This window comes from Bos grunniens, chromosome 26 (genome assembly GCF_055505025.1).
Source record: "Bos grunniens cultivar Pamir isolate PY7600 chromosome 26, Bosgru_T2T1.0, whole genome shotgun sequence".
In the NCBI taxonomy this organism is placed as follows: domain Eukaryota; kingdom Metazoa; phylum Chordata; class Mammalia; order Artiodactyla; family Bovidae; genus Bos; species Bos grunniens.
This window is the reverse complement of record NC_141190.1, coordinates 14806603-14919261: the sequence shown is the minus strand read 5'-3', so window position 1 is coordinate 14919261 and position 112659 is coordinate 14806603. Positions and strand designations below refer to the sequence as shown.

Sequence of the window (112659 nt, the reverse complement as noted above, 5' to 3'; positions counted from 1 at the left end):
TCGCTGAAGAAGGCTTTCTTATCTCTTCTTGCTATTCTTTGGAACTCTGCATTCAGATGCTTATATCTTTCCTTTGCTCCTTTGCTTTTCACTTCTCTTCTTTTCACAGCTATTTGTAAGGCCTCCCCAGACAGCCATTTTGCTCTTCTGCATTTCTTTTCCACGGGGATGGTCTTGATCCCTGTCTCCTGTACAATGTCATGAACCTCATTCCATAGTTCATCAGGTACTCTATCTATCAGATCTAGGCCCTTAAATCTGTTTCTCACTTCCATTGTATAATCATAAGGGATTTGATTTAGGTCATACCTGTATAGTCTAGTGGTTTTCCCTACTTTCTTCAATTTAAGTCTGAATTTGGGAATAAAGAGTTCATGATCTGAGCCACAGTCAGCTCCTGGTCTTGTTTTTGCTGACTGTATAGAGCTTCTCCATCTTTGGCTGCAAAGAATACAATCAATCTGATTTCGGTGTTGACCATCTGGTGATGTCCATGTGTAGAGTCTTCTCTTGTGTTGTTGGAAGAGGGTGTTTGTTATGATCAGTGCATTTTCTTGGCAAAACTCTACAAGTCTTTGCCCTGCTTCATTCCGTATTCCAAAGCCAAATTTGCCTGTTACTCCAGGTGTTTCTTGACTTCCTACTTTTGCATTACAGTCCCCTATAATGAAAAGGAGATCTTTTTTGGGTGTTAGTTCTAAAAGGTCTTGTAGGTCTTCATAGAACCATTCAACTTCAGCTTCTTCCCATTATCATCTTTCTGAATTCCATATACATGCATTAGTATGCTGTATTGGTGTTCTTCTTTCTGACTTACTTCGCTCTGTATAATAGGCTCCAGTTTCATCCACATCATGAGAAATGATTTCAATGCATTCTTTTTAATAGCTGAGTAATATATCATTGTGTATATGTACCACAGCTTTCTTATCCATCTGCCAATGGACATCTAGGTTGCTTCCATGTCCTGGCTATTGTAAACAGTGCTGCGATGAACATTGGAGTACATGTGTCTCTTTCAATTCTGGTTTCCTCAGTGTGTATGCCGAGCAGTGGGATTGCTGGGTCAAATGGCAGTTCTATTTCCAGCTTTTTAAGGAATCTCCACACTGTTCTCCATAGTGGCTGTACTAGTTTGCATTCCCACCAACAGTGTAAGAGGGTTCCTTTTTCTCCCCACCCTCTCCAGCATTTATTGTTTGTAGACTTTTGGATCGCAGCCATTCTGACCGGTGTGAGATGGTACCTCATTGTGGTTTTGATTTGCATTTCTCTGATAATGAGTGATGTTGACATCTTTTCATGTGTTTGTTAGCCATTTGTATGTCTTCTTTGGAGAAATGTCTATTTAGTTCTTTGGCCCATTTTTTGATTGGGTCGTTTATTTTTCTGGAATTGAGCTGCATGAGCTGCTTGTATATTTTTGAGATTAATTCTTTGTCAGTTGCTTCATTTGCTATTATTTTCTCCCATTCTGAAGTCTGTCTTTTCACCTTGATTATAGTTTCCTTTGTTGTGCAGAAGCTTTTAATTTTAATTAGGTCCCATTTGTTTATTTTGCTTTTATTTTCATTACTCTGGGAGGTGGGTCAGAGAGAATCGTGCTATGATTTATGTCAGAGTGTTTTGCCTATGTTTTCCTCTAGGAGTTTCATAGTTTCTGGTCTTACATTTAGATCTTTAATTTACTTTGAGTTTATTTTTGTGTATGGTGTTAGAAAGTGTTCTAGTTTCATTCTTTTACAAGTGGTTGACCAGTTTTCCCAGCACCACTTGTTAAAGAGATTGTCTTTTCTCCATTGCATATTCTTGCTTCCTTTGTCAAAGATAAAGTGTCCATACATGTGTGGATTTATCTCTGGGCTTTCTATTTTGTTCCACTGATCTATATTTCTGTCTTTGTGCCAGTACCATACTGTCTTGATGACTGTAGCTTTGTAGTATAGTCTGAAATCAGGCAGGTTGATTCCTCCAGTTCCATTCTTCGTTCTCAAGATTGCTTTGGCTATTTGAGGTTTTTTGTATTTCCATACAAATTGTGCAATTATTTGTTCTAGTTCTCTGAAAAATACCGTTGGTAGCTTGATAGGTATTGCATTGAATCTATAGATTGCTTTGATCTACAACTTTTTCATATCAACATTGTTTCTAAATTTTTTCCATGTCATTGCATATATCTGTAGTTTTTTCAATTCTATCACTATATACTATTCCACTGTATGAAAATACTATAATTTATTTACCCATTCTCCTGTTGGTAGACATATGGTCACTGAGGCCCTTATAGTGTTTCCAAGAACATCCTTGTACACAAATTCTGGTACACGTGTGCAAGGATTTCTCTGGGGGCATATCCTACATGGTAGATGACTAGGTCATGGAACTTGTAAATGGTCACTTTTTCCAAGTAGCAATATCCTCAACAATGTGTAAGTATTTATGCTGACCCACAGCCACACTTGGTATGAATATCTTTTGAATTTTGTGCCATGGGTTTATAATGTCTTTTCCAAAATAAGGAAATTATAAACAATTTTCTCTCATTCAGAAGTGAAGTCCACTGTCCTGGAATCCAGCTACTGACCCTCATTCTCTCATTTGGAGCTATCCAGAGCAAATCCAATCCCTCTGTCTAAGGTGACAATGTTTCACACACTGGAAGACAATTATCTTATTTTTCTGATCCTGTCTTCTCTAATGTACCTAGAGAAGTCAAGGTGAGAAAATAGAGAAGTCAGGATGGGATGTACTCATCCATGATTACACGTAGAGCAGGATTTCCTGGTTCCTCAAGAGGCTACTGGGATCTAGGTCGAAAAAGATGTTCCATGGGCAAGAAGTTTAGAAATGGGGGGGTTAACTGAAGTGAGGGTGTTTTCTTAGCTACAGAGCTTCTCAGAACTAGTTTACATTATGAATTTCTTGGAGAGGCTGTAGAATTTACAGAGTACCTTTTGAGAGGCACTTAGGCCATGCTAATCTCAAGAAAAAGTGAGGACCTGATCTTTAGTTCCCTTAACCTATTTCCATTCGCTTTTGCTTCCTTTAAGTGCCCAATATGCCTACGCCTTCCCTCTCTCCCTACCCCTGCCCTGACCACCAAAAACATTTCTCATAAGAGAAATTTTATGTGAGTCATTTAGAACTCTTGTGTGAATTTTTATTCAAGTCATGTTTTTCCCAGAAGGTTTCAGCCCTCAACCCTAGAATAGAAGCTTTGAGCCTAGATGAAAGAGAATTCCAGAAAGAAGAGGTAACTTCGAAGGAAGTATTGAAAGCCTATTCGTTCTCTCTTAATTTCTGCTCATTGCTGAGATCAAGGAATGCAGTTCCGAATGGCAAAAGCTAAGTGAAATATTGCCTGGTAATCTGTTTTGTCAGTCGTCATGGACAAATATTCTGATGATAAGGACTGTAGTTTGTTGAAGGGTAGCTAACATTTTCATCTTACAGATAATATGATATTTAACTTCCCTAAGAACCGTGAGAAATTGTATTATCTGCATGTTACAGATGAAGAAACTGAGGCTGCAGCTCTGGAAGTTTCTGTTTGACCCCAAAGTCAGCTCTCTCAACTCCTTGCTCACCCACATTACCATCAGCCTTGTCATTTATCAGCTTTACAAAACGGGCTGTATGTGACCCCATCTGATCAAAAGCACAACAGTCTCCTAACTGGCCCTCCCATTTCCCTGGAATACTATGTATTCCATCTCCTTATAAGTTAACCTGGGCTTCCAGGATGTACTAATAATTCTCAGCTAACTTTTCTCTGACAAGAACACTCTAGGCTTAATTTTTGGCCACTTACACTTTTCTATGGCCCCAGCCATCTTTTCCAGATGGATTAACCCAAATCTCACTGTGTATTCTTGGCAGATCCCACTCAGGATCTCATTCTAAGCAGCAATTGCCCCCAAAGACTTTCCTGACTGAGGTTCCACCATGAGCTCAAACTGAAAATGAGCCGCATGGAGTGTCCTTCCTTTTAACCACCACCAAGGGTTCACCCTGGCCCAAGCTTACCCTGAACTCTTGGATTAGATACAGATTCAAGAGCAGTCAAGGATGCCAAAGAATCTGAATCAGGTATCTCCCCTCTCCCCATTTCTCTTTTATTTGTATTTCACAGACACCAAGGGGTGCAGGGCATTAAAAAAAAGACTGAGTTCCTGGGTCCAGTTTTGGCTTTTTGAACCCCCAATCCCTGACTTTACTGAAAACACCATAGGGTTCAGGAGCAACCACGGGTATCCCCAAAGGTTCTGATCTGAGAGGAAATAACCACCACAAAATGAAAAGAGTTTCAGACTGCCTGTCCCCAAAGAGGATGCCCCTTTGGCATGGTGATGCTGCCCTCAATGGTCATTTCTGTATCATCTGACTCTGGCCACAACTAGTTGGACCAGGAGTGTCACCTGACCCAATGAGGGGACTATCCATAAACTAGCTGGCGACGTATACTTACATGGCATGGCTTAAGAAAATGACCGGTTAGTTTCCTTTCCTGCAAATTTAAACTAAAATTCTCCAGGGGAACTTGACACATGGCAGTGGTGGTGGCACTACCTGAAAACCCCAGGAGCCTGAGATGGGAGTGGCCATTACGGCTCAAGAGCACGCTGAGATTTGGAGGAAAGGAGACACTGGAACCACACAGGAAAGCCAGAGAGGGGCAGGGTGGAGAGCAGATGCACTGAGAAAAGCCAGGAAACCATTAGAGAGGGAGGAGAGAGGGAGATGGACAGAGAGAGAGCAACAGAGAGCAAGCCTAAGGCTTCTCACTCTAGTTCCGGTGAGATGTCCTATGTTGGGGTCTGGTCCACAGACTTGATTGTGTTTCCTCTTGGGTTCTCATAACTAAGGCCCTTTTCCTTAATGATATTCCAGTGAGTCTCTGTTCTTCGAAACCAAAAAGATTCTGAGTAGAATCCCCCCAAAACTGCTTGCTATCTACTTGCCCCAGGAATTTGTCCCAAAGCAAACACTGCTAATCCTTTCAATTCTGGAAGCCCCATTAAGAGAAGAAAAATCTCTAGGAAACTTAAGATTCAGACAGGTACATTTTTTTGGTGAAAATGAAAACGTTTTTAAAAAGCAACAGAAATGTGCTAAAATATATAATAATTTTATTCAAAATCTTCTGTATCTTATACACAGTCTTATTTAAGAACAAGAAAATGTATTATCTATAACATTGTCTTCACATAACACTATTGTGTTGCATGGTTAACATTTAAAGTTATATTTATTTAGACAATTGCTACAGACTGCCTATTGGATTCACCTCTAATATTTCATCCACTAACTTATAATTTCCAAGAGGGAGGGATTTTAGGTTTTTAGTATGCTTATTCACTGTGTCCCCACATAAATACTGGATTAACAAATTTTAAATATCCTTTTTTTTTTTTTTCACCGAACCAAGCAGTATATGGGATCTTTGTTCCCTGACCAGGGATCAAACCCACAACCCTTGCATTGTAAGCTTAGAGTCTTAACCACTGGACCACCAGGGAAGTCCCCTAAATATCCAACTTTCAATGGAGTTACAAACTAATAATTTTAAAGGATTTCCCATATAATTAATTTTTTTTTTTTAGTTTATCCAAATCAGGCAAAAACTGACAGCAAAAGAAATCACTCCCATTATCACAAAATGCTAACCAATGTTGTCTTTTAAGGACAAGCTGACATGGAAAGCATTCATTTGGGAAAAAAGATCCAAGGCAAAAATAAAGGGCAGAAAAATCCTACAACTTATTAGGCATTTTCTTGCCATGGAGAACTTGGCCTAAATTTTCTTACTCTGGAATCTCCACTTCACCCAATGCTTGACTTATTATCTATGACTAAATGACTAAACACATATGACTAAAACAGGGGCAAGGGTGTTTGGATCAAACAGAGATAAGCTTCAGAGACTCTGGGATGCACTGCCAGCATGCCCCCTCCCCACCCTGACTCTGACTCATTGGAGGAGACCCATCCCTGACACTCTCCAGCCATGACGAAGCTTGGATCTCAGCTCCCCCTTGCCAAAACGGTCCAAGAGGGGAATGGGACAAGCCTTAATTTCCTCTGAGTGCTAATTGTCTCTGATTCCAGATTTCCAGCTTTCACAGATACATTCAGTACTTTGCTGTATTCCGAGACCTAGACAACTTCCTTCCCACATGGCAGAGACTAAGCTCTCCTAAGCCAAGGGAGACAGGGGCTGAGCCCTGCTGTGAACCTGCCAGCCTGGCATGGGTAGGCTCTGCCTGGAAGGCACCCAGACCACATTCCTGATCCAAACACCCAGCGTGTGCAACATCTGAAGATACCTTTCTAACTTCAAGACCAAGTTGTGGCTCGATTCTTTAATCTGCTCCAATGCAGCAAGTACTACTCACACTGCAGACTTTGAATCAGACAGTATACATAACCATCAGATGACTAGAATGATCAAGGAAAAGTGTCTTAAGTGTGTCTTTATTTTTATTCTCTATGTTTAAGTAGAGATAGATTGAGAGTGGCAAAGTTCTTCAAAGGCCACCTCTGTCCATGGGTTTCAATCCCCATTTCCAAATTAGATATACTGGGGCATTTCTTTAAAAATATGGATTCTGGGGTGTCCTTGAGATAGACTGAGTCTAAAGTGTGGAGGGCAGGGATCAGCAGTCTGGTTTAACAAGCCCTGGAGGTGATTAGATGAGCTGTTAGTTTTAGGATGCACTGCCATGCACCTGGTCTTAGAATGTGGAATATTCCTATTCGAATGCAGCACTCTATGTAACAGAGATCTGATTTATAGGAACTTGTTCTATGGCAAGCACTTGGGATTTCATCACAAATTCCTATTCCAGGGCAGGGGCTGGTGCTCAGTCCTTCAGCGTGAGTTCCCTCACCCCACTAGTTCCAAGGAGGGTGAGAAGAGTCAACCAGAGGCAATTGGTATTTGGGAACTGATCTTCTGGAAGGTTTAAGTCCTTTTCCTTAATCTGTTCCCAGCACTGACCAAGCCTCAAGTATCAAGTCTTACCCACTAGAAAAGTGGATGGTGTTGAACAAGCCTCCAGACTCCACCACAAGCTGACTCTTGCCCAGACTTTTTTTTAAACATCTGTTATCATTATTTGGTTGTGCTGGGTCTTCCTTGCTTTGTGTGGGCTTTCCTTAGCTGCAGCAAGTGGGGCTCCTCTTCCTTGCTGTGCATAAGCTTCTCATTGCAGTGCCTTCTTTTGTTGCAGAGCACAGGTTCCAGGCACACAGGCTTAGTAGATGCCAGACCCACCTAGTACTTTCCCTTTCTGGCTCTGGAATTAACCACGTCTCCAAGGAGCTCTGGTGCCACTGAGAGCTCATTACCCCTGGAGCATCATTGCTTCTAGGTCTTTGGAGGGAACAGAACTAGTAAATATTACTAGTATCTATTTTTAAAGTTATGTTTGTACAAATACTCCAATTCCAACCCAGCACCAAAAGTTCTTCATTTCCTTCCCCTGCCATATTTGTATCTCCCTTCTTGCACCATATAATCCTAGTTCCCTCAAATACCAATCTATTTACTCATTTACTACAATGCACTCAAAATGGTTCAGGAATCACTTCACCACAACCACTACTGACCACAAATTGCCTCAGTGAAGGGAAAAGAGCTCTGTAGCTCAGTAATCATTGGCCTGTAACCCAGTAGGGTGTGCAGTGAGAACTGTATTCACAAGGTTCTTGGATGGGCTCTTTGTTTTATTAACTTGATCTATAGTTAGGTTCAGCTAAGCTTTTAATAAACATGGAGAATACGCTCAAGGTTACAGTCACAGACAGAAGCTGGAGGGCAAAGACCCATGTTGATAATTCAGGACAAACTCATGCTTCCAGTCATTGAGGGGGCAGGAGGGTCCACATCCTGCTAGGAAAATGGACGAGGACTCTTTCTCCTTGACATGACATGAAACTATCAGCAAACACTCACACACGCGCATCTGCAGAGCAAAGGCTGATGACGTCCCAGCTCAGACCTTTCGGGACCCAAGTTTGTCTCATTGCTTCAGGGTTTCTTTGATTTGTGAAAGGAAAGCTGTGATTAGAGAACATGAGAGACAAAGAGAAAAAGGGGAACAAGGAAGGGACTAAGAGAGAGAGGGAGAGAGAAAGCCAGAGGAGAGAGGGGAAAAAAACAGATGGTGACGATGGCATCCACATAGAACCAGGACTGTGCAGTGCCCTACAGCAGCAGTCCCCAACTTTTCTGGCACCAGGCACTGGTTCCGTGGAAGATCATTTTTCCATGGACCTGGGGTGGGGGATGGTTTCAAGCACAAAGTATTTATTCTGTACTTTATTACTATTACATCAGATCCACCTCAGATCATCAGACATTTGATCCCAGAGGTTGAGGACTCCTGTCCTACAGAGCCCACACTGCATCAGTCTGCCATGAACTTTCCCTAAAGTCTCCTCTTTACAGAGGAGGTGAGTTTGAATTGAAGAATCAACCCTCCTATCTGGGCTAGTTAGATATTAATATTTGGAAGAGCCTAGCAAGCGCTGGTGTTCCGCAGTTGCAGATACCAGCTAAGCTTCTGGTCCAGCTGCAGCCAAAAAGTCCTGAGAAGCAGCTGTGGGCACCAGGGCAGATGCCTGTGTTATCTGGGTACCACGAGATGGTGCTGGTGACCTTGCAAGACTGCCTCCCTAGTTTTAAGGATGTGAGTCAGCTCACACTAGGGGATCTTCACATTCAAGGGCCACGCCACAGGCAGGAAGAAGGAGAGGAACCGAGTCCATCCTTTCTGATGTCTACTTAGCTGTCATGGCACAAAAGGAAGCCGGAAAATTCACATCCAACTTGGGGGTGAGAAACCTGGGTGAGGGGTGAAAATAAAGCGGAGCTGAGGGTCTGCAGTTCCTGCAGAGGTACCTCTCCTCAACCCTCCTTGTATACTATGCTCCCCTAACAAGTCTGCTAATGGAGGGTTCCTCATCAACTCTGCAGGACATGGTGGGCTGCAGCCCCATGGAAGAACTCGCTTTGTTACCCCTCTACTCCACCTACTCTTCAGAAAGCAGACAATACCTATTCTTCCTAAAGTAAAAACCTGGATGTAGTTTAAAGATGATTCTCCAAGAGAATTTCAACAACTCCTTAGGCAATAGAGGTCAGAGCACTAATGGTAGAAATTCAGGCAAAGTTGATATTTAGGGGCAGAGAATGAGATGGTTGGATGGGACTCAATGGACATGAGTTTGAGCAAGCTCCGGGAGTGAAGGATGGAGAAGCCTGGAGTGCTGCAGTCCATGGGGTCACAAAGAGTCGGACACGACTGAGTGACTGAACTGAACTGAATTCTTTAGGACTCCCTTCAAATCACAGTCCTGACCACTTACAAGGCTGGCTCTGGGTGGAATAACAAGATCTGAGGGCTGCTTGGAAGATTCTGTTCCTTCTTAATGGAGTTCATCTTTTGAGTTGCCATAAAACTTGAGGGCCTGAGGAAATCAGGGGATACCATTAAGTTTACTTCAGCAACAACCAGGCCAAAATCCCACACAGATCTGCTTCAGACATTCCAGTCATGGGGCAAAATCAAAGCATCAGTAGGACCCAGGCTAAGTGTAATAGCATGCCTTTTCCCTTTGTCCTATGCTGGATATCTGATATATGATGAAATGTTGGTAACGTTCTTTTAAGGAAGTAGGGAAGAGAAGGTGACTGAACACAGGTGTGGAACCAAAGACCCAAGAGAGAGTGGAGGTGTGCTGTGTGCTAAGTCCCTTTTGTTGTGTCTGATTCTTTGCGACCCCATGGACCGTGGCCCGCCAGGCTCCTCTGACCATGGCATTCTCCAGGCAAGAATACTGGAGTGGATTGGCATTCCCTTTCCCAGGGTATCTTCCTGACCCAGGGATTGAACCCACATCTCTCATGTCTCCTCGTGCACTGCCAGGCAGGTTCTTAACCACAAGCGCCACCTGGAAGTCCAGTGGGGATGTGGCTGTCACTATTTCCTAAGCACGCATATTCCCTTAACCACGGCCAGGAGGCCAAGAGAGCCACAGGACCTAGAGAAGAGAGGAAAGAAGGTGCCAGAAGCACCATCTCTGCAAAAATATGAGACTGAGAGACTAGCTGACAAATTTACTAATGGGGAAAGTTGTATCAAGAAACACTTTTGGTGTATTAGAGGATGTGGGGAAACTTAGCCAAGGGTTCAAAGAAATCTAAATAATGAAAAAAATGAGCAGTAATTAGCCCCAGGAAACGAAAAATGTTATACAAGAAAATAAATGTCATAATAGTATACCACTTGGCTCAGCATTAAACAAGATTAACTGCGTGTTTTTTTTAAGTTACAAGCTTGTTAGCATTATTTGATTCTTTAAACTCTTTTACTTTTTTTGATAAAAAGTTAATCTGAAAAGCCTTTCATGAATTTTAAGATCTTCTTAAATCTGTTAAGAGTAAGTAGATCAGACCTGAATGCAGTGTGGCACCTGGCAAGAAGTTAGATGTTCGGGTCCAGTGGTTTTGTTTTCTTCTTTTCTCTCAAAGGTTCAGAGGGAAGTGGGGGACTTGGAATGTGACATCAGATCACATCCCTTGGGTTATGGGGACGTCCAAAAGTTGCCCACGACTCAGGTTCCCCTGAGAGCATCAGGCATCCTCGTGAGCCTTCAGTGTTTCTGGTTACAGCAGACCCGGTGCTGAGAGGCATTGGTCAGGCTCCACCAGTACTAGATGGTGGGGGTTGATGGTGTGGCATGAGCTCAGACCTTTACTCCACGCACCTCACCTTTCACCCTGGGCTTCAGTTTGCTCAGCTCTGAAACTTACGAGGGAGGGAATGCGAACAGGAAAGACAATTATCTATTGTTTCATTTGACCAGGAAAGCTTATCCAGCACCTCCCACTTCTCTGCTGGTCACAGGAGTTAAACCATGAACCGGACTCACACTGGCTCTGCCCCTACATAGTTTACGGTCTGGTGGGGGAAACAGATAAAAGAAACCAGGAAGCAGGTGAATACATAATTCAAACCACTGAGATAAAAAATAACAGAAGGAAAAAAAAAATAACAGAAGGCAGGGTATCGAGAGCTTATTAGATGGGGTGGTCAGAGAAAGCCTCTCTGAGGAGGTGAGTTTTGAGCTGATCTTTGAGTGATGACGAAAAGCAGTTTGAGTTTTATCTAAAGTGCCACGTGGGGAGGGGATTTAAAGGAGCATGGGAGAGCTTCTGGTGGAAGCAGTGTGATATGAGCTGATTTTCAGGTTTCAAAGCATCCCCTGGCTGCTGCGGAAGGAGAATGGAGTAAAGTAGGAGAATCCCAAGAGGGCTACTCTGTGGTCCAGGCAAGCATGAGGGTGGTGGAGAGTGTAAATGAGGTCTTAGACTATTTCTGTGGTTCCTTCCAGCTGGAATGAGCCTGTAGGCTTGCCTTGGAAGTACCAGGGTCATCAAGCCATAAGCAGTAACTTAATGGCAACTCCCAAGGAAAACAACAGACTGGTTCCAAATTGGGAAAGGAGTACATCAAGTGACAAGTATATTGTCACCCTGCTTATTTAACTTATATGCAGAGTACATCATGAGAAACGCTGGCCTGGAAGAAACACAAGCTGGAATCAAGATTGCCAGGAGAAATATCAGTAACCTCAGATATGCAAATGACACCACCCTTATGGCAGAAAGTGAAGAGGAACTGAAGAGCCTCTTGATAAAGGTGAAAGAAGAGAGTGAAAAAAGTGGCTTAAAGCTCAACATTAAAAAAACTAAGATCATGGCATCCGGTCCCATCACTTCATGGTAAATAGATGTGGAAACAATGGAAAACAGGGACAGACTTTATTTTTCTGGGCTCCAAGATCACTGCAGATGGTGACTGCAGCCATGAAATTAAAAGACTCTTGCTCCTTGGAAGAAATGCTATGACAAATGTAGACAGCATATTAAAAAGCAGAGACATTACTTTGCTGACAAAGGTTCGTCTAGTCAAAGCTATGGTTTTTCCAGTAGTCACTTATGGATGTAAGAGTTGGACCGTAAAGAAAGCTGAGCACCGAAGAATTGATGCTTTTGAACTGTGGTGTTGGAAAAGACTCTTGAGAGTCCCTTGGACTCCAAGGAGATTAAACCAGTCAATCCTAAAGGAAATCAGTCCTGAATATTCATTGGAAGGACTGATGCTGAAGCTGAAGCTCTAATACTTTGGCCACCTGATGCAAAGAAATGAGTCATTGGAAAAGACCCTGATGCTGGGAAAGATAGAAGGCCAGAGAAGGGGATGACAAAGGATGAGATTGTTGGATAGCATCACCGACTCGATACACATGAGTTTGAGCAAGCTCCAGGAGTTGGTGATGGACAGGGAGGCCCGGTGTGCTGTAATCCATGGGGTCTCAAAGAGTTGGACACAACTGAGCTGAACTGAACCAAAGGAAAACAGATTTCCTTCTTAAAAGGGCCCCTCCAGGGCTGGCGTTTTAGTCAATGACAATGATCTGAATTATATTAACAGCCCTGGCTGCCCCCGGTTGTGCCTTTGTGCAGGGCACAGCCTGCCAGATGGTATGCGGCAGCTCTGTCTTCCAGGTGAGAAGTGTGAATAAGTGAAAGTCACTCAGTCGTGTCCAACTCCTTGCGACACCATGGACTGTAAGCCTGCAAGTCTCTCTCCCCTGTCCATGGAATTCTCCAGGCCAGAATACTGGAGTAGGTAGCTTTTCCTTTCTCCAGGGGATCTTCCCAACCCAAGGACTGAACTCAGGTCTCCCGTATTACGCAGGTGGATTCTTTACTGTCTGAGCCACCAGGGAAGCCCAAGAATACTGGACTGGGTAGCCTATTCCTTCTCTAGGGGATCTTCTCAACCCAGGAATCAAAGTGTGTGCTTAGTCGCTCAGTCATGTTTGACTCTTTACAACCCTGTGGACTGTAGCCCACGAGGATCCTCTGTCCATGGAATTTTCCAGGCAAGAATATTGGAGCAGATAGTCATTCACTTCTCCAGGGGATCTTCCTGACCCAGGGATAGAATCCAGGTCTCCCACATTGTGGGCTGATTCTTTACCATCTGAGCCACAAGGGAAGTCCTACTCAGAGCAGTACTAAGGGTTAAATGAGATAAACAGAGAGCCCCAAGTAGGGCCTGGCACACAGCTGGCATTCAACACGTGTTAGGTGCAGCTCCTTAGGAACTTCGGAGAGCCATATGCTTAATTTATTGCCATAAGGTAGGGGGCCACAACTATAAAATGGCATCCCATGGCTCTGGCAGCTAAGGAGCAGCAAATAAGCCAATCCTCAGTAGTTGCAGAGGGTTGGGGGTGGGGGAGAAGTTGACACAGAAGCCAGAATTGGAATGAAAATTTTCCTAAAAGCATTATATACAAAACAGTCTAAAACCAAAACTTTGACAGAAGCTGTGTCGTGGACACCCGGAGAATGGAGAAGATGTGATGAAAGAGATAGTTATAACTATTTTGGAAGCATAACTTGATGTGTTTGAGGGAAAACAGTCATAAGTATTCTGGAAACAGTGAAAGACCACAGACAACTATGTAAGGACCCAATGGTGGATGGAGGACATCTTTGAAAAATCCCGGTCAAATATCTTGTACAGGGTTCCACTGTCTAAACTTGTTTGTTAAAGTCTGGTTGAATAGTTTTGCCTAGAGCACTGTATGAGTGATGCTGTGTGGATGAGGCAGGTACAGAAGACAAGGAGTGATTGCTCTAGGCAGAAGTGATCAAAGCTGTATTTACTTAGTACTTGGTCAGCAGCAGGCACTCCATTCACAGATGGAGGTAAGGGCGTGGAGGGGAAAGTTCAGGGCTTTGGCAGGACAAAGGGAGTCAGGGCAGGGAGGAGGAGGAATTTAAGACTGGAAGAGGTAAATGGAAGCCAGACTTTAGAGATGATGAATGTCCAGTTGAGGCATCTGGTTTCACACTAAGGCTTGGGGAATCCTTGGGAGTGTCAGGGGGATGAAGAGTCAAGGACATGCTTGTGCACAGAAAGCCCAGAGTTTGGCTACTCTGTCCAAATCTCACCGGGAGTGGCAGGACTAGACCGGAGCCCAGGACTCCTAACTCCTAGAAGTTGTCTACACACTACTGATGCTTCTGCACAAATGTTTACCAAAAGGTCAGGGTTCCCCCTTGAGAATGGCTTACATCAAGTCCATGGAGGAGGAAAGATAAGAACTAGAGTTTCAGCAAAGGGAGTTGGTGGAGGTCAGGAAAGCTGTCAGTCTACAGAGTCCAGCTCCAGACTCAGATGCAGTCTGTGAAGTCCATGGAATACAGGAAGTACCAAGTCACCATTTGTCTCCTCCTTCCCTTCCATTCTTTTGCAAACTACTTTCACACTGCCTAGTTCATTTCACCTAAACTATAACCCTGGACCAGAGAAGGCAATGGCACCCCACTCCAGTACTCTTGTCTGGGAAATCCCATGGATGGAGGAGCCTGGTAGGCTGCAGTCCATGGGGTCACTAAAAGTCAGACATGACTGAGCAACTTCACTTTCACTTTTCACTTTCATGCATTGGAGAAGGAAATGGCAACCCACTCCAGTGTTCTTGCCTGGAGAATCCCAGGGACGGCGGAGCCTGGTGGGCTGCCGTCTATGGGGTCGCACAGAGTGGACACGCCTGAAGCGACTTAGTAGCAGCATAACCCTGTACAGTGATCAAGAAGATGTCTTTATTTGACAGATTTGAAAACCTGAGGCTCAGAGAGGTTCAAAAACACTTCACAAAGGAGTTCATGCTGGGGTCCAGATGGCATTGCAGATGTCCCAAGGCCCTACAAGGCAGACCCTCTGTGTCTGGACATTTCAAATTCCATAATGTTTCCTTTGTGCTCAGTCATGTCCAACTCTTTGCAACTCCATGGACTGTAGCCCACCAGATTTCTCTGTCCATGGGATTTCCCAGGCAAGAATACTGGAGTGGGTTGCCATTTCCTTCTCCCCGACCCAGGAATCAAAAACCCACATCTCCTTCACTGGCAGACAGATTCTTTACCACTGAGCCATCTGGAAGGTGCAATGTTCCCCTATCTCTCTGCAATTTTCTTTATAAACACAGAGTTAAGAAAACAAGGTAAAGCAGAGGGGGCCAGGCTCCAGGCTTGCTGAAGGATTTTTCTGAGGACAGCACTTCCTCTTCCTTTGCAAACCCATTTTTGAGTACCAAGGCAGCTGTGCCAAAGAGGACCAAGTGTGGGCCATGAGCCCAGCTGGGCAGAGCCCTGCAGGGCAGGGACAGGCAGGGTTCAGTGTAGCAAGTGGTGTCATCACTAAGTTCTAAGACCTGTGGGCAGCTGGAAGTCCTTTCCAGGGAGCCAGGTCGAGGAGGACATTGTGCTTGACCACAGTCAGCAGTCTGAAGGGGGAGAAGTGACCCCACAAGGAGCCTCTCCTCTGCCGGGTCCTGTGACCCTCTCCGGGGTCAGGCTTGGCTGGTAGTACTGAGGCTTGTGTGACAGCCTACAGGCAGCCAGGCTGCCCAGGCTGATGCCAGAGGGACAGGCTGCTGGTGGAGAAAATCATGCCCTGAGGCCTCAGGGCTGGCCCAGGCCGCAGGTGGCATTGACCATGATGCTGCAGACCTGGCTAGGCATCTCTGGGGTCTGCAACGGGGCTGCAGAAGAATAAGCAGCAGGGACATGGATCCACAGGCTCAATCACCTTAAGTCAGCTTAAGGAGTTAGTTTATGGAGACAAGATACAAGTGACAAATATTTCTAATACAGTGCCTGTCACTAAGCAAGAGCTCTGTAACCTTCAAATGTAATACAGAGAAGAAAAGCAGGGAAGGGAGAGAGAGAGGGTGGAAGATAGTAGATAATAATCTTACTGCAATTTCTCATAAAAGGAGTTGAACTCGGGTCTTTTTACTCTGCAATCATGGCCACTCTCTTCCCGTCTTACTGCAATTTCTTGCAATGCTTTGGTACCAACAGGAAATGCTTTGAGTTCTGACACAAGAAGGCCACAAAACACATACTCTAGGGGCTGACTCCACCTTCAGACACACTGCCACATCTGCCACTATCCATAACCACACCCACCTGGGCAGACATTCAAACTCATACTATAGGCTCAATGCTCTAATTACCCCAAGTCTACAAAAACTCCTTCAAAATCAGTTTTCCAATCCTCTTTGCTCTCCATTCACCCAAACACTGGGATGGAGCACCTCCACTTCAGGCCCCTCCTACTCCCACACCATGCTCAGCTCACATACACAGACACACAACCATACCCCTAAGGTTACAGCCACGCACACACCCCAGCGTACAAGCAAAGCCAAATATGCAAGGACCCTCAGACCAGTCAATGCCCCCTCCCTTTTCTGTAATTACACTTATAGTCACCCTCTCTTCCCAGCTAGAATCATACTAACAGTCTCCGCTTTGGTCAAATTCACACCCAAATGCCACAGTCAGGGTCAGACTGATTAGTAAGCAATAATCTCCCTATCGCCAACTCCAGCGTGTCAACATGTCACCCAGGTCCTTACCTTCCAATAATACTCTCTTTGTCCCCTTCCAAAGTGGTGGAGAATGGGAAACGAAGAAAGAGGGAGAGACAGGAAAGTGGAGGAGACACTCAGCCCAAAGTCACAGGATGGCTTCTCTGCCCTGATCCTGCTTCCTGCATCGCCTCAAAGAGAGGAGAACATTCCTTACAGGAAAGAGCCTTAGACACCGGAGCTCTAGAATGAGGCAGACACCTCGGGGTGAGGGGGGATGAGAGGGAGGGCTCAGCCCCTCTGAGAAATCTCAATCTTCCTAGTCTAGTTATGCTCCTCAGAAAAGGGCAAAAGTAATAACAAATTCCATTTCACATTTGAAACACCTTGTGATACTATTGTCATGTCATTATCAACATGTACCTTCTTTATATATATATATATTTTTAACTAGAGGATAATTACTTAACAATATTGTGATGGTTTTTGCCATACATAAACAGGAATCGGCATTAGGTATACATATATCCCCATCCCCTGCTTAAATGCCCTCTCCTCTCCCTCCCCTTCCTAACCCTCATATATGTTCAACCCATTACCTCACTTGGTCTATTTGTAATGCCCCAGCTTCTGTGTAACTGTGGCCAGGAGAAAAAAGGGCTGGGTTCTAGTTCTTGGGAAGGCCATTTAAGCATCTCGTGTGTCAGATTCCTCACATGGAAAATGCAAGAATGCTCCAGATGATGCCTAAAGCTCTTTGCACCACTAATGTTTATGCTTTTACAATCTACAGAGCAGCCCTGTCCAACAGAAATTTAAATGCAAGCTATGCACATAGTTTAAAATGTTATAGTCATATTTTAAAAGTCAAAAAAGGTAGGTAAATACTTTTAACAATATATTTAGCTCAATATATCTGAAATATTAACATTTCATCCAGGAATTAATGCTTAAAAAATTATAATGATTTATTTTACATTCTTTTCTCAAAATAAGTCCTCAAAAATCTGGTATGTATTTTATATTTACAGGCACATCTCCATTCAGATGCTACATTTTCACTGGAAATACTGAATCTGTTTTTAGATTTCATAAAATTACAGTTGTAAAAGTAAAAAGTATGATCCACATACCTAAGTTGTTCCAAATAAATTTTTAAAATTTTTCCAATAACTGAATTGAGAATGTTTTTAAATTAAAAATTAAATAAAATGCAAGGTTTTGATCTCCCGTGGCACTAGGCACATTAGTGTCCTGTAGCCGCACACAGCTTGTGGCCACCATATTGGACATCTGGACAGTGGGGACTGGAGCGTGTAAGCAGGACTCCTGGGAGACCGTCCTCCCCTCTGTTCACACTTGCCCATAGAGCACCGGACAAGCTGCTAGATGCGAGTGAGATGGGGAGTGGAAAGTTTAACAGCCAGCATCATCCCATCAACACCTGCCCCACTGCCTGTTGTCTGCGAGCCAAGAAGCCAGAGAAGGGGCCGACCCCTCCCCGCTCCTTGCCCATGGAAAGAGTCTCCAGCTTCTTTCCATGAAGCTGCCGCCAACGTTTCCGCAGGCGGTGGCCACATTTCCAGCTCAGACGCAAAGGCACGGGCGGGTGTCTGAGCTTCCTTTCCTCACTCAAAGGAATGCCCGCCCGGCAGCCGGCCAAGGCGTCAGCCCAGACTCTACGTGTCACACTGGGGATTTGGGCTTTATTAGTACGAGTCAGATGCAGGGTGATGGGAGGTGGTACGAAAAGATACCAGAGGGACAGCAGGTGAAACATGAGCATCAGAAAGCAAGGTCAAGAGGACACGCCACTGCAGTCTACCATGGGCCCAGGGCGAGACGTTGGGTTTCAGAAATACCCGCTGGAACGTCATCCCTGAGTGAGCGGAAGCTTTGAAAGATGCCTCCAGGACGATCCTTTCATGCTTCCTGAGCAGCAGAGAAAAGTTCAAACTAGCAGGGGCTTCACACACAGTGTTATTGTCTTCATGGAAAAATTGAAACTCAAATGAGTAACTTGCACAAGGTCGTGTAGCAACAAAGCTGAAATTCAGACTCAAATCTGTTTGAATCCAAAGCCTGAACTCTTTCTACTAATAATACCTAATGATAATAGATGATGCTTACAGCATGGTGCATGTGCTGGATGCTTTATAAAAGTGAACTCAGTGATACTCACAGCATTTTTGTGAAGTATGATCTCATGCCCATTTTCTAAATAAAGAAAGCTGAGTCTCAGAAAGATTATATAACTTGCCCAAGGTCTTAAAACCCGTAAGTGATAGAGCAGACGCTTGAACTCGACTTCTAAGTTCGTGCACTTAGCTATGACAGAATATCTCTTAATAAGTGAGAATACTTCCATAGCAGACACTGCCATGTTCACCCTGAGCTCACTATAGCTGGGATGGTTTCAGCTCATCAACAGTGTCCCACCTCAAACAATCTGCATCTCTGTTTCTCTGCCTGAAGGCTTTCTCAGGTACCTGAGGAGAACTGGAGGTAGGGTTGGGGGTTCTACATCTTCTGGGGTTTATCAGTTAGGTCTTCCCTAATGAAGTACCTAGATAAACCTAGACAGCATATTAAAAAGCAGAGACATCACTTTGCTGACAAAGGTCCATCTAGTCAAAGCTATGGTTTTTCCAGTAGTCATATATGGATGTGGGAGTTGAACCATAAAGAAAGCTAAGTGCCAAAGAACTGATGCTTTCAAATTGTGGTGCTGGAGAAGACTCTTGAGAGTCTCCTGGACAGCAAGGAGATTAAACCAGTCAATCCTTAAGGAAATCAATCCTGAATATTCATAGGAAGGACTGAAGCTGAAGCTCCAATATTTTGGCCACTTGATGAGAAGAGCTGACTCATTGGAAAAAGCCCTGATGCTGGGAAGGATGAAGGCAAAAGGAGAAGAGCGCAGCAGAGGATGAAGTGGTTGGATGACTGACTCAATGGACATAAATTTGAGCAAACTCTGGGAGATACTGGAGGACAGAGGAGCCTGGCATGCTGCAGTCAATGTGGTCACAAGGAGTCAGACATGACTTAGCGACTGAGCACCAACAATGAAGTAGCACAAACTGGATGGCTTACTACAACAAAAACTTCTCTCTCACAGTTCTGGAGTCAATCAAGTCCAAAACCCAGGTGTCAGCAGAGCCATGCTCTCTCTGATCCTCTCCTGCTTCCTCCCACCTTCTGGTAGTAGCCATCAATCCTTGATGTACCTTGGTTTGTAGGGGCATCACTCTAATCTCTGCCCCAGTCTTCACATGACCACCTTCCCTTGTGTCTGTCTGTGTCTTCTCTTCTTTCAAGGACACCAGTCACATTGGATTAAGGGCCCACCTACTGCAGTATGACCTCATCTTAACTAATTACATCTGCAAATACCTTAATTCAAAATAAGATCACCTTCTGAAGTTCTGGAAAGAACACGAATTTTAGGGGGACACTTCAGTCCAGTTGCCAACTCTGAACGAATGGAGGGAGAGGGGGTGAGTGGGTAGGTGAATGCTCCAGTCACTCCATCCTCAGGTGACACAATTCCAAGATGTGTCATGGTCTCCCAAAGGTTCCCCAGCTCGACCAAAGTCTCAGTTCCCTGCAACAAGAACCCACTCCTTAATGTACCGACTTCTGGCTTTTCTCATTTCTCTGTCTCACTTTTCCCACTCCTTCATTTGGGATTGCCAAGATCACCTGCCAAAGAAACTGGCTCCAGGTTTGTTTGGTGGGGACTCCAAACAAATGATGCATTTTGGATAAAATATGAAAAGAAAATGAACTTTGGGCCCTAAATCTGTTTAGTATGCTCTGTCTCATCTCAGGAAGCCAGCAGACATTTCAAGGGTCATATGATGATGACTTTCTACTCCATGTTGGCTTAAGCAGACCATGGGGGACCCACAGACACTTTGTAAAGGGCCGTGTGTGTTGCAGGGGCTGTGGGGAGTGGCCGACTAGAGGTAGAAAAAGCAGGATATATCTGAAAGTTGGTGCTAGGCCTGTGGCATCATGTAAAATAATTTTACTGACAGTTGTGTAATCAATGTTGAGGATTTTATCAGTCATTCCCCCTAAAAGGTATAAACATCAAGAAATGTTTCACAAACCAAGAAAATCCAATATCCTGGCAACAGAGGAACCTCTAAAAAGGGAGGACTATAGAATGGTAATAACATAAATTAGAAAATTTTCAAGATGATTACTTATCACATCTATCAAGTATGTGGATTTCTTTACTATGGGCTTGTCCATTTCCTAGTTCAATATTTCTCAAACTGCATCCTGCAAGATGCTCCCGGGAATAAAGTTTCTGTGGCCCAATCAAGTTGTGAATGCTGATTACTGTTCATTCTTCTGGAAAAGGTACAGTCCAAATTAGTATATTGAAGTTTCCAAAATCTTGATGTTGGAAATAAAATTCAGTGTCGTATTGTTCTCCAAACTTATTTTGCCATGGAATCCTTCCTTTGCGTGCTGCTGCTGCTGCTGCTAAGTCGCTTCAGTTGTGTCCAACTCTGTGTGACCCCATAGATGGCAGCCCACCAGGCTCCCCCATCCCTGGGATTCTCCAGGCAAGAACACTGGAGTGGGTTGCCATTTCCTTCTCCAATGCATGAAAGTGAAAAGTGAAAGTGAAGTCACTCAGTCGTGTCCAACTCCTAGCGACCCCATGGACTGCAGCCTACCAGGCTCCTCTGTCCATGGGATTTTCCAGGCAAGAGTACTGGAGTGCCCTAACCCTAACCCTAACCCTTCACGTAGTATCTATTTAAAATCCCACAGAACCAGTATTCCACAGGATCCATGTTGGGAAACCCCCATCAATTTGACCAGAATGTGTGCCCAAAAGTCTGCTCCAGCCCACATGCCTCTTAATGCAGAGCGTTTCAGGGCACCATTGTCCTTTTGTGTCTACATCTCATCTTACTCCCAGTCTCCAATCTCCCTTCTCCCTTTTTTTTTTTTTTTCCCCTCCATTTTGGTTTAGATCACATGGATTCTTGGCCATGGGCTGCAATCCCCACCATCATGAGCCAGACATATAAATCCTCCTGCCTAAGTGCCACTGGGTGAAGCAGGACTTCTGAGTGGCTACCGCCTCATCCCTACCTCTTTCGGGTGCAGAACAGGGCAGGGGACCCTCAGGAGATGGACATCTACACAGGAAGGACTCCATTGTCAATAAGCACCTGTGAGCACCCAGGTAATGTGATTCAGATCCTCCTGCTTGGCTAGCAACACCAAAGCCACATCCCAAACATGAGCTCTGCTACAGGTTGCACTGTGTCCCCGCTAAATCTATAGGTTAAAGTCCTAATCCCCACCTCAGAATATGAACTTATTTGGAAACAGGGTTATTGCAGGTGGAAGCAGTTAACATGAGGCCATACTGGAGTGGGATGGGTCTCCAATCTAATACAACTGATGTTCTTATACAAGGGGGAAACTTGGAGACAGGATGACACATAAGGAGGATGGCATATGAAGACTGGAATAACGCTGCCAAAAGCCAAGAGAGAGGCTTGGAACAGATCTTTTCTTAGCATCTTCAGAGGGGTCGTGGCCTGCTGACACCTTGATTTCAGACTTCTAGCTTCCAGAATGTGAGACAGTAAGTTTCTGTTGTCTTGCTTGCTTGCTTAGTCGCTCAGTCATGTCCAACTCTTTGCAACCCTGTGGACTGTAGCCCGCCAGACTCCTCTGTCCATGAGATTTTTCAAGTAAGAATACTGGAGTGGGTAGCCATTCCCTTCTCCAGAAGATCCTCCCGACCCAGAGATGAAACCCGTGTCTCCTGCACTGCAGGCAGATTCGTTACCCACTGAGTCATCAGGGAAGACTAAGCCACTCCATTTGTGGTGCATGGTTACGGCAGCACCGAAAACTAACGTGAGGGCAAAGTCTCTGCCTGTTCTCCCACACAGTCTCTACCAGCAGTGTGTTCCTGACCCAACTCCCTCAGGACAGAAGGAAACAAAAGACGGCCCTGGTGGCCACGTGGGCAGACTCAGGACACCTCTCCTGGCTGGGGTCTTGATGTCCTCCTCTTAATTTCCACCTGTCTCTGACCTCTGACCCGCCAAATCCCAGGGTCTCATAATTAGTGGGAATGGTACTCCAGCTTCACTCCCAGCCCTCTGGCTTCACTACAGACCACTGACAAAGTGGTTGTGAAAGTGGAGGCAATGCTGCCGGGATGGGAAACCATCTTTGAGAGGGAGGTGCTGAAATCCAACCCCCAGGGACCTGGATCCCAGCCCCTCAGAAATGCAGCCAAAGCTACCAGCCCTCCCCGACCACTTAATCAGGCTGGACCCCCCTGTGCTTTGGTGTGTTGCCATGGAGACGAGCAGGCTGCAACTGCTTTCCAACACCAACAAAGCCACTGTGTTTGGAGGCATCAGACAGACCAGGGTTCCCCATCTAGGCACTACTGACATTCGAGCAGGATAATCTGTGTTGTAGGGACTGACTGCCCTCTGCACTGTGGGATGTTCAGCAGCATCCCTGGTCTCTACCCACTAAGTGACAGTGGCCCTCCTTCCCAAGTTGTGACAACCAAACAGTCTCTGGACGCCTAGTCTGTTCAGGCTGCTGTTACAAACTATCACAGATGAGGTACCTCAGAAGCAACAGAAATTTATTTCTCAGAGTTCTGGTGGCTGGAAAGTCCAAGGTCAAGGTACCAGCATGGTTTTGTTCTGATAGTGGCTCTCTTTCTGGTTCATAGCCAGCACTTTATCCCTGGGTCCTCACATGGTGGAAGGCACCAGTAAGTTCTCTGGGGCCTAATTCCATTCATGGGGGCTCCACCCTTAGGACTGAAGCACCTCCCAAAGGTCCTACTTTCTAACACCATCATACTGGGTGCTAAGATTTCAACATATGAATTTAGGGGGAACACAAACACCCATACTATAGCACCAGACCTTGCCAAATGTTCCTTTGGAGGCAAAATGACCCAAATTGAGACCTCCTGAAATAAAGTAACTTCAGTACTTTCTAATCTAAGGTCCTTATCATCTGAGGTCATTTCATTATTTCACTGATGTTAAAAACCTATTACCATTCCTTGATCTCAGTAATATAAGAAAAACATACAAAGAAAAAAAGATCTAAGGACTTTCCTGATGGTCCAGTGGTTAAGAATCTTCCTTCCAATGCAGGGGACTCAAGTTCGATCCCTGGTCAAGGAACTAAGATCCCTCATGCTGCAGGGAAACCAAGCCCATGCACTCTGGAGCCCGTGCACCAGAACTAGAGAGATGTCCTCACACAGCAACAAAACAGCCCACACGCTGCACTAAGACCCAACACTGCCAAAGAAATTTAAAAAAGAAAAAAGATCTAGAAAAAAATGTTGAGTCACAGCTGTGTCTCTATGTTGGATAGTAGATTTGCTAGTGGATTGTCTATTTTTCTGAATTTTTCTTGTATTTCTTGTATTTGCTATATTGCACATGTGTTTGTTGTACACCTGAAAAAAAACTATTTAATTGGTAATTTAAAAATTGATTTTTTAATCAAAAAATCAATTTAATTGGTGCACATAATTTTAAAGATCTCATTAGCCATAGTCAGAGCAAAATGATAAAAGAGAAAGAGCAGAGTTTTTAATTCTTGTACCTCCACTCACTACTGGCCATGGGGATGCCATTAATGTCAGCCCTATTAGACTGAGTCAAGGTTGTATGAAGTATTTGTAAAGCATCTAGAGAAGAGCAGTAGCTTAATAAACAGCAGCTCAAACAGTTGTTAGGCTCCCTTTTAGCTGAAAGTTCTCTTTATCCCCTGCCTATGCTAGTGTGGCATCCTCACCACAGTGTCATCAGAATGCCCTTGCAAGGCCCTGTAGGATCTCTCTTGGCAAGTGAGTCCTCTTCCAAACTGCTCCAGACTCAGGCACTCTCGGGAAGAGACAATGGCCATCATCGCTTATCACTATCACGCCAGGCACAGGGCCCCACACTGTTCACACATGGTCTCCCATATTCTTCTCAACCACCCTGCAAGGCAGAAATAACGATGCCCTTTTCAGAGACAGGAATCTAGCTCAGAGAGGCTCTGATACTTCTTCAAGGTACACAGCTGGTAAGCAACAAGCTAGCACCAAACAGTCCAACCTCTTCATTTTACAGGTGATAAAACTGAAGCTCAGAGAATGAAGAGACTTGGTGCCCAAGGTCACCCACAATCCTGCAAACAGAGCCAGGCTCTTTAGGGACAGAGTCACAATGTTCAAGCACACATATGACTTGCTTCCACGGAAGAAGGGAGAAGGATGTTGACGTTTCACCAAGCAATTACTGAAATCCGGAGGCAAGGATGCCTGTGATTTGAGGAGTGGGATCTGGAGTCAGTCAGCCTGAGTTCCAATCCTGGCTGTATCTCTTACCAGCTATATTATCTTCAGCAAGTTACTTCAAGTATTTGGGCTTCCATTTTCTCATTTCTAAGAGGAAAAAATATATTAAAGAATAAATAATTTAACAATTCTGACTTCACGCTGGTCAGAATGGCCATAATTATAAAATCTATAAATAGCAAATGCTGGATGTGGAGAATAGGGAATCCTCCTACACTGTTGGTGGGAATGTAAATTGGTGCAGTCACTATGGGGAACAGTACAGACGCTCCTCAGAAAACTAAGAGTAGAAGCACCATATGATCCAGCAACCTCATTCCTGGGCATATATCCAGACAAAACTCTGATTCAAAAAGATATATGTCACTCCTATGTTTGCAGCAGCAGTATTCACAATAGCCAAGACATGGAAACAACATAAATGTCCATCAGCAGATGAATGGATAAAGAAGATGTGGCACATATACAATGAAATTCTACTCAGCCATTAAAAAGAGCAAAATAATGCTATTTGCAGCAACATGGATGCAACTAGAGATTTAATAACTTAGTACATGAAATAAATCAGAAAGAGAAAGACAATATGATGTCTTTATACCATATGATGTCACTTATATGTGGAATCTATGATCACCGCCTCCTGTGCAATGTCACAAACCTCCATCCATAGTTCTTCAGCCACTCTGTCTATCAGATCTATTCCCTTGAATCTATTTGTCACTTCCATTGTATAATCATAAGGGATTTGATTTAGGTTATACCTGAATGGGCTAGTGTTTTCCCTACTTTCTTCAATTTAAGTCTGACTTTTGCAATAAGGATCTGATGGTCTGAGCCACAGTCAGCTCCAGGTCTTGTTTTTGCTGACTGTATAGAGCTCCTCCATATTCAGCTGCAAAAAATATAATCAATCGGATTTCAGTATTGACCATCTGGTGATGTCCATGTGTAGAGTTGTCTGTTTTGTTGTTGGAAGAGGGTGTGTGCTATGACCAGTGTGTTCTCTTTGCAAAACTCTGTTATATTTCGCCCTACTTCATTTTGTACTCCAAGGCCAAACTTGCCTGTTATTCCAGGTATCTCTTGACTTTCTACTTTTGCATTCCAGCCCCCTATGATGAAAAGGACATCTTTTTTTGGTGTTAGTCCTAGAAGGTCTTGTGGATCATCATAGAACCTTCAACTTCAGCTTCTTTGCATTAGTGGTTGGGGCATAGACTTGGATTACTCTAATACTGAATGGTTTGCCTTGGAAACAAACAGAGATCATTCTGTCGTTTTTGTAGTTGCACCCAAGTACTGCATTGTGGACTCTTGTTGACTATGAGGGATTTTTCTCATAGTAGGGATTCTTGCCTACATAGTAAGAAAACTCCATAGTAGGGATTCTTGCTCACAGTAGTAGACATAACAGTAATCTGAATTAAATTTGCCCATTCTGGTCCATTTTAGTTCACTGATTCCTAAAATGTTGATGTTCAGTCTTGTTATCTCCTGTTTGACCACTACTAATTTACCTTGATTCATGGGCCTAACATTCCAAGTTCTTATGCAATATTGTTCTTTATAGCATCAAACTTTACTTCCATCACCAGTCACATCCACATCTGGGCATTGTTTTTGCTTTCGCTCAACCTCTTCATTGTTTCTGGAGCTATTTCTTCACTCTTCTCCAGTAGCATATTGGGTACCTACCAACCTGGGGAGTTCATCTTTAAGTTTCATATCTTTTTGCCTTTTCATACTGTTTTCGTGAACTGAGAATTTCCAGATGTTCAAGCTGGATTTAGAAAAGGCAGAAGAACTGGAGATCAAATTGCCAATATCCATAGGACCATAGAAAAAGCAAAAGAATTCCAGAAAAACGTCTACTTCTACTTTATTGACTACCTTAAAGCCTTTGGCAGAAAGTGAAGAAGAGCTAAAGAGCCTCTTAATGAAAGTGAGAGAGAAGAGTAAAAAGTTGGCTTAAAATTCAACATTCAGAAAATGAAGATCACGGCATCCGGTCCCATCATTTCATGGCAAATAGATGCGGAAACAATGGAAACAGGGACAGACTTTATTTTCTTGGGCTCCAAAATCACTGCAGCTGGTAACTACAGCCATGAAATCAAAAGACGCTTGCTCCTTGGAAGAAAAGCTATGACAAACCTAGACAGCATATTAAAAAGCAGAGACATTACTTTGCCAACAAAAGTCCATCTAGTCAAAGCTATGGTTTTTCCAGTAGTCACATATGGACATGAGAGTTGGACCATAAAGAAAGCTGAGTGCCAAAGAATTGATGCTTTTGAACTGTGGTGTTGGAGAAGACTCTTGAGAGTCCCTTGGACTGCAAGGAGATCCAACCAGTCAATCCTAAAGGAAATTAGTCCTGAACATTCATTGGAAGGACTGATGCTGAAACTCCAATACTTTGGCCACCTGATGAGAAGAGCTGACTCATTGGAAAAGATCCTGATGCTGGGAAAGACTGAAGGCAGGAGGAGAAGGAGATGTCAGAGGATGGGATGGTTGGATGGCATCACCAACTCGATGGACATGAGTTTGAGCAGGCTCCAGGTGTTGGTGATGGATAGGGATTCCTGGCATGCTGCAGTCCATGGGGTCACAAAGAGTTGGACATGCCTGAATGACTAAACTGAGCTGAATATGTGAAATCTAAAATATGACACCAATGAACCTATCTGAAACAAGTAGAATCACAGAGAACAAGCTGGAGGTTGCCAAAGTTGGGGAGTGAGGGAGTGCAAAGTTAGGGTTAGCATAAGTGAGCTATCATGTATGGAATGGATACAAAACAAGATCCTACTATATACCACAGAGAACTATGTTCAGTATCCTATGACAATGGAAAAGAATTCTAAAAAAGAATGTATTTATGTATAACTGAATCATTTTGCTATATAGCAGAAATTAACACATTTTAAATTAACTATACTTCAATAATAATAAAAAGAAGAAGTTAATCCACATATACATTTTGGAAAATATCAGCTGCAATAAACACTCAATAAACATTTAGGTGTTATCAAACTTTGCACAGCAAGCTAAGAAATTAGGGAGTGATTAAATTTTTGGTTTTATTTCTTGTCACAAAGTATTCTTCCCATCATTCAAAGCAAATTACCGGGACTTCCCTGCCAGTACAGTAGATAAGAATCTACCTGCCAGTGCAGAAGACACAGGTTCAATCCCCGGTCTAAGAAGATTCCATGTGCCGCAGAGCAACTAAGCCCGTGTGCCACAGCTCCTGAGGCCCCACGATGGAACTACTGAAGCTTGTGTGACTACAGCCTGTGCTCTACAACAAGAGACGCCCATGCACTGCAGCTAGAGAGCAGCCCCCAGTCACCTCAACTAGAGAAATCCCATGCATAGCAACAAGGACCCAGCACAATCAAAAATAAAAAATTAATTAATGTAAAAAATAAAATAAATCACCATCACTGTGGAAAATTTGGAAAAGACATAAAAGTATAAGGGGAAAATAACAATCACCCAGAATGGTCACTAATTAAAAACAACAACAAACCTTATTACTTTGGAAAATTTCAAATACTGCATATACAAAAGCGGAAAAAAAAATAGTATAGTGAAACTCCATGTCCCATCACTCAGTTTTTCTTCCATACTAACTCCTGGCAATCTTATTAAGTTTATAGCCTCATTGAATTTTCTTTCTTCCTACCTCCAATCTCTTGGAGTAAATTCTAGACATCATATAATTTCATCTTTAAATATATCAGAATGTATCTCTGAAATATATGATTCTCTATTTTTTTTTAAAAAAGGCTATAATACTCTCCAGAAATTGGACATAGAAGGAGCATACTTCAACATAATAAAGGCCATATATGACAAACCCACAGCTAATATCATACTCAACAGTGGGAAGTTAAAAGCATTTCCTCTAAGACCAGGAAAAAGATAAGGGTGTCCATTCTCATCAATTTTACTAACACAGTTTTGAAAGTCCGAAGTATAGCAATAAGAGAAGAAAAAGAAATACATGGAATCCAAATAGGGGAAGAAGAAGAAAAACTGTTATTATTTGCAGATAATATGATACTATACATAGAAAATCTCAGGATGTTACCAGAACACTCTTGACATAAATCGCAGCAATGTCTTTTTGGCAAGCTCCGGGAGTTGGTGATAGACAGGGAAGCCTGGTGTGCTGCAGTCCATGGAGTTGCAAAGAGTCAGACACCACTGAGTGACTGAACTGACTGACTGACTTGAGCTTGCCAATGAATTTCATAAAGTTGAAGGACACAAAATTAATATACAGAATCTGTTGTATTTCTATATGCAAACAGAAAGCAACTAGGGGAAAATCTCATTTACTATCACATCAAAAAGAATAAAGTACCTAGGAATAAATCTACCCAAGAAGACAAAAGACCTGTACTGTAAAAACTAAAAGACACTGGATGAAAAAAAATCAAAGGTGAGACAAACAAATGGGAAAGTATACCATGTTCTTGGATTGGCAGAATCAATATTGTCAAAATTAATAAACTACCCAACGTAACCTACAGATTCCATGTAATCCCTATCAAATTACCAATGGCATTTTTCATAGAAGTAGAACAAAAATCACAAAATTTGTATGAAAATACAAAAGGCCCCAAATAGCCAAAGCAATCTTAAGAAAGAAAAACAGAGCTGGAGCAAACAGGCTCCATGGTTTCAGATTATATTACAAAGCTACAGTCATCAAAACAGTATGATATTGGCACAAAGACAGACTTATAGATCAATGGAACAGGATAGAAAGCTACGATGTAGAAACAACAGTCTCTTCAGTAAATGGTGCTGGGAAAACTGTAGAACCACACGTAAAAGAATGAAGTTAGAAGATTCTCTAACACCGTACACAAAAATAAATTCAAAATGGATTAAATACCTAAATGTAAGACTGGAAACTATAAAATTCTTTTTTTTATTTTATTTTTTAACTTTACAATATTGTATTGGTTTTGCCATATATCAAAATGAATCTGCCACAGGTACACATGTGTTCCCCATCTTGAACCCTCCTCCCGCCTCAAACTATAAAATTCTTAAAGGAAAACATAGAACACTCTTTTGACATAAATTGCAGCAACATCGTTTTGGATCTACCTCCTACAGTAATGAATATAAAAACAAAAATAAACAAATGGAACCTTATTAAACTTAAAAGCTTTTGCACAGCAAAGGAAACCATAATCAAAGTGAAAAGACATCCCACAGAATGGGAAAAAATATTTGCAAATGATGCAATTAATTTTCAAAATATACAAACAGCTCATGTGGCTCAATACGAAAAAAAAATCAGCCAGAAAATGGGCAGAAGACCTAAATAGATATTTCTCCAAAGAAGACATAGAGATGGTCAAAAAGCATACAAAAAAATGTTCTACACTGCTAATTATTAGAGAATCCAAATCAAAACTACAGTGAGGTATCAACTCACACCAGTCAGAATAGTCATTATCAAAAAGTCTACAAACATCACTTTGCTGTGCATCTGCAACTATCAAAAATTGTCCATCAACTATACTCTAATATTAAATAAAAAGTTAAAAAAAAAAGTCTACAAACAATAATGCTGGTGAGGGTGTGGAGAAAAGGGAACTCTTTTACTCTGTTGGTGGGAATGTAAATTGGTACAGCTACTATGGAGAATAGTATGGAGGTGTCTTAAAAAACTGAAAATAGAGCTACCATATGATTTAGCAATCCCACTCCTGGGCATATATCTGAGAAAAACATGCTCTGAAAAGATACATACACCCCAATGTTCATTGTAGCACTATTTATAATAGCCAAGACCTGGAAGCAACCTAATGTCCGTTGACAGATGAATGGATAAAGAAGTTGTGATCAGTTCAGTTCAGTTCAGTTCAGTCGCTCAGTCGTGTCCAACTCTTTGCGACCCCATGAGTCACAGCACACCAGGCCTCCCTGTCCATCACCAACTCCTGGAGTTCACTCAAACTCATGTCCATCAAGTCGGTGATGCCATCCAGCCATCTCATCCTCTGTCGTCCCCTTTTCCTCCTGCCCCCAATCCCTCTCAGCATCAGAGTCTTTTCCAATGAGTCAACTCTTCGCATGAGGTGGCCAAAGTACTACATATACACAATAGAATATTACTCAGCCACAAAACAGAACATTTGAGTCAGTGCTAATGAGGTGGATATACCTAGAGCCTATTGAGCAGAGTGAAGTAAGTCAGAAAAATAAATACCATATATTAATATATATATTATATACATATATATATATACATGGAATTTAAAAAGATGGTACTGATGGATCTATTTGCAGGGCAGCAATGGAGATGTGGACATAGAGAACTGACTTGTGGGTTCAGAGAAGGAAAGGAGAGGGTGGGATAAATGGAGAGAGTAGCGTGGAAACATATACGTTACCATATGTAAAATAAGCGGCCAGTGAGAATTTGCTGACACAGGGAGCTCAACCAGTGCTCTGCAACAGCCTCGAGGGGTAGGATGGGTGGGAGATGGGAGGGAGGTTCAAGAGGGAGGGGACATATGTGTACCTGTGGCTGATTCATGTTGATGTATGACAGAAACCAGCACAATATAATAAAGCAACTATCCTCTAATAAATTTTTTAAAAAGAATGAAATAATGCCATTTGCAGCAACTTGGATGGACCTACAGATTACCATTCTAAGTGAAATTAGACAGAGAATATCATATGATATCACTTATATGTGGAATCTAAAAAAATGATACAAATGAGTTTACTCACAAACAACCTCACAGACTTAGAAAACAAATTTATGGTTACTAAAGGGAAGAGGTGGGAAGAGGGATAAATTAGGAGGTTGGGATTAACATATACACACTATTATATATAAAATAGAAATAAACAAGGACCTACTCTATAGCACAGGGAAGTCTACTGGGAAAAGAAACTGAAAAAGAATAGATACATGTATGTTGCCGCTGCTGCTAAGTAGCTTCAGTCGTGTCCGATTCTGTGCGACCCATAGACAGCAGCTCACCAGGCTCCCCCGTCCCTGGGATTCTCCAGGCAAGAACACTGGAGTGGGTTGCCATTTCCTTCTCCAATGCATGAAAGTGAAAAGTGAAAGTGAAGTCACTCAGTTGTGTCTGACTCTTCGTGACCCCATGGACTGCAGCCTACCAGGTTCCTCCATCCATGGGATTTTCTAGGCAAGAGTACGGGAGTGGGGCGCCATCGCCTTCTCCGAGATACATGTATAGGTATAACTAAATCACTTTACTGTACACCTGGAACTAACATAACATTGTAAATCAACTTCCAATATAAAGTAAAAAAGAATTAAATTATAATACCATTATTGCACCTTAACAAACTAACAATAAATGTTTTATATCATCATATTATGATTCAGTATCCAATCTTCCCCCAGTTGTCCTTTAAATTTTACATCATTTGTTTGACTCAGGATCCAAACTGCATCTTTGGATTGGTTAATGATGCTTCCATTTCTTTTAATGGACAGATTCTCCCACCATCTCTTCTTCCCTTTTGCAATTTTTTTTTGTTTAGGAAATTGAATCATTTGTCCTGTAGAAGTTACACAGCTTGGGTTTTGCTGATTGTATTCCTAAGTTATTACTATACAAGCTCCTCAGGACTGTGTGTTTCTTGTAAATTAGTAGTTCTAGAGGTTTGGGCAGATTCACGTTTGATTTTGTGCCAAGAATACATTATGGGTGATGCAGTGGCCTTCCATCAAAAAACACGTAATGTCTCTTGATCTGTCCCTCTGAGAAGTGAGCAGCCTGTAATAATCATAGTCCAGATCCACACATTTTGTTAGAGGTTACAAAATGGTGATATTCTAAACCTACCAGGAGTTTTCATTTTTTAACTGAAAATGTTTCTATAAAGAGAAACCTTCATCATGATATACACTCTACATAGGAAAAGAAAGATAACAGATTCTTCCCCTTTTACAGCCAACTTTTGAAATAAAGACTCTAATCACCAAAGGTGACAGGTAGGTTTTGTTGTTCTTGTTAGTATCATTGGCATATATATTATAAATTCACAGAAATGAACATACTTCCCATGTTTCAGTCCACTGAGGTTATTATTCTTACAATGCTTAAAGTATCTAAAGTTTTCTTTTTCCTTTTTTTAAGGTTTGCTGGAGTCCCTGTGAAACCATTTGGACTTAATGTTTTCTAATAGGCAAGTTCTTTCATCATTTTTTCTATTCTGTGGTAACTGGTCTGTTAAGACTGTCTCCTCTGGGATTAACTGCAATTTTTTTAAGAAAATTATCCATTTCATCTAGGTTTTCAAATAATTTTTCATAGTGTGAAAAAAAATCTCTTACATTTTTATTTTAGATTCCTCTATTTTGATGACTTTCCCTACCCACCCACTGCTACCACTTCTTATATAGCGTGTCTATGCTTTCTACCATTTATTTTCTTAATTAGTTTAGCTGGTAGTTTGTATATTTTATTGACTGCTTCAGCTCTGAGAATTTTTTTTCTTTTTTTCCCCATTTTCTAATTCACTAATTTCTGTTCTCGTCTTCATTAGTCCCATTTTTCTGGATTCTTTTTACTTACATTATTCTTTTCTAGTTTTCTGAGTGGGTGCTTGATTCATTTTTTTTCATTATGTTGATACATGTATTTAACACTAAACTTTTACCTCTATTAACTGTTTTAGTTGAATACCATAGACTTGATTATTTGTTTCCATTATTGTTGTTTTCAAGAAATTCTGTGATAGCATTGGCCACTTCTACCTCTGAACAACAGCTACTTATTAACATGATTTTTGTTTTAATTTTCAGATGGTGTGGTCTTTCTGGTTTTTTATTTGTTAATAATGGGGTTTCCCTGGGGGCACAGCAGTAAAGAATCTGCCTGCAATGCAGGAGCCCTGGGTTTGATCCCTGAATCAGGAAGATCCCCTGGAGAAGGAAACGGCAACCCACTGCAATATTCTTGCCTGGGAAATCCCATGGACAGATGAGCCTGGCAGGCTACAGTCCATGCGGTCACAAAGAGTCGGACACAACTTAGCAACCAAATAACAACTCTGCGTTGTGATCAGAGAGTAGTCTTTCTGTTCTTTGGAGTTTATGGAGGTGTTCTTTGTATCTCAAGGTATGGTCACACAGAAGATGGTATTTTCTCTACTAATGAGGTTCAGATTTCTACATAGACTTATAAGACCTACCTTATTATATGTTTCAATCTCCTTTATCCTTACTGTTTACTTGATTTGTGTTGGGTAAGAGAGATGTAGTTAAATCACCTATTACTAGTGGGTTTCTGTGTTTCTCCTGCATCTCCAATTGTTAAGTGTATAAATATTAACAACTGATATATCTTCACTGTGAATTATTGCCTTTAGCATCTTATAGTCTCCTTCCTTATCTCCTGTAATGCTTTTTGGTTCAAATTTCATCTTCTTAGATATCAAGATTGCAACTCTAATTTTAGGTTTTATTTTGCATCTGTCTTAATATTTCTATCTGTCCTTTTATTTTTAACCTTTTGGGATCTCTTGTTTTAAGTGTGTCTCTTGTGTAGAGCAGAATGTGGGATTTTGCTTTGTTAGTCAAATTGGAAGACTTTTTTCTTTAAACAGGCAAATTAAGCTTCTTTACATTGATTGATATATTTGACCTCAACTCTGTTATTTTATCTTGTGACTAACTTTTAGTGTAATTTTTCATCCCTGTAGCTTTCCTTCTTGCCTTGTCATCCCTTTGCTGGGCAAAGTACCACATGATTTGCTTTTGTTTCCACCATCCCTCATGCTGTTTCTGATGCTATTTTGTAAGTTCACACTGATCATATATCCATCTTGCGGTCCTAAAGCTTGGAAACCTCCTCAGCCTGTTAAAACATTTAGAAAGCATTAGTTTGCTGCAATGTGTCCCATCACGAATGAAGGACTTGTTTAGAGAGACACCAGGCTTGCTTGACATAGGAATGAACCCGGAGTTTGGAAATTAAAAGACAAAGGGTGTTAGGAGAGGAGAGCAATGCTTCTGGGAGCGCTTCCCTTACTTAATGAATGACTAGGAGATTTGTGGCTATGCAGCCGGTCTGGGTAAGCCTTTCAGCATGTGGACCCAGAAGTGTCATAGGCTTGCTCCAGTATATCCTCCCTGCCCTTTCTGTGAACTGTGACACTTCCTGTCACCAGTTTATTTTCACTTCTCTGCTGGCAGCTGTCCACTGTGGTCGGCATGCATTTGAAATCGTTTGCTACTTACTTGAGAATTCACGCTAGGGAGAAAGGGACAAAAATAACCATTCCTGGGGACACCACAATCGTCATGAATTTGAAAGAAATGTCAACACTGAAGAAAGCTCATTTCCACTTTTTTTTAACCACCCAGATGACTGTGGATTAAGGACCCAGAAAATGCCAAAGAAATGGTAGGATAAGGGAAAAGAAAGTTCAAGTCAGTTGTGAGGGGATGCCTTAATGAGATTTGAATCCCTTTGCTAGCCTGCTCAGGCCCAGTCATTCCACGGTCCCTCATTCTCCCTCTTAGAGCTGCTCTTGGGTTCAGCACCCATTCATCCACCACCAGCAGATACTTAGGATCACCTTGGGATTTTCTGGAGAGCTTTGGTTTGGTCTTGGGTGTGTGGGTTTTGTCATTTGTTTTTGTTTTTTAATTGGAATATAGTTGCTTTACACTGCTATGTCAGTTTCTGCTGTACAGCAAAGTAAATCAGGCATATGTATACATCCTTTTCTTTTTTGGATTTCCTTCCTATTTAGGTCACCATAGAGCACTGAGTCTAGTTCCCTGAGCTATAAAGTAGATTCTCATTAGTTACCTATTTCACACATGGTAGTATATGTCAATCCCAATCTCACGATTCATCCCATCCACCTTGTTTCCCCCTTGGTATCCATACATTTGATCTCTACATCTGTGTCTCTATTTCTGCTTCGCAAATAAGATCATCTGTACCATTTTTCTAGATTCCACCTATATGTGTTAATATATAATATTCGTTTTTCTCTTTCTCACTTACTTCACTCTGGGTGACACTCTTTAGGGTTTTGTCATTTGTAAGCTACAAACATAGGAATCTGAAAGCTGTATATTCAATGGTCAGAGGAAGAACTCAGGTTCAAATAGTCTTGGGTTCAAATCATAGCTCTGACCTTATCTATTTGACCTCTCCAACATCCATGTCCCCATCTAAACAACTGGGGATATAATATCATGCAGAGTCTTTGTAAATCTTAAATGAATTCATACAAGTCAATGGTCTTCAAAGCGTGGTCCCCAGATTAGAAGGATCAACATCACCTGGCAACTTGTTAGAAATGCAAATTATCATGCCTCAGCCCAGGACCACTGAATCAGAAACTGAGGGTGGGCCTAGTGACCTGTGTTCCAAAGAGCCCTCCAGGTGATTCTCAAGCCCAAAGAAGTTTGAGACCCACTGGTGTAAAGAAAGCAATTTAGCACAGGGTCGCCAACATAATAAGTCCTAGATAATGGTAGCTCTGAGCATTGCTATTATTCGGAGTTCAGTTCAATTCTGCTTTTATAGCTGCATCAACAGGGGCCCAAGGAGGTGGTCATTTGCTTAAGATCACAGGGAATTAGTGGTGCAGCTGGGGATGAACCCAGATCTCTTACATCCCCAAAAGGTGTCTTTTCCTGTCTTTTCTTTCTCTCCCTCTTAAAAGAATTATGATGATAAACCAATGTATCTTCCTTATAGTTAGTTCAGAAAATAGAGATGACAGCCAAAACTAAGGCTGAATCTTATCTACAATCCTAATCTTCCCCTCCCAAGAAAGAGCAGAGTTGACTTTTGTATGTTTTCTTCTATATTAATGTGCATAGATGTAGGTAAACAATGTAATATTTATATGATATATATTGTTATAAATAATGTGTATATATACATATATACATATATTTATATACACTTGTGTATATATGTGTCTGTGTGTATAGTCACACAAATTGGAATCACACTGATTTAAAAGACAAATAGTATACTACTGCTATGTTTATAATAAAAAGGTCCATCTCTCCCCATTCTCAATTCTTGCTCCCAGAGGCAACTCCTTTTTATCTTTTCAACTATTTTTCATATTTTACTGTGTTTTTGTAAACAGCATGCTTATAGTACGCTTTCTTGACTCCTCGAGTTAAGAGATGATCTATTGGCTTTCTAGTATGGAGGATGATTTAGCATCCCCCTCCAGCTCCCCAACACACACACACACACACACACACACACACACTTTCCTTTCCAGCATAATAATATCATTGTCATTTTCACTTTAAAAAATTAAAGCCGCATGAATTGTATGTAAATTCTGTACACATTTAAAGCACGCACTAGGGCACACAGATGCAGGCGGAGTCTAAGGGATGATCAGATTTGAATCCTAGACTGTGCAGAAGGGAGAGGCAGGGGCATTTTGCAGCCGTACTGTGTGGATGGACGGGATCTTGGGACAGCATTAGGGGGGCCACAGATGTAAGAAGCACTTAGGGTGACTGTGACAAGGCCATGTGGCAAGGTAGGACATGAGTATGATCTGGGAGGATCTTGGAGTCTCTTCGCAGATCAAAATGAAGAAATGCAAGCTATTGTAGCTCCTGTGTTCTACCTAGCTGGGAAAACCACAGAATAACTGTTAAGTTTCCATTTCTTGTGAACCTACTGATTCCTCCTTAAGCATCCTTCTAGATGTGTCATAAAGATGAGCCCCTTCCTGATTTAGTCCAAGTAAGGAGTTGCTGTCACTGAAACAACACTCCAACAACCAAAAAACAATTATAAAATCTTCGTCCCTCTGCTCCCCCATTAGCACCCTCAGACACTACAGATACTATTAAAACAACTCCTGGCATTTGGTCACCTGTCCTTGTCCAGGCCACCTTGATCAAGGGTGAGGTCCCAACTTGCTGTATGACCCTAATGCCCCCTACCTTCCAATCTACAAGGAGGTAGCTTGCTCCATCTTCCTGCCTCAGCTTCCATCAACCCCCAGGAACTAGGTCCTCCACTAACCTGCTCCTCCATCCCTGCCATGATCTAATTTTCAAGCCCAGTCCCTCCTGGTCTTAGTTTTCCCAACATTGCACAAGTTCCCATTCTGAGAAGGTAATTATTTTATTCATTCCTTCTTCATTTATCTATCAGTCCATATTATTTGTTATATAAGCACCCTAAAACTTAGTGCCTTAAAACAATAACCATTTATTATCACTTATAGTGTCTGTAGGTCAGAAATTTGGGAGTAGCTCACTTGGCCAATTCTGGCTTGGGATCTCTCATGAGGTTGCAGTCGGATAATGACTGGGGTTGCATCATCTGAAGGCTCGACTGGAGCTGGAGGATCCCATTTCAAGGTGGCTTACTCACACAGTTGACACATTGATAACAGTTGTTGGCCAGAGGTTCCTCTCTACATGGACCTCTCCACACAGATGCTTGCGTGTCCTTGCAACATGGTAGTTGGCTTTCCCCAGAGTGAGCAGTTGAAAGTGAGAAAATACCCAACTCAAGGTAGAAGATATCCCTTTATGACAGTCTCAGAAGCCATATAGCATCCATCTGCCCTGTTTGGTTTGTTAGAAGTAAGTCACCAATGGCCCACATTCAAGGAGAGGGGAATTAAACTCCACCTTTTGAAGAAAGGCATGTTAAAGAATTTGGAGACATACTTTAAATCACCACAAGAAACTAACATATCTGCTTTCAAGAAATAAGGGGGAAACTAGTATGGTTCTTTCTTCTTTTTATTCAATAGTTGAACACCTACCATCAGGAATGGCTAATAGGATTCAAATCATGTGCCAGTTCCTACTGATTGCTACTGGCTTCCAGAGACACTGTTGCAAAAGATTCTGAGGGCATAACCAGGTTATCAGGAAAGAGTTTCATGATTGATTAGTGATGTCTGCCTTTGGCACCAGAGTCAGGTGATCTGGCACATGAGTCAGATAACCCATGAGTGTTATTTCTGTAGCAGGTGTTTTATCCTGCCATTGGGACAAATGTGAATAAGACAGAGACCTAGCTCTCTAATTGCTTAGAGTCTGTTTACTGAAGTCTGTGATGGACATAGTGAGCTACTTACTGAATTTTATTCATCCCTTATTCCAAGTGATAGAACTGTAGCCAAACACCTGGCTGGCCAGCAGATGTAATTCCTAGCCTTCTTTGAGGTCATATGAAGTTATAGCCTATACAACTAAGTTTTCTCCAAAGTTAAGTAGAAATGATATATGTCACTACTGGTCTGATATCTTAACTCTAGGCCATAGCTAGGAAATGATGGGGAAGAAAATACAGAAGAAGCCAAGGTCTCTAAACAGCCATGTGGAGTGTAGCCACCAACCAATCTGAAACCTGCTTCCTGGATTTTTACATGAAACAGAGATAAATGTTTTTGTTCTTTATGCAACTAGTTTTAGGGACCTTTTTCTTTCAGCAACTATCATAAAAAAAAGCTGATGAGATATATAACAAACACTACAAAACCTTCACGATATCATCAACCCATGTAAGGATCACATGAGTCACACTGAATATTGGTGGCATACATTTAACAACAGTAGTGCCTAATTATAAACAGTAACAACTCCTTGAACCATTCTCAGTGCTAAATGAGACAATAGCTATGGAGTACTTTGTATAGTACATGGAACAATATAAATGCTCAATAAACGTCAGCTATTTTGTCCTTATAAATTCATGTCTAAAACTGGCATCATGTTTTGGCAAAAAGTCTATATGCCAAGAATTGAACTGTTGTTTGTTCTTTTTTTTAACTACTTCAGCATGATTCTGGTCCATTATCTCATTTGTTTTCATGACCAGGCCTATTTCTTGCCCATTAATCCATTACTTGATATGCAACCAGGATGATGTCTGAGGCAAGAAAGCTAACACACAGCACAGATGTGGTGCAGGTCTCTGAGGAGTTAATTGTAGTCATGAAATTGAAACACTAAAGCCATGAAAGGAATTGAAAGCATTAGAAGTAAAATCAGTAATTCTAAGTCTGGGCCAAGGCAAATTAAGAACTGGACATATATTAACCTTCATGAGCAGAGCTGCTATATAAGCATTTTTCATGGAGCTACATTTGGTAGAGAAACTCACGCTGCAGAAATACACGATGGCAGAGAATGCCCTTTCCTGCTTCTCCAAGATTCCCCACAAAGAATGCAATGCAATTATCAGCAATTACATACTTAGCTCGGCCTCGGCATTAGGAAGAAAGATATCTTTTACATTTGTTCCTTCTGTGTGTTCTTTGAGGCCGAAGACTCTGACGGTCACGACTCGTGTGAATGTTTGGTTGAAGGTCACAGCTGTGGGAAAGGAGACAAAATATATGATCAGTTCCTGCTCTCACTGAGCTTACAATCTTACAGGAAAGATGGATGCTCACACGAGGAGAAACAGAAGGTGAGAACTATAAACTGATAGCTGGTGAATGGTTAAACCATGCAGCACAGGCTCCATGTTACTGGAGGCAGAGAAACGATGGCTCCTTGTGAACTGGGTTAGACCCATAAAATGTTAGAGCTGAAACGGATGAGTGACCTGGTGTTGGTTTTCTCCTCCCAGTTGGTAACTGCTTATTAGCCTGATTCCTCCTCACATTGTGTAACAATACCCATTCCAGAGCTGGGAAGGGAAGAAAACCCGCTATGGGTTTTCTATCTGGACAATGTTTAGGGAAGGTTGTTTTTGGAATGGGGGAGGTGGAAGAAAGAAGAGGAATTTTTGTTTCCCTCCTGCTGGCACCAACTCTGAGAATGCTCCCAACCCAGGCCCCCTCCCCTCAGCCCTCATCTCCACTTTGGTCTTGAGTTGATTCTATTCTTGTCTCTATTCAAGAGGAATCAAATGAACATACTTAAAGTGTCATATGACCTTCTGATATATTTGTTCTTACTTGTATATAAATGATCACAGGATCCTTTACTGGGATTTGAAGCTCTGAGAGCTCCTTTCCATTCCAAAGATGGCTTTGTCTTTTGAAAGTCTGAGAAATATCCCTCAACTGTATTTGAGATGTGAGAGAGTCAAGTTAGGGTAAAAAAATTTTTAGCTTGAAAAAATTCTCAGACATTTTTTGCTAAGCCATAAATCAACAGTGGTTGAATTAAAACAGATCAAGCTTGGCTTGAGTTTAGACCTCCATGAGGTCTCTGGCTAAGCTTGAAGGAAAAAAAAATAAGTTAATACTTTTTAAAAAAACCAATTCCTATCCATGTCCAGTTGGAAGAGAGCAAATCCTGTTTAATGAGAGTCGGCTCTTCTAATCACTCTTGTGTTTGAATCTACATAGCATTTCTTCATGTTGACCCCAAACCTGGTTTTCTGTCCTTTTCCCTACACATGAACCAAGATAGGGAAGAAAATGGAACCTATTTGGAGAATCCAGAGCCCATCTTTCAGATAGTGTGGCTTACCCAGGGAATGTTGTTGTTCAGTCACCCAGTCGTGTCCAACTCTTTGCAACCCCATGGACTGTAGCATGCCAGGCCTCCTTATCCCTCACCATCTCCCAAAGTTTGCGCAAGTTCATGTCCACTGAGTTGGTGATGTCATCCTGCCATCTCATCCTCTGATGCCCTCTTCTCCTTCTGCCCTCAATCTTTCCCAGCATCACGGACTTTTCCAATGAGTCAGCTGTTCACATCAGATGACCTAAATACTTGAGCTTCAGCTTCAGCATCAGTCCTTCCAGCAAGTATTAAGGGTTGATTTCCCTTAAGATTGACTTGTTTGATCTCCTTGCTGTCCAAGGGACTCTCAGGAGCACCACAGTTCAAAGGCATCAGTTCTTTGGTACTCTGCCTTCTTTATGGTCGAGCTCTCACACCTGTATGTGACTACTGGGAAGATCATAGCCTTGACTATATGGACCTTTGCTGGCAGAGTAATGTCTCTGCTTTTTCAATACACTGTCTAGGTTTGTCATAGTTTTCCCGCCAAGAAGCAATCGTCTTCTGATTTCATGGCTGCAGTCACTGTCCGCAGTAATTTTATTAAGTGTACCTAACCCTTAATATTAACTTTGGTGAGAATCGAATATTGGTTCCTTGGTCTCTGGCTTCGAAACAGCAGCTTAAAAAGAGAATCGTGATGGTCCATCCCCAAGACAGAAAAATCTGGGCTGGACACTAGAAGGATGCTAATCATCTCTCTTTCTCCTCAATGGGTCAAATCTAATGGAAATATCTTTGTTTTCAAAGCCAAAAACTAATCAGAAAGGCATTATGAGTCATTTTCAGAGGCAGTGTCTGTACAGAACCATGGCCTTGACCCTTTGATTACAAATCTTTTGGGCATCTGAGTAGCAACATATAAGAAGTTTCCAGAGCCACTGGATTTTTGAGGCTACATGTAACTTCCCAGGCCACTATAAGCATTTGACTCTGTGGATCCACAAACTTGTAACTTGTATTATCTATATAAGCATTATGTGATTTATCTTCTTTCTATTTTTTTTTATTTTACTACCCATGTTTAAATTGGGGGGACATATGCCAAAAGGAGCCCTATCCTAACTCTCATCTCAAGTTATAACTATCAACTGATCTGCCTTGCTTTTTTTTTTTTTTTTTTTTGGTTAATGTAATGAGCAAAACAGTTATTTCATGGACAATTTAAGTCCTGGAAAGCTAAAACCCAGAGAGATACTTCACTGATGTTTATATAGAACAGACAAATATCCACTGGGCTTAAAAATGTCTAGTTAATTCACTTAAACATAACTGTAACAATATCACATAAAGAAAATAAAAAAGTCCAAGTACCAAAAGATGTATTTGATCTCTGATCTAGACTATAAACTTGTTACTTTGGCTCTTTTAAGCAAAGTCTCAAAGGAGAAGGTCTTTACAATGCCTGCTGATACTACTGTAGCCTATAAGATGTTAACATTATTTTAGCCTAAAAGATGTTAACATTATTTAGTCTGTAAATTGGCTAAAAGTCCCAGTATCCTTAATATATATGCTGACTCCTTCTTGGTTCTCAAACTATCAAGTCTGTTACTACATCTTTCTTTCTAAAAGTCTCAACACCAGTCTTTCTGGGAAAATTCTGAAGCAACCCTCTCCCCTTTTTTTTCTGAATCTACTTATTACAGTAGAAGCCTATGATGTAGCTTTCTTTCCATAGGTCCCAATTCTCTGTTCCCAGCTTTGTAAATGAATAATGCATTATCATTGGTTGGGGAGGGGGACAATCAGACATGCATACATTAAATCCATGAATTCACCAGTTCACAAATCAAATGTATTTCAAATTACATTATTTGGAACTGGATGTTCTTTTAAAAATTTTTTCATAGAGCCCATGCTATGAATGATAGACAGTCTAAATGACTCTTAGAAGTATGTTGTTTTTACTATCAAGCTGAATGATAACATTAGTTGCCCTCTACTTTCCAATTATCTTTTTGTGTTATACCTGGAATTCTAAATTTTAACCAAGAAATCAAGTCACAAAAAATGGCATCCTTCCCAAGGCAATCCCAGATACTGAAAGCGAACTCCCACCCCTAAACCACACATCTAATGCTCCAGGGCCAAAAGGATTTTCTTTACCTGCTCCTCTTTCCAGACTAAAGACAAAAGAATTATTATACTATTACAAGTAAGAGATAAAATTGTTGTCTAGCTCGGCCTTCTACATTACCTGTGGAAGCTTTAAGAAATTATGAAACTTCTCTGAACTTCTGTTTCCTCCTGTCTAAATGGCAATAACACTCCCTCTACCCTAGAATGAAGAAAATAATACTTACTCACTGGATTGTTATAAGAACTAAATGAGAGAACGTACAGAACGCCCTTAACACATCTAAATGTCAGGTGGCTCGAGTGGCAAAGAATCTGCCTGCTAATGCAAGAGATGCAGGCTTGATCCCTGGGTTGGGAAGAAGCCCTGGAGGAGGAAATGGCTACCTACTCCAGTATTCTTGCCTGGGAAATCCCATGGACAGAGGAACCTGGCAGGCTAGAGTCCATGAGGTTTCAAAATTGAACATGACTGAGCATGCACACACACGCAACATACCTAAGTGCCTGATGAACAGCAGTACTGATTTTCACTCCTTGGCCCCCTCCCGTGTAGTCTTGGTGGTGGAAGAGCACTCCAATCCCATCTAAATCCCCTCAGTCCCTCAGCAATGAGTCAGGTGCCCACCCAGGACCACCTGTACTATCTTTGCAATAATGCCTTTCTCCCCCAAACTGCAAGTCAAACAGATTTCTTCAGGCTAAAATAAACAAGCAAAAAACACTGGTTGTGTTTAGAAAAATGATTTGGTAAGCCACAGCTGCCCACCCCCATTGCCAATCACTTCCAATCACAAGCCAGTTCAGTTCAGTCACTCAGTTGTATCCAATTCTTTGTGATCCCATGGACTGCAGCATGCCAGGCATCCCTGTCCATCACCAACTTCCAGAGTTTGAGCAAAGCATCATGTCCATCAAGTCGGTGATGCCAGCCAACCATCTCTTCTTCTGTCATCCCCTTCTCCTCCTGCCTTCAATCTTTCCCAGAAAGCCAAACTGACAGTAAACACAGGACTCTGCCACAGATAGTGGAGAGCTGCTGCTCAGACCAGCTTGCAGCTCTTAAAATCAAAGAAAAATGGTGAAATTGGCACATCTGATGATGGTTAAAAGAAATAAACATTTAGGACATCTTATTACCCTTAAAATGCAGATTCCAGTGCTGGGTCTGTTTCGAAAAAAGCTTCAAGAGATTATGTAGGCCAATGGTTTCCAAACTGCAGAGTGCAACCCACTAATACACTATAAAATGAACTAGTGGGCTACTATCAGCATTTTTTAAAGAAATAGGATAAGATAGAAAAGAAAGTAATAGGATGCTTCGAACAAGGTAATGGTGCTTATTGTTTCGTGAAACTAGGTTGGGATACAATAAGTATTTTTGATTGTGGGCTGCAGGCAAAAAACTTGAAATCTGCTGATGTAGACTCTAAAAAAGGACTTTTAATTTTTTATTTTATATTTATTTTTGTTTATTATTTCATTTTAGTTTTATTTTGAAAGTTCTTTACAACACCAAAAGTACTATCTCCTCATTAAAAATATATATATAGGACTACCAACAATTTGAGTTCTACTTGAGGAAAAAAACCTGTCAAATTTCTGTTAGATTCAGAGATGCCTGGAGTTCAGTTATCCAGGACAGACTATCAAGTCAAACAAAACTGAGATTTACCAAAAAAATAAAGCTGATGTGGTTATATAAATACTGGTGCAAACAGAAAGGATTATTTGTTGAAAAAATTGGAGGTGAAATGATCCCCATGAATGTGAATGATGGGTGGGGGGGCAAGTGTGGGCCCTTTTCCAATGGTGTCTGGTACATACATACCCAATAAATATTTTTCAATAAAGGAAAATATATTGTTACAGGGATAACCAGCCATGACTTTCAGAAAGTATTTGTGGGAGGGAAAAAAAAACCCACAACTCTTGGGAGGTTTGACCAATAAAATGACATTTAGCAAGAGTGATGGAAAACAATGCTCTGAATAATTCTGTATTCTGGGTACAAGAGAGAATTAGTACCTGCGCCCTGCCCTACTCAGTCCACTATCTGCTTTTTTCTGCTCTAGTCTGTGTACCAGGAGGCTGATCCCTAGGGATTGTATTATCTTCTTCCTCTGAACTCTCCCTTAGACCATGTGGCTTCTGGTTGGGTTTGGTCAATGGAAATTAGCAAGGGAGAGGAGAAAGAAGTCAGGGTATTTCTTCCCCGCTCCTATTCTGCATTAGAACCCTGGTTCTGGTAGAGATTCCACCCCTCTGAGTCTGTGGCTCCCACCAGCTCCCTCCAAGAAGTCTCTTACATTCCCTGATCTCCACTAACACTGGTCCCTCTTCTTCCCCCTTTAGGCCCAGAGGTGGTGATGAATGCTCACTGCTGCTAGTCTCTGATGCCTCAACTTTCCTCATGGGCTCCCTCAACCCTGATTACCCTTCTATAGCTGGTCATCTCCCTAAGTCTCCTAATTTAAACCATGCTTCCTGCCTGGACCCTGAGAGATCCTGTATCTAAAGTACATAGAAATTAGCTTTTTTTTTTTTTAATTGAAGAATGGCACAAAGCATGTAAGCCAACAACTTTTCAAAGCACTATTTTCTCCATCTTCATGTTAAGTTCTTGAGAAATCTTGGAGTCACTGTAGATAGTGTTCACTCTTCTAGAGAACTGTGAGCATTTCAGTGATTCGGCTTCTGGTTGTTTGGTTTCTGGACAAAGAGAAATGTCCTGTTATGTGACATGAGGGTTGGTCAGGTCCCATTGGGCTGGTTGTCTAGGAAAGTGCTCAGTAGAAATATTCAGGCCTTTGGGGTAAGAGAAAAGAGTTTGGTGGTAACTAGGGAATGGGGAGAATGTGTCTGGCTTCCTTTCCCCAAGTTTCTGCAAGGAATGAAAGAAGAGTCTTTAAGAACAGTAGTGGGCAGAGACATTCCTGGAGAGACACTTGATGTGGACTCACCAAAGCCCAACATGGCTGCAGTGGCACCTGCATTTCAGCCCCACTCTTCTTTTATTTCTCTCACCTTGTTGGTACTGGCCATTCAACCATCTTATCCTTCTCTTCTCAGCCACTCTCCTCCAGCAGTATCTTTCTTTTCACTATTCTCAGGCTTGTAAACATGGACATTGTTTAGGGAAATGGCCACCCACTCCAGTATTCTTGCCTAGAGAATCCCATGGACAGAGGAGCCTGGGAAGCCACAGTCCATGAGGTCGCAAAGAGTCAGACACGACTTAGCAACTAACAATACCACTTGCATGCTCAAGGTGATGGAAAGTCTGGTATGATCATAGGCTAGGTATAGACCAAACAACAGACTGAGGCTATGAAGGTTAGAAAGTCAGCATTCTGTCTAGATGCTTAATAAATATTCGCGTAATGCATGATGGTGTCACAAGCCAACCAATAGCTTGCCCAAAACATCTCTGGGCTGAGCAACGAACCTAAATGCCAGGTGGGCAGTATCTAATAAAAAGCATATTCCCCTAAAGTTAAAGGACACTGGGATTCCAACACGATACACTCACAGCTTAACTTGAAACACCTCTCACCAAAAACCAGAGCCTCCACTGGGGAAGTTCCGTGGACCTACAGAGGCTCCTGTGTCCCCTCCTGCCCGTCTCTCCAGATGAAAGGGGGCCCATCTGGCACACGCTGTAAACCAGATGTGCTGCAGGAACCAGCATAAAGGTCTCCCTGTGTTCACAATTCCTGTCTAGGAAGTCAGAGAACTTTTGGGAAATGCAGAGAAATGGCCAAATTGGTTTGCCATGGAATGTATAAACCCAACTGACCCCACGATTGGATTTCATTCTCTGACCACAAGAGTGCCAGGCAAGGGAAATGACTGAAGTTTTCCCCATTTAGGGCCCATGAAGACAAACTGATTGACTTTAAACTTTCAGGTTTTAATTTGCCCTATACCCAGATGGCCCCTAGGGATAGACAGAGTGGCCCTGCCCCCCTGAAAATTGGTTTAATTTTTTTTCTCTTTGGTTTCTTTGAATATGGTATTATCTGATGGAATTTTTTAAGTAATACAAATTGTTTTCTAATTATAGAAAAAAGTACACATTTACTGAAGAATGTTCTGGAAGTCTCAAAAATAGTTAAAAAAAAAATTTTAACATCTCACAATTGACATTTTGCTGTATTTCTCAATTGGATTTTTGTATGAACATATGTCAGTATAGACATGTATTTTTAAAAATCAGGATCAATACTTTTCTAGCATAAATTACCCTATTTCATATGAATATCCCAGAACATAAGTTTTTTTCACACCTCTGTCTACAGTTCCCCAGGCTTGATTTCTAAATGAACTTAGTGAATCAAAAATACATTTTTTGTCTCTTTTTGACTTACTTAACTCTGTATAATAGGCTCTAGGTCCACCCACCTCATTAGGACTGACACAAATGCATTCTATTTTATAGCTCAGTAATATTCCATTGTGTATATGTACCACAATTTCTGTATTCATCTGTCGATGGACATATATTAACTTATGCGCATGGAATCTAAAAAGATGTTAGTGATAAACCTATTTTCAGGGCAGCAATGAATATGCAGATGTGGAGAACAGACTTGTGGGCACAGTGAGGGGAAGGAGAGGGTGCAATGAATTAAGAGAACAGCATGGAAACATATACATTACCACATGCAGAATAGACAGCAAGTAGGAATTTACTTGTGATGCAGGGAGCTCAATCCAGTGCTCTGGGACAATCTAGAGGAGTGGGATGAGGAAGATTCAGGAGGGAGTGGCTGGATGTATACCTGTGGCTGATTTATGTTGATTATGGCAGAAACCAACACAGTGTCGTAAAGCAATTATCCTCCAAAACAAAAAAACTTAAATGCATTTTTTAAGCTCTTGACACATATTGTCCAACTGCCCCTAGAAAGGTTGTACCAAATTTGGCTTTGTCTGTTGGCTTGATTTTATTTTTGAAGGAGCCCTGCTTTTCTCCCTCAGAGTTTTCTATGAGATTATAGGCCAGAGGAAGGGTACTGAGTCATACAATCCATCTGTGACTACGGATGGTTTCTCACATGCACTTCTCTCCTCTCCAGGTAAAAAGGAGGAACAGACCAGCTCAGGAATGTTTTCCAACCAAACATCAAATGACCCTGTAAGTCAAAGACTGTGCTTTCAGGGATCCTCAGCCTCCAGTGCCTCTCATATATTTGAGTACCAAGGTTTTCTTAGAACTATTAACATGTATTTTGTTAATATGAACACCAATATTTATACAGAACTAAGTAAATATGTATGGATGTGAGAGGTGGACTATAAAGAAAGCTGAGTGCTGAAGAATTGATGCTTTTGAACTGTGGTGTTGGAGGAGACTCTTGAGAGTCCCTTGGACTGCAAGGAGATCCAAGCAGTCCATCCTAAAGGAGATCAATCCTGGGTGTTCACTGGAAGGACTGATGTTGAAGCTGAAACTCCAATACTTTGGCCACCTGATGCGAAGAGCTGACTCACTGGAAAAGACCCTGATGCTTTTGAGGGTTGAGGGCAGGAGGAGAAGGGGATGACAGAGGATGAGATGGTTGGATAGCATCACCAACTCAGTGGACATGGGTTTGAGTGAACTCCAGGAGTTGATGATGGACAGGGAGGCCTGGCGTGCTGCGATTCATGGGGTCGCAAAGAGTCAGACACGACTGAGTGACTGAACTGAAGTAAATACCTGTTGAGGGCCAGAACTTGGAGTCTGGTTTGGCAGTTTGGCAACCAGTGAAATATCTGACTTGGAGAAGGCAAATAAGGATTCCACACAACCCACAGAAGGTTGCAGTAAGGGGGGTTTGGGTGTGTGCAGGTTGGTGAAGAATCCCAATTTCTCAAAGTGGTAGACATTTAATGGTGTGGGGACTACTCTAGTGTCTGCTTTCCTTTCTACATTTGGGGGAATTCCTTACCAAATGAGCCTTGGAACAGAATATTCCCTTCCCCTAAAGCCAGATACTTATTTTCCCAGCCTCCCTTGCAGCAGAGCGGGAGGATGTGGTCCAAACTAGGGTAAGCAGGTACCCATCCCAGGCTTAGAACTGGGAGCCAGGGACTCATGAAGCAAGAAGAGGAAAGAATTCTTTGTGGGACTTCCTGGTGGTTCAGTGGTTAAGAGTCTGCCTTCCACTGCAGGGGACGCAAGCTCCATCCCTCGTCAGGCAACTTAAGATCCCACATGCCACAGGGCGACTAAGCCCACGTGCTGCAATGAAGACCCATGTGTGCTCGGTTGCTCAGTTGTGTCCAGCTCTTCGTGACTCCATGGACTGTAGCCCACCAGGCTCCTCTTGGCTGGGATTCTCCAGCCAAGAATACTGGAGTGGCTTGCCATGCCCTCCGCCAGAGGATCTTTCTGACCCAAGGATCAAACTGCTGTTGCCTACATCGGTAGGCAGGTTCTTTACAACTAGCGCCACCTGGGAAGCCCCAATATTTAATCAAATATTTAAATATTTGTTTAACACAGCCAAATATTTAAACAAACAAACAAAAAATTTCTGTTGCAGCAGCAGTGACAGCAACATTCAACTTCCAAATGGCTACCGTGGTGGTGGCCACTCCCACGGTCCCGGGCTAGTGGTTTTGGTGAACAGTTCTGCAATGTGGGTTTGGCTGTAGTCCTCAGAGCATGTGTTCTGAGCCTGTTTTCTATGCCTGTTCCCTAACCTTCCCAGCAATTCTGTGGGCTGCCTGAGAGCTTTTTCTGCTTAAATCAATCTGTTACTTGCAAGCAAGAACCTTGACTGACATATTAACAGCCTCTTCAGACTCAAGGTGCTCAGCTGTAAAACGGGACTAGCAGTGTCACCTCAAAACAGTGAGATGAGCGAGTACATGCAGGCACCTAACCCCACACCATGGCACATAGTAGAAGCTCAATAAATAGCTTCGATTGTCACCCTTGTCTTCACAGTTGGAGCAATCTTGGAATACCTTGCCCATAAAGATTGGGATGTGTTACAGAGAAGAAAAGTCAGGTTGTTTTATTCTCAATTGTCAATATCAATGTCACTGTAGCAGCCACTTATCGAGGGCCCTACTGTACTCCTCCACTGTGCAAGGCAAGGCACCCAGTCCCCACAGCACAGCCAGGTACAAGCCCTCCGTTTCACAGATGAAGAACCGGACACTCCAAATGGTTAACAATTTGCCAAAGTTAACCCAAGGAATTTAAGCCCAATGAAGCAGAAACTGTAGGACCTGTGCAAAAGTTTATAGAATTCTCAGAAAGACTGAAACACTTGAAATAAAGCCATGTTCAAACATCCATACATAACCGGTTCAACCATTTTGACCAAATCAAGACTATAAAGTGGTTTGATTGAGGTTTCAGAGCTGAAACTTCGGAAAGCCCTATGAGTCTACTCAGAGGAGCCAAACAGTTGCGCCTGTATTTAGAACTGAGAGTCTCAAGGGAGCTGGTATGGTATTTATTGGAATCATCTTGAGAATTCTTTCAAACCACACATCCCTGCCCTCCCCACCAGTGTAAAGAACAGGGATTGAGTGGCAGCTGCTGATACAAGCAGATCCTGAGACCAGTCTTAGACAGTCTGCAATTTGGAGAAACACAAGAGATTTTTTTTTTTTTTTTCCACAAAGACTCAGTCCAGCTTTACTGTCCCTAGGCGCTAGGGAAAAAAAAAAATTCCAAAGGTCAAAAATAAAAATACTAGTTTCGTACAATGCAGCTGGAGTGACAGTCAGATGACAGGAAAATGTGAACTATGTGGGAGAGGGAGAGTCAGACGGCCACACAGACAAGCTGCTCCAAGTGGGGGCTCCAGAGCTCCAGGTGTCTGGGAGGAAACCTTCAACCCACCCAGCGCAGGCCTTCTGCTGTCTGCATGTCTTAAAAGCAAAGCTATACTTTGGCTTCTGAGGTGAAAAATTACACTAAAAGAGATGCCTGATTTTTATTAACTATCCTTAAAAGGACTCTTTCACTAATTCTGGGGAAGATATTTTGCTTGAGTGCTTTCCCACTTTGGCAAATGCGATCCAGAGGGGCTAGATGGAAGGGGTTTTGCCCTGGGTGAATGGTGGAGCGCACAAACCTAGCCGACTCCAGGGACAGTTTAAAGAAGAGGGAAGAGATTTCCTTGAATTGATATGGTGGAGCCAAAATAAATGGTTACTTTGGTTCTCTTGAGACAACATTATTGCATTTTTAAAATTTTTTATTTTTCTACAAAAGGGATCTCTGATGCAACTGACCAGAGAGTGTACTAGGAGCCCTGGGTCAGAATTCAAAGAGGTTGGGCTGTGTCATGAAGCCTCTGAAGCCGGCTACTCAGTCACCTGTGGCCGGAGCAGGGGAAGGGGCGGAAGTGGCTTTGGACCCGAGCCTGTGAGTAGACCTGGGTTTTGACAAATTAAAGATGGCTCCTGCAGATAAGGCCAGAGTGGGTGGTGTCAGGGCATCTACCCAAAGCTCTCCGTCAACAGCAGCAAAGCGAAAACACACATGGACAGTCCTGGATCGGCAGCAAAGATTTTGGAAGGAAATCTTAGCCAAAAGCCAGAGCAAGAGACGGGAGCAATAAATCAGGCCGGGAGAAAGTCTGGGTTGAAGGATGCTGCTGCCTCGCCTGTCACTCCCTGGCCAGCGGAAGCACACGTGGGTCCCAGCCGGCGTTGACTCTAGCACCCTGCCAGCTTATTCTGGCTCCAAGAAAATGAGAACATCTTGGCTAAAGATGTTGAGGGCAGTGAATGATTTTCAGTAAAGTAATTTTCCCCAAGGGGAACTGAAGGCCTCTTACATCAGGCAATGGCGATCACTAAAGCACGGTGGCCCAGTGCTGAGGCTTACAGGAGACAGCTTCCAGGATCCCGAAAAGCCGACGGAAAGGAGAAGAGCAAGGCAAAAGAGCCAATTCCCATCTTTCAGAGATGTTTCCCTGGGTACCACACTGGGTGTTTTGGTTACTTTTAATTAATAGGGAAATGCCAACAAGAACACCTCGGTCACTACAGTAATTAAGAGCCTAGGATTTAAATGCAGACCTCTGAGCCTCAGTTTTGTCATCCATATAATAGGTACACAAGGCTGGGTATGGGGCTGTTGAGATGATTTACAACCACTTCAGAAAAGCAGTTTTCCAGGCAACATGGCAGGTCCTGGGAGAGAGGCTCCATTCCTTGAAATTTATAAGTGAATGGAAGGAAAAGCAGAGAACAATTAACTTACTAACTGTGCATTGCTAAAAATACATCCACAAGGAAAGAAGGGAGAAAGGGGAGGAGAGAGAGAGGGAGGGAAGGAGAGAAGGAAGTACTACTTTGGACATCTCAGCTTCTGCCTCTTTTAATCTACTCTCACCCCTGAGGTCAGAATGATCTTTATAAAACCAGATCCCTCCAACCAGGTCTTCCCCTCGTCCAGAATTTGCACTGATTGCCACACTCTAAGGAAAAGGCCCAAGCTTCCTTAAATAAGAATCCATAAAATATGGTGCCCCACACACCACTGATCAAGTCTCAAGCACTCCCTCCAGTGGTTCTCAGGCAGGGTGGCACTGAACCCCAAACACACCCTTACCCACTCCTTCCTTGGGGCCTTGGGAAATGCTTGGAAAGCTCTGACTGTCACTCTGGGGTGCTTGGTAGGGGAGGGATGTAAACTGTGTGCAGTCCAACTAGGGCGTGGGCAGCGTCCTATAACAGTCCTGGCCAAAATGCCAATAGCACCTCTGCTTAAAAGCATTCACTGTGCGGCACAGTAGAAACTAACACAGCACTGTAAAGCAAAGGTACTCTCATCAAAACGAAAACAAAACCACCCCGAGCCCCACCGTGTCTTTGTTCTTACAGGGTCCCCTGCCTAAAATACTCTTCTCTTTACTCCATTCCACCTGACTTTCCCATCCTCCAAGGCCTAGTTCAAAACTGACCTCCCGTAGGCAGCCTTCCTCGATCCCTATATTTTCCTAACAGCAAAACTGATGGTTCCTTCCTCTGAACTGGCCTCTGTGGGACCCCTGTTCACCCTGGATTAACTGTCTTATCTGCAGTCCCCCACCCCAAGGACTGAGAGAGGTCTCCTTGTCTTCGCATCCTCGGGGCCTAGCACCAATTCATCCTAAAGGAAGGAAGAAGGGTGACCTCTAGCTCTCTTTATCATCTGTGAGCACACATACACCAAGTCTGGAGGGCAGATGTCCATCTCCCCCAGGAAACTGCATGGGATTCTTGCAAGATTAACTGTGAAATCACACTGCTACCAGTGTTCTCGGACTCCACTGAGAGCCGCGCTGCTGAGTTGTCTGCTCTGCTCTTCATTTTGCTCTGTGAATTGAATTATTTTTTCTGGGTCATTAAAAGTTGTTTGATTTGGTTAATGCCTTATTTATTTAATAATAGATTCCACCCTGGAAGCCAAGTTCAGGAACTAGGAGGCAGGGTTGCTATTTCTTTGATAAAGATCTCCTTGGCTCCAGTCATCTTAGTCCAGGCATGCTCTAGGAAACAGACTCGAATTGGAAATCTGGATTCCTCCGGGAGGTGCTGTAGTGGTGGAGGCAGACATATAAATAACTATAGGAAGCAGAAGGCTGCCGGTACTAAAACAGAGGACAGGGACAGGCACACTTCTAGAATAGAATATGTCTCAAATAATATGTGGTGAATGAGCAGAAACCAGCAATCAGTTTGAGAATAGAGGAGGCGGCAGAGACCTGAGTTATTCATATAATGATCATCCTTGTGTCAGCTGAAGAGGCAGCCAAACTGTGATTATAACATTTGATTATTGTCTGACATTAATTAGTTACCAGATTCATATCCTTCCATCCGTTCTACACACTGCTACAAGGTTCATATTCTGAAAATATCCTTCCTGCCTCCCTCCCTCATACTTCATTTTCAGTAGCTCCCTGTAACCTACAGCCCAGAGTGCTTAGCCTGGCAACTGAGGGTCTCCCCCAACCCTGCCTGGTGAGCTGCTCACTTCTCTCCATTTCCTACCCCTCCCCTGCACCAACCATCTACTCTGGGGAAAGTGGCCACTGACTGTCCCCCAAACAGAGTGGAAAAGCCTTGTCACCTTCGTGAATTTGACCATGCTGTTCTCATTAACTAGACCCCGGCTTCTCCTTCCTCTCAACTCCTCTAAATCCTGCCTTTTCATTTTCAATTTCCCTTGCACACTCACTCAGTCACTCAGTTCCCAAAGCCAAATCCTCCCAAATGGCATAGCTTATTTTTTGCAGCCAGGTTCAGAGCTCAGCAACCTTCACCTCCAGTCAGCTCGGGGTGGGGCGGGGGCAGAATATGGATCACACGATCCAAACAGCTACTCATTAGGCAACTACCGAGCTGCTGCCTTCAGCACCACCTTGGCAGGCCACTGAGAATGTAGTAGATGTGGAATGCACATAGCAAAACTGAGCTTGGTTTTAACTTTTTTCTTTTCTCATCACTGACAAGTCTCACAAATTATCCTGGACTTAATGAATCCATTTCAAAAGAACTTTATTCTCTCTGTCTTTTTTTTTTTTTTTACCAAGTCCTGCTGGACAGAAATACAGACTCAAAACCTTGTCCTGTTGTAGCTACAGAAAAAAAGCTGAGATGCACCTGGCCAAGGAGGTCACCCCAGGACATCTCTTGGGCTTCCCAAACCCATCCCAGAGCATGGAAGCACAGACCCAAGCAGTCTTCCTGGTGGGTCATGGCCATCCACAAAGGCAGCTATTTATGTCCTCACGATCCAAGGACTCAAGTGGCGTCCTTCTCTCTTTAAAGCCTCACATTAGGAGAGTTGGCTCCCAGACCATCCTTGCCGCTGTCTACTGGGTACACTTGTTAAGACATTTAACCCTGGGACCTCAATTTCCTCAGCCATAAGCTACAGACCCTAGCACATACCTTTCAGGACTGTTTAAGGATCAGAGATAAATATATGCATAAAGATACTGATACCGAGATGACAAGTAACTATTGGTTATGGTGACCCCTGAACAGCTGTTGAAGGTCCTAAAAACTAATGCAGAGTGAGATCCAACCAGGAAGCTGAATCACAGGACAGAGCAGTGAGCTGAAAGTTGGACATTTTTGCATCTGAAATGCCATCTTCCCTTTCCCATCGCCTCCACTGCCTTTATTCAGCCCTTCCTAAGCTTGTGCAGACCTCCTCAGCCTGACTGCTTCAGAAATCTCGCTTCTTTCCTGTTTTCCCATTCTCCATTTTATTCTTGGGTCAACGCCATGCACGCTCTTGTCCCTTGGGAATCCTTATTCCCTTCTTACTGTTGTACAGACATAACCAGGGGGTGCAGACCAGACGCAGCCCCCATTCCCTACTTGCACCTTCTAGCATCTCCCCCCAGAAGTCTCTTTCTCTTCCCCAGCCGACCTCTGCCTGACCGGTCCCCATCGTTCCCCTGAAGGGCGTTCTCCATAAATGCTTTCTGAAGGAACAAAACCCCCTGTCGCTATTCACTATCTTACAAGCCCTTGAAAAGAATGCCACCAACTCCTTCCTGTGCTGGCCTCATCAGGAGACACGCAGTCCCACTGTGGAGGGCAAGTCAACCAGAAACCAGGCTGTAAAATCTGGGCAGCCCGGTTCATCCAGCCACAAAGGCAGTGACCCTTGCTTCTCCTTCCATCTTCATAACCCCAGGAAGACAGACCACCTTTAACTAGGTCAACCAGATTCACAGTCTCCGTTCCACTCTCTCACCCTTTGTTATCCTGGTTCTTAGCTGGAGGCACGAAATCTTATGTGATGATTTACGTCTGGAAAGAACAAAAAGTTTCACTAACTCTTAACTGGACCAGAACCTTCCGGTATGGAGACACAGAGGAGGGCAGTAGAAGAACACCGGACCGTCCCCGCTGGGGGATTTTTCTAAAAAGTGTTCTGAGCTGGCTAGAGGTAGAATTCTGGCAACTTGAAGATAAAAGTCAGTAAAAAGGGAAACTGCTTTCAAAAAGCCGGTCCCATTAAACTCATGAGGAGCCATCCGTCATAGGACGTGACCTTCTCACCCCCTCTTTTCCTCTCTGCTTCCACAAATGACCGGGCATAGCTTTCCGCTCGTGACCCCACAGACCAACCCCTTGGTAAATAAAGGGGAATAAACAGCTGCTGTAGAAAAACACACCTTGCTTGTACTGACCCTCCTGCCCCAAGCTGTCTGCCGTAAGTTGTCTCTTCACGTTTACATGCTGCACCATAAAAACCAATGAGCCACCCATTTCCTCGTAACAAATGAAGAAAATGTTGATGCAACGTGAACTCATGTTCCACAGTATGGAGGACTCAGTGGAAACAAGCTGAAAGACAGCTTAAGTGAGTTAGTTATCTTGTTTGCTTTGCTCTGTATGTAAGCTGCACAAATACAAGTCTTACAAAATGAGGGGTTCTTGAACTTGTGTGTGTGTGTGTGTGTGTGTTTATTAATAGACAAGTGAAAGCACAGCATTATTCTCATTCCTGTGAAACTTTCGCTCCACCTCCACTTGTGTAACCAGGTCAAATCAAGCCTGAGTTACATGAGAACATGGATTTTAACTTTAACAAATACATAAAGTCATGACCCTTTTGTTTGGATATGCTGCCTGTTCCAGACAGGCAGAAAAGCCACGACTAACACCAAGAGGTATACAAGACTTCACAATTTATTAAGAAGATTAGCTGGCTTGAGTTTGTCCACTAATGATTAGTCACAAACGTGCTTTCCCTCGGAAGCCTCGGAGGTCAGGTAATTCAAGGAATAGTTTGGTTTAGTTTTATTTACTTTTCTTCTTGATGTGTTACCATGTACTATAAATTAAGGGCTATTTTATGTACATTCGTTCCTAACCAGATTACATACAAAACAGCAAGCCCACCTTAAATATTGTATGCCTTTTCACTTCCCACTATATTTGTAGAACTGCCTGCTGTGAAATTACAAAGTTCATGGTTCAGCTGAACTTTTGAACTCAAGTGAGGATTTGACACAGCAAAACAATCTAAATGAACCCAACACGAAGTTTTCATAGTCGAAACTGCTTTTCAGCCTATTGTCTGGGGTAATTGGGTAGGAAAGTTCTTTATAGATGTTGTAAAAACTACCAGTTTAATAACAGGCAGAGGGAGTGGAGAGGAGATGGGTGGATGTACCTTGGAGCGTCTAAAATCACGCTTCTTTGCGAGTTCACTGAACTCTCCCTGACCCCATGAGGAAGGTCTTCCCAGGATAAGCCACCAACTCCAGGGTTTGTGACCAGATGGCTGCAGCCTGCCAGCTCTTAATAACCCAGAGTAGGATGACTTCTCACATTACACAAAATGATAACAATATCCATTTAAAAACTAGTAGCAGCTACCATGCATCATATGGCTACCAAGTGCCAAGTCCTTCACATTCATTTTTTTTTCCATTCAATCTTTCCCCAAACTCAGTGAGGCTGCTCTTACAATCTCTGTTTTATAGATGAAGAAACTAAGACCAGAGAGATTCAGCAATTTGCCCAAGATCACACAGCTATCCCATAGCCTCTCTATGCCTGTTTTCTCACCTGCAAAACAAAAAGCTGGACAAGGTGATCTGAGATTTGGGATGCTGGTATATGCACGTGGGGCACTGGAGGAGGAGAATCCCACATAGAAAAGAGAAGAGCTTTTATTCACAGTATCTCACTTCACCCTAACTCAACCTGAGAAAGGCAGGATTACTCCCCTACACACACGTTGCTGAAGAAGTCGAGTTTAGGCAGGTAAACTGACTTGCTCGGAGTCACATCGCTGGCAAGAGCAGAGTCAGGTTAAAATCCCCAGCTCTAAAGCTTATTCTCCTTCCATTCGTGACTGCAAAGTCAGTGTGAGGTCATTCAGATTTCCTTGCTTCCACATCTCAAATTGAGATGGAGTTTGAAAGTAAGGGTTGGTAGCCTCAGGGTGGGAAAAAAGATTTGTTTTGCTTGACTAAATATCAGACTGATTTCTGCAGAGTCTTTATTTTTAACCCAAAACATCACCTCCTGGATTTGGGAGCAAATGTGCCCAGTGTGATGCTAACTCTTGTTATCACTATGCACCCACCACCACCACCCTTTGGAGGGAATGCTCCTGAAAACGTTCACAAAAACGTCTCCTGGACACTAATAGTTGAGATAAATTGCATAAAATGCTTAATCTGGCCCTTTAATAAACACTTAACAAAATTACCTATTATATTTTTGTTATTCCTCCTTTGAAAATGAGTATATGGGTGACCCCACTACATACCCCTGCCATATGGGGACCAGCTGACTTTGCCTCTCATATTTTGCAAATGCCTTTTAAAAATGATACGTAGTTAGATTTTCTTTTTTAATTTGACAATTATGCCTTCTGTCAGCACTTCACCCACTAATATTTAATGCAATTAATGATTTATACAGGTTTGAGTCTAACATTTTATAATTTGCTTTCTAAGTTGTCCTACCTGTTCTATGTTCCTTTTGACTACTTTTAGGTCCTCTATTGCATTAACTGAATATTGTTTTATTACTCCACTCATTTCACCATTTGCTCGGAAATATACACTTAGGCTATTTTTTAGGGGCCACCCTAGAGATTATAAAATGCATCCTTAAGTACTAGTATTATTTGAAAATTTTACCCCTTCCTTACATTAACCTCTCCTACAAAATGTTACGCCAGATGATATCTGTATTTTGAACTACCCTAAACATTTTAATGGTTTCATACAATATTAATTTAGATTTACCAAATACGTGTCTTTTTTGTTGCTTTTATACCTTCCTACACCTCTGAGCTTCCATTTGGGGCTATTTTTTCTCTGTCTGAAGAACACCATTTTATCTTTCCTTTTCTGCAGCCTGCTGATGATACATTTGCTTAACTTTTGTTTGTCATTCTTAAGAGATATATTCCTGAATTTAGAAGGTTGGAAGTTCTTTACTGTCAGCACACCAAAGACACCATTTCATTGTTTTCTGGCTTCCACTGTTTCTTTGAGCAATCATGTCATTCATTTTTTCTTTTAAGAAGTTAGATGTCAGTCTAAACGTTGTTCCTTTGTAAGTAATCACTATTTTTTTTTCTCTTTTAAAAAGATTTATCTGGTCTTTGGTCGTCAGCAGTTTTACTCTGATGTATCCAGGTGTGTGTTTCTTTATATTTAATCCATTCAGGTTTGAATCTGCACCCTGATGATTAAATCCTAATAATGCATGCATGCATCCTAAGTTGTTTCAGTCCTTTCCAACTCTTTGAGACCCCATGAACTGTATCCCACCAGGTTCCTCTGTCCATGGGATTCTTCAGGCAAGAATACTGGAGTGACTTACCATTCCCTTCTCCAGGGGATCTTCCCAAACCAGGGACTGAACCCACATCCCTTAAATCTCCTGTACCACCTGGGAAGCCCAACCCTAATAGCAGTTAAAGAAAATTCTCAGTCTTTATCTCTTTAAATATTCCTTTTGTTCCACTTTCTCTCCTTTCTACTTTGGGGTTCCAAACATGTTTATATTAGATCTTCTTATTCTTTATGTCTCTTACCCTCTCCCCTGCGTTTTGTCTTTCTATAAGTCATTCTGGATCTTTTTCACTGACATACCTTCCACTTCACTAATTCTCTCTTTGACCTTGTCTGCTGCTGCTGCCACTGCTGCTAAGTCACTTCAGTCGTGTCCGACTCTGTGCGACCCCATAGACGGCGGCCCACCAGGCTCCCCCGTCCCTGGGATTCTCCAGGCAAGAACACTGGAGTGGGTTGCCATTTCTAATTTTCTATAAAAAGTATCAACTATATTTTTAACTTGGGCTAGCTATTGTGTTTTTCAGTTCTAGATTTTCTATTTGACTCATTCTCAAATGTATTATGTCATTTATTTTAGTTTTGAGATCTCTGCCAAAATTCTCAATCTCATCCCTTATTCCTTTGAATACTGAGCATAATTATTTTAAATTCTGTGCTTAAGAATTCCAATATATAGACCCTATACAGGTCCATCATGTTTTTTTCTGTTGGTTCATTCATGTTTTCTTGTCTGCATGAGTGCTTGGTTGTTTTCTTTTTTGCCACATGTTGTGTTTGGAGACTAATTTGTAGTTATTGAGACTTAGAGTGTTATCTTCCTCTAGAGAAGATTTACATTTGATTGTTGTAGTTGCATAGGGACACTAGCAATTCAGAATTACCTTAATCTAATTTCAAGGACTGATATCATCCAAAACTGTGGTGAGAACGCCCAAAGTTTACTCTTTCTCCTAAGGTGCAGCCTTTCAAGAGCTCAACTCAAAGGGGCAATGGTAGAAGGGGTGGGCCAGCCACTTTCGTGGGTCTTGAATTCCAAATTTTGTTTTCTTAACCTAATGATACAGTTAAAAGTGCCAGTCTCTCAACTACCTTGTCCAGATTCGACAAACACCCTCAGTGCCAGGATCATCTTTCTGGATTTTCTTCTTCTCTTGAATCTAGCACCAAGTAGTTCTTTACTATCTCTTTGTCTCTTTGACGTCTTCAAAAAGATTTTTAAATAGATTTTGTTTAGCTTTTCTAGTTATTCTTAGCAGGAGAGTTGGTTTGAATTACCTCAGCTACAATTATGATACTGGAAGTTTTGAAATCTTTTTTAAAAAAAATGTTCTTTAAGATTGTTCTCTTTCTAGATTTTTTTTTTTGCATTCAAATACTTTTTCATACAAACTATTATATGTGAAACAGATAAACAACCCGGTCCTACTGCATAGCACAGGCAAATATATTCAGTACCCTGTAACAAACCATAATGGAAAGAATACCAAAAAAAGAATCTATGTATATGTATATAACTTTGAAGCGTTAATGAGTCATAAAATGATTTATAAGTCTAAGAACAACTGTATTATTATAACAAACACATAGAATGGGTACTATCATTATTACCATTTTATAGGTCAGGAGACTGGTTCATATAAATTTCAAAATGTAAATTGCTCAAGGTGATATAGTAAGTAAGGACTGAGTCGGATTTCAAATCCAGGCTTAATCTGTCTCTGTAAACTGAAGAGTAACGTATTCATTTTTAATTTTCTACTGTGGCAAATATACATGGTATAAAACTTATCATTTTAAGTGTACAGTTCTGTGCCATTAAGTACATTCACAATGTTGTACACCCGTCACCACCACTTTCAGAACTTTTTCTTCTTATCCAGTTGAAACCTATTAAACACTAATTCCCCATTCTCATCTGTCAGCCACTGGCAACCACCATTCTACTTTCTGTTATTATGAATTTGACTACTCCAGGTACCTCATATAAATGGAATCATACAATAGTGTCATTTCATGACTGGGTTATTTTTTTTTTTAGTCTAACGTTTTCAAGATTTATCCATGTTGTAGCGTGTCTCAGAGATTCCTTACTTTTTTGAGGCTGAATAACATTCCATGGTACATGTATACATTTTGTTCATTTATTAATCAGTTGACGGACACTCGAGTGGCTTCCACCTTAGTTTTTTTGTTTGTAATTTGTTATTTGAAAAGCTTAGTATGTTCATTCTTTCATTTATTCATTCATTCAACAAATATCTGTGAGTTCTTCTTGTAAGTTTATGCTGTGATAAGATAAATAAGATTCTTGCTCTTAAACAGCTTTTATACGGTGGGAGAAGCAGATGATAGACAAGCAAAGGTATAAATTATCAAAAAAGTCAGTCACCATAAGTGATATGCATAGAACTAAGATCGGGTGATATGATAAAAGAGTTGGAGGCTACGTTAGGGTGCTCAGGGAAGACATCTCTGATAAGGAAATGGTAAGCTAAAATTTGAATGTAAAAAAGACCCAACATGAAAAGAGCATTCATGGCAGAGAGATAGCAAGTACATAGGCCCTAAAGAAAAAAACAAGCTTGTATGTTCAAGAAAAAAACAAAGGTCTACAATCAGATCTCAGTGGTGAGAAGAACAGTGAGGAATGAATTATGGTAGGCAATGCTTTTTAAAGACAGGATAGGGCTTATCCCCTGGAGAAGGGAATGGCAACCCACTCCAGTATTCTTGCCTGGTGAATTCCATGGACAGAGGAGCCTGGTGGTCTATAGTCCATGGGGCCACAAAGAGTCAGACATGACTGAGTGACTAACAGGGTTTCATCCCCAGTGGCTCAGCGGTAAAAAAATCCCCCTGCAATGCAGGAGCCACAGGAGATGTGGGTTTAATCCCTGGGTTGGGAAGATCCCCTAGAGGATGGCATAGCAACCCACTCCAATATTCTTGCCTGGAAAATCCCATGGACAGAGAAGCCTGCTGGGCTGCAGTTCATAGCATCGCAAAGAGTCAGACATGCCTGAGGTGACTTAACACTCACACAGGCAGTTTTTATTTTTTCTTAGTAGGATGGTGTAGTAGACATGTAAGGACCCCACCCATTTCAGAATTCTCATCTAAATTAAACAAAAATTGCTTCCTGCAAATACCTATGCCTATCTGTCTGAGGACTATAAACACAGCAAGCGAAAATTTCTGGGGATCAATGCCCCTGGAAGCCACCCTCTGGCAGGACTTAGATAGATAAGTGCCACCATCAATCCTGGATGAATACAGGGAATTGGTGGATAAAAATCCAAGCATGTACCTTGGTTGATATAACTAAGGCATGACCTCACTGTTTTTCAAAATTCCTCAGCCAAACTGAGCCTCAATTGTAGCTCATAATTTAATTACACACCCTTTGTTGGCTTCCACATCTCATGCCTCCACTCCCTTGCAAGTGTTCCCTGAGGTCATCTCCCAAATAATTTTCACTAAAAATCCTTATCTCAGAATCTGCTCCAGAGGGAACTCAAACCATGAAAGATGAGAAGCCACTGGAGGAAATCTAATCTCTAATTTTAAAGAATCACTCAGGAACTTCTGACTTCTAGCAAAATGTAGCTTATATTGGACTAACTTCTCCTATCGATAATTATAAATTCTGAATAAAACAAAAATAACAGTTTGCAGACACTAGAGAGCAATGAAGAGCCAGCAGAAACTGAAAGGGATAGACTCTTAAAGGAGGGAACACGGATAAAATCTACTTGTGTATGGATTTTCACCTAAAGGGCACACCTCAGTCTGCCAGGTGTAGGACAGATGGAGCTCAAGCAGGAAGTGTCAGTTTTTATCAGGCTGAAGAGTTCAGAGTTTGAAATTCAGAGTTGTCATAGCAGCTGAAAATGGAAGTGAGAAATCCCAGAAACAGTGAGTCACAGAGAGGGAGCCTCAAATTTTCCATATAAATTCTCCTCAAATCCTTGACCAACCCCTGAACTGTGTATTCATGGGAAAGGCCACAGGAGCCCAATGGAAAGTAACAACTGGAAGACTGAAAAAACCAAACAGCTATGCAGCTCCAGGGACCCAGAGTTTGGAGTTCAGGTCCCAGCAAGTTACAGGGTACTGGTAAGCACCTTGAGCCTTCCATTGAAACACAAAAGAGCCACACCTTGGGAATAAGGATCACATCCCAGTACTAAAGGCTATGCCCTAGAACTTAGGGGCAAAGTCCAAACAAATCCACTCTAACAAAGCATAAGCCATGCATTCACAGGATCAAGATGATCTGCCAGCTAGAACTACATACAATACTCCTCTCAAGAAGAAAACAGAACCCAGGATTTCTGTGATGTATCAGTAAAAATTACTAGATATGTGAAAAAGCATGAAAATCTGATTCAGACATGGAGAGGAAAAAAAAGCAGTCAATAGAAACAGATCCAGTGAACGAATGTTAGAATTAGTAGACAACTTTAAAATAACTTTGATAAATATGTTACAGAATTTATTGGAAAAGGATACAGTGGGTAGAGAAATGGAGAATTTCAGGAAAGATGTAGAAACTCTAAAAAAGAGTCAAAAGTAATTCCTAGAACTGAAAAATGCAATATTTGAAATGAAAAATTCATTGAAGAATCAAAGTAAATAAAACAATACAGAAAAAAAGCTTATGAATTTGATAAATTAATAGAAATTATACAAACTAAATAACAGAGAGAAAAAGATTAAAAAAAAAAAAAGTAAAGGCTTGAGGACCTTTAGGAAAATATCATCTGGCCCAACATACATGTAATTGAAATCACAAAAAGTGAGATAAGAGAACTAGGTAGGAAAAAAATATTTAAAGAAATATTTTCCTTATCTGATCAACCCACAGACACTAAGGGAACTGCAGACAGAATAAAGTCAAGGAAAATAGCATCTCTGCACATAAAGTAAAACTACTGAAAACCAAAGATAATGATAATATATGAAAAGCAGGTGGAGTAAAAAGATATTATTAAAGGATATCCACACAAATGACAGCTGACTGCTCATGAGAAACAATTTCCGAAAACAATGAAACATAACAAGTCCCCAACATACAAATGAGTTCCATTCTGAGAGCACGTTCATAAGCCCAACTTTTAAGTATAACCAAGTTAGCCTAAGTACTCAACTTTTAAAAATAATGCCAGACATGTGAACTAATGTAACTGGACATAAGAATGCACGTTTACGTCTTTGAAAGTTTGCAACTTGAAGGTTTGTATGTAGGGTACTTACTGTACAATTTCAAAGTGCTGAAGGGAAAAAATGTAAACCTAAAATTCCATATCTAGAGAAAATATTCTTCAAAAATTAAGATAACGTCTAGTTAGGAAGATGAAGTTAAATGGTTCTATGAAGGCCTACAAGAATTTCCAGAACTAACACCAAAAAAAAAAAAAAATGTCCTTTTCATCACAGAGGACTGGAATGCAAAAGTAGGAAGTCAAGAGATACCTGGAGTAACAGGCAAGTTTGGCCTTGGAGTACAAAATGAAGCAGGGCAAAAGCTAACAGAGTTTTGCAAAGAGAACACACTGGTCACAGCAAACACCCTCTTTCAACAACACAAGAGATGACTCTACAAATGGACAAAACCAGATGGTCAATACCAAAATCAGATTGATTATATTCTCTGCAGCCAAAGATGGAGAAGCTCTACAGAGTCAGCTAAAACAAGACCTGGAGCTGACTGTGGCTCAGATCATCAGATCCTTATTGCAAAATTCAGGCTCAAATTGAAGAAAGGAGGGAAAACCACTAGACCATTCAGGTATGACCTAAATCAAATTCCTTATGATTATACAGGAGGTGACAGATTCAAGGGATTAGATTTGGTAGACAGAGCATCTGAAGAGCTATGGTTGGAGGCATACAACACTGTATAGAAAGTGGTGACCAATACCGTTACCAAGAAAAAGAACTGGAAGAATGCAAAGTAATTGTCCGAGATCTTACAAATAGCTGAGAAGAGAAGTGAAAGGCAAAGGAATATACCCAACTGAATGTAGAGTTCCAGAGAATAACAAGGAGAGGTAAGAAAGCATTCTTCGGTGAACAATGCAAAGAAATACAGGAAAACAACAGAATGGGAAAGACTAGAGATGTCTTCAAGAAAACTGGAGATACCAAGGGAACATTTCATGCAAAGATAGACAGAAATGGCAAGGACCTAATAGAAACAGAGAGATTAAGAAGAGGTGGCAAGAATACATAGAACTATACAAAACAGGTCTTAATGATCCAGATAATCATGATGGTGTGGTCACTCACCTAGAGCCAGACTGCATCCTGGAGTGTGAAATGAGGTGGGCCTTGGGAAGCATTACTACAAACAAAGATGGTGGAAGTGATGGAATTCCATCAGAGCTATTTCAAATTCTACAAGATGATGCTGTTAAAGTGCTGCACTCAATATGTCAGCAAATTTGGAAAACTCAGCAGTGACCACAGGACTGGAAAAGGTCAGTTTTCATTCCAGTTCCAAAGAAAGGCAATGCCACAGAATGTTCAAACTACCACACAATTGCACTCATTTTACATGCACAATTCAAAACTACACTCATTTTGAGCAAGATAATACTCAAAATCCTTCAAGTGAGGCTTTAGCACTACATGAACTGAGAAATTCCAGATGTACAAGCTGTATTTAGAAAAGGCAGAGGAACCAGAGATCAAATTGCCAACATCCGTTGGATCACAGAAAAAACAAGAGAGTTCCAAAAAAACATATTCTGTTTCATTGACTACAGTAAAGCTTTTGACTGTGAGGTTCACAACAAGCTTGAAAATACTTAAAGAAATGGGAATACTAGACCACCTTACCTGTCTCCTGAGAAATATGTATGTAGGTCAAAAAGCAACAGTAAGAACTGGACATGGAACAACTGCTTGGTTCAAAATTGGGAAAGGAGTACGTCAAGGAGTATGTCAAGGAGTACACTGTATATTATCATTCTGCTTATTTAACTTCAGTGCAGAGTACATCATGTGAAATTCTGGACTGGATGAAGTACAAGCTGGAATCAAGATTGCTGGGAGAAATATCAATAACCTCAGATATGCAGAAAGAGGAAATAAAGAGCCTCTTCATCATAGTGAAAGAAGAGAGTGAAAAAGCTGGCTTAAAATTTAGCATTCAAAAACCAAGATCATGATATCTGGTCCCATCCCTTCATGGTCAATAGATGGGGAAAAAGTGGAAACAGTGACATATTTTCTTTTCTTGGGCTCCCAAGTCACTGTGAACAGTGACTGCAGCCATGAAATTAAAAGACACTTGCTCCTTGGAAGAAAGCATATTAAAAAGCAGAGACATCACTTTGTTGACAAAGGTCCATATAATCAAAGCTATGGTTTCTCTAATAGCCATGTATGGATGTGAGAGCTGAACCATAAAGAAGGCTGAGCACTAAAGAATTGATGCTTTTGAACTGTGGTGTTGGAGAAGACTCTTGAGAGTCCTCTGGACTCCAAGGAGATAAAAACCAGTTAGTCCTAAAGGAAATCAACCCTGAATATTCATTGGAAGGACTGATGTTGAAACTGAAGCTCCAGTATTTTGGCCACCTGATAGAAAAGACCCTGATGCTGGGAAAGATTGAGGGCAGGAGGAGAAGGGGACAACAGAGGATGAGATGGTTGGATGGCATCATCAATTCAAAGGACATGAGTTTGAGCAAACTCTGGGAAATAGCGAAGCACAGGGAAGCCTGGCATGCTGCTGTCCATCGGGTCACAAAGAGTCAGACATGTCTTAGTGACTAAGTAACAACAGGGAGATTGGGATGGGCATGTACACACTGCTACATTTAAATGGATAACCAATAAGGACCTATTGTACAGCACATGGAACTCTGCTCAATGTTATGTGGCAGCCTGGATGAGAGTCGAGTTTGGGGGAGAAGGGATACATGAATATGTATGACAGAATCCGTCTGCTGTTCACCTGAAACTACCAAAACATTGTTAATCAGCTATACTCCCAATACAAAACAAAAAGGCTTTTATGAAAAATTAACAATTAAGGTAACATTAGGACATTTATAAATAAAGGAAAGCTGGGAGAACTGCACTGTAAGTAATGCTACAGGAATTATTTGGGATGACGAGAAATGATACAAAATGGAACTATGAATTTACATGACAGGGTGAAAATTACTGGGAATAGCAAATACACAGGTAAATAGAAAGGACTTTTGTTAAATACTTTAAAAGACAATTGGTTTTTAAGCAAAATATCATTTTATTGTATAGTTTACAACTTAGGCAGAAAAATAACAGATGAAAAAAACTGCACAAGGACGGGAGGAGGAAAATGAAATCAATTGTGTTAGAAGGTTTTTACATTATATGCAGAGTGGTAGAATATTAATTTAAGGTAGATTGTGATTAAGATGCCTATTACAGTCCTTACAACAATCATTCAAAGAATAAAAAAGAGGTAGGTAGAAGTTCAACATAAAAATAGAATGAAATACAAAAAAAAAAAAAAAAATTTCAGTTAACCCAAAAGAGGGCAGAAAATTAGGAACAGAGGAAAAAAGGGAACAAACAGGAAACAAATATCGAGATTATGGACTAGAACCCAATCAGACCAATAATTAACTATAAATGCACTAAACACTCCAATCAAAAGTCCGAGATTGGCAGACTCAACTTGGTCCCATTTAAAACAAACACATTAAATATAAAGGTACAGACAGGTTGAAATAAGAAAGAAAAAAGATGCAAACACTAAGCACATTAACAGCAGGTGAACTATACTTCAAGACAAAGAGAATTACCAGACATAAAGAGGAATATTTCACAGCGATTAACGAAGAAAATATAACAATCCTCACTCTACATGCACCCAGTAATAAAGCTTCAAAACACACAAAGCAAAAAGAACGACAATATTAAAGGAAGAAACAAGTCCACAGTCACAGTTGGAGACTCCTCTCTCTGTGGTTGATATTATAGCACAAGAAGACGAAACGGCAGGGAGGACAGAAACAACACTGGTAAAACACCTAAACAATATTTACAGCTCACTGAACAACTGCAGAAACACCTTCTCTTCAGGTGCACATGGAACATTCACCATATTAGGCCAAATGTTACGACCCAAACTTTAAATTGGATATTAGACATTCCTTTCCTTATCTCCCGCCACCCTGCCCTACAGCTTCTCTCGGTTGCTCTGTAATTGCCAAGCTCCCTCTTCTCCATCCTTTTTTACTTTCCCTTCTGTTCTGATGATAACCAAGTTGGTTGTCATGTTTGAACCCTGGACATTGCTAACTCATGCTCTCAGAATCTCATTTTCTGCCTGGAGAGGCTTTTCAAAGTGTCTTAAACAAAGACAGCTTCCTACCTGAGGGGAATTTTTGCTTCTTGCTGTTATTTGATTTCTTACCCAACTCTCAACAAAACTGAATTTTACTGGCAGCCTCTTCCATGTCAAGAGCCCTGAGTGTAAGCTGGCTCTTTGGAGGACTCTGATGATCTGAGGTGCTCTTACTCTCTCTGAGCTGGGAGCAGACTGTCAGTAGACACATCACAATATATTCTGTTCACAATTTGCTTCCCCACGTTACTGCTTTGAAATTTTCTGATTTCAAGCAGGGGTGAATTTCCCAGTGGCGGCCAGCCATGCTGCGACGACGTGCTTCCCCAGAAGGGGGAAGTGGCTGATTCCCAGGAACCAGCAGTAGCAGACAGGCTTGGCTCCCAGAACAGACAGTGCGGCTCCTCAGAGGCGGAGTAGGAAGCAGAGAGGCCAAGCCACAAACAGGAGCAGCCTCGGCAGACGCTGGGCACACGCTAAACCAAAGGCCAGGCCTCCCACAGCCACACCATGTGGATGGAGGTCTTCTCACGCAGGGCAGCCCAAGTGGGGAGCAGAGCCACCAACAGCATCTTCTACAGACAAGATATGACATGTGAACCATCCCCACCCATTCCAATAACCCACTGGCAAAGGAACAGCTTTACCCAAGTGAAGAGCATGTCAGTCCTCTAAAGCAAAGAAACTTCAACACCTCTTTTTCCCCTGGGAAAGTCAAAAAAGTTTAAATGCAGGCTAAGAATAAGACCAATTCCTGTATTATTTCCAGGCATTTTACTAAACGGTTGTACATATATTATTTCTAATTCTCCCAATAATCCTAAATCATTATGTGAAGCGCCATTATCCTCATTTTACAGGTCAGGAGATTGAAGATTGGAGAAATTAGGATATTCATCCAAAGAATACAGCCAGGACATTGTGGAGAAAGGGTTAAAAACAAAGATTATTGTTCTAAAGCCCATACCACACTTGCTCTTTCAGTAATTCCCTTAGAGGCAAAAAAAGAGATTCATTAAACTCAAAGAAATTAACTGCTTCTGGCCCCTTGCAGAACCTCACAACTTCCCAACTACGCTTGCCTTCGTTCTCGCCCCTTCTAATTCTCTGATGTCGCCCAGCCAGGTGGGTTCTTGACACAGCCTTGTCCTTCTGGCCCTCTGTTTGTCAGCGTTTCCCACTGAAAAACATGAGATCTACTTTCTGGGCTCAAACTCCTGACACCCTGCTAAGGCCTTTCTTTTCACTTCTGGTTTCTGGTCAGAAGACCATGCCTAGATGCAGTGTGATTTGTAGGACTGTGACAGTTGACAGTCATAATACCTATTGAAAAAAAGGTAGCCCTTCGCACTTCTGAAACACACAAAGTCCACCCATGAGAAGCCCACTATGGCTACAGTTACCTTTTCTAAAAAATAGACTTTATTCTTTAGAACAGTTTGAAGTTCACAACAAAACTGAAAGCAAGGTGGATTTTCCATACACTCCCTGCCCCTTCACATACATAGCCTCCCCACTGTAACCATTCCCTGCTGAATGGTACATTTGTTATAACTGATGAATCCACATACACACATCATGATTGTTCACATTAGGTTTCCAGAGTTAGCTTTTTGAAAAATAAACATTATTCTCTTCTTTAAAAACCTCTCTTGGACTTCTGTTACTGAAGCACACATCTCTTAGAGTACAGATCATCAGGATCAAACCACCTTCTCCAGAATCATCTCTGTGGTCCCAAGGCACCAAATTTTCCACCTTTCTTTGAGTAAGCATGGTCTTTATAAATCCATGCATTTACACTTATTTCTTCTGCCAAAAAAAAGAAACTCTTTCCTCATGCCGAGAGAACTCAAGGTCTGACCAATCTTTTCTCAGAACTCCATTGGCTTTTGCATGTAAGCAACGGCAACCCACTCCAGTACTCTTGCCTGGAAAATCCCATGGACGGAGGAGCCCGGTAGGCTGCAGTCCATGGGGTCGCTAGAGTCGGACACAACTGAGCGACTTCACTTTCACTTTTCACTTTCATGCATTGGAGAAGGAAATGGCAACCCACTCCAGTGTTCTTGCCTGGGGAATCCCAGGGATGGGGGAGCCTGGTGGGCTGCCGTCTATGGGGTCGCACAGAGTCGGACACGACTGAAGCGACTTAGCAGCAGCCGTAACAGTAATCTGTGCGTGCGTGCCAAGTCACCTCAGTCATGTCCAACTCTTTGCAACCCCATGGACTGTAGCCCGCTAGGCTTCTCTGTCCATGGGATTCTCCAGGCAAGAATACTGGAATGGGTTGCCATGCCCTCCTCCAGGGGATCTTCCCCACCCAAGGAATCAAACCCAATCTCTTGCCATCTCCTGCACTGGCAGGCAGGTTCTTTACCACTAGAACCATCTGGGAAGGCTCCATGCAATCCAACTCAACAAATACTTCATGAACAATCGAGTTCTGGGCAAAGTGCTTGGGGCCCTGGAAAGCCAGAGTATCTGTTTTCAAGAAGCTCACAGACCAGTAGAGGCAATACCACCAATGCCCTCATCACAAACATATCTATCAGAAAAGTAAAATATAAAGAAAAATTAAACATGCAAAGAGGAGAAAGGTCAACCCAGTCTGGGGAAGTCAGGGAAAACATCACAGAGGAGGAAAACTTGAGTACAACTGGATGAGTATGAATCTGTGGATGAGTAGGGTAAGGAGAGAACGGGTGGGGAGAACATTCCACGAGTACTCTTGCATAAAGTCAACAGGATAAATATGCATGTATTTCCTAGCATTACTTGATGAAAAATAGGTTATTTCATCTATGGAATCCATTATAGAATTCTGTGCCAGATATATACTTAGAATAAACAGAATCAAAACTTACTGTGTAAAATAGAAGAGAAGGCATAATATATCTTGACCAAAAGAAAGATTATCACCATCTGGTGTCTTGGGATAATATGTCATAACTAATATTTGAACCAAAAGCATTTTAAGTGAATTCTACAAGTTGGAACAGCACTAAATACAGCACTAAAGTAGATACAAAGATCAGAATTCAGCAAGCCACCTGGGGTGGTTGTTAATGTAGTACTTTATAAACAACATGGATCATTTTGAAAAATAGCTAATAAGAATGTACCTGTTGCCAAAAGAAAAGAAAATATGCAAATGCTGGATAGTTTTCATTACATCGTGCAAAAAAATGAAAATGAGAACTTTGTGAGGTTGTGCCTTGCTTCCAACCGACCTTTGCTTGAGATTGCTACTGCTGTTGTTGTCCGAGCTCTGCAGTTGGAGATTCATCGCCAAGGACACTCAGCATGTGCCCTGACAGTGTTTGCTAAGGGCAGGCGCTTAAATAAATTGAAATGATTTTGCTATTGTGGTGGCTCCAGGATTTCATTATATGAGTGACTTGTGATAATATTCTAGTTAGAAGAGTGAGTTAGGTGCTTTCCTGTAGAGCACTATTTTTACTTAGATGTTCATTTGCAGTAGTTTTGTGAGGGTTGAAGAGCTGATGGGGAAACGACAGCCCCAACCCATTCTCTTCCCCACAAGCCATCTCAGGCTCCACTAATGTTTATCAAACACCACTTATCTCTTCAAGGAAATGGTCTGTACCCACTGCTTCTCCCGCCCCCATCTCTTCTTTAAGCCAGCTTTTACTTCCTCCACTGAGGCCATTTTCTCGAAGGTCATCAATAGCCTCTACTGGACAAAGAAAATGACATTTTCAGTTTTTACTGTCTTCTTCATCTCCAAGGAATTTATACCCTGACCATACAATCTGTAATTTTCCTAAAACTCCCCACACTGCCAACCTTGGCTTCTGTGGTAATATATGATGCCAGTTCTTTTTTCTCTTGTCCTTTCTCAGTTCTTATTCTCCATTCTCTACCCCATTATCCCCACACATGAGAACTTTTCAAAGTTGAATCTTGGCTTCCTGTTATTCTTTCACTTCAGTTATCTCCTTTGGGATTCACTTTTACTAAAAACTTTAAATACACAGAGGATACTAAAACCTGCCTATTTGTAAAGATCCAAAAGAACTATTTCTTGTCATATTTCATTGTCTAGGATGTCTAGCCCAATGGTGGTAGAGGGAATGGAGTGGACATCCTTGCTTTTTACTGATTATAGTGGGAAAGCATTTAATGCTTCATTCTGTGCATGCTTTGTCACTCAGTCACATCTGACGCTGCAACTCCATGGACTGTACCCCACCAGGCACCCCTGTCCATGAGGATTCTCCAGGCAAGAATACTGGAGTGAGTTGCCATTCCCTTCTCCAGGGGATCTTCCCAATCCAGGCGTCGAACCCAGGTCTCCCACATTGCAGGTGGATTCTTTACCAGCTGAGCCACCAGGGAAGCCCACTAATGCTTTACCATTTAGTATTATTCACATAGATACCCTTTATCAGCTTGAGGAAGTTAGCTTCTCCTGCAGTTCTACTAAAAGTCTGATGTTTCTTTGTATGAATTGGGGCTTTTCTGTGGTAAGTACACACACCACAAGATTTACCATGGGTGACGTTTATACATTCACAGCCCTGTGCAGTCACCACCATTATTTATTTCCAGAACATTTTCATCACCCCAAAAAGAAATCCATGCCCACTCCTATTCCCCCTCCAGTAATCACTAATCTATTTTCTATGGAATTGCATATTCTGAATATTTTATATAAATGGAACCATACAATATTATTTTTCATATATGTGAAAATAAAATATTTTCCTATTTATAAATCATGTAATATGGCCTTTTCTGACTAATTTCTTCCATGGAGGGTAATGTTAATGTTCATCTGTGTTGTATCATATAGCTATACTCTATTCCTTTATTCAAATAGTATTTTCTTTATCCACTTTTGTTTATTCATTTGTCAGTTAATGAACATTTGTGTTATTTCCATCTTTTAGCTATTATGAGTAATCCTACTAAGAACATTCATATACAATTTTCAGTCTGAATACCTGTTCACTTCTTGTGGGTATATACCTGGGAATAAAATTATTGGGTCATACATATATTTTATGTCAATTTACTAAGGAACTGCCAAACTGTTTTCCATAGTGTTTGTACACCATTTAATATTTCCACCAGCAATGAGTAAGAGCTCCCATTTCTCCAAATCCTTCTCAACACTTGTTATTTTCCCTGGTGGATTTGAAGTAGTATCCCATGGTGGTTTTAATTTTCAATTTCTAATCACTTCAATTCCTAATGGTTTTAATTTTCAATTCCTAATTGAAATTAGAAACTAATTTCAATTCCTAATGATGTTGAACATCTTTTCATATACTTGTGGCCCATTTATATATCTTCTTTGGAAAAATGTCTATTTAGGTCATGTGCCCACTTTTAAATTGAACTGTCCACCTTTTTTGTTGTTCAACCATGTGTGTGCACATTTAATCTCTCTCTGTATTTAGGATATTAGACCCTTGTCAGATATACGATTTGTAAATATTTTCTCCCATTATGTGGGTTGTCTTTTCACTCTTTTGATAGTGTACTTTCATGGATAAAAGCTTTTAGTTATGGTGAAATCTAATGTATCTATTTTTTTCTTTTGTTGCTTGTTGCTTTTGGTATCATATTTAAGAAACCACTGCCAAACCCAAAGCCATAAAGGTTTATGTCTATGTTCTCCTCTAAGAGTTTCGTGGTTTTAGTTCTTATATTTAGGTCTTTTATCCATTTTAATTCTTATACATGGTGAAGTAAGAGTCAACATTCTTCTTTTCCTTGTGAACGTACAGTTGCCACAGCACCATTTCTTAAAGAAACCAATTTGCCTTTATTGAATGGTTTTGGCACCATTATTGAAAATAAATTGGTCATAGATGCAAGATTTACTTCTAGACTCTGAATTCTATTCCACTGATTATGTTTGTATCCTTATGCTGGAACAGCACTATTTTTATTACTGTAGCTTTGAAATTGGGAATTGTGTTTTAAAACTGGGAGTGTAAGCCCTCCAACTTTGTTTTTTTTTTTTTTTCCAAAGTTTTTGATTATTCAACGCTATTTGCAATTTCATGTGAATTTTAGGATTAGCTTTCCTATTCCTGGGTGGGGGGAAGAAATTGAAATGTTTATAGTGATGGCATACCATCTGTAGATTTCTTTGGTATTATTGCCCTGTTAAGACTTCCAACATGTGAACACAGCACGTCTTTCCCCTCATCTGGGTCCTCTTTCATTTCCTTCAGCAATGCTTTGTACTTTTCAGTATACAAGTCTTGCACCTCAGCAAAATTAACTCCTATTTTGTTCCTATTGGTTTTAACTGCAGAGAAGGGTATAAATTTTGTTCAATGTTTCCTCAGTCTATGGCCTTATGGTTTCTTCTTTACTTTGTTTATACAGAGAATTACACTGATAAAGATTTCCTAAAACTGAACCATCCTTGTAACCCTGGCATAAATCTTATTTGATCATGATATATTATGCTTTTGGTGTACTGCTAGATGGAAGAAGGAAAAGATAGAGAAGTAGATCAGAGAAACAGGAATCAAAATCACGGCTCCGTGACTGAAAGGATGGGTGGAGTTAAAAATAAACAAGGATGATGTCTATATTTCTAGTTTGAATAATGGTGTTGATAGCAGTACCACTTACTCAGATGAGAGGGGATATGTTTGAGAAGATAAGTTCTGCTGAGGACACACTGAGTTTGGATGTCTTTGGAACAACCAAATGCACTGGAAGTGTAAATGCCAGGGAGTTTAGAACACTGACCTGAGACTGTTTGAAATAATGGGAAATGAATTCTCAGTTGGAAAACAAAGTGAAAACAGGAGTGGGGTATAACAGACACTGATAGTTGCTTACCCAGTCTCCATTATCCCCTTCTTTCTAATGCTGATTTCACTGGGGGCACCAAGCTTAAAAAACAACCAAAACACCAACTTTATTTCTCAGCCTGCCTTGCTGCTACGGTTGGGCAGTCATTTTGCAGTCTATCCAAAGAGACAAAAGCAGCAGCAGCTGGGTGGAGCTCCCAGGAAAGCTCTTTTTAAAAGAGCTAGTATGGGGGGTCTAAGCCCCTCTTCCAGAAAAGTACAACTGAAATAAAGCTGGCTTGCGTAGTGACTCACTTTGGGGTGATGGAGCCTGCTTTGGTGGCCAACACATCTGAAAGGGATTTGGAAGAGCCTATTTTCTATTTAATTCTTGGGTAGGGAATCTAATAAATGGGGTGACTAAGCACCACTGGAATTAAAAGTTCTGAAGAAACACTCTCATTTGCCAGACCTACCCACTCCTTTTCAAAGTTCTTAACTTTGAGAAGAAGACTCCTTTCTCACCACGAAGTAAGGGGCAATACAGGGTGATAATTTTGGGCTTATGGACTCAGATAGACCTGCATTCAAGTTTCTGCTCTGCAAGCTCTGTGGTATTACTTAACTTCTCTGGGCCTCAACTTCCCCACCAGTAAAATGATGATAATGATGTTCCCACCTAGTAGGATGGTTGGTGGAGGGCTGGTAAAGAATGAAATGAAATGATGCATGTAAAGTATTATATGGCACAATATTCAAACATTAGCTGTTGTTATAATACCTATTATTACATATATATCAGTTTATGCTCAAGTAGCTAGTGCATTTTTAAAAACAGTGATGTGATTTGACAAAGTCCTCCATTCAGGTTACCTAAGTGGACAGCATCCTTTGTCAGTACCCAAGGCACCTAAGCACTGTAGCTGCTAAGTCACTTCAGTCGTGTCCAACTCTGCGCGACCCCATAGACGGCAGCCCACCAGGCTCCCCCGTCCCTGGGATTCTCCAGGCAAGAACACTGGAGTGGGTTGCCATTTCCTTCTCCAATGCATGAAAGTGAAAAGTGAAAGTGAAGTCGCTCAGTCATGTCTGAACCTCAGCGACCCCATGGACTGCAGCCCACCAGGCTCCTCCACCCATGGGATTTTCCAGGCAAGAGTACTGGAGTAGGGTGCCATTGCCAAAAGAAGGTTGAAACTTTGGGTAAAACTGTCTGCCTTGAATGCAGAACTGCCCTCTGCTGTGTGGAAGGGAAGTCTAGACCAAGAGGGCAGAGTTGGGACTTCCCTGGTGGTCCAGGAGCTAAGACTGTGCTCCCAAAGCAAGGGGCCCAGGTTCAGTCTCTGGCTGGGGAACTAGAGCCCACATGCTGCCCACATGTGGTGACAAAGACCCAACGCAGCCAAATAAATACATGTTGAGAGAGAGCGGGGTCAAGAGAAGAGTCACTCCAAGGACAGAGAAGGGAGGGAGAACCTCAAAGGAGACAAGGTGACCAGACAGGGACAGAGCAACCTCCTCCAGTCTGGGTGCTCAGGAGACTAGCCAGCAGTGACAGACACAAGGGAAAGTCTCCACAGCCCTCACAGACAGTTATATCCACCATCCTCGTTTTTGTTTGTTTGTTTGTTTTGGTTTTTTCGGTAGAAATGGGCTTTTTCCTGAGGTGACTAGAAAGTCAGCACAGGAAACTTTAGGTTTCTAAAAATTAATAGGCATCTTCCTTTAAGATTCTAGGGGCTTCCCTGGTGGCTCAGATGATAAAGAATCTGCCTGCAATGCAGGAGACCTGGGTTCAATCCCAGGGTTAGGAAGATCCCCTGGAGAAAGGAATGGCTACCCACTCCAATATTCTTGCCTGGAGAATTCCATGGACAAAGGAACCTGGTGGGTTACAGACCATGGGGTTGCAAAGAGTCAGAACCGACTGAGGAACCAACACTTTCAAGATTCCAAGCCCTGAAAAAGCTAAGTAGAAGCATGGTGTGACCTGAAGCCTATTCAGGGCATCTGAGCTTGGAAAGGCCAGCTTTCTGCATGGACAGCCCTGGAGTAAGTCCTAACTGGCAGTGCGGTTAATAGTCACAGATTGGGGGTGGGGAAACGAGGCCGCAAAGAAGAGGAAATGCTAAGACAGGGTCTCCCTAGGGTAGCAGAGGATGTCAGTGCTCCGCCCACACCTGCTCAGATCTTGAGCCACCTCTGAACAGACCGGTTCGCACTGGGCTTTCATTGCCAATAGTACCTATACCTCTGTTGATGGTGGGCTCCCCTCAGGTATCAGAACTGCCTTCCCTGGGTGCCCTGGCAGCCCTTAACCAGTGACAACTGCCCCCAGTCAGGACAACCAGGAGTGATCTATGTATCCAGGTGGCCCTGGAGGACTGATCCAAAATTACGCTCGACAGGACTTTGCTGAGAGAGCACCCTTGGTTGGCTTCCTCCCCTCCCTGTCCCATGCCTCTCCTCCTTCCAGTTTTTACTGGGAACTCTTGTGAACAAATCACTTTGACAAGGATCTTCCACTTCTCAGGGGCGCTGTATGCCTCTGAGCAATGGTGCCCACCACCATGCTGCTCACTGGTACGCAATAAATACTTAAGAAAAAGACAGACAGAGACAGAGGGACCTTCTGACCTGAGCTGAACAACTTCTGTCCATAGACCAGAACCCAGGCCTGGCCAGGACGGCATGTGGTCAGCAAAGAAGGCTCACTCTAAACTGCCATAACCTGGGGGCACATAAAGCCATACTTTGTCCTGTGGATAGACTTTCCTCTTCGTTTCCTTTAGTGAACGCCTCCACAAACCACGATGGGCTGGGTATAAAATCTCTTTGACTCAGACCTAAAGGAAGTTCAGCGTCAGGTCAAAAAACAGGAAAAGTAAAGTGAGAGAACAAGTCCAGGAGAGGCGTGACCACAGAGCATCACCATCAGGTTTCCCTGGACAGTGGGAGGGGTGGCACCAAGACCACACCCCAGGGCTGGCAAGCACCCTGCCTCCTTCCAATCTCTTCTTTGTTTCTGCCCCAGTGGCCTTTGTGAAACAGAGTCAGGGAAGACCTTGCAGCAAGGACGGCATATGTGCTGGGTCTTCGTAGTGGACAAAATAACGCTCCCTACCCACCCACTAAAGCGTCCATGTCCTAATACTCAGAACCTGTGCGTACAGTATCTAACAAAGAGGCTTTGCAAACATGGTTTAGTTAAGGATCTTGAGATGGGATCCTGCATTATCTGAGTGGGCCCAATGTCCTCGCAAAGGTCCTTTTAGGAAGGAGGCAGGCAAGGGGTAGAATGGAGGGGGGAGGTTCAAGAGGGAGGGGATATATATAAAACAATGACTGATTCATGCTGATGTCTGGCAGAGACCACCACAACACTGTAAAGTAATCATCCTCCAATTTAAAAAAAAAATGAGAGGCAGGCAGATCAGAAAGAAAGATGTAATAACAGAAGCAGAGGTGACAATGATGTAGATAGGGGCTAAGGAATTCTGGCAACCTCCAGAAAGAATATAACTCTGCCAACACCTCGATTTTAGCCCCATAAGATCCATTTCAGACTGATGACCTCCAGAACTATCAAGTAAGAAATCTGCAATGCTTGAAGCCACAAATCCTGTGACCATCTGTTACAGTGGCATTAAGAAACTAATGCAGTCATAAAGGATGAAGAAGAGTTTTCCAGGGGAAAAAAAAGTGGGAAAGCAAGACATATATTTTTCTATTTGAGAAAAATACAAAGGCCATGATAGGCGTGGAGAACAGAGTAGGCTGGGGACACAATAAACTCCTCTTCATGTGCCAGAAACTCTGGTGGAGGAAACAGCATCTTGCCTACCCAGCATCGGTTTCCCTGATTCTTTCTCAACCAAATGTGTTTTGGTTCAGGCCTCACCTCTTACCCCATGAAGCCATGTGCCTCAGTGGAAGCTGGCAGCATCACCACCACCACCCCGCCCCCCCATGTGGGGACTGGTTGGCCTGAGAGGAACATCAGCCCCTCACCGGTGGCTGACTGGGGGCTGGGTATGACACCAGTTCTGGCCAGTGAAAGATGAAGCGAGGTGTGCGGGAGGGGCTCTACTTCTTATCTGTACCTCATGAGGTCTGACTCTGAGGCTGGAACCTCTCCAGCTGCCATCCTGCTATCACACTTGAGGGCAAAGAGCAGAGCCGGGAGGTAGAAAGAACCTGGTGCTTGGCCCACATCAAGTCCTTGCTGCAAACCACCTGAAGTACAAGTGGACCTCCTGTATTGTAAGGGGATACATGTTCCCGTCACTCAAGTCAATTTCTGTTACTTGCAGCTAAAATGATCCTAACTGGGACTTCCCTGGTGGTTCAGTGGCTAAGACACCATGCTTCCAACACAGGGGGCTCAGGTTTGATCCGTGGTCAGGGAACTAGATCCCACATGCCGCAGATAAAAGATCCTGCATGCTGCAACTAAGATCAAAGGTCCTGCGTGATACAGCTAAGACCCGGCGCAAATAAATATTTTTAAGGTTATATACATTTTAAAATAAACAAAAGCATCCTGAGACAGCTGACTTAAAAGGTTAAGACCAGATTACAAAAGCCTTGAATTAGGACACGATAAGGAATGAGGAATGTAGCCACTTATCATCAAGGATTAGACATTTGTAACAGAGGATGGTGATCTTCAAACTAGTGTTTGGGGAAAATGACTGTTGGGACCCAGAAGATAAACTGGGATTGGGAAGAGCCTAGATTGGAGAGGGATGGAGGACTACCACTCCAGACCAGGATGGGGATTATGGACGGCTGGGCTTCCCTGATAGCTCAGATGGTAAAGAATACACCTGCCATGCAGGAGACCGAGGATCAGTCCCAGGGTTGGGAAGATTCCCTGGAGAAGGGCATGGCAACCCACTCCAGTATTCTTGCCTGGAGAATTACATGGAGAGAGGAGCCTGGAGGACTAGTCTCTGGAGTTGCAAGGAGTTGAACAAGACTGAGCAACTAACACTTTGACTTTCACTATGGAGAGCGGAACAAGAGCAAAAGGCTGGGTTGGGGCAGGGAGAAAAAGGAAAAAGGAGGAACCAGGCTCAGATGCCATCAGGAACCTGAGTGTATGTGAGGATGAGAAGTTGGAGGTGACTACAGGAGGTTTTAAATATTGCAGCACTCATGGCTGAAATCCTAAGAATTACATATCTTAAATGCCTCTTAATGTCTATACCTGCATTGAAGGGATGTCTCAAGGCTCCTTCCCCTCTCCGTTCAGTTAGGCTGCAGCCCGTTATCAAGAGTACATCCAAAGAAAGTGATTGAAGTCAACACAGACATGATGAATAAGATTAACGCCCAGAAAAGCTACAGCATCTGTAACCTTCCCTCAGAGAGGGAGCCCTGCCCCTCGTTTTCCATTTTTCTCCTTTTCTCTTGGAAAATGTACAAAAACGTGTCCCAGCTTAAACCTCTGGAGGTACCCCAGCCCCTTTCCTCCCCTTTTGGTTTCCCTGTTTTCCATCAAGGGACGACCAGGCAGCATACTTGGCCGTGACATTCGCACTTCCACAGCAGCTACACTGATGTCACTTTTCAATTAAAAACAAAAATCTTCAGATTTTTGCCCCAGGTCAGAGATTCCTTTCCCAGGTAAAAATATCATCATAGCCATGGAAATGGAGCTATGAAAAGGAGACCCGGTGCCCACAGATTCCAAATGGCACCTGGCTCTCCATGGGTAAAAAGATAGCAGAAGCTGTCGAGAAATGATTCATAGTACAAAAGTGGGCAAGTGACGAGTAATCGACACCACTGTGATGTGAAGTATGGGGCTATCTGTGGCCAGTCTGCACGCGGAGCACAGTAAAAGATGTGCAATGAAAGATTTCTGCCCTTGAAGCAGCGAAGGGTTGGTCTTCTTCGGTATGACTCCCATTCAGCCCCTGAATTTCTGTATTACAGTTTGATATTTTCGGGTTATATTTCACGGATGACATTTTTAATCTGCCTCAAAAATGTAAACATAGCAAGGGTGTTCTGCAGACACAGTGCCTGGAGCGACTGTCAAGTGGAAAATTCAGTGGAAAGTTTAGCCTGTCTCCAGTTTAACTAAGTTGAGGAATGCTGCAAAAACAGGTGTTGTCTGACACAAGTAATAATTATCTTTCACCTTGATGGATGTTAGTTTAATCTGTTCCTTACATGGTAGCTTGGTCTCAGCTGACTGAATTCAGTGCCAGAAACGCAGATGGAAAGGTGAGGGTGGCTGGTCTGTGACACTATTGACAAGACAAGGCTTTGGGGGGGTCGGTGGGGTGGAGGCAGTTTTGATTGATTTTTCTTAAGGGGATTTCTTCATTTCTTCTGTTTGCCCAACAAATATTTAAATCTAGATGGATGTTGTGGTACAAACACACTAACATTTGCATTAATGGTTTTTTAAAAGAGTTTCATTGACAGGATGATTCAGCGCAATGACTTTACCAGAAAAGAGAAAATGTTACTAGAACATTTTTCTAAGACATGAATAGACCCTACATGTTAATGTTCCAGGATAAATTACTCAGCTAGAGGAACTGCAATGTTATCTGGGGGAAGAAGACAGAAGAAACACCTTTAACGCTGATCATAAGGGGGCTTACTCAAAATCTTTCAGACTGGAGGGTATAATTTGCGATATTACTGATTATCCACAGTGCCAGAGACGCCTGTCTGTTCTAAGGATGAAGCAGCATTGTCACAACATCTACATGACATTTTCTTTTCAATCTTCTGACAGCATTTTAAAAATCTAACTTTAGGTTTTTTTGTTTTGCTTTGTTTTGGCAGTGACAGGCAACTGAAGATACAGAACATCTTCAAAAGAAGTCCCATGAAGCTTCCCTGGTGGCTCAGCAGTAAAGAAACTGCCTGTCATGCAGGAGACACAGGTTCAATCCCTGATCGGGAAGGATCCCACATGCCACAGAGCAGCGAAGCCCGTGACCAAGCGCCACAACTATTGAGCCTGTGCTCTGGAGCCCACTGAAGCTGCTGCACCTAGAACCTGGCTGCACAGCAAGAGAAGCCATTGCAATGGGACGCCGGAGCACCGTGACTAGAGTGGACCCTGCTGGTCACAACTCCATCAGGGAAAAGCCCGCCCAGCAATGAAGACCCAGTACAGCTACAAATAAACAAAAATTCTCTTAAAAAAAAACAAAGTGGCCCAGGAAGCTGAACATATTTAATCCATGGACCACTGAAGTTCCTCCCATAGAAGTCAGTAGAGTACAGTGAGTAAAGCTGGGATCCTGGCTTGCCTGGATTTTGACTCCTTCACCCACTTGGTGGGTGCCCTTGAGCAAGGCACTTACCTTCTCTAAGCCTCAGTTTCTTTATCTGTAAAATCAGGATACTGCTTACTTCACAGGACTTCCTATTCGTTTTGGCAAATATTACATGACCCCATGGAGGATAAAATGATGACTAAGAGACACACACCTGTACATGCATCCTCCCTTGAACTTACAACCTGATGAGGTAAGCAAAGGTCCGTGCATTATTTGCAGAACGTATGAACATGTAAATAAACAACTCTGGGAGCGAGAAATGATTTACCCAGACCTAAGCGGGGTCTTGAAAAATGAGTGGGATCTCAGCAGGAAAGGGGTTTCGCAGATAGGGAGAGATGAGCTGCTGTGATGGAGAAGCGATGAGAGTAATCTCCCTGCTGATACAACGTGAAGAAAACCCAGCAAGTTTGGTCCTAACATACACCCCTGTCCCAGAGGCCAGGCAGGGGGGATAGACTTTTTTTGAAATACTGTTCCCATCACCCCAGACCAACAAGGGAACAGAGCCATCAGTTTGACACAGACAGATCAACCACGACGAGCTTTATACAAACTGGTGCCTCCTCTGGGCCCAGGAAACCTTAGAGCTGGTTCCACACACACTGACTCCAGGGCCATCGTAACCCTTCAGTGAGCACAATGATCACGTTTAAAGCCACCCTCCAAATTGTCCCATCTTTTCCCAGGATTTTACTCCCAACAATTCCCTCTGTAAGTTCACCTGGGAGACAATAAGTCTCTCCAACAATAAGGCTAACATTTCCTGAGGCCCAACTGCTGCCTGGCGCTGTTATAAGACTACCACAATCGAGGAGGCAGGTGCTTTAGAGGGAGGTAGAGAGGGCAATGGCACCCCACTCCAGTACTCTTGCCTGGAGAATCCCATGGACGGAGGAACCTGGTAGGCTGCTGTCCATGGGGTCGCTGAGGGTCGGACATGACTGAGCGACTTCACTTTCACTTTTCACTTTCATGCATTGGAGAAGGAAATGGCAGCCCACTCCAGTGTTCTTGCCTGGAGAATCCCAGGGACAGGGGAGCCTTGTAGGTTGCCGTCTATGGGATCTCACAGACTCGGACACGACTGAAGTGATGCAGCAGCAGCAGCAGCAGAGACACATTACACAAGTCCAGTGGTAATAAGTGTAGCCTGGCAGCCTGTCAGTCAAGGCTGCTCCGCCCTGCAATGCTTTGGCTGCTGTTGTCCATGGGCTGCTTCCTGGGCTGCAAGCAGGCCCCTCCTGACTGCCTACCTGCCAAGATCTTACCTTCCCTGGAGTTCCCACAACAGAGGTGTTGGGCTGGGAGAGACAGTTCTTACCTTAGCACCCAGCCCTCTTCTAGAGCATCTTTTGGGGCAAGGGTCAGGGAGGGAGTGGGCACAGGAATAGGGTGGGCACAGGAATGGGGTCAGTGCAACCCTGGAGACCCCGATCTCTCTGAGCCCTGCTGCTTAATCTGTGTTTGCCAAACTTCTTCAGTTCAAGTGACTTTCTCTCCTGGGACTCTGTGATCCTTCCTCAAGCCTGTTCCCTTTAAGAGAAGCCCCTCCCAGGCTGTCAGACAGAACTCAACAGTCCTGTTGAGAGAAACTGTGAACCCAGTTCAAGTCTCCTGTCCAAGTCCCAAGTCTAGGATGAGGCTGGGCCTCTGGTTCAGTGTTCCTAAATGGTCCATGAAAGAGAAGTTTCTATGATAAGAGACCATTGTGCCCAGAACATATAGACGCCCTCTGATCCTAGTCCCAAACATCCTGTGGAAATAGCCACAGACCTGTAATTCTGAGGTCTCCCTAGAGGCCTGGCTCTGTACTGACGGCTCTGACAGGAAATAAAGGAAGCCCAGCTCACTCCAGAGCCTGGCATACACCTCCCTCCCTCACCTACGCAGGCACACACAGGTTGCGACTCTTGCTTTAAAGCCAGGGGGAAATGGCCTGGTATGATCAGGAATGTTATTAACACAGAGCAACTAAGTCAACCACGTCTGCTGATAAGTGCACAATGATAACATTGGAACTTTACAACGTCTACCATTGTGAGGGCAATTCTCATGCCAATAGTTTCTAGAGTCTAACCCATTAGTCTTCCCCATAACAATAAGTGAGTATTATTATTCTATATTTTCTCAACAGAAAATCAGGGCTGAGAGAGGAAAAAAACTCATTTATTCAAAGCTGCACAACCAAGGGGCCGAGCCGGTTGTGCAGTTAAACACACATAGCCTAACCCAGAGCTGAGCTCTTGTTCTGCAAGTTCCAGATTCTTTCCTTTACAGGCATGAAATTTAATGACACGGGTTTGATAATGAGCTTCAGACCTTATTTGTAAATTCAGGGGCATGTATCCCAGCATAGGAACTAGAGTTTTTATTTGTGTTTTCTGGGGAGAAGCCTCCTTACCCACTCACCCCACATGAGTGATAACACGTGCTTTTCCTCCCTGTTCCACACCCTCCAACTCCCATGGTCTCTAGTGACCCCACACAGCACCCCTCTCAGTCATCCTTCCTTCTGGGCCACTTGGCACTGGGGGCAATCTAGAAGACTCTCACTCTTACAGTCCTACCTCATCCTTGGCCATGGAAAGTGAAGGGCCCCTAATTCCTTTTTACTATTTAATAAATTTTATAAATTTGACTTCTCTTGATTGTTTCAGTCCTGTTTGCTGTTTCCTCTTCCTCTTCCACCCTCAACTGGGTGGATGCCTCTTCCCTGCTCCATTCCCAGGCTCGGTCCTGAGATATCTATCCTTCCCTAAGCCAAAGGTTCCCAGCCATAAAGCCAAGAGTTGGCAGAACCTGAAGAAGAGCCCAGGGCTATCTACCTGTAAAGCTTTAACCAAAGAAAGTGACTTCACCAGAAATGCCCCCAGGAAAAATGGTGCCACTCTCCCATGATGGCATCAAAAGGGAGAAGCCACAGGTCTGTGGCAGTCCCCTCAGCCTCTCTGAAGGCAGGAAGCAGTCAACAGGGTCAGGAACACCGAGGGGCTGCATTTCAGGAACCGCCCGCTCAGGTCAGCAGCCCACCTGCAGACCCAAAATCCAGATGAGGAAGTTTAAAGAGCTTCATGGGCCTAACCTACATCAGCTCAACCAAAGCCACAGAACCAGCTGGAGTAAAGGGATACTTCGCGGGAATCAAAGACTCTGGGAGTAACGATGTGATCAGACCTTAGCAAGGTGCTGTCCAAAGTCAGACAGTAGGAGTATATCCCATTCCTCTACTCTTTTGTATTACTACTCCCTCTGGGTCTTGGTTCCATTTGAAGGGGCAAAGCAGATCCTTGAGGGCCTCCAGACCCCTAGGGAGCGCCAGAACTTCCGTGCTGTCTGCAATAAACATCTACAATACAATACAGACAAGTGCATGTCTTGGTAATCGTGGCCATATCCCTATGCATTGTCCTCCTTACAAAGTCTCCTTTTCTACCCTGGAAAGAGTGGAAGGGAAAGGAAACAAGGAGATGAGAGGGGAAGAAAAACCTTACCTACCATTCACTCATTACTCTAGTAACTACTTAAATGTTGCATTTTAACCCTTCCAGAAAAGGTGCTTGGTACATTGCAAACACATATATTAAATTTCTGCCTTTAAGCTCCCAGAACCTAAACAGTAACAACAAAGCAAGCACTCTGTTTACCCATCTAGACGTTACACTGGGAACTCATGTAGTGCGTGAACCACACTGTGACAAGTCCAGTGGAATGTCCCAGAAATAAAGGTAGTAGATCTTCAGGAAAATGGTAAAACTCATCAGTAACCTGCAGTCTTAATGCATCTGCAGAGTGACCTCTTCCAGCTCACTCTGAAAACTGGATTACTGAAGATTTAACTCCAGGACCCAGTTCAGGTAGGTCTGATGCATGTAGCTCTCCTTTCAGCAAGGTTCTTTTGGGCCTTGTTATAATCTAAGATTATACAGACCTATAACCCAAAGTCTATGGTCAGACCCAAACCCTTATGGTCTAGGATACCATAAGAGGAAGAGGAATACACCCAACGAAGACAGACTAGAAAAACAGTGAGAATTTAAATGTATGTGTGTATATTCACACATATAAACACTTTTTTTTTTTTTTTTAAGAACAGGAAATGAGTGAATCCCAGCATTCTGAAAGTTCACCTTGACAATCATAAGAAACAGACAGGAATGAAGACTGACCACAGGTAATCAAAATCAATTTTTGGAGCTCAACATTGAGTTGACTTAAACATATTTTTTGAATGCTAACTACACCCCTTGGCTAAGGCTGGGGCTACAAAAATGAAAGTGGTATCATTGTTGCCCTTGAAAAGCATACAACCCAATAAGCTATCACTTCCATTTCTCTGGCTTCCATTTGCCATCTTTTGACCATCTTAAATGTTATCCAGCCCTAGAACAAATCTGGAATCACAGTCAGTCTTCTTCACTAATAAACCAGCTATAAAAAGTTAAATAAAGCAAGAAGTGAAAGATAATAGCAATCATTTACCAAACACTTTCTGGGTACCAGCCACTATGCCAAGTGCTTAACCATGCATCATCGCCTTAGACTGCAACAGTCATGTGAAGTAGGCATGACTGTTACTCAGCATTGTAGATAAGAGAACAGAGGGTAGGCGAGGCTAAAGAATTAGCCCAAACATGTGACTAGCAAATAGTAGAGCTGGGACTTAGACCAAGATTCCTCTGACACCAGAGCAGCAGATTATTAACCACTACACTGCATTATCTCCCAGGGTGTCATAGAGCCTACTGGGGCATCTTACAAATCATGTCTGATTTGACTCTGGGATGGTAGACCCAATGAAGAAATGTACATTGAAGGAAGTATTCAAATGTCAGAAAGGATTTTGGTTCCAACCAATTGATTAAGAAAGAGTCTAGGAGGACTCTTAGGCTGGTAGGTTCTAAGAAGGAAGTGGGTAGGTGGGTAGATGGAAGAGCCTGGCTGGAGAAAGGAATGACAGGTTCAGGAAGTGAGTATATATGGCCACAGCAGAGAAAGTGAGAGACTAAGTCAGAAATGGAAGGTGGGCACCCTGAACTAAGGAATCTTTCTTGTAGAGCACATGGAGTCTTTGAAGAATCATGAGCAGGAAAATGGTATACAGAAAGCTGAGGAAGCAACTGATCTGGGGGGAAGGGGTGGACAACAGGGTAGAGAGGAGAGGCTAATGCCAGCATCAGAGAAGGCTCCAAATGTACAATCTAGGATGGGGTTAGAAGAGCTACATAGCCTCCGTGGACACTTTCTATTGTACCTGAGCTGCTGGCTCTGAGACTTGAATAGAAGGAAGGAGGGTAGAAGAAGACGGAAGAAGAAGGAAGGCGGCTTCAGGTGGACCTGGAGGCTGACTGGATGGGATGAAAGTAAAAGAGAAGAGAGATAACTGATTCTAATTTGAAGTCTGGGCATCCTGAACAATGGGGCTATCATTAACAGAAGAAAGAAAAAAAAGAAATACGAAAGGAAAACCAGGTTTGCTGGTTGGGGTTTCCAGGTGTTTGTCGTGGGTCGGGAAACAGAAGCAGAGATGAATTTTATTTTTGGATACTTTAACATGATAGAACTACCATTTGTAAACTTTCCACCCCAGCCTGAAGCCTGGAAGAGATATCAGGGCTGGAACGTAAATTTGGGAGCCATCTATTTCAGGAGGATCAAACCGTTCTCTGCACCTAAAGGTAAAAGAATCTTCAGTCTTCTGAAACTGCAGCCCTTTTCTTTTTTCAAAATGGGGTTAACTTCACAGGGTAGAGACAGTGGGGACACTATCAGACATCGACTGTCCACTGGACAAGCTTTGAATGTGGTGCTTTACATGTATTATCTCATTTTATTCTCCTCCCACAGCCTTGTAAGAACAGGGTTATTTCTCCATTTTACAAGTCTCAGAGAAGTTGATTAGATTCCACAAGATCATACAGCTCATACACAGCAGAGCTAGAAGTCAAATGGGATTCCCAAATGCAGAGTTGCTTGCTGTTGCAGTCATGGTGCTAGGTCAGTGGCATTAGCTCAGTGGTTTACTTAAAGGCCAAGGTCAGAACAGTTCTTTAAACCATTAGTCTTCAAGCACAGACCCATTCTGAGACCCAGGAATGGGGCTGCCAATTTTCCAGCTTCTAATATCCCCAAAGCGCCTAGAAAATTCTTCTGTCACAGGTATTTGGCCCTGGTAAGATGCTCATAACCCATTCAACCCCTCAGATCTGATTATAACAATGTTAGCAGAAACAGCTACCTTTGATAGCAATATTAAGCATTTTTTAATCCTAAGGAAGTTGAATACAAGGATCAAATACATATTAGAAAAATCCATTTATGAAACCAATTGTTTGCGACTGGATCCAAGAAGATTCAGAGCAGCAAAGCAGCTCTGAAGTCATTTCCTGAGAAGTGTGTGAAGAATTCTTTTTCTTACACATGGACATGGCAGGTGAGAACTAAGATTCTTTTCTTAATTAAAAATGCCAAGTTTGATTCCACAACACACACTTCACTCAAAGACAGTCATTCTGCAAAGTAGAGCCACCAATAATTGGACCCTTCCACAGTCTGGCACTCTCCTTTCCCCTTGGGAAGGAGCCAGCTCCTAGAAATGCAGACAGCGCGTCCCCAGACACAGGGAGTCGTCACCAGGCTCTAATAACTGCTTGCCTTGCCAGGAAGGCCGGCAGGTCAGGGCAAGTCCACAGCCTGCAGCATCTGTGCCCAATTCATTCTCCTCAGTAAGTGAACTTTCTTCTCACCCTCAGAGTAGGGCAGAGATCAGGCAGAACAATTTCATAGGCTTGGACCTGGAAAACGTCCATCTGGGATGCCACCCTCCATATATGGGGCATAAGAGGTTTTCATTGCAAGAGAATCCTTTACCTCAGCTCACTCACATTTCCCACAGCCCTTAGGTATGCAAACCCACCCCCCACACATCCCTCCCAGCAACCAACTCCCCACCCAGCATCAGCCACTCAGCTCAGGCACAGACTGTTTTCAAGTAGACCTGTCCAGGAATTCCACTGCCATGGTGGAAACTAGAAGTGAGTTTAAAACCTAACTTTGAAGTCATGAAGAATTGCCCTTGATAGTTTTTGAATGAGCAGAGTTATCTTTGGGAACAGAGTTAGCGCCATTTGTTCAAACAACGAGCTATGGCTTTTTCCTGGGGTGTCAAGATGTTTGTTCTGCTTATTGCTCTTGTTTATTTTTGTTGGCTTCTATACTCAAATTGGATTTAGTTCCACAGAAGCACACTCCCCAACTTCAAGATATTTTAAGATTTATTTAAGATTTCATTTTTAAATGCAGCCTTTTATGAATGACTCTGGCCCCCTAGTGGCTGGGTAATAGTAGCCCACGTGACAGTAGCTGTCGTTTGAGGAATGACAACTAGAGACAAATCTTGGCAGGTGCCGTCCCTAAGGAAGGAGAGTGGTAGGCTCAAAGGAATGACTGCCCATTTTTGCCAGTGTAAGCCCAGCTGTAGAAACATCCATCCCGGCTAAATAGACAGAGACTTCTTGGCATTATGGACTAAGGGCGATTTTTTTTTTTCTTGTTACTTAGGACATTGTGGAAATCCCTTTTCTCACCCATTTTTTAAAAGAAAAAGCTCTTAAAGGCAAGGACAATGTCTCTTGAGTGCGTAACACTCAGTAGTAGGAACTCCCCCTCTACAGAAGAGGAAACTGAAGCTCAGAGTCTAACAGGTAGTGTGTGGCAGTGTCAGACTCACATACATGCCGGTGGCCAGTTCTCACTGATTTCCCTCTGGAGGTCACGGTCCCAAGAGCAAAGGCTCTGAGCTCAGCCAATCCTACCCAAGTCCCACGGGCTCCATAACAGCACTTCCTGCTTGATCATTCTTCTCCTCACCAGGTACAAACCCTCTCACCTATATGTGGAGTATGTAGCTCAGGGTTAGTGTGGGAGGTATGGAGAGGGAGAATAAAGAGACTTAGAAGCAACAGTGTCTATTCTGTATACAGACAAATATGTGTGCACATTACCGATTTACTGAGTACTTACTAGCTAAAGGGCATCCTGGGACTTGGCATAGAGAAGACATTCAATTAGTGTTCAGTGAATAAAAGTCTACATGAATTCACAAGCAAACTTTTAAAAATAATAATGGGTTTCTGCCTTCATTTCTTTGAGAGAAGTCCCAACTCTGTAGTCCTGAACAGAACACTCTCTCTGGCTACCAAGCCACTGATCTGCAAATGAGAAACTAGTCTAATGGAGTTTTTTTGGCCCTTCTCATCCAAACATTATGGGGATAATGCTGGTTTGTGGATCTTCTCCACAGGAGGAGCTGCCCTCTGTTAGATAGCTCCTCCATTCCTCAGCAGCCCTAGGAGCTCAGTGAATGTGTGTTGACTATAAGCTTTGTGAGCTGGCTAGACTGCAGAGTTAGCCAAGACTCAAGTTTCCTAGAAAGTGAGTTTCCATTAAGTGATTTTCATTTTTCTTCTCGTTTCCATTGTCAGAAATTAATTTTGCTTGGGCTAGCAAGAAATAACAGCTGAAAGGTATAATAAAAACACATTCAGAATGTCAGCGGTAAGAGAAGAGCGCACAGATTTCCATTTCCTCAACACAATGGCCTAGGTATACGGAAATATCATGGGTACAAAGAAAGTTTAAAAGTCTAGACAAAATAGAGAAAGCCCTCTTTCAATAGATTAGCTTCCAAGAAAGTAACAGTACTTTACCTCCCTGAGGCCAAGATTGAATCAGGAGACAAGAGCTAAGTGACTATTGCCACCACTGTCTATGCTGGGAGCATCTGTGGATTTTCAACTATCTCATCTAGGGTGAAGAGCCAGAGCCACCCTGAAAAAAGCCACAACTCAAGTAGGCTGTACCCTGGGGAAAAGGTGACCTAGAAGAAAACCCACCCAGCAGTGGCAGACAACAAAGAAAATGGTCTGTGTTAGCCCTGGCTTGGGTGGAGCTACCAATAACAAAAATAACAATAAAATTTCTATGAGATTTTGTAACCACAAACGTGGCCACACACAGAGGTTTGGGAACACAAAGGGTAGTACCTACAATGCTCACAAAAAGAGCAAGGGGATTTTTATTGCAAAATAATTTTTTCAGCAAATGAGTTCGCAATCAAAAATACATACAGCAAAGGAAACAAGCCACTAAGAATGAAAGTCAGCAGAAGCAACTAATAACAGAGGATGATTCACAACAACTTTAGGTATTAGAATTACCGCATGCAAAACGTCATAAGAATACTCAAGATGTTTTTCCAAAATTTAAAAAACAAATCTGAAAATGAACCTACTATCACTTCTAGAAATTAAAATAGAAAAGTTTTTATTTAAAATTCAATGGGTTAAACCACAGGGAAAAACAATCACAACTAAAAAAATCAAATATATCTGAGGACAGTAAACAGAAAATAACACAAAGAAGACCAAAAAATATGAAACAGAGGGTAAGTAAGCACAAGGATAGTACGAAGATGCCACATATACCTAATTGATACTCTGGAAGGAAGATAACGCTGAGAATTTTCCCAAACTAATATGACTTCAACCCTTTTATTCAGGAATTTCAATAAATTCGAAGCAGGATACATCCTAGACCAAAAAAAAAAAAAAAAGAGCCAGAAAAAAGCAAAGACGAAATTCTCCAAAATAAAAATTAAACTTACAGAAGAATTCTCAGCAACAAAGATAGAAGTCAGTAGACAGTGGAAGAAAATCTTCAAAATGAACTTTCAATCTAAAAGTTTGTACTTAGAGAAACTCTTTCAAGAATGCAAGTAAAATAGTTTTAGGTAAACAAAAAAAATGAGAAAATTTACTGACAGACTCCCACTAAAAGTGCTCCTTAAAGGACAGACCTCAAAAAAGAAAACTACCCCAGAAGAATACCTGAGATGCAAGCAGGGGGATGAAGCACACAGAAAGGGTATAAGTAGCTCTGTGATTCTGACTGTGTAAATCACCATGAATAATATCAACAAGAAACACTCCAGCTTCTAAAAATATAGCAAAGCTCTGCTTTAAAATTTCTCTGAATTACCTTCATTCTTTCCTTTCCTTTCAGTTTTATTAAGATATAACTGACATATAGCACTGGATATGTTCAAGATATATAGAATGATGATCTGACATATATATCATGAAATTATTATCACAATAAGTTTAGTGAACATCCATCATCTCACACAGATACAACATTGAAAAAACAGGGGAGAAAAAGGTGTTTCTTGTGATGAGAACTCTTAGGAAATTATATTCACTCAAGAGAAACACAGCTTTCACAGATATTCTTATTTCTCCCAACTTCTTTCCTCAAGCCTCCTTGCCTTTACTTTCTCCACCTTTGGGTACAGTTAAAAGCTAAATTGGCCAGACCTTACTTAAAGACAGAAGGAGTCATCAGGATATCAAATGCCATAAAAAGTTCAGGCAGAACACCTCTGGTGCCCTAAGTAAGAACACTTTTCATGGATTGTGGTTGGCTGGAAGTGAAACTGGGGTAATGAGCAAGGGAGAGGTCAGTAGTGAGTGAGCTCTGACATGCGGTCAGTTCAGCAGAGGATGAGGGGCGCAGAGACAAAGACAGAGGTCAAAGGGGACCTTGGGTGTCTGCAAAGACCTCAAATAAGCCTCCGTTCTAAGCCCAGAGTAAATGAAACTCATTTAACAGAAATTCAAACTTCAGAAATACATGAATTGCTTGTAAGTCCAAAGAATTAGTATCCTTCTCTTTTAAGATTTATTTCTTCAAGGTTTGTTTCAAGCTCATGTGTATTGAATGCTGACTCCACACCAGTCATTGAGTGCTTCACATACATTATTGTGTAATCTTCAAATAACCCTTATGAGGGGATTACCATTTTTATTCGCACAAGGAAACTAGAACTTGGAACAGTTGAGTAATCTGCCAAAGGTCATGGAGCTAGCAGGGAATCAGTCAGTACTTGAACCCAAGTTAGTCTGACTTCAAAGCTCATGCTCTTCTTTTTTTAATTTTTTTTGGCTCCACCGGGTCTTAGTTGCAGCCGGTGGGATCTACCTGCCTGACCAGGGATCGAACACAGGCACCCTGCATTGACCGCACTGAGTCTTAACCACTTGACCACCAGGAAAGTCCCAAAGCTCATGCTCTTAATCACTGCACTTTTTGGCCTCCCTCAGTTCTACTACAGGACCCTATTTACAGGTTTTAATGTGTAGACCACCACATAATAGTGAAGTAATTGTGTGTGTATACACTTCATTTGTATTCCTGGTGGCTCAGACAGTACAGAACCTGCCTGCAAGGCAGGAGACCCCAGTTCAATTCCTGGGTTGGGAAGATCTGCTGGAGAAGGAACAGGCTACCCATTCCAATATTCTTGGTCTCCCTTGGTGGCTCAGAAGGTAAAGAATCCGCCTGCAATGTGGGAGACCCAGGTTCGATCCCTAGGTTGGGAAGATCCCCTGGAGAGGGAACAGCTACCCACTCCGATATTCTTGCCTGGGGAATTCCATGGACAGAGAAGCCTATCCATGGGGTCACAAAGAGTCAGACACAACTGAGCGACTTTCACTTCACTTCATACTAAGTTGCTTCAGTCGTGTCCAACTCTTTGTCACCCTGTGGATCGTAGCCTGCCAGGCTCCTCTGTCCATGGAATTCTTTAGGAAAGAATACTGGAGTGGGTTGCCATTTCCTCCTCCAGAGGATCTTCCCAACCCAGGGACTGAACCTGTGTCTCCTTCATTTCCTGCATTGGCAGGTAGGTTCTTTACCACTAGCGCCACCTAGGAAATCCAGCATACTCAATAAATGTCTGTTGAACATATAGTTCTATGACTTTTTCAATAGCCTGTATATAAACACTTTTCTTGTAGCTCAGCTGGTAAAGAATCTGCCTGCAATATGGAAGACCTGGGTTTGATCCCTGGGTTGGGAAGATAGCCTGGAGAAGGGAAAGGCTACCCACTCCAGTATTCTGGCCTGGAGAATTTCATGGACTGTATAGTCCATGGGGTGGCAAAGGTTTGGACACGACTGAGCAACCTTCACATTCACATTCAAACACTTTCATGCTTTGGGGTAAAGATTGTTTAGAGACACTCAGTTCAGTTCAGTCACTCAGTTGTGTCCGACTCTTTGCGACCCCATGAATCGTAGCACGCCAGGCCTCCCTGTCCATCACCAACTCCCAGAGTTCACTCAGACTCACATCCATCAAGTCAGTGATGTCATTCAGCCATCTCATCCTCTGTCCTCCCCTTCTTCTCCTGCCCCCAACCCTCCCAGCATCAGAGTCTTTTCCAATGAGTCAACTCTTCACATAAGGTGGCCAAAGTACTGGAGTTTCAGCTTTAGCATCACTCCTTCCAAAGAACACCCAGGACCAATCTCCTTTAGAATGGACTGGGTGGATCTCCTTGCAGTCCAAGGGACTCTCAAGAGTCTTCTCCAACACCACAGTTCAAAAGCACCAATTCTTCGGCGTTCAGCTTTCTTCACAGTCCAACTCTCACATCCATACATGACCACAGGAAAAACCATAGCCTTGACTAGATGGACCTTTGTTGGCAAAGTAATGTCTCTGCTTTTGAATATGTAGGCCTATAAGGTAAGGACTGAGAAAACAACTTTTCAAAACATGGTTCAGAAGCACTGATGGAGTCAGGAGAAATGGATTCCACTTACAGTTCTGACATTAGCAACTTCGCTATTTCACTTCTCTAAACATACAAGAGTAATTTGTATCATTTGCCAATTTCCATGATGTAAACACTCCCACCATGGCTGATTTCTAGGAGGCATGCAGTAGCCCATCATTTTCCAGTATTTCCACCACATACATACAATAGACACAAATTACCTCAAAAGTTTCAGTAACGGTAAAACACAGTAAAATAATTAGGGAGTGATTAAGTTTTGAGTGTTTATAACTTTTGTTTTGGGAGTTGGTAATGGACAGGGAAGCCTGGCATACTGCAGTCCATGGGGTTGCAAAGAGTCAGACACGACTGAACTGAACTTTTGTTTACTTAATATATATTTCCTTAACTATAGTTAAGGAAAGTTTGGGGTTCCCTGGTGGCTCAGAAGTAAAAAAAATCACCTGCCAATGCAGGAGATGCAGGTGACGTGGGTTCAATCCCTGGATTGGGAAGATTCCCTGGAGGAGGGCATGGCAAAGTATTCTTGCCTGGAGAATCCCCATAGACAGAGGAGCCTGGCAGGCTACAGTCCATGGGGTTGCAGACACGACTGAGCAACTTAGCACACACAGCATCTCTAGGACAAGGTTGGGCCTCTTCTAGCCTGCAGTGAGGGGCTTCCCTAAAAGGTGGCCTGAGCAGCTGACCCAGTGGGAGCCAGAGGTCCCTACCAAGTTCATGATGCTCTTGGGTGCATGGGGACAGTGAAAAGACTGGGGAGGCATGGAAGACAGCCCTTACTTGACAGTGTTTCCCAGGACTAGCCTAGGGCTTAACTAGGGCTGAGCACTCAACCAAAACTATCCATGGAACTTCCTCCTGCTCCCCTGAGCCATGTCTCTCTATTGAGCAGTTCACCTCATACTTCCAAACCCCTTCCACATCCCCACTCCTGGACTGAACAATCTGTCTTTAGCTGCAAATGCAGTCATGTATATCCTTCAAATGAGTCTGAATTCCAGTTACAGGAAAAGGCTTCACCAGTCAATTCCACCCTGGAATGAGAGGTGAAACATTGTCTGAAGGCATTAGAGCATTGCACAGAACACACGCATGTGAACTCTCCCCTAATCTTGGGCACCATCTATTTGGATGATGTATTTTGACCCTGCCCATGAAAGGTGAGGCTGCTGCTGCAGTGAGGAAACTGCCTACGGTTAAAGGGAAACAGGAAAGAATGGGAATGCCTCTTTGGAGCACCTCACCCACAGTAACAGCTATCATGAAAATGACCCCAAATTTGCCTCTTCTCATTTGGGAAGAAGAATTTCCATTCTCAAGCTTTTGAAAGGGTATCCTTGGGGCTAGTTTTAGATGTAGGGGATTTCTAGCTTCCAGAAAAACTGAAAAGTTTATGAAGGGGCATGAAGGCCCCAAACTGGAAACCACATCACAGGATTTGGTGACTTGGGAGTTTAACAATGGTGTTATTTGATAGTGGAAAAATTAGGAAGGGTCTGAATGTCCATAAAAGGACTGCTAAAATAAATGAGGTGCCTCATGGATAAAATTCTGTTGCCATTAAACATGACGTTGAAGACTATTAATGATGTGAAAGACAACTGATATACAATTAGGTGAAAATTTGCAAAACATGTGCAATAATAGTCTACCCAAATGTGGACAGTGGTGATCTCTGAATGGTAGAATTATCCATTTTCTTCTTCATGATACTCATTCACTTTTAAAAAATAAATTATTCACTTCTTAAAAGTCAGTGAATATGATTGATTTTGTAAAAAAAAAAAAAAAAAAGTGCATCCATACATATTAAAAATCTTTAAGCATACCAGAACATAATTCAGGTAAAAAACAAGGAACCAAAGATCCATTTAAAACCAAACCAAGACTAGTCAGCAACGGTTCAAACCATTCTCTACACTATAGAAACTGAAACTTACAGATTCACAGTCTCTCCATGAAGCCAATGAAGTACATTGAGCTACAAAGATCTCAATGATGACACAATGAACCGTTAGTTATCATTTCCAGAACTCTTCCTTACTCTGTGCCAAGAATCAGGCTAAGCACTGCATCATCTCATTCAATCTTTCAACAACCCTATGAAGCAGATACGACCAATCATGAGTCCCAGTTTTTGGGTGAGAAAACTGAAACTTGAAGATGTAAAGGGATTTGCCTAAGGACACACAGCTAACAAGCAGATGACCCTGACCTCTGTCTCTGCACAGACGCAAATCCTTTCATTTGATTTTTTTCAGGTGCCACACCCTATGGATGTTGCCAACAATGTCTCTTTGGCCGTATTAGGCCAGGGTCCTCACTTAACTACCAAAACCAAGATCTTTTTTTTCTATTTTAATTATCAGAAGATAAAAAATGTTAAAAGCACAAAGAATCTTGTGTACTTTCTTCAAACAGTTACTGGAGGAAAAAAGCTAGCCCAGGTCCATAGTTCTGTGCAACAGAACCAATGCCAACAAGCTTCAAAAGAAAAGATTGAGTTTCACCAACCAGCTGGTTACCTGTAGACAAGCCAGTCGGCTAACTGACTTAACAGGATTTGTTTTAGTTTGTTATAACTGATTGCTCAACTTAAGTTCCCCTCTTCTACTCTATTCTTGTCCCCGCCCTCCCAATCAAAGAGGAGGAAAATCAAGGTGGGTATATAACCCATATACTCTGCACAACAGGGCAGGGAGTCTAGGCTAACAACCTGTATTTCTCTACATTTGAAACAACCTTTTAATGTTGGCTTTGTTTTTTGTGAGTTTTTCGCCCCCTGAACTGATGATACTGTGTCGCACTGAATTAAGTGAAGTCTGTTTGAATATTTTGAAAGACACAGCAACATAGAAATACACTGGCCTTTATAATTGACTCACCTTATTGTACAGTAGAAACCAACACAACACTGGAAAGCAGTTATCCTCCAATTAAAAAAAAATAATAATAATGGCAACAAAAAAAAAAAAAAGAAAGAAATACACTGGCCTGTCTAAACCTGGGGTTTCCAAACTCCCCTCCCCAACACCTGGACAGAAGTACTGCAATCCTGACCTCTAGATCTGAAGGTATTAACCAGCAAGACTCACACCCGCTATAGTTGAGACAACTCCTGAAACCACCTCAGCACAGACTGCCTGAGCAACATGGCAGGGAGGTCTATTTAGAAACAGCGTAAACAAGCCAAAGGTATGAGGAAACTGGTGCCTTCCCCAGGCAGGCCTCCTCACACTAATCGTGGAAGGGTGTGTTTCAGAAGTCCAGCTTAAAGGAGTGAGAAAATCCGAGGCTTCTTTCCATAATTCTCATTCGCTGCTAAAGCCGTGGGGCCAGGATGTGTGTTTAAAGCCTCCTTAATTCAAAGACCTGTTATCTTTACTTGACCTTATTTCCTGTCATTGGCGAGAATCAAGCTGCTCCCATTCCCCCTAAATAGCCATATAGTATAACTCTTGCTGGGAGCAACTGCTGTGTGTACCTTCCTTTGTGGCAGGCCGCAATCTTGGGAAGTAATATGTCTGTTTTGAAAAGAGTCATTTACAGCCTGCTGTTTGACCTAAGGGATCCAGGAGCCCACCCTCTTCTGGCCTCACACACTGTATTTCCTTCCTGAGTTTTTCTCAGGTTTAATGCAGCACAGGTGGTGATGTGTTTCCAAACCAGGTGTCAGAAGCTAAAGCCATTCGCTAAAATTATTTGGCTCGGATTTTCCTTTTTGGTTCGGAATTTAACACTGCGAACTGCAGGGTCTTGGTGATGGCTCAACTTGATTTTTTAAATACATTTTTGACTGTCCTTTATGCAGTTTTTCCTCCCTGCAGTTTAACAATTCCCAGAGATGCTATAAAATCCTCAGAGTTTCCTTATGGACACTTCTCAGTGTAGTGGCCATGCGGCACACACAGACTGACAGCTCCCCCACTGACTGGATGAGGGCTGGGGATGCAAATACCTGATCAGGTCACAGAAGGGCTGACCACAGAGAAGGAGCACCTGGGCAGGTGTGTGGCTAGAGCTAGAGCTAGAGCAGGTCACCCTTCCTGTCATTGTCCAGTGGTCCTCCTGTACCAGGGAGCATCCAGAGTTCAAGGGGGCCAAGCCAGGGACTGCACAGGTTTCTATAGGCCTGCTCATAATAGAAGTTAGAAAAATAGTCACATTTCTGGAGCATGCACCTGTTCCATCATTGCACTTGATAAACAATGTTTTGCTTTATCCTCACAATACATTTCTGTGTAAGTGTTATTGTTAGTTTCTGTTAAAAGATAAGGAAATAGACTCAGACTCAGGTTAATTTATCCAGTCATACAGCCAATGAGTGGTAGAGATGGGTTTAAACACAGTTGATTCCAACCTCACAGTCTTTAACCACTGACTATGTCATACCAGGAGAAGACATGGCAGCCCACACCAGTATTCATGCCTGGAGAATCCCACGGTCAGAGGAGCCTGGCAGGCTACAGTCCATGGGGTCGCACAGAGTCGGACACGACTGAGCGACTTAGCACATGCCGTACCGTCCTGGGGTGTTTTATGTCTGTGCACCCAAGTATTCAATACAGGATATCTGAACATGGTAAAGATGGAAAGTTGTTGCTGCTGGTCATTGACAAGACACCACGAATGACTCAGCCCAATTTCATCAGAGGTCCTATCAGTTTGAAAGTGAAAGTGTTAGTCGTTCAGTCTTGTCCAACTCTTTGTGATCCCATAGACTATAGCTCACTAGGCTCCTCTGTCCATGGGATTCTCCAGACAAGAATACTGGAGTGGGTAGCCATTCCTTTCTCCAGGGTATCTTCCCGACCCAGGGATCGAACCCAGGTCTCCCGCATCCCAGGCAGGTTCTTTACCATATGAGCCACCAGTAGAATACTAAACCCTATTCCATCGAGACAATCCTACTCTAGACAAGTTCCTGGTGGCTGATAATGACTTTTTGGTGGAAAATACTGGAATGGGTTCTACAGCCGGTTCTCTCATTTCATCACCTTGGTGAAGTCATGTAGCTTCTCCAAGGGGTACAGCTAGTGTGACTATCTGTTTGAGTTGCCTAGAACAGTATTGTCTACATCTATGGCTCTACTGTAACTATGAATGGGGTCCCCTGTTACTCTCTATAAAGTATTCCAGTCTGGATCATAAGTTATACGGTCACTTCAGTGTTCCTCTCATAGGGATATTTCCTTTGAGTAGCAGCACCTTGATGTTTGAGGAATTCAAACTGTGGGTTAAATTCTTTTCACCTGCCTTCATTAATCAAGGTTGAAGACTCGCATGCCAAGCAGTAGATAGCCTTGGAGGTTCTGCCCTAGTTGTTTTCCAGGAACTTGGGGTCAGCCTGGCTAGTTTGAGCTAAGCCGGTTAGGACTGGATGCGCCCACAGACCCCTCCCCCCAACTGGGTATGCATGAGAGTCCAACCCACCTTTCAACATCAAAGAACGGAAAACTCCATCCTCAGAAGGCGTGAAGGCCTGCAGCCTAGTTATGTCTGCTAAGAAGGCCAATTACCGCATCTTTTCTCCACACTCCCCGTGCTTTAGACCACCCTGCTTCTTTATTCTTTACCTTACAGATATTCCAGCCCTTTGCTTTCAGGGAGCAGTATCTGAGATTTGGTCTCCCGCCTTCTTGCTTGGCTGCCTTGCAAATAACTGCTCTTCCTGCTGCAAATACCAGCATTTTGGCCTGGCTTGCAGCATAAGGGGTAGTACAATCCTCCTGCCCTAAGTGAGTTCGATAACCCAAGCTGGCCAATTAGCGGTCTGCATCCCCTGGCCATGGCAATGGTCAATGCTGAGCAAGTGGCCCATACCCGGCCAATGAGGGTGGGCATGAAGGATTTCCATAGAAACTAACAAGGGGGCGTGGTCTCTTTCCAGGGAGATTGTTGGGTTCCTAGACTATCAGCTGAGAGGCGTTGGCAGCCTCATCATGAGGAACACCTGCCACAAAAGGAAACCGTGCAGACTATAGAAGAGCTAAGAAGCCCATATCCTGATGATATGGGCTTAAACCCCTGCCCTGAAGCCAGATCCATGTGAGGACTTTCTATCTAGTTAAATGCAACAATGATTTTCCTGTTACGCATAAGCTAGCTTGACTTGGGTTCTGTCCCTTGCAACTGAAGATGGGCTCCCTGAGGAGAGGTAGGATTAGAGCATTTCCGCTCTGGCATGTCATGTTCGCCCACATGCACATGCGTGCACACACACACACACACACACAATAAATATGGGTGCATAGAGCTCCAAGCCCACTGAGAAAACCGAGGCATTACTCATCCGGGCCTTTCCAGATTTGGTATTCACTTAATATTTTAAGTATTAATATAGTTAATATTTTAAGTATTAATATACTTAATATTTTAAGTATTACCAGTTTGGTAATACTTAGATGAACATCTAACCTTACCTAACCCAGTGGTTTTCTGACTTCTCCATGGAGACCTAAGTTCTAAGGACATGTCAGTGACCATCCTAGGGGATGGAGGGGAATAAGATAAAAAAAGGATAAAGAGTGAGATGGGACCAGGCTCAACAGCCACCGTCTGTTTCATTCAGCTCAGCTCCACTATTACCTTTCATATATCAGGGATTGGCTTGAGAGCTCATGTAGGGGAGAAAAAGAATTCAACAGTCTCTTGGTCCAAACCCATCATTTTGAATGATGAAGACTCTAGAATCCAGACCTAGTACACTCCTCACCAACTCCTCCTCCCTCCCCCCCGACACCCCTATCACCACCACATGGTCACACAGAGTTGATATAATAGAGACGACTTGAACTCTGTCTGGTTCTCTGACGTCTCAGTGGCCTCTTTAGTATAATACAGAACCTTTTATTTCACACTACTATGTAAACCAAATAGAGTTATAGCATAAGCAACATATATTTATATATTATATAAGTATAATAGAAATAAAGTATCAGGCTAGTTTGCTTGCTTAGTGTCTGTATCCCTGGCTAGACCCTAAGCCCCATGTAAGAGGAAACTAGGTGGATGGAAACCTAGCACCTTAAATACAGCAGGAGTTCCAGAAAATTTTGTAGAAAAAGAAAAGAAAAACTACCAGTTTACAGATGTTCAACACCACAGGGACGAAATCATCAAAATCCAGGTTGCAGAGAGTTCTGCAGGACAAGTATCAGTTTCTTCAACAAATAAATCTCAAGGGGAAAAATGGAGAAGAAATCTACAGATGAAGAGAGCTCTGAGGAATATATGAAACAGATGTGATGTGCAGATCTGATTCAACTAGCCAAATGTTAAATTTATGGGATAATCAGGAAAATTTCACAGACCATGTGAATGTTGGTTAATATTATTTCTTTTATTTAGGTGCAACATTGATACTGAGGTTGTGTTTGGCCAAGAGTCCCTATCTTTTAGAACTATACATGGAAATATCTACAGTGAAGATGATACAATGGCTGGAATTTTGTGCAAATAATCTGAGGGTAGGGGTGGAGGTTGGGGTAGAGATAAAGGAAGACTGGCCTCAAGTTGGTTATTGCAAAAACTGGGAAAAGCCTATGTGAGGGGTGGGGGTGGGTTCTTGGTACTATGTTGCTATTTTTGGGTATATCTGATGTTTTCTACAATAAAAATTTAGCAGAAAAGATGAGAGGGAAAGAAAGAAAGGAAAAGAAGGAAGATCCAAGTCTTTTCAGTCAATTTTGGATTCAAATCTTGGCTCGTCCACTTACCAGTGTGAGACTTAAGAAACTGCTTGTCATCAGTTTCCTTAACTGTGATGGAACGAAAAGTAGTGCCTGTCTCCTAGCATGGGTTTTAAGAATCAGATGAAACCATATATGTAAAGTGTGTCTAATAAATTGAATATAATAAACAGTAACAGCTACTAAGACCAAATACAAAGCATGCTGCCCTTGTTATCCAGGTATAATTGGTGTTTATAAAACCAATTATAAAAATGGCACTTTGGGAATTCCCTGGTGGTCCAGTGCTCAGGATTCTGCAGTCTCACTGCTGAGAGCTGGGGTTCTCAAGCCACATGCTGTTGCCACAAAACTAATTAATAAAAATTACAGTTTAAAAACAGTAATAACTGAAGTTACAGAATATTTACTTACTATGTATTTGTGGCTCAGCTGGTAAAGAATCTGTTTGCAATGAGGGAGACCAGGGTTTGAGCCCTGGGTTGGAAAGATCCCTGTAGAAGGGAAATCTTCCACTTCAGTATTCTGGCCTGGAGAATTCCATGGACTCTCCATGGGGTCACAAAGAGTTGGACACGACCGAGTGACTTTCACTTTCTTTCTTTCACTTTTTAGATGTTTTACATGTAAAAATTCATTTAATCCTCACTTAAAGTGAATCCTCTCTAAACAAGATTAAAAGGTTTGCAGTGAATAGTGACATAATAGTGGCGAAAATGGATGGAAATTTGTTTAAAAAATGAAACTAAGCAAAATTAAGTTTATTTTATCTTATGTTAAACCACATATGAAAAATAATAATAAATGCACTCTAATACTTAGAACAAACAACAGATGAATATTCTTAGGGTTTCTCTTGGTGAAGTTTTTCTGATATTACATGATAGCACAACAGTATTATTCTTCTCATTTTATTTTTAGCATGATCATAAAAACAGTAATTCTCACCAAAATATTAGAGGACTTCACCCATTTTATGAAGGCTTTCTTAATATTTCATATTCAAGTGATTCTCTTTGGACGCATCCTGTTGATTTTCTCTTCTTCCGTTAAGTGGACTAGTTCTGCCAGACCCTCATTTATTAACAGCTTTGTCTGAAACCATAGGAATCCTCCAACATCACCCATCAGAATGCTTCCTGAAATCCTGCATCTTTTTAGATATTTTGTAAATGCTGTTAGCTTGGATATATGCTGACATTAGGTAGGGTGAAGCTATTCAAAGGGGCATTGATTTATTAGGGAATTCTTCTCTGTGCTACCTGCCAATTGTTAAGACTGGAATATTGGATCTCAGATGATCCTGTGTAAAGTAAAAGCTTCCTGTAAGTCATATTTAACCTCAGACTCCCGAAAAGCATTATTAGAATTGACATTTGGGTATTTTAGCCTAAAAATGGTTTGGGGCCTAATTATGGATAATTCCCCCAAATCTCCATTTCTCTTTAATTTTATCAATGTAGATTAAACTACCTCCTCTTAAATCCATTCAGATGGACAAAGTTAGGAAGCGCAGCAAGGTTCACCAAAAGCAAGATTAAAAAGTTAAAGATGAGGGGATTCCCTGGTGGTTCAGTGGTAAAGAATCCCCCTGCCGATGCAGGAGCCTCAGGTTCGGTCTCTGATCCGGGAAGATCCCACATACCTCAGAGCAACTAAGCTCAGGCACCACAACTACTTAGCCTGTGCTCTAGAGCCTGGGAGCCACAATCACTGAGCCTGTGCACCACATCTCCTGAAGCCCTCACACCCTGTATATGCTCCTCAACAAGGGAAGCCACCGCAGTGAGAAGCCTGTGAACTGCAACAAGAGAAAAGTCTGCACAGCAATGAAGACCCGGCACATTCAAAAATAAACACATAAAATTATTAAAAGAAAAAAATTTTAAGGTAACGATGAACCTTGACCTTTGCATGACTCAGTGTTAAACAGAATTCAAACTCCTGCTGCTTAACCAGAGAATGCCTTTCAATTCAATTCATGCAGATAAATATTTCAGCTCTAATATACAAAGTAAAATGGGAAATGACACCACAGGGAGTGAAGTATTGCTATATTTCACCCTTGCCACCAAAAGTAAACACAATCTTCATTGATCATTTCAATGTCACAATGTAAAAAATCTCAGTGATCAGAGGAAAGCACATAAATATAACATGAGAGATTTTACTTCCTGAACCATATAAAACCTTGCAAAGATACACCATTTACAGCCAACTGAATTTATATTCATAAGTGTGACAATCTACCTCTACCAATGTTGACCAAGCTGGCCGAGTACGTGGGAATCACATTTGGAGCACGTCAAAAATAGATTTTCGGGCTCTTTTCACAGACATTCTAATCAGTAGTTCTAGGAATAGAGCCCAGGAATTGATATATTTTAACAAATATCTCAGGAATCCTTAAGTTCACATAAGATCAAAAAAGACGGACTTAATCAAGTTGGGACATTAAGAGTGAGGATGGTTAAACAATAAACACAGTGCCTCCAGCTGGTCTTGGAAATCAACATGGAAAGTAAGTCGAAACAGGCTTTGGCAGCAGGCAGATTCAGAGTTGGATCTTGGCTTTGCATCCTCCTAGCGCTAAGCCCAGGGACAGGAGAGCCTGGTGGGCTGCCGTCCATGGGGTCGCACAGAGTTGGACACGACTAAAGCGACTTAGCAGCAGCAGCAGTGCTAAGCCAGAGAAGGCAATGGCACCCCACTCCAGTACTCTTGCCTGGAAAATCCCATGGGCGGAGGAGCCTGGTAGGCTGCAGTCCATGGGGTCGCACAGAGTCAGACACAACTGAAGCGACTTAGCAGCAGCAGCAGCAGTGCTAAGCCCTTGAAGAGGTAACTAACATTTTGTTAGCTTCTTTTTCCTTGTGTGTGAAATGGGTATAACAACAACCCAGAAGAGAATGAAATAAGGCAAGTACATGAGAGAACTCAGCATGCTATTTGAAGTGTGCCATAACCATCTTTTTTTTTTTTTGGTATTGGGGTATAGTTGCTTTACAATGCTGAGTTAGTTTCTGCTGTACAATGAAGTGAATCAGCTATATGTATATATGTATATCCCGGCCCTCATGAGCCTCCCTCCCACCTCCCCTCATCTGACCATCCAGGTCATCAGAGTACCGTACTGAGTTCCCTGTGCTACACAGGAGCTTCCCACTAGCTATCTGTTTTACACATAGCAGAAGGCAATGGCACCCACTCCAGTACTCTTGCCTGGAAACTCCCATGGATGGAGGAGCCTGGAAGGCTACAGTCCATGGGGTCACACAGAGTCGGACACGACTGAAGCGACTGAGCAGCAGTGCACATACATCAGTCCCAATCTCCCAGTTCATTCCACACATACCCTCTGTGTCCACACATCCATTTCCTACCTCTGTGTCTCTATTACTGCCCTGAAAATGGGTTCATCTATACCATTGTTCTAGATTCCACAAACATGCACTAATATATGGTATTTGTTTTTCTCTTTCTGACTTTCTTCACTCTGTGTGACACTCTCTAGGTCAATCCACATCTCTACAAATGACCTGATTTCTATTAAATCACTTCACCTTGTGTTTTGCTGGGAAATGGGCCCCATGATGATGAATACAGGCCAAATACAAGCTATGAGTGCTATTCTTTATATCAGCCAGACCCACGTTGCCATTAGCCTTCTCTGCCAGGCCCCAAACTGCTGTTTCCCATCACTCCCCACCCCACAGTCACAGAGACGTCTTCAGATAAAATTAGACAAAACCAAGCTGTATTGTGTCGATGCTGCCACCTGTCGACAGGTATGAAGAATTGGTTCTCTCTTAGTTCCCTCAAGGGGCTCATACTCACGCTGCACTTTCCCTTTTTTTCTCTCATTGTTTCTCCTTCTATCAATAGCCACTGGCATTGTCTCTCACATGAAGCTTCTCTTTTCTTTCCCTTCATTTGTTCAGAAACCTCTGAAAACACTTCCTCTTACCTGCCCCCAACACTCTCCATCTGTGTTCAATTTGGGTGCCAAAAACCAACCTCAAAAGGAGCTGATGAGCATAAGGGGAGCTGTAGGGGCAATTCTATCTGGAGCACAGAACAGAAAAGCCATCTGTTCAAAAGTGAAATTGGAATAAAAAGCATTGCTATCAACCTAGGAAGTCCTTGTAGGTGCACAGAAGTTCTCTTCGGAATCAATCCAGAAACGTGTGCCTCTTTCTTAACCTTTAAGAAAAACTCTCAAATACCAGCACTCATGATTGGTCAAAAGCAATTTCTCTTTTAATCTTTCTATTTCTGCTCCTGAAGGAAAGAAACCCTGGTCCAGGTCACAGGGGTGGCCCTTGTGAGAGGTAGTGCTGGAATCATTGAGGTCCACATAGGCGAAGGTAGCAATCTTTCTCCTACTCCAAACTGCCTCTTGGCATCCCAATCTGGTGTTGCTTTCCAGAGTGGAGAGGACCCTGCAGTTACTGGCCTTCTGCTCATACCCAAGCTAGATTTCTCCTCTCTTTTGTCTTCGTCCTTTCCTCTCTAATTCGTTGTTTTTCCCACTACTCAACTTTGTTATTTAGTCGCTAAGTTGTGTCTGACTCTTTGCGACCCCATGGACTGCAGCATGCCAGGCTTCCCTGTCCTTCACTATCTTCTGAAGTTTGCTCAAATTCTTGTCCATTGACTCGGTGATGCCATCCAACCATCTTATCCTCTGTTCTCCCCCTTTTCCTCCTGCCTTTAATCTTTCCCAGCATAAGTGAGTTGGCCCTTCACATCCGGTGACAAAGAATTGGAGCTTCAGCATCAGCCCTTGTAATGAATACTCAGGACTGATTCCCTTTGGGATTGACTGATTTGATCTCTTTGCAGTCCATGGGACTCTCAAGAGTCTTCTCCAGAACCACAGCTCAAAATTCTTCAGCGCTTTCTTTATGGTCCAATTCTCACATCCATACATGACTACTAGAAAGACCATAGCTTTGACTAGATGGACCTTTGTTGGCAAAGTGATGTCTCTGCTGTTTAAAACGCTGTCTAGGTTTGTCATAGCTTTTCTTCCAAGGAGCAAGCATCTTTTAATTTCATGGCTTCAGTCACCATCCACAGTGATTTTGAAACCCAAGAAAATAAAGTCTGTCACTATTTCCATTTTTTCCCCAACTTAGCACCATCAGATCTGGATTCAAATTCTGGCAGTACCACTTACTAGACGTGTGACACGGAGGACACTGTCCTTCTGGGCCTCAGTGTTCCTATCTTCAAAACGGGAGTAGTGGCAATACCAAAGTTAAAAGGTCACTCTGAGGGCAATGCATTCATAAGTTCAGAAGACAGCAGAGTGTGTGTCACATAAACAGCGGGGCTGATGTGGAGCAAGCACTAGACAACGGTCAGCTCTTGCTTTCAGCTCCTCTTTCACCTGCGCTAGCATGGGCTTGCCCGCAAACCAGGGGGATATTCCTTGGAGCCTCAGGTACCAGACTCACTCTCACTAGTGCCAGAGAATGCACTGAAGTAGCAGCAGAGAAGGGATGGAAAAGGCTTTGTGGGGTTAAGGAGCCTGCAGGACTTTTCCTGAGGGAGATTCACTCTTTCTCTTGCTTATTTTCCAAGCCTCAATAGCTCCTTCACGTCAGAAACTAGCAGAAGCATTTTAACCTTTGAATACATGTTTATTTTTCACCTAATGTAAAGGAATAACAGACTGGTCCCAAATTGGGAAAGGAGTATGTCAAGGCTGTATGTTGTCACCCTGCTTATTTAACTTATGTGCAGAGTACAGCATGAGAAATGCTGGACTGGATGAAGCACAAGCTGGAATCAAGATTGCCGGGAGAAATATCAATAACCTCAGATATGCAGATGACACCACCCTAATGGCAGAAAGCGAAGAAATATACATCCTCTTGATGAAAGTGGAAGAGGAGAGTGAAAAAGTTGGCTTAAAATTCAACATTCAGAAAACTAAGATCATGGCATCTGGTCCCATCACTTCATGGCAAATAGATGGGGAAACAATGGAGACAGTGAGAGACTTTTTGGGCTCCAAAATCACTGCAGATGGTGACTGCAGCCATGAAATTAAAAGACGCTTGCTCCTTGGAAGAAGTTATGACCAACCTAGACAGCATATTAAAAAGCAGAGACATTACTTTGCCAACAAAGGTCGTCTAGTCAAAGCTTTGGTTTTACCAGTAGTCATGTATGGATGTGAGAGTTGGACTATAAAGAAAGCTGAGCTCTGAAAAATTGATGCTTTTGAACTGTGGTGTTGAAGAAGACTCTTGAAAGTGTCTTTGACTGCAAGGAGATCCAACCAGTCCATCCTAAAGGAGATCAGTCCTGAATATTCATCGGAAGGACTGATGCTGAAGCTGAAACTCCAATCCTTTGTCCACCTGATGCGAAGAACTGACTCATTTGAAAAGACCTGAGGCTGGGAAAGACTGAAGTCAGGAGGAGAAGGGGACAACAGAGGATGAGATGGTTGGATGGCATCACTGACTCAATGGACATGAGTTAAAGTAGCTCCAGGAGTTGGTGATGGACAGGGAAGCCTCGTGTGCTGCAGTCCGTGGAGTCGCAAAGAGTCGGACAAGACTGAGTGACTGAACTGAACTGAATGTAAAGGTACATTTTTAAATGTCCTTCTCCTGATTATCAATGAGACATGGTTATTGAGGATTGCTTGGAAAAACACAGAAAATTTCAAAGAAAATCAAATCCCCCCCCCAATCCCCTCCAGCCAGAGATAACCACTAATAACGTCTGCCATCTTTTCCTTGTGCATACATCTCGATGTTTGTTAAACATAGAATCCTACCATTGTTGAATGTTTTTGTCATATTTTTATGTTCTGTTTTCATCACTTATACAGTGAACATCTTTCAGGATTAGATATTCATCAAAAATGACTGCCATAATGTCATGAAAATATACAATTGTTTACACATTTTCATAGTTTCCTATTTTACATAATTTAGACTACCCTGAAAAATACATAGTTATCAATCTTTTGTCCTCAATTCTGAATGTATTTATGGGATTAATTTCTGGATGGGAATGCAATGCCCTTCTTAAGACTCTTGGTAGATATTGCAAAATCTCTGCAGAAAGGTTGAACTGCTTTACAATTCCACCAGCAAAGTCAGAGGGACCTAAAAGGTCCACTTTTAGCCTTGGGGTCCTGATGAAATAGCCCCTTTGATATCTGAGTAAGAGTTGTAAGGACTACTCTACCAGCATTCAAGAGGGCGCCATCTTGCTTCCTGCTGCGTACTTTCTTCAAGAGAACCTGAAGTGTATTAAAGAGACATCATGCTTCAAACAACTCCTATGGCCTGAAATCACCCTTAATTTCTTCACCGTCCTTCTAGCGAGACCCCAAAGGCGTCTGAACTACAATTGGCTTGCATGCCTCACGTGCAACCCACCACAACCACGTTCCTGTGTGACTTCCTAACTCTAATTGCAAGTAGTAACTTTCTGTCCACTTGCTTCCCACGTGTAAGGTAAGCTCCATGAGGGGCCATCTGGCTTCTCTATCCCTGTAAGCCCAGCCCCTGCCTTTGTCCAGCACAGAGCAAGTGCTCAGTAAATATTACTGAATGAATGATTCATCTTTGTCCTTCCCATGCCATACCTCTCAAGTTTACAATAGATGGTTTGAGGTCCATAAAATGGATGTGAATTTTTAATATTAATATACAACTATAGCCAGTTTTTATATCACCAAGAAGCATGGAGTTTCTTGACTGGCAGTCCATTTTGTCAGCAAAATCCACCGTCATCCACAAGCTGCTCAGTTTAGAAAGTCACTTCAAATAAGTTCATTTGTATCCTTTCCTTTGAGAGTCCACATGTAAGGGAGGTCATACAATATTTCTTCTCTGTGTGACATACTTCACTCAGTGTAACACTCTCTAGCTTCATCCATGTTGCTGCCAATGGCATTATTTCCTTCTTTGTAATGACTAATATTCCACTATATATATGTACTACACAGAAAGAGACTCACAGACTTAGAAAACAAACTTATGGTTGCCAGGGGGGAGGGATAGTTAGGGAGTTTGGGATAGTCATGTACACACTGCTATATTCAAAATGGATAACCAGTAAGGACCTACTGTTATAGCACAGGAAACTCTGCTCAATGTTACGTGGCAACTTGGACGGGAGAGGGCTTGGGGGAGAATGGATACATGTATACACATGGCTGAGTCCCTTTGCTGTTCATCTGAAACTGTCACAACTTTGTTAATCAGCTATACCCCAATACAAAATAAAAAGTGGAAAAAAAAAAAGGAAAGTCCCTGAAGGTGGTACCACCAGCACCAGGCAAGAGCTTGACTGCTGCTCCACTGGAGCCTATCACGGGGTTGGAGTTCAGTGCTCGTTTAGAGCTCTCCTATCATCCTAGGGGCACCTAGAGATCTAGACAGGTACTTTAGCCTTTCCAATTTGGACTGGCTGAGCTCTTCCCAACTCCATGAAGCTGGTGCAAACTATTGAGAGAATGTACTGTCACTCAAAGTCTGAAATGCCCAGACTTTATAGTGTCTTTATAGTGTACAGAGAGTGTAGGAACTGAACTCCTTTGTTTGAATCCCAGCCCTCTCACTTACTCATTGTATGACTCTGGATAAGTTACCTAACCTTTCTGTGCCTCAGTTTCCGCATCTGTAAAAGAGGAATACTAATGGCTGCTGCTGCTGCTAAGTCGCGTCAGTCGTGTCCGACTCTGTGCGACCCCATAGACGGCAGCCCACCAGGCTCCCCCGTCCCCGGGATTCTCCAGGCAAGAACACTGGAGTGGGTTGCCATTTCCTTCTCCAATGCATGAAAGTGAAAAGCGAAAGTGAAGTCGCTCAGTTGTGTCCGACTCCTAGCAACCCCGTGGACTGCAGCCCACCAGGCCCCTCCATCCATGGGATTTTCCAGGCAAGAGTACTGGAGTGGGGTGCCATCGCCTTCTCTGATACTCATGGTGTCCTCCTCATATTGTTTTCAGGAGAATTAATGAGCATAAAGCACCCAGAATTGTGCCTTGCACACAGTAAGGACCAGGGGATATTAGCATCTCTACTGCTGCTGTCCCATGGCCACCAGCTGTTCCTGATGACATCACCTCCAACTCTTCCTTCCCCAGCTTGACTCTCAGCCCCTACCCG

The 112659-nt window shown here is 42.5% G+C and overlaps 1 long non-coding RNA gene across 4 annotated transcripts; it reads right to left on the bottom strand.

Annotated features, from left to right (window-relative positions):
* Positions 1 to 22869: 22869 nt before the first annotated feature.
* On the bottom strand, positions 22870 to 101537 carry LOC147344059 (uncharacterized). Of its 4 annotated transcripts, XR_015155651.1 has the most exons (4): positions 101256 to 101393; positions 99781 to 99954; positions 40092 to 40211; positions 22870 to 24931 (listed from the first exon to the last, which is right to left on the bottom strand). It is a non-coding gene; the product is annotated as an uncharacterized LOC147344059 (long non-coding RNA). The 4 variants fall into 4 exon arrangements; XR_015155652.1 differs by lacking the exons at positions 99781 to 99954; positions 101256 to 101393 and adding an exon at positions 43936 to 44073 and having other exon boundaries at positions 23932 to 24931; XR_015155650.1 differs by lacking the exons at positions 99781 to 99954; positions 101256 to 101393 and adding an exon at positions 101399 to 101537 and having other exon boundaries at positions 23933 to 24931.
* Between the last annotated feature and the right edge of the window lie 11122 nt (positions 101538 to 112659).